We start from the raw sequence: 141,339 nt of genomic DNA on the forward strand, positions 1-141,339 counted from the left end.
AAATACATATAACCCCCACCCCCAATACATATTAAAGAAGCCACCCCCAATACATATAAACCCCCCACCCCCAAAATACATATATATAAAAAAAACACCCCCCAAATACATATAAAATACAGACTTACCTTGGGGATGGTCTCAGGCCTCTGGCCCGGCCGCCGACTCTCTAGTTGCCGCTGGGCCCGGCTCTCCCCCAGCTGCGGGCCTTCCTCAATGACTGTCCTCCATCGTGATTGGCTGCATTACCCAGCAGCAGCCAATCAGGAGGAGATGTCAGGAGCCTGGGGGTGGGGCCAATGAGAGGCGGAAACAGCATGGAGTGGAGAGAGATGTGTGTGTGTGTGTGTCTCGCTCTTTTCACCACTATGTCCAATATTTTTGGATAAGCCACCTGGCAACCATAGACATCAGGAAGGTAGAGGTGTAGATGAAGCACAGCAAAGGAAAATCCTTCTTCCGGTGTCCAGAGAGGAAAAAAGGCCAGGCCGCTCCAAAATTGACAAAAAGGGGATAATTTATTGCAAGCTTGACATACAGTGGAAAAAGGGACTAGATGAACGCACCTACGCGTTTCGTACAAAGAGTACTTTATCAAGGTTGCCACAGTCACCACAGTTACCACGTTTTCTAACCATAGACATCACACAGAAGGGAGCAGCCAGCGGGAATCAAACCCCTCCCACGTCTCACTTTAAACAATACAGAAAAATATTTATAGGTGGGTAAAAAGGTATCACATACCCAGCAGTGACCCCTTAAGAGCAAAGCCTTCCACTTTTTTTTTTACATGTATAGCAAGCAGGGGGTTCCCAAAATCTGACCCCCCCCCCACTTTGCGCACCCCTGCCGTAGACGGTAGCGCAGGTACTTCATGGAGTTTAAATCCCTGGATAATGTTGCTGTTTCCTATTGGGGGACAGTTTCGGGACAGTCCTGTTTTTTACACCTTTGTCCCAACTTTTTGGGCCACTGTCCCGGTTTTTATCGGCGCCGATTACGCATGCGCGGAATTTTGTCACGGTTTTTTCCTTGGACAAATATGGTCACACTTGTTCTACAGGCCATTTTCTTAGAGTGATATCTTGATCCTTGTGATATTTTTACGTATGTCCTGTGCGTGTGTAGATGTCCTTGACGTATGCTTGGTAGGGAAAAGGGCAAGTTTGAGAAGAATGCATCTTTCTATTGTCGCACAATATTTTCGTGAAAGACGCAAGTACTCTGCTTGGATGTATACAGAACCGGCCTGGAGGAACAGGTTACTCCACTGGTTACGCAAAATAACTTGGCCTTAAATCAAAAGTGCCATCTACGCTCAAACTATGAATGAAGTCAGTGGTTTCACTGTGATAATATGCCGTTTAACTCACTTTAAAGGGACAGTCCCTCCTTGGACCAGAGTTACTAATTGTCAGTGATGTGATGAATGGGTTAAATAAAATGAGGCGATGGATGTCTTTTTCGAGAGAAAAAAACGTCAGACAACTGTGAGAATGTAAAGAATTAAAAAAAAAAAGATTTAGTATTTCCGTTGTCATCGAGTGCCTTGGAGGGTTTTTATGAACGTTACCCAGTCTCGTGTTTCCACACTTCCTTCTTCGTTGCGTTGTGTAACATAAATGATGATGTCATCATTACCAAAGAGATAAAAGTGCAAAGCAATAAGTATCAGATAAGAACCTAGTTAATATAAATACATGTTATTTTTTTCCACAGGAAATAAAGAAGCAGAAAATGTATACAATAAGTGTTCTTTCAATTTCCTTTTTCTTCCTCTCTCCCCTCCCTCCCCCCCCCTCGCTCCTTCCCTTTCAACTTATTATATATTCGTGCCTTCCACTTTTTTATTCCTTCTTTCTTCATCTTCTTGTTTCTTCCTCTGTGTCTGTGTCTCTCTGTCTCTCTCTCTCTGTCTGTCTGTGTGTGTCTCTCTCTCTCTCTCTCTCTCTCATGTTACACTGCCTCTTTAAACTCTTTGAAGGCTCCTCCTACTTGTTCACACTTATTTTACTCAGCAGTTAAAGGGTGGGGGGTTTATTAAGCTCTGATGTGGGGATGTCACACCCCGATCCAGCGTTACCAGCCATTCAAGTTGTTACCCCGTATTAGCGCTTAGTGAATCTGCTCCCCAAGTGCCTTAGGCCACGTCCATATAGGGGTTGTCAGTGCTGAGGCGCGCTGACGCTGAGGCTGCTGAAATCTGCGCGATTTCATGCCCATGCAGGCGAGCCAGCGGGCGCGATCGGGAGGCGGGGGGAGACTGAAGGAGGCGGGGCAGAGACGTCGCTGGGCCAAACGCCCGCGACCCACCGACGTCAACGTCACGGCGCCGTGACGTTGACGCTGCTCCACGCTGATTGGATGTTTTCAGCCGACAGTGCTCTGAAAAACAGCTTGGCTGTCGGCTGAAAAATCCAGCGCCTCAGCACGCCTGCGGACGCTCGCGTGAGCCCCCTCTAAAGACATCCTCATGCTATGGACGTGGCCTTAGGCTGCGGCCAGGCAGGGAGCGGCATGCTGGCGCTCGTGCGCTGTGCCCTGCTCGACCGGGCGATTCGTGGCCGGCTAGGCGCGTGCTTTGCCTGGGGGCGCGACCACGATGTCACGGAGCTGGTTTGCCCTCATTGGGCGAACCGCTCACGTGACGCGCTTGCAAGCGGCAAATTCAAATTTGCTTGCTCTGAGAGCTGAGCGAGCGCAAGCGCTTGCTCACGCTGGCCACACACAATACCGCAATGTGTTTCATCCTAAATCAATCAAGGTAGCATATATATATATATATATACAGTATTACCTTATATGCTATGTACTAGTGCTGACCAATAAAAGATATGGTGTGTGTGCAGACTATTATATACTACCAATCAAGACTACCTAATGAATCAATAAAAATAACTAATATTTATACATAAAAAATAAAATAATTAAAAAAAATTGAGAGTATATAAATAATGATAAAAAATATATAAAAATACAATACAAATGAAAATCCAGTCCCAGTACACTGTCCTTCAGAGTCTTTGCAGCCTGATTATAGGGATCACCAATCCCTGAAGGATATCTGGGGGAAAAAACAAAAAGAAAGCAGGCGCACTCCAGTGTATTAAAGTTTCTCAATTTACGCAGGACTTAACAGGTGAAAAAAATGGTTGGATACAACTGGCTGAGTGAAGGTGCTGTGAAAATCGGAAGCAATCTCCATTTTTTTCACCTGTGACGTCATATCCGGTTGGGGCACGCAGACGCCAGCAAGCAGAATCCCAGCACACAGAGCCTCCAGGATCAAGCTTGCAGCCGCAAACAGGAACGGCTTTCAAGGGACCTCCACGCGATACACAGGGGAGACAGGTGAGGATATATTGGTAGCCGGGCCGTGATTTACTTGGGGGCGCCCCCTTGGGAGGTGTCCCCTTGTACCTCTAACCGGTTCTCCAGTACCCCACTCCCCTTGTTAGTATCGGAGATACCCCAATATTGCCTTATTACCTGCATCACCTGTATACTGGCGTCAAACCTTCTTTCCTAAAACACACTCCATAGTGCCTGGTAGTGGCCTCGATAATTGGGGTTACCCTATTTTTCCATACGCAGGACTTAAAACGGATATAAAAAGCGCTCACACAAACAGATCCAGATCAACAGCGTTTATGAGATAAAATCTCAAACCCCAACTCTTGTAGCCAGGATCCACCGGAGCTTCTGGTGTAGATTCGGTGCCTCTCTCACTGTGCAGACAGGACCGGGAGAGTCCGTGTAGTACGGGATGTGATGTTTGTGCGCCCCTCCGTTCACAGGCGTTCCTCCTCCGGGTGTTTCAGCTCACAGCTCACTCACAATGCCTCGCGGGGAGGATCCTTTGCTTGGGCTGCCTTCCGATTAACAGGCTATGTATTCTAGTCTTGCAAGTGCAGTGACTCTTACTTTACTGCATACACACGGAGAGGCTAGAATGCAGGTCTATCTATCTATCCATTTATCTATCCATTTATCTATGTCTCTATCCATCCATATCTATCTACCCATATCTATCTATCTACCCATATCTATCTATCTACCCATATCTATCTATCTACCCATATCTATCTATCTACCCATATCTATCTATCTATCTATCTATCTATCTATCTATCTATCTATCCATCTATCTATCCATATCTATCTATCCATCCATATCTATCTATCTATATCTATTTATCCATCCATATCTATCTATCCATCCATATCTATTTATCCATCCATATCTATCTATCCATCCATATATATCTATCCATTTATCTATCTATCCATTTATCTATCCATTTATCTATGTCTCTATCCATCCATATCTATCTACCCATATCTATCTATCTACCCATATCTATCTATCTACCCATATCTATCTATCTATCTATCTATCTATCTATCTATCTATATCTATCTATCTATCCATATCTATCTATCCATATCTATTTATCCATCCATATCTATTTATCCATCCATATCTATCTATCCATCCATATCTATTTATCCATCCATATCTATCTATCCATCTATCCATTCCTCCATCTATATCTATCCATCTATATCTATATCTATCCATCCATATCTATCTATCCATCCATTCCTCTATCTATCCATCTATCCATTCCTCCATCTATCCATCCATCTATATCTATCCATCTATATCTATCCATCCATATCTATCTATCCATCCATTCCTCTATCTATCCATCTATCCATTCCTCTATCTATCCATCTATCCATCCCTCTATCCATCTATCGTGGTGGCCTGCATACTGTATGTACCTCTAGTTACCTTTGTCTCAGGCTACATTCACTGACATCATTCAAATCCTGCAAAAATATTACCGGGCACAGCGATTACATATTTTCCAAGTTCTGTCTAGTTTTAGATTGTAACATTTTTTTAAAATGGGCTTCCGTGTAGGAAGGTAAACTGCATCATAGCCCATCATTAATGCAACTCGTAATCCAGTGAACTGCAAAATATTTCACATTCAGCCAAATTCACGCTCCAGTGCATACTAATGTGAATCAAAAGACAGATTGTACCTTTCCCAAAATTGCCCTCAAAGGACTTAATTAGATTGTACTTAGCACAAGTATGCCAGCAGTATACAAACAAAGGATTTCTTATTAGGGTATGTTACACACAGCTACACAATTGGTTCAGCTGTGTCGTGTCACAACCATAATTCGGCTCGCACCTTAGCAATGGGTACAGATCACTTCTAAATATATCTCATTGATCAACAATAACATGATTCATACAAGTTATTGAACATGAGCTTTGGAGACACACACATGATATATATATTTTATATAATAATAAAGTATTGCTCAGCAAAAATACTTAAAAAATGTTGCCTTCCTTATGTCTGTTAGAGTAGAGCAGTGTTTTTCAACCTGGGTTCCTAAGAACCATTTGGGTTCTGCGGGTATTCCTAAAGGGTTCCCTGCAATAATCTGGTCATTTGAAAATTGTATCAAATACAGAAGAATTTACAATGCATCTGATCTCAGACGCACTATTAGAGAGGGTTGGGGTTCCTTACAATGCATCTGATCTCAGACGCGCTATTAGAGAGGGTTGGGGTTCCTTACAATGCATCTGATCTCAGACGCGCTATTAGAGAGGGTTGGGGTTCCTTACAATGCATCTGATCTCAGACGCGCTATTAGAGAGGGTTGGGGTACCTTACAATGCATCTGATCTCAGACACGCTATTAGAGAGGGTTGGGGTTCCTTACAATGCATCTGATCTCAGACACGCTATTAGAGAGGGTTGGGGTTCCTTACAATGCATCTGATCTCAGACGCGCTATTAGAGATAGTTAGGGTTCCGCAGAATTTCCTTTAGGGTTTCTTAACCAATAAAAGTTGGAAAACACTGGAGATGGGGAACATATAAAATCAGTCCACACATTCATGCTCTTCTGCGCTTCTCTATTTCTTCTTTTGGAGGTCACGTCATGCCCAAGGAAAGCTTTGTTTCCAGCTCAGATCGCGTCCTCGTGGAGCGCCGGACGCGATCTGCAGCGAAGTAATGGAAGTGGAAGACCGCTCCTCTTCCGTTACTGGGTTATGGGTCGCCGCTTTGCCGGAGGGGCCATGGCACTCAAGAGGGTTAAAAGCCAGCCGGAAAATACATCCAAGTGTCTCAAACAGAGGGCCGAGAGAAGGCTGTCAGACTGGGGCCCCCCCGAGACTCGGAACGTCTACCTGGGAAAGGACTGTGCTTGTTGGGTTACTGCCAGGGCTACAGACAGCTTTCCGGGGGCCCAGGACTCGAGTTTTTCTGCTGCAAACTGCCTACTCTCTCATTGATCACCAGTCATCCTGACATAATATACACATTGTTAGTCGTTCCCCCCAAAATTCATAAAACTCATGTACAAATAATTTAATTTTTTTTTAAAAAAAAACACGAAACGACAAGTTAATGAAAAAAAACTAAACATTTATTGGCATAAAAATGTATTCTTCTGTAAAAGCAGTTACAGGTTTGTCCCAAAATTATATATATATATATATACAGTGTTCGACAAACCTATACATTTGCTCGCCCCGGGCGAGTGGATTTAACCCCCGGGCGAGTAAATATTGGCCCAAGCAGCACACGTTTGGTACTAGGTGGCGAGTAGATTTTTTTGGGTGGAGAGTAGATTTTTGGGTGATTTGTCAACCACTGTATATATATATATATATGTATATATATATATATATAGATATATATATTAGTATGGATACAATAATATACCTGATGCATAACATTGTAAAGTATTGGCTTCAGAAAATTAAAAAGATACATTTATTCAGAATTTCAGAAGACAATTTAGAGAATGTCACAGTGATGGGTAACCCCTTCCATGCCAGAGGAGCCCGCAACGCATCGCAAAGTGCTACGGGCCCCTCTGCCAAGGAGGGTTTTACAAATTGGCTACAGCAACCATTTACAAAGTGGGAAGGTTAAGGTGAACCCAAATTCGAATACATGAGGGTCTATGCAGAACATGCAGCATGTTAACCGTTTGCTATACTGCATCGATGTGCAAAGCTTGTTTTGCAAATGTGATCAATTTAATGCACGTTTCCTTGGGCAGACAAATTGAAGCCAGCTAGGTGCAATCCTGGCTCCAGTAATTGCTGGTGACGTCCTTTTAATCCATGAAAGTTCTGTCCGGATCTGCCACCTTGGTGAAGTTTACATACAAGTGAAACAAAAACATGTACTATATGTTGTGTCACTTTGTATGTTACATACAAGTGGTTTGTTTACCCAAATAAATGCTGAACACATCTGGATCATGGACTCCTATTCTTGCGCATGCGTGTTGCGCCTTCACATACAACATTGTAAGAATGCATGGAAAGATTGCAATGTTAGCAAGCTAAGCCAGGGGCGCTCAACTCCAGTACTCAAGACCCCAACAGGTCAGGTTTTCAGGCTATCCCAGCTTCAGCACAGGTGGTTCAATCAGTCCCTGCTTCAGCGCTGGTGGCTCAATCAGAGGCTCAGTCTTTGACTGAGCCTCTGATTGAGCCACCTGTGTTGAAGCTGGGATATCCTGGAAACCTGACCTGTTTGGGGGGGCTTGAGGACTGCAAGTTGAGCACCCCTGAGTTAGCAAGCATTGCCAGCCTAGACCTGTGTTTCTTTGACACACAGAACACTGATACACCCCATTATTATCAATCCTGTGCAGAAGTTGCCAGATGTACTGTTCTCGGAGCTGAGGCATGAAAAGCGAAAACCTGCAGCTCTGGGGACGATAAAACCAGTGGGTGCCTGCGGGGGGGCAGTCTGGGACATCGTGGCCGTTTCACCTCGACCAAGTGACTGCCGGTGTTTAGCCACAAGTGACCTCGCCGCAGGGAGATTCATCTGCCGCCTGCTTCACCGCCAAGGTAGATCCCTAACCTATAGTCTAACCCTAAAACCCCCTAATGCCAACGCTACACCATACCCTAAAAACCTTAACCCCTGACCCTACAACCCCTTACCCTAACCGCTAAAACCCCTTAAGTTAACCATCTAACCACTAAAAAAAACGAATCAACCCCCTACCCTAAAGTGAACCCCTTACCCTAACCGCTAAAACCAATAAAGTTAACCCCTACCCTAACCGCTAAAACCCCTAAAGTTAACCCCCTAGCCTAACTGCTAAAACCCCTAAAGTTAACCCCCTACCCTAACCGCTAAAACCCCTAAAGTGAACCCCCTACCCTAACCGCTAAAACCCCTAAAGTTAACCCCCTACCCTAACCGCTAAAACCCCTAAAGTTAACCCCCTACCCTACCCGCTAAAACCCCTAAAGTTAACCCCCTACCCTAACTGCTAAAAGCCCTAAAGTTATCCCCTTACCCTAACTGCTAAAACCCCTAAAGGTAACCCGCTACCCTATTACCTTATCGTAGAAGCAGCCGGCGGTGGAGGGTCCCTCTAAGGCCAAACGTCGGCCGGGACTTGGCCACAACCAAATGTCCCATTGCACCCGCGGAGCGTCCGTTTTTCTGTAATTCGTCTCACAACTCCCCCTGCTCAGCAGAACCACTCCCCCTGCTCAGCAGAACCACTCCCCCTGCTCAGCAGAACCACTCCCCCTGCTCAGCAGAACCACTTCCCCTGTTCAGCAGAACCACTCCCCGTTCAGCAGAACCACTCTCCACATCACCGGCCGATGCAGATGGGCCAAACGTACCCAAATGCTTCGATACATTACCATGAAGAGGTTCGTACACTAAATTTAGCAGCATTTCGCCGTGGATATGATCTGTTTCGGGCGCCTGACGATAGACCCAGTTGTATAAAATGCTCATTGACGTGAAAAGGCCGTACAAAAACGTTATATAAATACAAAACGAACTGCGGAGCAAACACTTACATTATTCTGATCAGGATAACCAAGTGTCTTGTGCAGATCGAAATTCCAGTATAAAACCAGTATTCTTAAAAGAAATGTAACCAGTACAGTTGTGTTAAGTAAAAAAGACGCACACGCGGGGATAACAATTAAAGCTGCCTTTTTTTGATAAGACAGTGTGATAAACCGAGCTAGATGGAGAATCCACCTGCAGTCCCGGAGTGTGTTAATACAATGTAGAAATTTATGCAGCCGTTATGAAATCTGCTTTCTGAATGAAAATGTAACATTCTTCAAAAGGGAACCTGACCAAGCAAAAAAAAAAAAAGGATTTAGATAGCGTCATTTTAAAGGGTAAAAATAATTAGCATTCATATTAACCCTTTCCCTGTTAGAGAAGGGTGGTAACTGTTTTAACAGCTTTATTTTCTCCGTATCGTAAAGCGAAATGACTGCTACTTGTCTGGCCTGGTTTAGCGGAAGTAGGACTGCAGGCTTCCCCGGCGGCGTACGTCACATGTCCAGCAGTGGAATCCGCCTCCTAATGAATTCGCGTGACGAATGTTCACTTTGACGGTGGAGATGCCTGGATTTAAGAAGAAATTATCACTCGGTGCAAATTCGCAGAAATCAACGGAGAGAGAGAAAGAAAAAAAAATCACCTTATTGCAATAACTTCCAAGGGATGTGTTGAGAGGGTGAAAAAAAAAATATGGGTCTGACAAAATCCATTTCCAAGAGAATCCCCGTTTCTGTTTCACCGTTGGACAGGTGTAATGGTACGAACAAGGGTACAGGCGGGCTTGTATAATATATCCCTAACAAAAAACTCTGAGAGGCTGGAAAGGTAGCGTTTGAGCTGCCAATATGTAAAGGGAACATATCCCTGGGCTCTTCAACTGGCCAGACAGGGATCTGGGACTGACCCTGGGTACTCTCTGTTCCTGCTTATTTCACTGAAGTTGACTCTGCAGCTAAATGCGATTTTTCACACATGTCATGTAAATATTTATGGCACACGTGTTATATGTTCTAGGGAAAAGGTTGAAGTGTAATAATTCCTAAATATTTAAATGCAGCCCAGGTTACACTACTGTGGCCCTTCTCCTCCTACAATTCTTTTCTGATTGGGGCCCTTTGGAAATCTAAAGAGCCCTGCCACATCCACTAGTCTCCTTATCTGAACGTCCGGGCATCTCGTAAGATAAGAATATCCTACGGAAAAGCTTCACGCTCCATTTACATACCAATGTCCTAGTAAACTTCAGAAAAAAAGGGAACAGTTTAATTGCAGCACTCAGTCAAAATATGAATGTAGCCAATAAATTTGACAGAAGTGGTCTGATTTTGATGCAGTTCATCTATTTTCTGAAGGTGTGTTCTTGTATGGACTCTGGACTTTGTCAGATGTATAGTTAGAGTACATTTTAACAAGAAGTTGTATTTCTTTTGACGAGCCTATAACATGCAAGAATATCCATAAAGGCGTTTATCGTCATTCTTTTTTTAAAATTTTTGTTTTTAACACTTTTAGTGCTTCAAGGCCTTGCGTTGCATAGCAGAACATGAACAGCATTTAAAATATGCTGCCAAATAATATATACCTGCCTTCCTTAACGCGTCAGATGTACCAAAGAAGAATTTATCTGCTCTTGGCGTGATTATAAAGAATGTGGGAGTGGAAAATTGTTTGTAATTAAACAGGAGTATATATATCACCCACTAAATTAGTGGGGCATTGCCCTTCTGGTCACCGAGGGGCTCAAATACCATCTGGGGTCTTTGTTCTCATTGAATTAATTTAGATATGTAATATAGCTCAACCCCGTTATAACACGATCCGCTACAACGCGGATCCGCTTATAACGCGATGCAAGCGTGGCTCCCAATTTAAGTATTTATGAATACTTTACAACACGATTATTGGTGTCTTAAATACTTTATTGTACCATGCATACAATTGTACATTATTTCTAACGCGATCCGATTATAGCGCGATGCGATTATTTGGACCCCAAGCACAGCGTTATAAGGGGGTTGAGCTGTATATACATAATTATTATTAACACCGTTTGTAAGGGAATGTGGACTTTCCTACAAGAAGAGTTTTTGATACCTCCAGCACTAAAGGGGTCAAAAAGGACTTTGAACGTAGAGTTGTGAGCATGTGACCAGTTTTCCATTCACTGCCAATACTCACCCAAGTTCTCAAACATCTTATGAATGGACGTCTCATTGGCGTCCACCATCACACGCTTCTCATCCAGCATTAAGACATTCATGGAAAGCCATTTTGAGGACATCCAGAGAGGGTGATCTAAGACGTGAAAAACGCCACCGTCATACACTGTGATTGGAAAGGGTTACACTTTGCACCCCACTTTTGGCCATGTTTAGTAATACTATTCAATGGAATGAGTCGGGGGCGTGTCTTGTTACAGTTTTATGTATCAGCGCAGTTTATGTGGGACTTCTTATGGACCATAAAAGTGATGCATACCATCTGGGATGAGTGGAGTTGGGGGAGAAACTACTGTCCAGCCAGCTTTCTTAAACAAGTCAATCTGCAAAATATAAATATTGCAACATTATTTGTTGAAGTTTACATATACCACATGTTAGAACACAAGGGCAAAGGTCAACTGCGCCTGGTCCATGGAAGTGTATACTCCGGATGGGGGAAAAAAAGAGGGCGAAAGGGGGACTGATAGAACCATGTAAATACATTACGGGGGTCAGCATGGTTAGAGATTGGTAAAGTGAGGAAGCAGAGAGAGACCAAGGCGGCACACACTGGAGGATGATGGTAGGCTCAGTGGAAATGCAAGGAAGCACAACATTTTAAAAGTAGTGGATACATAGAATAGTCTTCCCAGCAAAGGTGGTGGAAGCCAGTTGAGTAAAAGATTAAAAACCAATTGGGATAGACACACTGGTATAGAAAAAAAGTGCGGGGGCAAATGTGATATGGGACTTGACAGAAGGCAATACAATGCGGGTTAAGTGGTCTTATGGCATCATTTTGTATCTTTCGATGTAATGAACAGATAGCGATGCCACATTTAAAAAACTGGGTTCATCTGATGGCCCCATTTTGCTACTGGACCACTAACCCCTGTAATTCTTTAGTGTTCCTCTCTTTGGACAACTCCCAGTGTTCCTTGTGCTTGCACCATGCACGGTTTAAATTCCTTCTGGGTAGGTAATTGTACCCAGTAGCTCCACCAGGTGGCCGTTTCATGCAAAGACAGCCTAGTGAGCTGTACTGATTAATGGGACACACAGAAATTTCCCAGGCTGTGATAAATCAGGGGCGGGCCAACCCAGGTCCTCAAGAGCTACCAACAGGTCAGGTTTTCTGGATATCCAAATCGAAGACTGAGCCCACGATATAGCCACCTGTGCTGAAGCAGGGACTGATTGATCCCCCTGTGCTGAAGCTGGGACCGATTGAGCCACCTGTGCTGACGCAGGGATATCCTGAAAACCTGACCTGTTGGTAGCTCTTGACTGGAGTTGGCCACCCCTGCTTTAAAGTGACAGGCCATTTTGCCACAGAGGTAGTTGGCACATGAGCCTCGCACAAGCCTCTCCTGACCGGCACTTTTTACAGAACACCTGTTCGTTTCATCAGCAGAAATCCCAACATTTTGAAGTTAAAAAATTCTAAAAAAAAATAAACCTGCCGATTCCTTATATGACAGGTTTAGAGGTTTTTTTGTTAAATACCTGGTGGCAGGGACGGTCTGGGTTAGAAAGGACCAGACCAGGTCCAATGATGTTGAAGGTAGCATCAATGTGCATTGGGTTCGGGTCCTTGAAAGAAATAATGTGGACTTTGTAGTCTGGAGCGAGATGTCTCCGCATCCATTCAATGCCAAGGTAGTTTGTGACCTAACAAAGAAAGCATTCACGTTGACAAATATATATATATATATACAAATATGCCATGAACGTCGCCATGCATTGGGAAATTCTTGCACTGCGGAGAGTGCTACGCGAAGGTAAGTGACCCCAGAGCCCAGCATGCTGGAAGAGGTTCTCGCAGCTGCAATGTAAAGCTCAATTACATGTGCTAATCAATCCCAAATACGTCTATATGCTGCTACCCTCATAACCTCTATTCTACATCTATATTTAATGTATGCAAATATCTATATGTCATCTTTGGTTTTTGTTGATCCACTGCTGGATGAAGGCTTCCTTAATGATGTTCCAAGTAAATAAATAAATAAAAATGATATATAATAAAATATATATATATATAAAAAAAAAAATATATATATATATATATATAGATAGATAGATAGATAGGATAGTAAACAGGTCACTAGCTAATGGACAAAACAAAAAAACAGCTGGGTGCATATTGTCATGGAATGGGGGTAAAGAAGGGACAAAAGAGGACTGGCACCCCAAAGTAAGTAACAACAAAAAAAGGCTGAAGTTTAATAGTCTATTAAACTTCACCCTTTTTTTGGCTTACTTTGGGGTGCCAGTCCTCTTTTGTTATATATATATATATATATATATATATATATATATATATATATATATATATATATATATATACACATACACACACACACACACACACACACACACTATATATACACACACACAGACTACATATATACATGCATATATGCACATACATATATACATACACACTATACACATACTATATATGCACATACAGCTATACATACATACATACACTGTCCACATATGCACATAAAGAAATACATACATACAGTATACGTATATATTTTTCTTTAACCTCAATCACAGTCCAAGAAAGCTAATATTTCTATGCTCCCAATAGTAATAACTAATTAGAAAAGTTGAGAGCAGAACTCGTTACCCAACCTCCGTCTCTTCATTCTTTTTGACAAAACTGTTGATACTTTCATTTGTCATTGAACCCAGGTCCCGGCTGACACTCGGACGCACGCTCTACAAGTACCTGGCTTCTCTGTGCAAAAATATCTCTTCCAGCTCTCATGAAATCCGCTGCATCAAAACACGGCTCAAATTCAGTGGTCACAAATTTCCCGAGCGCAGCCAGTTTGTGTCTGTCTTCTACAGTCCGGATGGGATAGTCCTGAAGGAGAGGCGCAGAAATACTAAGACTGCGCATGTGTTGGTGATTACATTTGGTTGCCTTTCCTTGTGACCACATTCAAATTATAGGCACTCCATGCGAAGTGTGCGCACGTGCAAATCTGCGTATATCATTCTCTAGATCAGTGCATCTGTGTTTAGATTAGATTATTAGCGTTCATTTGTATGGCACCAACATATTCCGTAGAGCAGTACAATGTGGAAGGGAGGGCAATAGCATTGTATGACAAAAAGGCTACACGTATGTTAAGACAAATAGACCGTCAGAAGGAGCACCGTGCCCCAAAGAAGTTACAATCTAGAATGTACCAGTGTCTTTGTCAGCCCCTATTTTCACCATACAGCCAGAATATAGAGCAGTATTTTTCAACCAGGGTTCCTAGGACTCCTTTGGTTCCCCGGGAATCCCCTAAAAGGTTCCCGGCAATTTCCAGGTTATTTGTAAACTGTACCAAATACAGAAGAATTTACAATGCATCTGATCTCAGACGTGCTATTAGAGAGGTTTGGGGTTCCTTGCAATGCATCTGATCTCAGACGCGCTATTAGAGAGGGTTGGGGTTCCTTGCAATGCATCTGATCTCAGACGAGCTATTAGAGAGGGTTGGGGTTCCTTGCAATGTATCTTCTCTCAGACTCGCTATTAGAGAGGGTTGGGGTTCCTTGCAATGCATCAGATCTCAGACGCGCTATTAGAGAGGGTTGGGGTTCCTTGCAATGCATCAGATCTCAGACGCGCTATTAGAGAGGGTTGGGGGTTCCGCAGAATTTCACAATATAATTATAGGGTTCCTTAACCAAAAAAAGGTTGGAAACCACTGCTGTAGCCTAACATTTTCACTATACTAGGATAGAGAAGTAAGATAGGTAGAGAAGTAAGATAGCTTTGGCCAATATAGAAGCATTTCCTCCTTACAGTGCCTAGTGATTAAAGTGGGAGGCAATAGCCGTGGACTCAAAGATGGCAAATTTTGCAATGATCAGAGGATAGGAAAAGAGATTTCTACCGGGTAAAAGTATTTCGTATCTGTGGGACTATATCGTTTCTGATTCGGACCCTTAGGAAAACCAGTGTGCGCCCTGAACTATATTATATTACAAATACACTTATATATTATAATAAAAAGCAGAGTTAGGCAGTTTGTGGGTATCATTGTATGTCTATTCCTAAAACATCAGAATTAAACTGGAATACGCAGCAATGTCTGCGAAGGCCTTTCCTTCAAGTATGAGCATCTCAGCACAAAACGCAATTGCCGAAACACGGCGAACCTTGGCGTTGGAGTTACCTGGTCATAGAGCTCGTCGGCCATTGTCGGCTTCGGTGCAGTGGTCCACTTTGCCCCACGGCGGAAGTACTCCTTAATGAGAGGCCGATACGCTCTGTATTCAAAGAACCGTGCTCTCCACGCCATGGGGGCTTCTATGATTTCATTCCCAACAACCAGCAAAATGTCTCTGGGCATAGCAGCATACAGACCTGCACAATGACACATGGATGGATATATATATATATATATAGATATATATATATATATATATATCTATATATATATATATATGTAATGGGTATTCCCCCTACCCCAATCGCAGATAGAGTGCATGTGAGGGGGAACCTATATGTTACCAGGTGTGGTGCGTATACCTGCAGGTTCACAGGAGGCCTGAGCCTCCGCTGATGGGAACCTGGGGTGCTCTCTGGAACGTTTCTTCAATCAGCGCCCCCACCTATGTGAGATTCTAGGAGTGTAGAATGGCCCTCACATAGGAACATCCATAAAGTAACCAGCCCACACCAAAGGTTATGGCTAAAAGGGTTTACTATAGGGATCAGTAACATAACACACAGTATCATCATATAGAGTATCAACAGCTCTATGCATAACAAAACATGCATTGGGTGCAGAGGCACCAATATCCCCTTGGTTAAGGCCCTTGGCCTCCCCGCCCAATAGTAACCCAACCATACAGTGCCCACAATAATTGGGTGCTAGACACCAGCGTCCCAGTGTCCTGGAGCCCCACCCAGATGTGCGGCAGCGCTGCTCACGTGTGTATAGTTGGTGCACTTATAGATACCTGCCCGGGCACACGTCCGTGCCCGGGTATAAAGATCTTCGAAAAGGGTCTGACGCAGGAACGGGAACCCGCCTCCACGTGAGGGGTCTCCCTCGTGGAGCGTCGCACCCACAGAATGTCTCTTGCATTAGAGCCCAGACACAGGCCGCGATCACCGCGTGCAACTGGCACCGGTGATATCACTTAACACTGTACTGTAGAAAGCAACCCCCCCCCTCCCCCCTTTGCACTGAAAGGGGCCTTTCCTGAAACTGCCAAACTAACTGCTGTGGCTGCACTCAAAGCCACACTGTCTCTTCTTGTCAGAGCACACAGCACTGCAGCTGTGTCACTGACTAAACTCACTCAGCTAAGTTCAGGGTCCCTACCTAAGGGGCCTTCCCTATGAACTTACCCACTAACCTAGTGGGGAGTGGGGCCTGCCTGGGGTTTCTCTGGCCTAGTACAGCAGAGCACTGCTCTCTGTACACTACCTTCCCCAATCGCTTCCTGGATCCAACTGACTAGGGTGGTCTCTGTGCAACATTGTATCCTTCTCCAACAGGAGAAGCTGCAAACTCTATTTGCTGTCTGGCTGCACGTGATGTGGGTGAAAGGGCAGTCCCCAGAGGCTGCTGGGAGTTGTAGTCCGTTATGGCCCTCCTTAACATTAGGGCCGCATGCGCTATGTCTGCCGCGTCTGTGCAACCCTGTAATGGCCGCCACTGCTCTCTTCTGCGCCTGCGCGACCTTGGGGAGTCCCTGCGCTACGGAGCGCCATCTCTGCCCCTTCGCGCTCACTATATTGCCGCCGCATCGCGTCTGCGCATGCGCGAGCCTCCGCGCCCGTGCGGACATAACAAAGATGGCGGCGCCGTGCCTCTGACGCCACCGAGAGACGCGCTCGCCCCCGCAACTGCCTTCTCACTGGTGAAGGTAAGGGGAAGAGGAACGGGGAACCGGGGAGCCAATATATATATATATATATATATATATATATATATATATATATATATATATATATATAAACATCACTTATTTCCTGTCGGACTATAATGACACATAAAAATGCATTGGGGTTATGTATGCAGCTCAAGCAAAATATGTCCTGCTCCTGTAAAGTATATACCTATTTTAAATTAACCATTTAAATTGGTTGTGTTAATTATTATGCCAATGTATATGCCAGGGAGGTTATTTTGGGCACTTTAGGTTCGGTGAAGACGTTTGGCACTGCGGTGATGCCCCTACAGGACACGTTTGGTATTTTTTGTTATATGAGGAGCATGCATCTCGTCCCTACCATTACGACCTCACATCCATCAACCAATGAGCAGAGCGCACAGTTTGCCTGTCACTGGTGACAACGGGGTTAATAATATCCAATGGCTTACAAAGAGCTAATGGCCAGCTGTCCCTGAGTGACCAACAGCAGCAGTCAGAGTCTGGGGCAACAGCTGAGATGCAAGAATAGCAGAGTGAAAAATAACCCCTATTGACAAACAACTGACCAGCAAGCCATGTAAGGGAGAGAAAGGTGATGCATGTGTATGTTATATATGTGTCCGGTTATTAAATAAACAGCAGAAGACTCATTGCTTGGGGGAGATTTCCAAACAGCAGCAAAGCTCTGAACATCAGCTCAGTGGTTACCCAACATTTTTGACATTGTGCTCCCCTTGCTAGAATATATTTGTTACGTGAACCCCTAATGAATAAATCATATTGCCCAATCAGACTGTTGCTAACAAAATGGTGTGATCAATCCCAGGCAGTATAGTGTCCTGAGCTTGTGGGGGGGATACACAGTTAATAAGACCCAAGCCGCACCTCTGTGTGCAGACAGCAAGGGGGGTATACCTGTCAATTACTGTGGCAACTTCCAAAGTCACCACCCACAATGCCTTGCCGCTGTGGATGCAATGCATTGTGGGGAGCAACTTTGGAAGCTCCTGGTGTAATTAACAGCTATACCCTCCCCACCAAGATGCAGTTTGGGGCATTACTAAGTACACCGTCCCCACAGGGGCTCAGGAACCCGCTATACTGCCTGGTGTCCACCTTACAGATTTGTTTGGGCAAACCCCTTGCAGACATCCTCACGAATCCCTAGGGGTTCCCGAGCCCCCTGTTGGGAATCACTGCTCTAGCTGCTCCAATGCTACTGATTCCTGTAACCCAAGATAATAAAGAAACTAACTCAAGGGATAATCTGGGGTCATTCTTTCAGTAAGTGTCACGTGGTCACATCTCTATCGCGATACACTGCAAGGGAGTGATGAATGTTCCTTCATTTTAACGGCTTTGACACTTCTGACAGTGAATTTCTAGAGTAAATATTTAAAATCGTTACACAGGAATTCTATTAGAATAAAAAAAAAGTATACTTATTCGGTGTTTGGTGGGAGAAACACCCTGATTCACTGAATCCTTCAGACCACATTATATATATATATATATATATATATATATATATATTATATATATATATATATTTGTCTGCATGCCCCCCACCTTTTGCTGCCCTTCTGGCAAGGGAATGGTTAATGTTATGTAATGGGGCACGCAGTGAAGTCACGGTGCAGAAATCCACGCTCTGGGTAGTACAAATCCGTAGGATATTGTGGAGCTGGTCATTACGGAGAAGATTATTTGCTGTCATGGTAACCTGCTTTGGCATGGGACAAACTCCAACAATTCTTTTACGCATGTTAAGTCTGGCTGAGCTATTTTATGAATACCCTCTTCATCAGGCCCTAGTGGAAAGATAAGTGCCGTAGACGGTCCTTCACCTCACCAAACAAGATCTGACCAATAAAGTTCTTGTTATTTGAGCCCTACGGCTTACATGTGCTAATAGTTACTGGTGTGATGCAGAACTAAATATGTCAAATTGTTAAATACGATACATCTTAAAGACACGATGGCGGGTAACCATAAACCTTTGCATCAAAAGTAAAAAAACCATTACGGTATCATTGACAAACTTCCCATTTGATGGACTCTTGGTTGTCGATACCTAACGGGTCACACCTTTTCACCCTTCGTGTTTCAGAAGACCGGCAGTCTCCTGGGGTTGTGAAAACATAACCGTATAGGGGAGAGATCACGTGGTGGCCATCGGCCTTCATGACATGAACGGAAGTGGAGGGTCCTCCATTGGAGAGGTAACCACAACAACCACCTAGAAAATACCCCGAACGTCATAATGGTTCCCCTGCATCCTCCATGAAGATGCTGTGAATATGATCTCTCTGAGCTAGAGAAGCGTTTTTATCCCATGCATTTGAAGAGAGAGAACCTTTTCTCTAGCACTGGGAAGCTGCATTAAACAGAGACCCAGATCAACGTGGTTTTCACAAACACCAGTAGTTCTGTTGATCTAGTATTTCCTTCCCTTTGTAGCATCCAAGATCCTAACCTAGTGATTCTTGACCTTTGTTTCTAGGTTTGCGGAGGTACTCAATCGCTATTAATCATTCATTTAATGTCTATATTGTCCTTGCTAGACTGTTGTCCCTATTCAAATGAATGGGACTCAAATCTTCTCCAGCAAGGTGAAGACCTCTTCACAGGGTAAAGAATACAGGGGCCTGTTTTATATAGGCTGAAAAACAGCCCAATTGGTGGATATAGAATAAGCCCATGAAAGCTGACTTACCTGTAGATTCGAAGTCAGGTGTTTTGTATTTAACTGACCAATCAATCACTTCAGGTCTTCGAACAGTAACTCCTTCAAGTCTTAAAATATTGCACATTTCCTCCATCTCCTCAACAGCCTTCTTCACATGTTCCTGAGGAAAACTCTGGCCACCATGTTTCTGGTAAAAGGGCCAGTATTTTTCATATGTGTTGGCCTAAATATGGAGATACACGGAGCTACATTAAACAATATTTTGGGTTGAGAAAGCCAACAAATCATGTTTTACTCCAACTATGTCATGGCAAAAAAAAAAAAAAAACAGATGTCTACTTTGTTTTGATAAAAAGGGGGGACATATTTTGATAAATCTGGTCATCATTGACATCTTGCAATGTTACGGTTTCTGGTGAGACCTGTCCCCTACCCGTTACCTATTCCTAGGTTCCTGGTGTCTGTTCCATAATCCAGCGTCATTTTGACTTCTCCTTTACTTTCTGGGAAGAATATTTTAAGGGCCAGATGCAACACTAGATCTCATGGACAGCTGCCTGCTCAAAAAGGTTCTCCAAGTTCACTAGCTAATGACTCTGCCAGATCCCCCTTATCCGTCGATGCGTCCAATTCTCTTTTTAAAACGAGTCCCTCAACCTCTCAACCGCTTTCAGTGCTCGAGATGCCTTCCAAAGCAGTTAAATAAATGGCAAATATCCCCATGCAAATGTAAAGGAACAATCCACCCTAACCAACCACCTTTTTTAAACCAGAGGGGTTCTCGGGAGCTGAATCTCACTAGCTCCTGGTTCCTGGCATATTTAGTGGTGAAGTTACATAGTTACATAGTAGATGAGGTTAAAAAAAAAGACACATGTCCATCAAGTTCAACCTATGCTAAACTTTAGACGACAGATACTTACCGGTATTACTTCCTCTTTTTTTTAAAGGGGATTTAAATGGTAATCCAATAGGAAGCCGCAACCGATGATGTTGCAGCTTACTATTGGCCAGAGATTTGGCAGCCATTTTGTTTCCCGAGGGAGACAACCTTCACCGGTATGTATCTAGGGAACAGAGGGGTCCCCAGAGCTGGAAATATTTGCACTTGGGTCAGGGGGACCACTGGTTCCCACCCTGTAAAATAGAGCCTAAAAATCCCCCCCAAAAAACAGTAGCAGGAACTTCTCCTTTAAATAAAATATAAACCTGTGTTTCCACATTGCAGTGAATGGAGTAGGCCAGGAGTATGTCTACATAACACGTACAAAACAGTGTGTACTACTTTGGAAAGCATATGTTACGGGATTTACCCTTAGCGCTGCAGTATTATCGCACATGTAGAACAGATCTGGTGAAGGCCAAGCTGCGTTTCTTGGCTTGTTGCACTGCATGGATTGTGGGCAGAAGAGAGCGAGTTAGGTTTAGGAATGGGTACACGACAGGAGAATGGAAGGCAGGTCACTTTATTTCGGATTGCTGCACTCCTCCCTTGCATGCTAACACCACAGACTGTGCTGCAGGGAATACTCCCATGGGAACGTTCCGTTGTAGAACTCTCACCGTTTGATTGATGGATGGTCCAACTGTACAACATAAACAGCTGTTACAATGTCACATGCTGCTCATGTGAAGTTCTGCACATGTTTCTCTAGTCCACGGACACACAAAGGCCAGATGCGTTGTACGTGACAGGCACATAGGGCTAGATTCACTACACTTCGATTAGCTTTGAGAGCAGAGTTATTTATATCACCTCATTAATCAATGGATTATTGTACAAAATAACGGGTAGCAATGCGATATTTGTCAATTAAAGGTAACATCGCATGTAAAGGTGTCAGCAAATGAGTAATTAATGGCCAATTACTTATTCACGTGCTATTCAGTAAGCCCCCCGATACCTGGCGATATCGGACTGGCGCCCCAAAATATCTCCAATGGTTAACACCTACCCCAGGCTGACGTTAAGCCTATTGTGCCTTATGTATATAACAGGCACTCTATACTGTACGTACTAGGCAAGATAAAACTAGCCAACCTAGAATAGGCAATAGAAATATATAATATTAACAATGTAGAACAGGGATGGGCCACCAACAGTCCAGGTATTAGGGATATCCCTGCTTCAGCACAGGTGGCTCAATCAGTGGCTCAGTCATTGACTGAGCCACTGATTGAGCCACCTGTGCTGAAGCAGGGATATCCTTAACACCTGGACTGTTGGTGGCCCTTGAGGACTGGAGTGGGCCATCCCTGATGTAGATGATAATATATTAACCCCTTACTACCCCAAGTGACCAGCTTGTCACTCAACCCACAACTCGTTAGCTAATGAAGACGTAATATTTGCACATATAGATGTTTTGCTTTTTGTATTTATGATGTATGTTAACTCCTTGTGTGCCTGAAAGCATTCCTTTGCTATGGATTGGTAGCCTCAAGCATCAAATGAGTTCAATTATGTTGTGCCACAGGGTTTTCTAAGAAATCCTATTACATACCCCTCAAGCGAGAGTGTAACTCAATTTTTTAACTCGGACATTGTATATATATATAATATATATATATATATGTAACCCTGCCCGGCATCCTAGGGAGGCTTCATCTATGTATGGTGTCTGTTTACATCAGAATAGATTACCTTGTCCCAGGGTGCTGGATGTGGTCGGCTGGGTGATGATGATGATGGGCGCCAGGAGTTTTTATAGTACAACTTCAATATTTATTCAGTGTTCCCTGGCTTGGGAACTCTTCAGAAATATATACAATAAGGTTGAACATTGTTGTACAGTGTTCCTTCCATACAGCTATCACTCTATACACAGTTCTTCCCTGTGTGCCCTCTCTCAACACCCCTGGGAGATGCATGCACTGGGAGAAGTTCTTGTATGGGACCAGGCTCCCCTTGTTTGGCTTGTTGATCACTAGCCATGTGATCCTGCTATTTCAGGCCCCTTCTGAGATCCTGTCCTGTTCTGGTGAGATTATCGTTACCCTTCATTCCAGGCGTGGAACGGCCACTTCTTCAGGGGCTATAAACTCTGTATACGAGGACTCACTTGTGGGGCTGATCCCTTGACATCCCAGAGCCCTATCTAAGCAGCTCTCTGTGGCATGTCTCTGGGACCTGCATATATTTTCTTACCATTGTGAATGGATATTTACAAAAAGGTTGATAGACACAACCCAAAGGATACCTATTTGCACTCGCTATGGACAATTATTATGTCTGGAAAAATTAAATCCGAGGGTACTAATATCCTAACTGTTATGGCACCGTCCCTAAGTAAAATGCAATAAACAGGGGGGGCCTAATCTCTCCTTTACTAGGGGAACTTTTCTCCTCCCTCTACTCCCCGAGGCTCCTGCTCTCTTCTCCTCTTGGAACTTGAACCTCGCAATGGTTTCCCTCACTCTTCCCCCTCCAGTGACGCAGTTCCCCGTGTCATCACAAGGTGGAGCCTATTCCATTATCAACTCATAACACACACACACACGTTATCGGTGTTTCATATTTTTTTTAAATCTGTGTTTATTTCTTTTTTTCTTGGTGGTTTCATTTTATACATAAATTTGTGTTTATCAGGGATAGCTATGGAAGTATATGGACACATTTCAGTTCGGTGTTCATCGGGTGCACCTTTAATTTCCATGCTCCCCTGTGCTGGGCTGCTGCTCCCCCCGTGTCTGCTACCTGTGGCTGGGCTGCTAAATGAGGTCTAATTCTGTTGGAAATTATGCTTCATTTCTGGTTTATTGGTTTTAGCCAGAAGTGCAAAATGATCAATCAGTGGTGTTTTTACAGTGTTTTTCGGTTAAAATCTAAAACCAGAATATATACATACACACATTATAAACTAGCTTGGGGTTTGCATTGTATTGTCTTAGCCCGAATTGTAAGTTTCTACTTACTACTTTTATATTGTTGTATACACCAATTTGACTTACCTCTGGTGTGCTCTGTGTTTTCCCTTTCTTGTCGTAGCCTACATGCCTGACAATATGTGTTGCAGATATCTCTGCCAGAGTAAGAGTTAAGCGGGTTACTACTTATTCTGCATGCTCTCAGGCTGATTCGTATTGCTCTATTACGACTGCCCCAATGGAAAAAATGTGTACAGCTTTGCATATGCTGGCAACCTCACAGGTTGAAAAAAAAACAAATCAATTGAAATTGGATGCAGAGAGCGAGCTGCGGGTTTCTGATCGCTGTGCGTCTTATGAATCCCTAACCAGTCAAAGATCAGACTGGACAGAGAAAGCAAAGACATTCATACAACAGCTGCTACATTCCAAGCTGATAGCGATATACCTATGCCAGTCATATACTACCTTTATCTCTAAAATGGGATTGCATCACCCAAGAAATGGTAAATGATTAAAAATGTGTACAATCATTTTCCTGGGTTAAGAGTGCAGGGATCTTGTTTCCATTAAATAATATCTGCCCTGATTACGGTGTAGGCACATGCAGACGTTATACGATATGTAGTCCTTAAAATAGTTCACTCGGTAAAAGCAGGAGGTCTAAATGACGTCATTTTAATAATGTATCAATTTCCACGGTTACCGATTACAAGAATGAGTCCATATTCTGCGTTATAAACCTTTTTTCCCTCGCTGCCCCTTACCTGTGGAACTCCCTCACATGCCGTATACGCCGAGCAACCCTCTCTCCCCACCTTTAAGGCTAACCTTAAAACTCACCTTTGAAATGAAGCGTTTCATTAGCCTGCACCCATGTCTGTTGTCCCACACCCACCGTTACTCCTACCACTGACTGCCATCTACTGCACTTATTCCCTCACCTGCTGTCTCTGCCAATTTCCCATCATACCTCTTAGATTGAGTCCACAGCGCAGGGGAGAGGGGGACATGTACCGAGGAAAGAAGGGGAGATTGACAGAGTAGTGCATCGAAAATATAGAATGGACGTATTTTAATAACTCCAATGGTTATACTCACAAACCAATGGAATAATCAGGCTCCCCTGCGTTGTGGACTCTAGCTGATTTGGATATTGGAACATATCTGGTTCAGGGTCAGACTGGAGGAGTATACAAATTTCATTGTATTCACTTACTACACGTGTGTGCACATTTCATTTGATAACATATATATTTATCATCTGTTCGCTATGACACAATGTGTCGCTTGCTTGGTTGTATCACTTAACTGACATCTTTTTATATTTGCACGTGAATCCTTTATTTAAAGACTCACGTTTAATCACATTTATTGCACCCACGTCTGAGCGCCACCTTTGATTCTTGTATAACTCTTAGATTGTAAGCTCTCCGGGGCAGGGATTTCCTTTCCTATTGTCTGATCTTGTTTGTTGCACTTGTTGTATTATAATTCCCTGTACTGTATGGTCTCTCTTGTAAAGCGCCAAGTACAGCTGTGGGCGCTATATAAATAAAGATATACATACAATTAAATATGATATTAATGGTGAGCCACGTGTGGGTATAATAATTCTCTGTAGTTATATGTATGCATGCCTCCGGAGGCCTCACGCTCTCTTCTCTCCCTCCTGTCGGCGCCGGGATACAACTTTCACCCGACCGGAGGGGGGAGCTGGAGGAGGGAACGCGGGGTCGGCGGGGAGGTAGGTGTGGGGGTGTTGGTATGTGCCGCTTCCCACCTTATCCAGAGCGAGCCGCCTCCTGTAGTGTCGTCATGGCAACGTGACGTCACATGACCCCGGAACTCCACAACGCCACAGTGCTGCTGGAGGAGGGCTGCTCGTTAAGGTAAGTCGTGTCCCCCCCCCTTTTTTTTTTTACAAGGGGGCCCCGCATAGAGAGAGAGACACACACACACACACACACACACACACACACACACACACACACACACACAAACACAAACACAAACACAAACACACACACTATAGTATGGTTGCACTATATATATTAGCCATGTAGCACTATATATATTAGCCATGTAGCACCTTTCATACCATTTGTAAAGGTTATTTAAGAAATTACATTAAAGTGGCTTTTAATAGTATAATACTGAATAATCTGCAGTATAAATGGCATTTCCAGGCCACTTGGGAGCTAATACCTAACTCAGGAAATAATACGACAGGGATGATAGGATGCAGCGATCGAGTTCTACAGCAGCAAATAATACCGCAGGAGAAGTGTGTATACGCAGAGAGTGGAGCATTTCACAGGGAAGGTTATGCAGCGGATGGAAGGGGAAAGCTATAGCTAATTAGAACAAATATATATATTATGCCTAATACACAATTTTTCCCACTTACCTGAGATGTGCTGCGTCTTCTTCAACTCCAGGGCTCTCTATAGGTCATGCCCCAAGGAAAAATAATGTATTTTGGGGGTGACTGGCACGATCACCCCAAAACAAATGATTTTGCATGGGAGCAGCGCTGGTTCTAATCTGTATTTACATTAGCCTCCCAGCTGTACCTTGCCTGTTAAGAAGGGTGTTTCCACCCGTGAGTGTGAATATGTATATATATAGGCTAATAGTATTACAACTTTAACCTTTCTTTTCCAGAGTCGTCTGCAATTTAAGGCTGTCAAGCAGTTAAAGCAGGGTTCTCAAGTTCAGTCCTCAAGACCCACCAAAAAGTCAGTTTTTCAGGATACCCCTGCTTCAGCACATGTTGCTCAATCAGTGGCTCAGTCAAAGCTGGGACTGATTGAGCCATCTGTGCTGAAGCTAGGACTGATTGAGCCACTTGTGCTGAAGCTGGGACTGATTGAGCCACTTGTGCAGAAGCAGAGACTGATTGAGCCACCTGTGCTGAAGCAGGAATATTCTTAAAACCTGACCTGTTGTGGGGGTCTTGAGGCCCGGAGTTGAGACTCCTTTGGTTGAAGGATGGAGAATAGGATTCCGTCGCCCCGTACTTACTTACCTTGACCTCCACAGAAAACGGGGGGACGTTGGCATTTTCCGGTCTCCCCACTATGACTTCCTCTAGCGGGTCCCATTCATTGTAAGAGCAGACGGGAGACTCTAGGGGGGCCGTTTCGGTGGCTTTATCGTCGGTGGCATATGGTTTCTGGGACACCACAGCCGCCTGGGTGCTTTGGAACGTTTTCTGCACCCATCCGACGAAGCCTTTCCCCAGCTGGAAGAGAAGAAAGATGTTTAACCCTTGTGCTACCAGAGCGGCCTGTCACACCTCGCTCTGCATCACCTGACCGTTGTGTAGGAGGATATATTGTAACGTTTGACATACGGGTGGTCCTCGATATCCGACGGCCCGTTACCCGTCGAACCGATTACCCGACGCCAGATCATGCATTCCGCTGAACGCATTATCCAACGTCGGAATGGATTACCCGACGCTCACCGCTGCGGATTCCGGCGGATAACCGAGGACCGCCTGTATCCCGTTACAGGGGTAAGACATGCTCCTCAAATCGCAAGCAGGCAGAGGGAGTGTAAAATACGGGCTACAATCCTTTGTTGCATCTGAGCTGTCATTCATTAAACTGCCATAGTGCCGATCAGGGCACTATCACACAGAAACTTCCAATGGGGACATTAATGGCAGTGTGTGCGAAAGTCACCATCCCAGTTTTATGGATAACCCCGACAGGGACATTTACTCAAGCCTCGCGGCCACACAAAAAGTTACAGCGCGTGGCGCATACACATTTTTACAGACGCAGTCCGTGCCCAGATGAGCTTACAATCTATGTTTTGGAGATAAAGTGACTTGCCCAGAGTCACAAGGAGCCGACACCGGGAATCGAAGCAGGTTCCCCTTGATTTAAACTCAGCATTGTCAGTATCTTTACTCACTGAGCCACTCAAAGAGAAGAAATCTCATTTGAAAGCAACTGGTGTTGTTCCTTTGATAAAGCTGCTGTACTCTCCCGCTACTCTCCCCCCCCCCCCCCCCCTCCCTCCACGGACTCGGGCTGGAGCTGCTGAGGGTAAGTTTAAACACACACACACGCAGACACTCATACATACACACACACACACACACACACACACACACATACACACACGCGCGCACACACAGGCAGGCACTCACGCACTCATACACACACACGCGCGCACACACAGGCAGGCACTCACGCACTCACACACACACACACACACACACACACACACAGACGGAGGCAGGCACTCACGCACTCAGGCACACACATACACACACAGACAGGCACGCACTCAGACACACACACACACACACAAACACACACACAAACACACACACACACAGACAGGCACTCACCTGCTTTCACTCCACACTCCTCCCCGCTCCCCGAAGCCTCTCCTCCTCCCGAAGCCTCCCCTCCCCATTGGCTCACAGCCACACCACGTGACGCGTCAACGCTAGGAAACACCATTCTCTTGTGTCTCCTAGCGGCTGACGCGCCACAGCGTGTGATCAGCTGTGCAGCCAGTGGGGACCGGGACCGGCTCGCGAGGATTCCCCTGCTGGTGGGGAACTCGCGACATGGCCGCCCGCGCCAAGGAGCGCAGCGGGACCGAGGCCTAACCCCTCTGGTGCCAGAGTCCTGCTCATTGACAGGGAAGGGGTTATTTATTTATAAAATATTTTACCAGGAAGTAATACATTGAGAGTTACCTCTCGTTTTCAAGTATGTCCTGGGCACAGAGTTAAGACAAATAATACAGGTTTACAAATACAGTTACATAAATGAACAGGGTTATACATTATATACAAGACATTGCATGCACAGTTAAAGAAAATATATATTACTGTATGAGCGTATGAAACAGTTACAGACCAGATTAAAATGTGAGACTGTCTTAGTTTTGAAAGAACTTAAACTGGTGGTGGATGTGAGAGTCTCTGGTAGGTTGTTCCATTCGAGGACCCAAAAGAGCGCCGAAAAGAGGAAACGGTTTTTCGTGTTGAATTCGTATTAAAACGGTCGGTTTAGGAGCAAGACAAGTCTGCAGATATCGATGCTCTTCCCTGCACTTTGTGGGTTAAAACGAGTTCATTCTTCATGTACATTATCTGCCTGGAGAGCGCCACATAGTAGATATATTTGTGATGCTGTTTGCGGGCTGCTCATTTCTAAGAAGGAAAGATATAAATACAGCAAATTCCTTCACAAGTGCCTGTGTCCTGGAAGAGATTGATGGTATTTGGGGCCTTCCATGCCAGACTGCACGTAGACATCTGACTTGCTGTATCTAGCACTCCTGAGAGTTGCACTGTGACCCCCCAGTACTCCAATGGTCAAAGTAAACCCTGCAACAGCTGCTGTAAACATGATTAGCAACACTATCTTATCTACAGTAGCTGCACACTGAGCTGAGCATGTGGATGTCTTATGGACAGAGCAGGACTTCTAGGGCTCCTGGAAATCAGAAACACTGCATGTTAGCTTTTTAAATGGAGTTTTGTCGTCTCTTTCTCCCTGAGATAAGTTCCCAACATCCCAATTGGTTTAATTCTACTGTGCGCATTGGAACAGTGATTAGCCTTGAAGCTTAAGGTGGACGTAAGGGCATTTCCAAACAAAGACATTGCTTGGACTCAAGAGAAGTCCAATGGACTCCAAGGCAAAGATGACAAAATGATATTTGTGCTCGTTATAAAGCGCGTACAGTGTACGCAGCGCTGTACATAGAACTTTGGAGGCACAATAATGTATATTTGTATATAATGTATACCTTGTTCACTTATGTAACTATGTATTTGTAACCATGTATTATTTGTCATCTTAACTCTATGCCACGACATACTTGAAAACGAAAGGTAACTGTCAATGTATTACTTCCTGGTAAAACATTTTTATAAATAAACAAATAAATAAACAATAAGTCCATGCCCTGTACAGCTTACAATCTAATTTCGGTGCCTGAGGGACAAGGAGATAAAAGTGACGCGGAGAGAGGACACTGGGGATCAACCAAGGTTCACCCGCTTTGAGGACAGTGACATAACAATTCGTATTATATCACACACACACACACACACACACACACACACACACACACACACACACACACACACACACACACACACACACACACACACACACACACACACACACACACACACACACACACTGGTCTATAGTGTACTAAAGATAGGGCACCCACAGGTCTTGTGAAAATTGCTTCTTTAAACAGGTAGCATTTCGGTTCTGCAAGAAAGAACCTTTCTTAAGAAACATTGACCATTTAAATCAACTATTACCTTTTTCACATGACCTGCCAGTGCCTTTCTTTATCTAATATATATCTATATCTTTCTTTGTCTAATATATATCTATATATCTATATCAATATATATATATATATATATATATCTATATCAATATATATATATATCTATATATATACATACACACAACATTTCTAATATTCTTTAAACAAATGGAATTCAGTGACAATAAAATGTGATATATTTATTAACTCCTTTGGCGGTGGATGGACATGCAAGGCATGCTTTGCAACGTGTTGCATGACCCTTTCACCGCTGAACGGATTAGGCGAAATAGAAGCATTATGGGAACCGTACTATTTCCCCAGCTGCACTTGGCTAGCACCCCTCTAATATTACGTTCGCTTTACGTGGAATATGCTGAAATCCCAGAAACGTGCAGAGGAAGCAAGGATAGTGTGCTAACTGAAACAGGAGCACAGAAGGAAGAAGCTAGGTCCGAGTAAAGATTTGAGGGGTTGGGAATAAAAAGGGTAGGGCAGGGGAGAAGAGGGACCCCATCATTTATTAGGGTTCTTGGAAGACATGTATAATATTCCTACTATCTCCCCCATAAAAGTTCTCAACCCAATGCAAATGGATGGTGAAGAGGTTCCACCACAATCTCTGACAGGAGCTAACATGTTGCCCAGTAGTGGAATGGGATTGTGGTGAGTGACTGCGACATGTGTCAAATGCAAGAAGGAGAAAAGGGACAGGCCAAAGATAGTGTTCAGTAGACATCACAGAGGGGCAGACACATGGAACTGATGAATGGACTGACTGCGGAAATACCGTGGGAGGGCAGGAGGAACAGAATGGGCACACACTGGGTTATTAGAAATATGGAGGGATCAGCATGTAAGGGATCTGATCATGGAAGCATTCAGCAGCCCAGAGGTCAGAAGATTTCAGAATTAACCATGATCCAAAGAGATCTCCAACATATGATGCAGAACCCAGGTAACTTAATAATGTTAGAGGACAAGGCTGAACCAGCTTTATATTGATCACTTCCAAAGATGCTATTTTTTTTATGAAGCTATGCTATTCAGGCATCTCTAATTAGTTGCTGATACTGTAGCATGTTCCAGTGTTAAAAAGGTACCAGAAGGAACAAAACTGGCTAGAAAACATTTGTCACATAAGATTGTAGTGTCAACAACATTGTAGATTAAGGAAATGATTGGGTCCAACTGAGCCCTCAATACACACAAGATCCAAGAACAGGCATGGCAGGCATGAGATATGTGAATACAAACCATAGATCCAATGTAGTGAACAGCTTCTGCTCCTCTGCTTCCTCCTCTGACACACCTCACACGCAGCATAGTGATCAGATTGGCTATGGGAAGGAATGTTCTCACTCAATGGATCAGAGTTCTGAACCCTGTTCTGTTCTCTCGCACTGAAACCAAGTGGTGTTGAAACCGTCCCAAGCCTTGCCTAGCCCTTTATATGAACTCCCCAACCCCTGCCCATTGGCTGCTGCTGCTGATAGGTGGTGATAGAGGGAGAGCTAAAGGTCAGGAATTCCCAAATTAGAAAGTAGCTCTTCCAAGAAATGTAACACCTTTCCCCTTTTTTAGCTGCAGCGAAGACAGGGGAGATCAATCTGTAAAGCAATAAAACGTTAGATGCATCTGGCAGTTCTGCCTGATCAATCAAACATATTGGAGAGGCTGGGAGTACTAATACACACAGGCAGTATTGCTGGCAACCATAGAATAGTGATGCATTGCTGAGCCCAGGAGTAACTATGCACCTCTCCAGCTCTTGTCTTTAGTCCATGTGGACCTTATTTTATGATGGGCATATAGCACAGTGTAAACACAGAATATACTGCATGGAAACTGTTGAGCTTGAAGCAATAGGCGGCTGTGAATTAAGTTCACAAAGAAGCGCATTAAGACATGCAGCAAAAATAAAGGTTGTGTGCCAAATTTGTAACAAATGTTACATTGAACACAGACCATTTTGTTTATTGGTGGGAGACAGGCGGCCCTTAATCTCTGGCCAACCCAGGAGCCTGCGCTCCCTCTCCCCAGTGTGCAGAGGGAGGGGATCGTAGCTTCTCCGCAATCCCTCAGCTATAATAACAATAATACAGTAATAATAATAATAGCATGTTCTTGTATAGCGCTGCTAGTTTTACATAGCTCTTTACAGAGATATTTTGCAGACACAGTGCATGCCCTGTGGAGCTTACAATCTATGTTTTAGGTGCCCGAGGCACAGGGAGATAAAGGGACTTACCCAAGTTTACAAAGAGCTTGAATTGAACCAGGTTCCCCTGCTTCACACTCAGTGCCAGAGTCAGTGTCTTTAGTCACTGAGCCGTTCATTCTCTGCTGTGTAATACCAGAGTGCTGATAAATACTGTAATGCCCCACTCCTCTCCTGTGCGGTACTAATCACTAGTTCCTGGTGCAAGAAGAGCAGTGGGGCAATATATATATATATATATATATATATATATATATATATATATATATATATATATATATATATATATATATATATATGCAAATATAACTGTATGCTCATCTGCATGTCTTAGGCAGGTCTGCAACCCCGCCTAAGACATGCAGATGAGCATACAGTTATATTTGCATATTTGCTTTCCTGTGGAGGGTTTTTGTCACTTTTTTTACTCACCATAACTTAACTATATATATATATATATATATATATATATATATATATATATATATATATATATATAAAAACGAAGATAGCCGTGTTAGTCCAGTTGCGATACACTTATACCAGTAAGCTATATGTTGTGGCAGTTATTATTGTTACATATATTTACGTTGTGGCTACTTAAATGTCTATATCCCAATAGCAGTTCATATTGTTGCAATCTTTTTGTTGACACACATTGCCTTGTAACATGCAGTTTCTTGGCAATACTACTATGTGACTGCAATGGTGCATCTAAGCAGGAATTGATTTAATATGATTTGCAGTAGCATATTATAATACAGTAGATACAAGAACGTAAGTCCTTTGAATACACACATTCTGTGATATATATGTTTTTACACCTATCTGTGTTGTACTATTACAGCACATACTAATGGTGTGTGTGTATATATATATATATATATATATATATATATATATATATATACAGTGTTCGACAAACCTATACATTTGCTCGCCCCGGGCGAGTGGATTTAACCCCCGGGCGAGTAAATATTGGCCCAAGCAGCACACGTGTGGTACTAGGTGGCGAGTAGATTTTTTGGTGATTTGTCGACCACTGATATGTATATATATACGTATAAATCTATATATATATAATTATTTTTTTCCAGCAACAGTTTGTATTGTTGCAGTCATACATATAGGCATATTTTGTCCTAACCTTTTAACATACAGTTTTCAGGCAATATCATTGTGTGGCTGCTATGGTGTATTTAATCAGCTTTTAATTTTAAATTGCTGCTACATACTTTAAGGACATAGGAATACTTATTTAGAGTCTTGATTGTACTGAGACTTTATACTACTGAGCAGGAATATCGTATTACCATGCTTGATGTCATTATAGAGTTTAATGAGTTTATTGAACCTATTGCATGTATATACTACTACACACTCTATTATCCACTCCACTATGGGGAATTTTAATAGTGTACATATGTTTTTAACTATTGTGTTGAATAAAATTTGATGTAATAATAGGGAGTGGAGGGGGGAAAAGATGGTAAGCTCTAGCTACTGTCTGTGATACGGTGCCAGGGGTGAGAGGATCATTGAACGTGCAAAGTACCTGCCTAAACAGGTGAGAGAACCCCTTTTCAACAAGCACTCATATTGGGATTGATACAAGAAAGTTCATTAAAAAAATACCTTTATTAGTGTATATGGGTAAAATAAGTGAAGTACGTAAACACGAGTTGGGATTGAACTTTCTTGTATCAATCCCAATATGAGTGCTTGTTGAAAAGGGGTTCTCTCACCTGTTTAGGCAGGTACTTTGCACGTTCAATGAATAAAATTTGATGTAATAAAGTTTTATTATTTTTTTTCTAATGTTCCAGTCCTCATGGGTCATTTGTCCGACTTACAGTAAAATGTCTGGTAGACCATTGTTGTCTTCAATATCAGTCCCAGTATTGAGTGCATATACATGGGGAATCTTTTGACCCTTCTTGGATCGACTCTGATATACTATTACCTGTCTCCATGCACATTTACTTATTTCACTACTAGGACATATCTAGCGAGAGCGGTTTAATTTATCTGCTTGTTATGTCAGTAACCTGGCCTGGTTTTCTGTATTTGTCTAGAAATGAGGTTATCTTGGGCCAAAGCCTGTTTTGGAAAATGGGGGTGATTGAACCCTGAAGTCACAACTCCCTCTGACAGTTGGCATACGCAGATATTAATATAACCTGAAAAGGAATTCCTCGAATGTTCTGGAAACACCAGAGTGTGTGGCCTGTGCAGAACCTTAGGGCAAGGTGTGCAGAGTGTTTGCCTTGGCCCCTGCGCCTTCGAGGGGAAAGGAATTGGCCCAGAAGGGGAGCGTGAGAGCGGCCACGATCCACTGTAGACCGGTGCCAGTCCGCGGACCACCGATTTGAAGCCACTGTATTAAAACAGAGCTGTCTAAAGAATTTTTGGGGCCCTGGGCTAAGTGTAAATAGGGGGACCCACCCACAATGGTCATATTTAAATACAAATAAAGTATGTTGTCATTGAACAACATTTAAAACTTATATTGAAATTCTGCAAAAAATACTACAAACACAAACAATGTATAAACAAAAGTCTGAGAACACCAACCCTACATGGATGTAGCACTGGGGTTCTCGGTCTTGTGTTTATACATTGTCTCAGCCACTGTAGCACTCCTTTTTGGTTAAAATATATGGTGAGTTGGGTCTGGGTTTGAGCTTACCGGGGTTTGTGTGCGTAGATTTATATGGTAAACAGTTGTTTGGAGGTCTGTGACGCCCTCCTCCCTGTTTCCAAGCTCGCCCTGCCCACCTTTAAATAGCAAGTTCTGAGATGCTGTGACTGACCTGCCTATTAAAACATCTTCTTCTATTACAGAGGTAAAGAGAACGTTGGCAGATAATGCTAGGACTTGCAGAAGGGGGGATACCTTGGCGTGGAATGCAGGATTATAGTGCTTTGGCCAAAGAATTCAACTAAGGGACCCTCGCGTATGAGACAAGAACAGATATGTATTTAATGAAATGATTTGTCACGTTGGATGTAGAATTGGGTCTCTCGGTCTATCTTCATATACAGGCATACCCCGCTTTAAGTACACTCACTTTAAGTACACTCGCGAGTAAGTACATATCGCCCAATAGGCAAACGGCAGCTCACGCATGCGCCTGTCAGCACGTCCTGAACAGCAATACCGGCTCCCTACCTGTACCGAAGCTGTGCGCAAGCGGGAAGACTATAGAGCCTGTTACACATGCGTTATTTACATCAGTTATGCACGTATATAACGATTGCAGTACAGTACATGCATCGATAAGTGGGAAAAAGGTAGTGCTTCACTTTAAGTACATTTTCGCTTTACATACATGCTCTGGTCCCATTGCGTACGTTAATGCGGGGTATGCCTGTAGAGAAGTTGCAAAGACATGTAGCATGTGACGCGTGACCCTTGGAAAGTAGGGTATACCTGCAGGAAGGCAGTAGCAGGAACGGCCGGCGAGCTTTGTCCTTAACACTTGGATGTAATTACCTTTGCTACTTCTTATCTCTGATCGCTGGTGAGACCAAATACTTGTTTAGAAAGACAAGGTAACACAAGATAAATATTACATCACCTGATATGTCATTATGGTTTTTTTTTTAATTTGAAAGTATTTGCAAACTCATCATTTGCTGTAACACATACTGTTAATATGTTAATATGATTACCAGTTTTACATCCCCGCCTTGGCAGTATAGCCATTCTCAGTTCTGACTTTAAATTAAACAAAATATTACAATTAAATATACATCCATACAAAAGATACAAAGAAATTGGCAGCAAATTATCTTACTAGAAAGCTGGAGGGCTTTATACTAGAAGGCATTGTTCCATATTAAAAGCAGTAATCTACACTGCTCGTTTACATTTTTTTTTTCATACATTTCTAAAATGGGACATAATTACGACCTAGTCGTAGCTCGCAGAGACCCCCAGTTTATCTGCTTTTTGCCCCAATCTGGCAAGACTGCGTTGATCTGATCAGTCCTAAAACAGCCAACATCGCTATTATGCACAAGTTTGATATGACAATGATTTTTTTTTTTTTTTTCTACCGTGCTCATGGTCAAGTGAAACCAGGTGCGCAAAACTTGTGACTATAGGCTCCGGAGAGCTGCAAGTCCATGACATGGTCAGTCCTCTTCAGCCACAAGGTCCAGGAAAAGTCCTGATGTCATCCGAAGAATCCGACGTCCATCCTGTTCCCTCCTAGTGCAGCAGACGCCGCAGGAGGGTCCAAGTCTTTAGGGCTTTCGGCTGACGCCTACTCGCCCACCGCAGTCTTCTCCCGAGGGAAAGGCGACCACCGACCAGCACACAGTCTTGCATTCTCCGAAGAAAATTAGGTGATGACAATGATATAAATGAAATCTTTAACTCATGTGGGATTATGCACAAATACGGAAAAATGGCTTTACATTTTCCTGGGTTCACTAGACACAAATTAAGTTATGGGGAGTAAAAAAAAAAGTGACAAAACGCCCCACCATACAGTGTACAGTAAATAAAAATACCACTAGTGAGCACATCCACGTGTTTTAGGCAGGTCTGCAATCTGGCCTTTTGCCGTTATCTCCTAGCCTACAATGCTTCCACTGCAGCCAGGGATTCTGGGTAATTATATGCAAATGAGCGCTTAGTGTGTGACTTTTTCACTACCAGATGTCCTGTCGTTTTCACACCGCACTTTTTGCTCTGCTTCCTAGTTGCATGCAAAGGAGAAAGATAGGTTGTGTTTTATGCAGATGTAAAATTCTACCTCGTTACAACAATTAAAGAGGCAACTCCATGTAGCAGATCAAAAAAGAAGTGAGCCGTGTTATCGGTTTCCTTACAAACGTTCCATCACCCAGCAGTCCCCCCTACTTTTTTCAATCTGGATCAGGTCTTGATCTTGAATCCCCGGATCCTGATCGATGAGCAGATTTAAATACTTGCCGGGGAACACAAAATGACTGCAGCATCAAAGCTTGCTCTGGAAGAGTTGCAACCTCGTCGGCATATGATGTTACGGGCTTGCTATAGGTGACGCCATAACCATATGTGTAGGTCAAGACTGGCACGCAAAAAAAAAAGTAGCATGGAGTGCTCATTTGCATGTCATTACCCAGAGTCCCTAGCTGCAGTGGAAGCACTGTATGCTGGGAGATAATGGGGAAAAGCGGGTTGCAGACTTGTCTGAGATGTGAATGTGCTCATAAGTGATATATTTAATTTGCACACAAAACAGTACAAATGTCTCAGGAACTAGGAAGACTTTTTAGGTTGCGGAACCATGAATCATCTCTGCATAGACCTCCTGAGCCAGGTAAGCTAAGAAAAAAACTAATTCACCTTTAATTTTGTGGACAGTCAGTCTTGAATACAAAATATATTAGATACAGATTGAAAAATCCCTGGCTTTAAAAAAAAAATAGGGTTGAAGCAGAGGGTCTCCAGAGCTGAAACGCGTTCATTGCAACTCTGGGGACCGCCTGCTTCCCGAGATGCACCTCCGTAGCGGGTGCCGATAGCTGCTCCACGAATTTAAATGTCCCGGCCACGTGGGCCGATAGGAAGCCGCAAGGGATTACATCATGGCTTCCTATTGGCCCGTGTGAGGCAGGAGCTTTAAATCCGCCATTTCTATAGTCCCACGTGGCCCAGCCTGATCTGTTACCGGCACCCCTTACGGAGGTAAGTATTTCTGGAAGCAGGGGGTCCCTGAGCTGAAAGTAACGCGGTTCCGCTCCAGAGACCCCCAGCTTCAAACCTATAACTCTAAAAAAAGGAAAGCAGGGAGGTGATCTAGGTGGCTTTGCGCCCCTGCGGGGAGGTGATATAGGTGGCTTTGCGCCCCGGGGGAGGTGATATAGGTGGCTTTGTGCCCCTGGGGGAGGTGATATAGGTGGCTTTGTGCCCCTGGGGGAGGTGATATAGGTGGCTTTGTGCCCCTGGGGGGAGGTGATATAAGGGGTTTTGTGCCCCTGGGGGGAGGTGATATAGGTGGCATTACGCCCCTGGGGGGAGGTGATATAGGTGGCTTTGTGCCCCTGGGGGGGAGGTGATATAGGTGGCTTTGCGCCCCTTGGGGGAGGTGATCTAGGTGGCTTTGCGCCCCGGGGGGGGGAGGTGATATAGGTGGCATTGCGCCCCTGAGGGGAGGTGATATAGGTGGCTTTGCGCCCCGGGGAGGTGATATAGGTGGCATTGCGCCCCTGAGGGGAGGTGATATAGGTGGCATTGCGCCCCTGAGGGGAGGTGATATAGGTGGCTTTGCGCCCCTGAGGGGAGGTGATATAGGTGGCTTTGCGCCCCGGGGGAGGTGATATAGGTGGCTTTGCACCCCGGGGGAGGTGATATAGGTGGCTTTGCGCCCCTGAGGGGAGGTGATATAGGTGGCTTTGTGCCCTTGGGGGAGGTGATATAGGTGGCATTGCGCCCCTGGGGGGAGGTGATATAGGTGGCTTTGTGCCCCTGGGGGGGAGGTGATATAGGTGGCTTTGTGCCCCTGGGGGAGTTGATATAAGTGGCTTTTGCCCCTGGGGGAGGTGATATAGGTGGCATTACGGCCCTGGGGGGAGGTGATATAGGTGGCTTTGCGCCCCTGAGGGGAGGTGATATAGGCGGCTTTGTGCCCCTGGGGGAGGTGATATAGGTGGCTTTGCGCCCCTGGGGGGAGGTGATATAGGTGGCTTTGTGCTCCTGGGGGGGAGGTGATATAGGTAGCTTTGCGCCCCTGTGGGGAGGTGATATAAGTGGCTTTGCGCCCCTGGGGGGAGGTGATATAGGTGGCTTTGTGCCCCTGGGGGGAGGTGATATAGGTGGCTTTGCGCCCCTGGGGGGGAGGTGATATAGGTAGCTTTGTGCCCCTGGGGGGAGGTGATATAGGTGGCTTTGTGCCCCTGGGGGGAGGTGATATAGGTGGCTTTGTGCCCCTGGGGGGAGGTGATATAGGTGGCTTTGTGCCCCTGGGGGGGAGGTGATATAGGTGGCTTTGCGCCCCTGGGGGAGGTGATATAGGTGGCTTTGCGCCCCTGGGGGAGGTGATATAGGTGGCTTTGCGCCCCTGAGGGGAGGTGATATAGGTGGCTTTGCGCCCCTGGGGGAGGTGATATAGGTGGCATTACGCCCCTGGGGGAGGTGATATGGGTGGCTTTGTGCCCCTGGGGGGGAGGTGATATAGGTGGCTTTGTGCCCCTGGGGGGAGGTGATATAGGTGGCTTTGTGCCCCTGGGGGGAGGTGATATAGGTGGCTTTGCGCCCCTGGGGGGAGGTGATATAGGTGGCTTTGCGCCCCTGAGGGGGAGGTGATATAGGTGGCTTTGCGCCCCTGGGGGGGAGGTGATATAGGTGGCTTTGCGCCCCTGGGGGGAGGTGATATAGGTGGATTTGCGCCCCTGGGGGGGGAGGTGATATAGGTGGCTTTGCGCCCCTGGGGGGGAGGTGATATAGGTGGCTTTGTGCCCCTGGGGGGGAGGTGATATAGGTGGCTTTGCGCCCCTGGGGGGGGAGGTGATATAGGTGGCTTTGCGCCCCTGGGGGGGAGGTGATATTGGTGGCTTTGTGCCCCTGGGGGGGAGGTGATATAGGTGGCTTTGCGCCCCTGGGGGGAGGTGATATAAGTGGCTTTGCGCCCCTGGGGGGAGGTGATATAGGTGGCTTTGTGCCCCTGGGGGGAGGTGATATAGGTGGCTTTGTGCCCCTGGGGGGAGGTGATATAGGTGGCTTTGTGCCCCTGGGGGAGGTGATATAGGTGGCTTTGCGCCCCTGAGGGGAGGTGATATAGGTGGCTTTGCGCCCCTGGGGGAGGTGATATAGGTGGCTTTGCGCCCCTGGGGGAGGTGATATGGGTGGCTTTGTGCCCCTGGGGGGGAGGTGATATAGGTGGCTTTGTGCCCCTGGGGGGAGGTGATATAGGTGGCTTTGCGCCCCTGGGGGAGGTGATATGGGTGGCTTTGTGCCCCTGGGGGGGAGGTGATATAGGTGGCTTTGTGCCCCTGGGGGGAGGTGATATAGGTGGCTTTGTGCCCCTGGGGGGAGGTGATATAGGTGGCTTTGCGCCCCTGGGGGGAGGTGATATAGGTGGCTTTGCGCCCCTGAGGGGAGGTGATATAGGTGGCGTTGCGCCCCTGGGGGGAGGTGATATAGGTGGATTTGTGCCCCTGGGGGGGAGGTGATATAGGTGGCTTTGCGCCCCTGGGGGGGAGGGATATAGGTGGCTTTGCGCCCCTGGGGGGGAGGTGATATAGGTGGCTTTGTGCCCCTGGGGGGGAGGTGATATAGGTGGCTTTGTGCCCCTGGGGGGGAGGTGATATAGGTGGCTTTGTGCCCCTGAGGGGAGGTGATATAGGTGGCTTTGCGCCCCGGGGGAGGTGATATAGGTGGCTTTGCGCCCCGGGGGAGGTGATATAGGTGGCTTTGCGCCCCGTGGGAGGTGATATAGGTGACTTTGCGCCCCTGAGGGGAGGTGATATAGGTGGCTTTGTGCCCCTGGGGGAGGTGATATAGGTGGCTTTGCGCCCCTGGGGGGAGGTGATATAGGTGGCTTTGTGCCCCTGGGGGGGAGGTGATATAGGTGGTGGGGAGGTGATATAGGTGGCTTTGTGCCCCTGGGGGAGGTGATATAAGTGGCTTTGTGCCCCTGGGGGAGGTGATATAGGTGGCATTACGCCCCTGGGGGGAGGTGATATAGGTGGCTTTGCGCCCCTGAGGGGAGGTGATATAGGTGGCTTTGTGCCCCTGGGGGGAGGTGATACAGGTGGCTTTGTGCCCCTGGGGGGGAGGTGATATAGGTGGCTTTGCGCCCCTGGGGGGAGGTGATATAAGTGGCTTTGCGCCCCTGTGGGGAGGTGATATAGGTGGCTTTGTGCCCCTGGGGGGAGGTGATATAGGTGGCTTTGCGCCCCTGGGGGGGAGGTGATATAGGTGGCTTTGTGCCCCTGGGGGGAGGTGATATAGGTGGCTTTGTGCCCCTGGGGGGAGGTGATATAGGTGGCTTTGTGCCCCTGGGGGGGAGGTGATATAGGTGGCTTTGCGCCCCTGGGGGAGGTGATATAGGTGGCTTTGCGCCCCTGGGGGAGGTGATATAGGTGGCTTTGCGCCCCTGGGGGAGGTGATATAGGTGGCTTTGCGCCCCTGGGGGAGGTGATATAGGTGGCTTTGTGCCCCTGGGGGGGAGGTGATATAGGTGGCTTTGTGCCCCTGCGGGGAGGTGATATAGGTGGCTTTGTGCCCCTGGGGGGAGGTGATATAGGTGGCTTTGCGCCCCTGGGGGGAAGTGATATAGGTGGCTTTGCGCCCCTGAGGGGAGGTGATATAGGTGGCTTTGCGCCCCTGGGGGGAGGTGATATAGGTGGATTTGTGCCCCTGGGGGGGGAGGTGATATAGGTGGCTTTGCGCCCCTGGGGGGGAGGTGATATAGGTGGCTTGCGCCCCTGGGGGGGAGGTGATATAGGTGGCTTTGTGCCCCTGGGGGGGAGGTGATATAGGTGGCTCTGTGCCCCTGGGGGGAGGTGATATAGGTGGCTTTGTGCCCCTGGGGGGGAGGTGATATAGGTGGCTTTGTGCCCCTGGGGGGAGGTGATATAGGTGGCTTTGTGCCCCTGGGGGGGAGGTGATATAGGTGGCTTTGTTCCCCTGGGGGGGAAGTGATATAGGTGGCTTTGTGCCCCTTGGGGGAGGTGATATAGGTGGCTTTGCGCCCCTGGGGGGAGGTGATATAGGTGGCTTTGCGCCCCTGAGGGGAGGTGATATAGGTGGCTTTGTGCCCCTGAGGGGAGGTGATATAGGTGGCTTTGTGCCCCTGGGGGGGAGGTGATATAGGTGGCTTTGTGCCCCTGGGGGGAGGTGATATAGGTAGCTTTGTGCCCCTGGGGGGGGGGGTGATATAGGTGGCTTTGCGCCCCTGGGGGGAGGTGATATAAGTGGCTTTGTGCCCCTGGGGGAGGTGATATAGGTGGCTTTGCGCCCCTGGGGAAAGGTGATATAGGTGGCTTTGCGCCCCGGGGGAGGTGATATAGGTGGCTTTGCGCCCCGGGGGAGGTGATATAGGTGGCTTTGTGCCGCTGGGGGAGGTGATATAAGTGGCTTTGTGCCCCTGGGGGAGGTGATATAGGTGGCATTACGCCCCTGGGGGGAGGTGATATAGGTGGCTTTGCGCCCCTGGGGGGGAGGTGTTATAGCTGGCTTTGCGCCCCTGGGGGGAGGTGATAGGTGGCTTTGCGCCCCTGGGGGGGAGGTGATATAGGTGGCTTTGTGCCCCTGGGGGGAGGTGATATAGGTGGCTTTGTGCCCCTGGGGGAGGTGATATAGATGGCTTTGTGCCCCTGGGGGGAGGTGATATAGTTGGCATTACGCCCCTGGGGGGAGGTGATATAGGTGGCTTTGTGCCCCTGGGGGGAGGTGATATAGGTGGCTTTGCGCCCCTGGGGGGGAAGTGATATAGGTGGCTTTGTGCCCCTGGGGGTGGTGATATAGGTGGCTTTGCGCCTCTGGGGGGGAGGTGTTATAGTTGGCTTTGCGCCCCTGGGGGGGAAGTGATATAGGTGGCTTTGTGCCCCTGGGGGAGGTGATATAGGTGGCTTTGTGCCCCTGGGGGAGGCGATATAGGTGGCTTTGTGCCCCTGGGGGAGGCGATATAGGTGGCTTTGCGCCCCTGGGGGGGGGGGGGGGGTAACCAGAGATAGAACATTCTATTTTCAGCTCTGGGGACACCCTGATTTCCATCCTGTTATTAAAATGGAGGGCGGCGAGTTGTGCGGAGACCGCGGCATTACTTGCTCTGATTTACCACCATGGTGATAGTTTAGAACCAGGACAAACTTTAAAAACCGATTACACGGAAGTAACATGGGAGGTTCTTTCGACCATCATTAGCACAAGACTCCTGATGTCTCTATTAATCTTATACTGTACATCGTTGATCTATGAGCTATTAGCAGAGCAGGGATTAGGAAATCACTAATGAGCCGCACGGTCACCACCTCCCTCCTGCACCTGCCTGGGCCCACCTCCCTCCTGCACCTGCCTGGGCCCACCTCCCTCCTGCACCTGCCTGGGCCCACCTCCCTCCTGCACCTGTCTGGGCCCACTTCCCTCCTACACCTGCCTGGGCCCACCTCCCTCCTGCACCTGCCTGGGCCCACCTCCCTCCAACACCTGCCTGGGCCCACCTCCCTCCAACACCTGCCTGGGCCCACCTCCCTCCTGCACCTGCCTGGGCCCACCTCCCTCCTGCACCTGCCTGGGCCCACCTCCCTCCAACACCTGCCTGGGCCCACCTCCCTCCTGCACCTGCCTGGGCCCACCTCCCTCCTGCACCTGCCTGGGCCCATCTCCCTCCTGCACCTGCCTGGGCCCACCTCCCTCCTGCACCTGCCTGGGCCCACCTCCCTCCTGCACCTGCCTGGGCCCATCTCCCTCCTGCACCTGCCTGGGCCCACCTCCCTCCAACACCTGCCTGGGCCCACCTCCCTCCAACACCTGCCTGGGCCCACCTCCCTCCTGCACCTGCCTGGGCCCACCTCCCTCCTGCACCTGCCTGGGCCCACCTCCCTCCTGCACCTGCCTGGGCCCATCTCCCTCCTGCACCTGCCTGGGCCCACCTCCCTCCTGCACCTGCCTGGGCCCACCTCCCTCCTGCACCTGCCTGGGCCCATCTCCCTCCTGCACCTGCCTGGGCCCACCTCCCTCCTGCACCTGCCTGGGCCCACCTCCCTCCTGCACCTGCCTGGGCCCACCTCCCTCCAACACCTGCCTGGGCCCACCTCCCTCCAACACCTGCCTGGGCCCACCTCCCTCCTGCACCTGCCTGGGCCCACCTCCCTCCTGCACCTGCCTGGGCCCACCTCCCCCCTGCACCTGCCTGGGCCCACCTCCCTCCTGCACCTGCCTGGGCCCACCTCCCTCCGGCGCCTGCCTAGGCCCAAACCCTATTGGCGCCTGCCTGCGCCCACTGCCCAGCTCCTGCGTGGGCTCGCTCCCCTCCGCCTGCCCTACAGGGCTGTGTGCTCTCCTCCTCCACTGGAACTCCCCCCTCCCCGCCCAACCAGCCATAAATCCTGTCGGCCTAACTGCTTTATTGGCGAGAGGTTAGAAGTCAAACAGTTGGTTGCAAATAGCCCACGTTCAGCGCATGCCAGCAAATGCCTGATACCAATGATATTTGTATGTCAAGTAAGGAACAGGATTGAAGTTGTGATTGATTTTTTTTCATTTATTTTCTTCCTTGCAGCATCTGTGTCAAATGTAAGAAATAAGTTTATCTAGTTCCCTGCGCCATTCACAAACGTACCAGGTACATGTACATAGCTGCCACATTACATGTCATGGCATGTGCTCACCAGTGACATTTTTATTTGCTGTACACTGTAGGGTGGAGGGATCTTGTCACTTTCTTTACCCACCATAACTTATATAATGTATGGTTGAAACCTATCCCAGCTTCACATTGCACGTCCTGTACAACCAAACTCACGCTGAAGAGACACAAAAGGTTTTCAAAGCTGTCTGTGAGCAGGGTTACTGGCTCTGCCCTTCTTTACCCCAGGTTTTGCCGAGAAGTGTGTAATGTGGCAGGCATAAGCTTATAGGGGTCTCATGTTACAATGGATTAGCAGTAAAAGGTGACACTGTGTGTTCATGTGCATGTCATTACCCAGAATCCCTGGCTCTGGTGGAAGCGCTGTATGCGAAGAGATAATGGGGAAAGGCAGAGTGGCAGACCTGTCTGAGACATGTGACGGGGGTATTTTGATTCGCCGTATCGCATGTATAAAAGTGGATAAAAACAAATATACCCAAGTGACTAAAGCAGCTTAAAAAGAAGCAGTACTGAGTCTTACAACACAACTCTGAATGCATTCAACATTTGGGGGGGGGGGGGGGGATAATGAGAATTAGGATAATGTTAGAAAAAGATTGTTGAGGGCAGAGTGCTTTCATTTTATTGCAGCGGGGCGAAGGTTAAAATAATTGTATTTTTTTTTACTTTTCCCAGAGTCGCTATTCCCCTTCACGTGATGAAACCTGAGGTCACACATCCCTTTTAACCTGATTTTATTACCTGTTTTTTTTGTTAATGGCAGATCCTAAAGTAAATACTGAAGTCAGCACCTACGAGGACCGCCCCGTACAGCAGGGACAGGCTAGTGTCGTGTCCCCTGCAGAGAGGGGAGCTCATACCTCAAAGCAGGGGTGCTCAACTCCGGCCCTCAACCCCCTACACCTCCCCCCGCAAACAGGTCAGGGTCTCAGGATATCCCAGCTTAAGCACAAGTGGCTCAGTCAAAGATTGAGCCACCTGTGCTGAAGCAGGGACTCATTGAGCCACCTGTGCTGAAGCAGGGATATCCTGAAAACATGACCTGTTAGGGGGATGAGGGGGGAGCTTGATTACTGCAGTTGTGCGCCCCTGCCTTAAATAATAATAATTTACTGAGCAATTGAGAACTGCTTCTAGCCAGTATTTTTGTCTTGTAAAAGTAAATCTAATAATAATAGCATGTTCTTGTATAGCGCTGCTAGTTTTACGTACAGTAGCGCTTTACAGAGACATTTTGCAGGCACAGGTCCCTGCCCCGTGGAGCTTACAATCTATGTTTTTGGTGTCTGAGGCATAGGGAGATAAAGTGACTTGCCCAAGGTCACAAGGAGCCGACACCGGGAATTGAACCAGGTTCCCCTGCTTCAAACTCAGTGCCAGTCAGTGTCTTTACTCACTCTGGGGTTTTACCTTTGTCCCTTTATTAGTGCAGTCCTAGTTACGATGGAAATTCTCCGGGGACGCTGGATCGCTTGCAGATGCTGATACAGCCGTGGATGACAGATGCTCATTATATAAGTTCCATGTGATTGGGAAGTAAGTGATGCTGATATGATTTGACGTTTCTCTATATGAGTCAGAGGCCTATTTCTCAGGGAAGTACCTCATTCTCTCCCGTCGTGATTACTGTAACCTCCTGCTGTCCGGCCTTCCTGCCTCTCACATGTCTCCCCTACAATCTATCCTAAACGCTGCTGCCAGAATCACTCTACTCTTTCCTAGATCTGTCTCAGCATCTCCCCTGCTGAAATCCCTCTCCTGGCTTCCGATCAAATCCCGCATCTCACACTACATTCTTCTCCTCACTTTTAAAGCTTTACACTCTTCTGCCCCTCCTTACATCTCAGCCCTAATTTCACGTTATGCACCATCCCGACTCTTGCGTTCTTCTCAAGGATGTCTTCTTTCTACCCCCTTTGTATCTAAAGCCCTCTCCCGCCTTAAACCTTTTTCACTGACTGCCCCACACCTCTGGAATGCCCTTCCCCTCAGTACCCGACTAGCACCCTCTCTATCCACCTTAAGACACACTTGCTTAAAGAAGCATATGAATAGCACTGTGGATATTCTGAACACATGATACATAAAGCTTGGACCCCTGCAGACGCACTGACCAGAACTCCCTCCTACTGTCTCTGTACGTTCTCCCTACCTACCAATTAGACTGTAAGCTCCTCGGAGCAGGGACTCCTCTTCCTTAATGTTACTTTTATGTCTAAAGCACTTATTCCCATGATCTGTTATTTATATTATCTGTTATTTATTTAATTACCCCATGTATTACTACTGTGAAGCGCTATGTACATTAATGGTGCAATATAAATAAAGACATACAATACAATATGTGAGAACGGGCCTCAAGAATTCCCTCAGTGCTCAAAGTGTAGCCCCCCTCCATTCTACTCTTATTATTTAGTCTAACATTTACTGGTGGGTTTTCTTATCTCAGTGACATTTTAAAGTATTAATGTTTCTGAAGGTGTGCGTGTGTATATGTTTATATATGTGTGTGTATATATATGTGTATGTATACTGTATGTATATATGTGTGTGTTTATGCAAAAATCTGCAGCACTCACAGGTAAATGACAAAAATAATTGTAATGGTATCACAGGGCAACCACACAAAAAAAGTAGGCGATGTTTCGGACCCCGCAGGTCTTTTCTCAAGCTTCTACCTATAGTGTCATAGACATATATATATATGTATGTATGTATGTATGTATGTATATATGTGTGCGTGTGTGTGTTTTGGCGCCAAAACTACCATAATTGGAGCTGTCACAGGTAATACTAAACAGCTGTGTATAACAAAGGAGAAAACACCAATGTGCAAAGTAGAACATCCACAACAGAGAGCAGATCAGGGAAATAACACAGCAGAGTAAACATTACGAGCATAATAATACTGTTTGTAAGTTGTATAGAGCAAATACTCCGGGCCCTGTGGGCCAATAGCAAGCCGTAACATTACCGGGTTCGGCGTCCTACTGGCCCGCGTGACGTGGCAGCTTTAAACCCCAGCTAGCTCAGCCAGAGCGGCTACTGGCACCTCCTATGGAGGTAAGTATCTCCAGAAGCACGGGGTCCCCGGAGCTGAAATTAATGGGATTTTGCTCCCTACGCGTTTCACCCGTGTGTCGGCTACTTCTGGGGTGAACCCGACACACGGGTGAAACGCGTAGGGCTTTTTGGAAACTTGAGGCCACCGTACCGGCGCAGCTAATACCTATTGTTTGTATTTTTGTGTTATTGCGGTATCTGGCAGCATCTGACATATGATCACTAAAGCACTTTGAATGTACCACGTTGGTTTATATTCCAATTTTCACTTATCACTATTTACATTATTTTGTGGGGTTTGCGCTTTTTTTTTCTTTTTATCACATGCCAATTACAAACCGTGAGCAATTTATTGACTTGGAGGATATTCAATAAAATAAGAAACATTTGGGAGAAGATTTGTAACTGTAACCCACTTGTTCAACCCAGCAACAAATATATCCCCTGGTTGTAATTCCATATCATGCCTCGTGATAGCTATTTAAAGAGAATCTCCTTAATGCCATTTTGGATGCTGACTAAATGTGTGAGAAGGGCTCTTCAAAAGGTACCTGCGAAGTCAAATTCTAACAATTGTGACACATTATTCAGATTGAAGGACGGGCAAATAATTTTCTCCAATAACACCCATTCACTGTTAAGAGGATAATTATATTTTGAACATTTGACAGTAAATTAGCTGGAAATAGCATTTTCATTAGAATGAATAGGCTTCACAGGAGGTGCTTTTTAACATGGATTTTATTCCGTATATATCTATAAACAGATAGTCACTTCAGTTCTGCTGCAGTTGCAGAAGTTGTTTCTTACAATACCACACGTGGTATTTCTATTTGCAGCACACTGTTCGCGGGAGGGTTTTTGTCACTTTTGTTTAACCCACCATTGTTTAATGTCTGGTTATACCCACGTACCAGCTTCACTTTGCACAGCCAGCAGCAGCTAACCTCGCACTGCTGAGACCCAAAAGGTCCGTGAGTAGAGTTACTGGCTCTGCACTTCTTTAACCCAGGCTGTGCTGAAAAGCTGTGCAATATGGCATGTATAAGCTCATAGGGGTCCATTGTTAAAATGGATCCGAAGCAAAAGGTGACACTGTGTGCTTATTTGCATGTCATTACCCAGAATCCCTAGCTGCAATGGAAACATTGCATAATTAGAGATAATGATGAAAAGCAGGGTTGCAGACCTGTCAGACATGTGAATGTGCTCACACTAGCGCACTCTAGTGGTCTGACCCGGAAGTCTTTCTTACTTCCGATGTCTGCTGCTATAGAGCACGCTCCTCCCCTGCTCTGCCTCTGGAACAGCTGCTCATTATCTTCTGTTTAATACCGGGGGCTCACCGCTGCATACCATCTCCCCCTGTCTGTCTGAAGAGCGGACCCCCCCCTCCCCCAGGCCCCAGGCCCCAGGCTTTATCCAGGCTATAGCTACACCCCTGTATAATTTATATATGTATATGCACGGCATCATCTATTCAAATGATGGTTTATTGAGGGTATAAATACATACATAGATTGAATGATAATAAGTGTACCCTATTATGATAATTAATGGCTCATTGTGGGAACTGCAAAGTACATAAAATAAAACAGGTGCACTGTCCCAAATTAAATAACTGACCAGCAGTTATAGTTGTTATTTTCTGTATATATTTCATAGGGCATTGATAGCTATAGTTTAAGCCAGTGATTTCCAAACTTCTTTTGGTTAAAGGACCCTATAATTATATTGGGAAATTCTGTGGACCCCAACCCTCTCTAATAGCACGTCTGAGATCAGATGCATTGTAAGGAACCCCAACCCTCTCTAATAGCGCGTCTGAGATCAGATGTATTGTAAGGAACCCCCAACCCTCTCTAATAGCATGTCTGAGATCAGATGCATTATAAGGAACCCCAACCCTCTCTAATAGCGCGTCTGAGATCAGATGCATTGTAATGAAGAAAAAGAACGATTCCTGCCCTCCTACCAATTAGGCTAAAATAAAATAGTGATCTCATAAATAAGGGTTCGTTAGTTAAACCCTCTGGCCAAAGCGTTATAAGCCTGCAGCCAATGTCAAGGCATAACCGAATTGCAGGCACCTACACTGAATATATGTAATTACTGTCCCATGGACTAGTGAAAAATGTGAGTAAGCCCTGACTGGACACAATGGTGAAAGGTGCGACGTGCTCAGTCACACACACACACCTCTCACCGCTCCATGCGGTTTCCTCCTCTCCTTGAACCCACCCCCAGGCTCCTGACACCTCCTCCTGATTGGCTACATTACTCAGCAGCAGCCAGTCAGGATGGAGGAAGCTGCCCAGCCCCCTAGCACCAGCTCTGCTCTTTCCCCGCTCAGGGAAATCCGCGGCCCCCCAAGCCGGTCAGGTCACTATGTCCAGAGGGGTAATACCAATATACACATACATGTCCAGTATTTACTGGACAGAGTCCAAATGCAGGACAGTCCAGTTCAATAGTGGACACCTGTCAACCCTAGACGTAGGGGGTTCCCCGGAGCTGAAATTAGGACAGTTGCGCTCCAGGTAATTAAAAAAAAAGGGGGCGTCGAATATGTTGCTTTAAAAGAGTATGCGTCCACATTGTGTTTTCTATTCAATCCCAGTCCAATCAGTCCCAAATTCCCTCTTATCACATAACACACTTGGCTAAAGATTAAGAACACATCGTCCTTCATGGCTTCATTATGGAAGCGAATGTATCTAAATTATTTATCCTTGTAGCGCTGCTGGTTTATACAACACCGTACGTGTTACAACAATGAAGTGCGTCCCTAGTGAACTTACATTAAGTTCAGGCTGGCGGCGCATTGCAATAAAACGACTTGCTTAAGGTCAGCGTCTATTATTAGAAATAAAGTAGTGGAAAATGCTGATCGGGTCTGAGATCTAATCCCCAGCTCTGCAGAGCTCAACGGTTGTGATGTCTCCAGGATCCCACGGCTGCCGTGTATTTCCTAGAAAACAAACACGCCGTGCAAGCTGACTCCCCCCCGCGGCGACACCACGAAACCCAACGAATGTAAGGTTATAACGGTGCTCCACTGGGTGGCACTGCTGGTTAGTAAATTAAAATACCTCTTGTATGTATTTGTTTGTCTTTATTTATATAGCGCCAAAAGTGTACTCAGCGCTTCACAAAGAATACAGTACAGGGAATTATAATAATACAATAAGCACAGCAAAATCAGACAATAGGAAAGGAAATCCCTACCCCGAAGAGCTTACAATCTAAGATGTTTGATGGGGAACTTACAGAGACAGCAGGCGAGGGAATAAGTGCTGTAGATGGCAGTGCTTGGTCACAATTTCTGGTAGGAGTGACTGAGTGTGGGACAGTAACCATGAGTGCTGGCTGTTGGGATGCTTGATTTGTGGGGTGAGTTTTAAGGTTAGTGAAATAACTTAAGGGTTAACACACTTTACAGGAAAGAGATGGCAGGGAGGCGTGGGTGAGCTCAGATGTGTATGTCTGGCTTCAGGCTAAAGGGAGATCCACAGCAGCAGGAAGGAGAAGATAGAGGGTGTGAATAGAGGATTTGTGGGGGTGCTTTTTATTGAGGGGTAAAGAAGTTGTTGGGAGAGAGGTGTATAAATAATGGTGCAGTGGGGAGTGGGGAAGTTGGCGAGAACAGAGACGTTCACCAAGGAGCGAGGAAACAGTAAACAGAAAAAGCAATATGCCCACGCACTTCCCATTATCTATAGGGTCAAAAAAAAAAATATTGAATGTGTTTTGATTTGTGTTGTCAGCCTCAGTACTGCTTCTTTTTAAGCCACTGTGATCACTTGGGTATAATCGTTTTTATCCATTTGCATACATGCAATACAGCTGATAAAAATGCCACTTGTGAGCACATTCACACGTCTCAGACAGATCTACAACCCTGCCTTTCCTTATTATCGCTTAGCATACAATGCTTCCACTGCAGCCAGGGATTCTGGGTAATGATATGCAAATGAGCACACAGAGAGTGGAACCCAATAAGCTTATGCCCGCCGTATCACACAGCTTCTCAGCACCGCCTGGGTTTAAGAAGTGCACAGCCAGTAACCCAACTCACGGACAGCTGTTTCCAACCTTTTGGGTCTCTTCAGTGCGAGGTTGGCTGCTGGCTGCGCAACGTGATGCTGGTACGTGGGTGTAACCAGACATTACAAAAGTTATGGTGGGTAAAAAAAAGTGGCAAATACTCTCCACCGTACTGTGTGCATTAACTACAAATCCCACTTGTGGTGCATTTGCATGTCTCAGACGGGTCTGCAATCCTGTCCCCCCCTTTTTTTTTTACCTACTATAACCTTTTTTAATGACTATATTTCATTGATAATCTGCACCCACTGTGCACCGTCGCACAAACCTCTTAATGCACTCGCATTAAGCGACCTCCCTCACATCCTACATCTCTGCCTCCACTAACACCGTTGACGTCCATTCCAAAGGTCAAAGGGTACATACCCTCCTGGGAACTCAACTCTCTCTTCTACCTTTTTGCTGTCCCATACAGTAACAGGTCATGGTCACAGCGCCGCTCGCAGGGCACAGCGAGGCTCCCTACATCTGTATACCACCCTAGAGCTATATGTTGGCCGCCAATCACACATATTTTAAAGCATCGTTTTACTTCATTTGGGAGATCTTCTCGCCCCCTTTTCAAAAGCTGTTTTAATAAAAAAAATTTAAGGCAAATGCTTCATTCAAGAGATAGGAGTTTGACATATGACGTGTCCGGGATGTTAAAATGGAGGAGCTCTTGCCATTGCTCAGTGCAGTGGGATGGTTACCATGGGAACATCAAAGAGCAGGAGATGTTCAGAGCACAAGACAGTAACATTGTATTCACACTCATATAGGCTTCCGGGGAGGATTAGTGCTTTAGTAGGACTCCAACCAGTACTCGGGGGTGTTTTTGTAGTAAACCAAAAGTTGCTCTTTGGGTCGGGACACAGCACATCCTAACTCAGGGGTGCGGAAGCTGGGGGTCTGGGTGGTTGCAGAGGCCCAGAGCTCTTCTCCAAGGTATTTCAATTAAACGGCAGGGGATCGCGTGAGGCCTCTGCAACTATCCTTACCTTGTCTGCGGCATCAGGGAGGGAAGCAGGCAAAGGGGCGCAGCGGGGAACGATTGTGCACCCCTGTCCTAACTTTCAACTCATTGTAGTATAAAACCAATGGTACAAGTATTCCTCTGAGGCTAGATCATTTGTATATATTGTTGTTGTGATGTCGTATCAGAATATGTAAATTCTACCTATATCCTATTGATTCTTGCATATAGGTAGACTTCTGAATGTGTTTAAGACATACATCTCTTCAGCGTTGAAGTTATCACAGTAGCTTACTGCATAATACCTGCATCTTTTCTTAAGAATACATATGCTACCTGTACTCTGCATTAATATCTGCCCGACCGTTTATATTGACAGTTTATTCATTCTTATTATCTGTCTGTTTCTGTTTTCCAGCACCAAGTTATCAACTGCAGACGTGGTACTTACAGAAAGGCTGAATATACTGTACAAAGTCTTCGTTTAGGTCCCTCGGTATGAGAGTACCCATTAATCTCTTCTTAGCAGAGCATTGTCTGAGTCTCCTTGTCCCCCCCAAAAGAACTTGATCTTTCCTTTGGATCTGAAGACATTGTATCCCCCTATGGGCTTGATTCACCTCTAGATGTGGGGGTCTAGATATACTAATCTGGGGGTGGGGGAAGGGAAGGGGACAGGGGAAGGGGAAGCTCCCGCGTCAGCAAAATGAGGATAGTATATGAAATCAAATAACACACAAACTGGTGCAATAGAGGATAAACTATAATAACAACATAAACAGACAGACAAGTTCCTCCTTGAATGCACTCAGAAAGGTAAGTCAGAGCGATATGGTTGATAACATTAAAAACCTTTTAATCACCAAATAGTAAGAACATATTGTAAAGAGGGAAATGGTAGAGGTAGTCCACGGCCAGTCCCTTAAAACAAACCAAGAAAAGATCTTCCTAAATAGGTGTATGGAAGATAGTGGGGACAATACACCACCTAGGTGGTGTATTGTCCCCACTATCTTCCATACACCTATTTAGGAAGATCTTTTCTTGGTTTGTTTAAAGGGACTGGCCGTGGACTACCTCTACCATTTCCCTCTTTACAATATGTTCTTACTATTTGGTGATTAAAAGGTTTTTAATGTTATCAACCATATCGCTCTGACTTACCTTTCTGAGTGCATTCAAGGAGGAACTTGTCTGTCTGTTTATGGGGTCTAGATATAGTTTGTTTCTTCGTCCCCATAGTATACGGTATGTGTCTTCTTAGCTGACGTGAAGTCTTCCCACATGTATGATGCCACATTTACACGTGGCCATGTAGATCACCCCCATGGATTTACAGTTGATGAACCTTTTTGTGTCACACGAGTTTAGTGTCATTCCAATTTGAGAATTGGCGATGTCTATTTGACAGGCTTTGCAACTCACACAAAATAATGTACCAGTGGGCTTAGATTTAAGCCAGGTGTCCTCTCTTTGGCACTAGTGATGGCGTCTATATGTTGTTGTGGGTTTTTAGTTCAATACTTTTATTAGATCATCTAATACAGTGGTTTTCAACCTTTTTTCTCTCGGGCACCCCTAAAAACAGGACAGGGTCACAGAAAACAAAGGACAGAGAGATTGTCACAGGAGAGAGACAGACAGGGACTCAGAGGGGGCAGGGAGTCACAGGAATCAGAGGGGACAGAGGAGTCACGGGAATCAGAGGAGTCACAGGAGTCAGAGGGGGCAGGGGAGTCACAGGAATCAGAGGGGACAGGGGAGTCACAGGAATCAGAGGGGACAGGGGAGTCACAGGAATCAGAGAGAACAGGGGAGTCACAGGTGCCTGCGACGGCGCGTGCAGCTCTAACAAAATGCAGGGGCATGGGGCCGGTCATAGTGCGCGGTAGCGCGCAGCGTTTCGAGCCGAGAAAAGATTTTGATTTTGTCGCACGACGGCCGCCTCACGTGACCAGTTCAGCCAATGAGGGCGAACCAGCCTCGTGATGTCACGGCCACGCCTCCCCGTCACTATGGGTGTCAGTGCACAGATCGCTCGGCCGACATGCGCTCCGCCGCGCGCACCCACTATATCTGCGGCCTAAGTCCGAGAAGGTGATTTCATCCCGGCTGATGTCACTGCTAAGTTTTAAGTTGTGGTCACTGCTATTTAAAATGTTCACAAACTGGTGGGACGCCTCCCCTGTCCCCTCCCACAGTATTAGCACGTCATCTATATAGCGTGACCACAGCAACTGTGTATATAGTGGCATCTCTTGTGCAAATACCTTTGTTTCTCCCCACCATCCCAGATAGATGTTTCGCACACGTGGTACGCGACGTTCGCACACGTGGTACGCGACGTTCGCACACGTGGTACGCGACGTTCGCACACGTGGTACCCGTGGCCGCGCCGTGCAGTTGGTGATTATATTTCCACGTTGAATAGGAAATAATTGACAGAGCACAAAGTTTAATAGTTCACCAATAAATGTATTATGATCTGTGCAATCTACTCCTCGGGTGCTCAGAAAATAGGCTGCCGATGCCATCCCTACTAGTATATAATGTAATATATAATGATACAATGTCCGGAGGCGCTAGGACAGTGTCCGGTGGAAAGGACTGTCCCGTCTATCTTCCTTAACACATCTTTGGGATACAATCTGTCGCCGGCCCTGCTTGAAAACGTTAAACATGATTGCATCAAACTGTTATGTTTGGGGTCTGCACCTATTTATTTATGCATGGCATGGGTGCGTTCATGAACCCACTTCATTATAAGGGTAGCCAGGTACACCCCCTAGGCTACTAATCTGCCCTACCTAACACATAAGCCCTGGTACTAGCGCAGGCAGTGTTAGGGTTAAACCCATGCTCCTTGCTGCTGCACTAAACAACTCCCTTGAGTGACAGGGGGTGGGCCTAAGACCTAGGTACTGCCCTATCAAGGGCTCAGACCTAGGACCCTCCCCTGGGTACAAAAGGGTTGTAGCCTAAATGTAGTCTGTGCAGTGTTGTAAGTGTGGGGCCAGGGCTCTGATTCACATTCTTTCCCCTCCCTCCGGGGAGTGGGATCAGCTACCCCATATTCCACCAGGGAGTGTGGGAGTCAGGGATAGATCTTTGGGGCCTCAAGCCCTGGGGGTTGAGTCCAGGGACCAAGAGAGTGTACATGTTTGTATACTGCTGTGATGTACTGATGGAAGAACAAAGAACCATTACTTCTTTTATACTCCTGCCTGAGGCTGCAGTTTCTTCAGTGACGGAGTGAGTTCTTTCCGCAGGGGACTGCACCTAATCCTATGGGCCCTGTGGGAATGGAGGCGCTGCAACACCGAGCGAAAAGCTGTGAAGATCCCTAAAAGCCTGTCCTGGTTATCCCCACTACCACTGGCAGATGCTCAGAGCCTCCTGTGAGCCATACAGGTAGCACCAACACCAGGTAACCACAGGAATTCTCCCTTAGGGTGGGGGAAGACATAAGGATGCTGATCATGCAGGTGTTCTTCAAGCCTCTGCTGGAGAACCTCACGCAGGATGCAGGTGAGAAGGATGGAAGGAGCCCTTCTCAAGCTGCAAGATCCAGCTACCTGCAGTACCTGGGCTGTGAAGGAGCAGGGAGGATGGGGAGAGGAGGGGAAGGTGGGGAGATGAGGAAGAAGGGCGTGTGTAACTGTAAACACCACCTCCTCCCTGGAGGCTCCACACTACACAGCTCACTGTCACCTCTACTCTAGGACATGGTTAATCATCCTACAGACAAAGCCAGGTAGAGCAGGTGCTGATCCCTGTGTGTGTTAAACTGAGCGCTGGTATCTCCCTCCTCACTCACCCCCCTAAATGATCACCTTGATCTGTACTGCCCTTCCAGGGCTTCTGCTGCTACCTCTCCTCCTGAGCTTCATTTTCCCCTACATCTTCCAGGACACCTTCTACTTCATCACCTTCTTGCGCTTTATCATAAAGTCCTGGAGGTATGGTTCCAGAACCCCTGTGCACACAGTGGTGGACCTCTTCTTGGAGCAGGTGGACAAGTGCCCAGACAAGCCCTTCTTGATCTTCAAGGACGAGGTGTATTCCTACTCCAAGGTGGACAAGCTGAGCAACCAGGCAGCCAGAGCCCTGAGGAAGCACGGTGGTGTGAAGTCAGGGGACTGTGTGGCTCTCTTCATGGGCAATGCACCTGCTTACATCTGGATCTGGCTTGGGTTGGCTAAGTTGGGGTGTTCCATGGCGTGCCTCAACAACAACATCAGGTCTCAGTCTTTGCTACATTGCTTCAGATGCAGTGGGTCTAAGATCATCATCGCTGCACCAGGTGAGTTATATACCCTTTTATCCGCATTACAGTTTAATTTAACTGTTTAGCTACCAGAGGGGCCATCAACTCAAGGGTTAAAAGGGGCAACCCACTCCACGGACAAAATGCAAAACGAAAGACTCAGGCATTTTAAAACAAATTGGGCAAGTGCCGGTAGGTTGAAAACATTATTTAAACTGGGACGTTTCCCCTGGTAAGCCAAAGCCGTGGCGGCTTTTACAATCTTTCTCCGATGTCTTTTGATGATCAGACTGTTTGTCAGTCCTCCAAAGTAGACACGAGTTGCTGTCTTTGTTTTAAACAGTGTACAGTAAATAAGATGCCATCGTTAGTCAAACAGACAAACATAAGTGGCCGACAAGCTTGAATTCCCCCCCCCCCCTCCCCCCTACACCCCGGAGAAAAGCGAAACATATTTATTTTTAATGGGATACAAATAAGTGTAACTGTCCCCTTAAGGGCGATGAAATCTTTCTTTTGAAGCCAATGACACTGATACATTGTGTCAAACATTATTCCCTTTCTGTATTGGACTGCCTATTTAACAACAGATATATCCTAATTAAAGTACTTGGGAGCACAAGTAGTAACGAGTACCTCTTGCAATGTGTTGCCTCTCTGGCAGCGAAGTGGTTAAGCATGGACAGGATGTACTCTATAAAAAAAGTGCGTGGCAAAAGGAAGAAGATATTAATTATAATGGCTACAGACGCAGAAATAATTAAGATAATGACCCCGTATCATCTAAAGCCCGGGGCGGCCAACTCTAGCCTTCAAGGGCCGTTAACTGGCCAGGTATTAGGGATACCCCTGCTTCAGCACAGGTGGCTGACTGAGCCACTGATTGAGCCACCTGTGCTGAAGCAGGGAATATCCTTTAAAACCTGACCTGTTGGTGGCCCTTGAGGACAGGAGTTGGCCGCCCCTGGTCTAAAGTCTTTCTGATTTGGTAACGAGTTATTTCGTTAACGATATTTAGGGGCCTAACGGCTCTCGTGCAAGGGGCTGACATTGCACCGTCTGAGTCCTGTTCGCTATAACGCGTGTTTTTGCCGCACGTTTTATTAATGTAAATCAATACATTGTTGCAGAAGTGGGGCTTCGTGGCGGGATAACCAGTTTTTGTGTCAAGGCGTAGGAATGTGTTTTGAACACACAGCCATGGAAAGAAAACCTTAGTGCTTGTTAATCAATGCAGATTCTTGGCTTGTGCCCTTTGCAGCTGGCTGAGGTTTTTTTACACCGATGTTCTTGGCAATATTATTATTATTGCCGTTTTTGGTAAATCGCCAACGCGTTCCACAGCGCGGTACAATGGGGGGGGGGGGGTACAGAGTGATGTAAATGACCATAAACAAAATGACATACCAAATAAGATACAAAAGTAATGATGGCTTACAATCTAAAGGATGTGCTTTGCCGCTCCCCCAGCACTAGAGAAGATTTCAGCCCCGTGTACTGTTTAACTGGAGCAGAGTTCTTCTCCAGCACTGGGACACCGTTTCCCAGCATATAGAATGGGGGTTGGGGGTGGAGGGAGAGATGCAGTAAGCGCGATGGGCAATAAGGCACTCTGATCAGCCATTCAAGTCAATGACAGTAAGTGCTGGGTTGGGTTCTGATTCCCGGCATCACTGCTTACTGAATCCAGGCCTAAGAGAGGAATAGAATCAGAGGGACAGCTCATTGTGATGTTTTCTTAACTCCTCTTCTCCATCCCCCCCCCCTCCCCTTAAAATTAGGGGCACACAAATGGTGCAAACATTGATGGTAAAAATACCTTTTAGTGTCAATTTACCAGAGACCCCAAAATTATACCCAATGGCAAAATACAGCCCGGCTTTGGGAAAGAAACATGATTGTTACACGAATTACACTATTACATGAATAATTATATCTCATTATCTCTGAATAAACAATGTACATCCGTTATGATTCTGATTGTCTTAGATCTGGAAGATACATGATTGTTTGCCGTGATTCCAGCATTTTCCCGATTGTTTTTTCACCTGTCTGGTATATCTGACTTTAGTAATGAGCCAATAACTAAAAACATTTTTTTTTTTACCAAATCTGACCAGTTCACGCGTGGCGGTGCCTTGAGTTCTGTGTGTTGGCCTCTGCTGGCATATCTCAGGCACCTGCTTTCTAAGGCCGCGCGTATAGTGCCCGCGACAGGCGACGCCACCCATCGCCGCCAGCGAAAGTTATATTTCGCTTTACGGCGGCGTCGCGGGCGTACTGGCATTTGATTGGTTCAGGGGCTGTCGCCTCATGCGACAGCCCTTGAAAAATCAAATATTGCCAGCTACCAAAATTGGCGACGCTCCATCGCCGTCGCGCTTACTATAAGCGCACGCGGCGGCGGCAATGCATTTGTTTTTGGGCGACGTCGCATCGCCCGTCGCGGGCACTATACGCGCGGCCTAAGCATTAAGTTGCGGAAGAAGTTAGAAGAACTTTGAACTCTTCTCTTTATAGCCGGATAATCACACTTCAGCTATTATGAACGGCTTTCACACTCCGAGTTCTGTCAGCCACAAACCAGATCTTTCCTTTGCAGAACCTTTCCACTATTTTTGCAGGGGTGGGCCACGCCAGTCCTCAAAGACCACCAACAGGTCAGGTTTTCAGGCTATCCCTGCTTCAGCACAGGTGGCTCAATCAGTCTCAGCTTCAGAACCGGTGGCTTAATCCGTCCCAGCTTCAGCACAGATGGCTCAGTCAATGCCTCAGATTGAGCCACCTATGCTGAAGCAGGGAGATCCCTAATACCTGGCCTGTTGGTGGCCCTTGAAGACAGGAGTTGGCCACCCCTAAGCTATATTGTTTAAGACTATACCTTTTATTATATACATTATAAAAACACATACGTATATAAAAACGGTTAGGTATTGTGTTCTTGTAATAAGAAGCAAAGATATATTTATAATTCCTCTGAATATACTCTTATCAGTTCACTATTATGTATAAATATATCTCGTAATTTCTGAATAAACAATATAGATACATTATGGTACTGATATATAAAGATAATTTATTTGCTTTACAGTAAAAAAAAAAAATCGCTATTAACAAAAAATTAACAAGACTAAATGTAAAAACAGGCACCCCAACCCAGTAAGAAAAGCCGCCCAGATCTACTAAGTTATGTCGCAGTATGGAAAGTATAGTTTGTGGGTACATAGGGCATAGTCCCATCTGTGTCTTTATATTCAAACTCCAAAGGCTAATCAGATGAATTCGGATTCATTGCTCTAGAGTTTATAGTGATTAGTATTAACCCTTTGTTGTATTTGCGTTAAGATCAGATTCTCGCTGTATACCGTTACAATCCTAATACTATCCCCCAGGTGAGGGGTCTGCTACCTCTCAAGGAAGAGAGGTTATAAAAAATGTCTTTCTCCAAAATATTCCGAGAGACGCAGCACATGCATGAATATTACACCCCCACAAACACATACATGTACTGCACACACACTAATAGGTATATTCTGTATAAGCATTAACATGCGACAAAATATGTGGGGGAATAAAATGCATCTCACAATAATAAGTTCCTTTACTTAGTTTTTCCCCCATTGTTTTTCTGTGCAAAACAGTGTCATTTACAAATACACCATTTATACATACACTATCCCCCTCCCCCCCAAAAAACACCTACACGACCCCCCCCCCCAAACACACCATATATACATACATTCATACTTACCTCCCCAAAACACCTACACGACCCCTCCAAATACACACACACACACACACACACACACACTCTACCTCCACAAATACACACACACTACCCCCCCAAATACACACGCACACACTACCCTTCCCAAATGCGCACACACACACTTCGCCCCTCACAAATATACATACACACACATGTGTGTGTATATATATATATATATATATATATATATATATATATATATATATATATATATATACATACAGTGTTCGACAAATCCATTAAAATACAGGCCCGTGGCGACTGGATTATCCCCGTGCCGACCTCCTCATGGCCGACACCAAGCAGGGCGGGATTGGGAGCGGGACTAGGTGGCAAGTAGATTTTTTGGTTTATATATATATATATATAGGTTTGAAGCAAAAGGTGACACTGTGTGCTCATTTGCATGTAATTTCCCAGAATCCTTTGCTGCAGTGGAAGTGCTGTATGCTGGGTGATAATGGGGAAAGGCGGGGTTGCAGACCTGCCTAAGACATGCAGATGAGCATACAGTAATATTTCCATTAAATATATATATATATATATATATATATATATAAACACTTACATTGGGCCTCCCTCCTTCACTATCCTGGCGGTGGCTGCGGGAGGGGGGAGGGGGGAGGACCGAATGGCGCTGGTCGGGCCTCTTGTTACCGTCGGGCCCGACATCTCCCTAGCTGCTTGCCTGCCTCTCTCCTGTACTGTCCCACGCCAGGCTCTGTGACATCGGCTGGCGCCAGAAGTTGCGACACGCACTTCCGGCGCGCACCGGCATGAGAGCCCGGTGTGGGACAGTACAGTAGAGAGGCAGGCAAGCAGCCCCCCCACCGCAGCCACCGCCAGGATAGTGAGGGAGAGAGGCAGCAGCTGGGGGTCAGCAACCTGGAAAGAGCCGCATGTGGCTCGGGAGCCGCAGGTTCCCGACTCCTACCTGCCCTGACTCACGGAGCCCGGGACGCCCGTACCCTTTGTCCCCCCCTGTTGGCGGCCCTGACTCTGGGTATTTACCTCACGTCCCTTCACTGAACTCTACATGTCACTTTCACCTAGTTTTGTCAGCACAGAAGCCAGTCTGCCGAGATTCCCTTATTGTGTAAGTTTTATAGGGCGTCCATAACCCAGATCAGGTTTGTTTGAAGTTCTACATTCCTATTTAACTTTAAAACGATAGAAGGATGGCAAAAGCGCTCAAATGCCAGGCCAATAATACATATAATGCCAGAACCACCATCCAAAGGAAATCCGTAATCACAAATATAGAGTAGTGATAATGCAACAACAATAATGGGTACTGTCCTCCTGAAGACAGGTGGTGGGTAGTACAAGCTCACCCGCGACCAGTCTCATTGGCAGGTTCCCCTCAGTTGGTAATAGTACTCACTTTTCCTTGGTGTGGCTGACTGGCTGTGCAGCTTCCAATGGTGATAGCAGAAGTAGAAATATTGGGAGGAGCGCACGAACCAAATGGAGCAGGAAAGGACCCAGAATCAAAATATATGAAAGGGTACTTTAAGGTGTCATGAGACCCACCCAACGCGTTTCGAACGTCGCAGCGTTCTTTATCAAGGATAAAATACAATGTGACACCACCCAATATATACCCTCTTACCTGCAGCCAATTCGCGCCAAAACGGCAACGTGATGACGTCATGGCGCAATGCGCAATGACTAACGCGTCGTGCGCCCCTCCAAATTTTTCTATTTAACTTTAAGGTGACATTGTGTGCTCATTTGCATGTCATTACCCAGAATCCCTGGCTGCAGTGTCTGTTCGGCCACAGCAAGTTGAATGGGTCATGTAATAAAGGAGGAAAGTTGAGTAGGGCGCAACCGACTCAATTCAATGCAAATGTCTTCTACCATGAAGAAGAAGTTGGATGTTCTTGGAAGAGATGAGTGTCCAGCAGGACAGCCACCTGGAGCACCAGCAGTATATCTTGTTATATACTGCTCATTTGCATGCCATTTCCCAGAATCCCTGTCTGCAGTGGAATGATTGTAAGCTAAGAGATAATGGGGAAAGGCAGGGTTGCCGACATGTCGATACCCGTTAGCACTCTGTACCCTGGGCTTGGCTCTTTTACCAAAATCAAGGCTTACGTTATGAGGTATTTTCTTTTTAAAGGTACATTGATCCACTAACCCTTTCAGTGCTGGAAGTCCCAGCGACGCACTGCGTTGCTGCCCTCCCCTACTGAAAAGGTTAAATGAAATCATCCCAGCTGCATGACTACCCACCTTGGGACACACTGAGCTAGTTGAGAATAGCTCTGTGCATCCCAAGTGACAACCTAGAAATAGCAAAGTCAGCAGCAGCGGCTATATTGTTCTATCCCAAGTCACCAGGGACAGTGGAAGTCTGCAGAGGAGAAGGCAAGGTTACATTTTAGCCATGAGACATGATGCTGGTACTGCGGGTGACATTATTTTTTAAGATCCGTAATCGAAGACTGAGCCACTGATTGAGCCACCTGTGCTGAAGCTGGGACTTGAAGACTGGAGTTGGCCACCCCTTCACCAGTGTCATACCCCTCAACTGCACCCATTTACCTGGTTCTGTACCTGTTTCTCTATATCCTGTACAGTGGGCCCTCGCTTTTCCGACACAATGCGTCCGTTAAACCCGCGTCAGATCGCGGTTTGTCGGAAAGCGGAACCCCTGTTAACCGGCAGCGTTTTCCGTCGGATGCGCGGAAACCGCGGCGGACAATGAGTTATTGGACTTCATTATGCGTCGTCGGAAAACACATCCAGCGGAAAGCGTAAAGTTGGAAAACGCGGACTACCTGTACCTGTTTCAGTCAGTGGCTGAAGTGTCAACCAATTAAAGTAGCTGGAAGTTTGATGACTTACCTGCTAACGATTAAACACCACTTCATAATGTGTTCTTCTTACATTCCAGAGCTCAGCGGCGCCATCGAAGAAGTGATGCCAGCGCTCAAGAAAGAAAACGCCAGAGTGTTTTACCTAAGCGAGACCCCCATCGGCGAGGGGACCGAATCTTTCATGGATAAAGTTGAAGCCGCGTTGGATGAATCCGTTCCAAAATCCTTGAGGTCGTTTGTCAATCTGAAATCTCTTGCCTTGTACGTGTACACTTCGGGAACTACAGGTAATGATAGGCATGAGATAATTGTAATGCACTTTGGGGGGGGGGGGGGGTTTCTGGGGAGCCATTTTTATTGCCCTTCATATTTTTTTTATTATTATTAATAATACCGTATTTCCTCAGATTGTAAAACGCACCATCGATTTGGCACTTACACTCGAGGAAAATAACTTTTCACTTACCATGTTTCAGGAGTGGTCTCAGGTCGGCGGAGGATGAAGCGGGCGGCGGCAGCCGAAGAGGTCCCACGTCTGCAGGAGATTGACGATAGACAGCGAGTGTGTGGCAGCAGCGCGAGAAGATCGCCGTAGAGCAGGGGACCTGAGCAGAGGTAGAGCGGCATAGCGGAACGGCTGGGGAGAGAGCTGTAACACCGGAAGTGGACCGGTTTCTTACTTCCGGTGTTACCGCTCTCTCCTCCCCAGCCATTCCGCTGTACTCCTGCTCAGGTCTCCTGCTTAACGGTGATCTTCTCCCACCGCTGCATGCCCGCCCGCTGTCCATCTTCAATCCTCTGCAGACGTGGGACCTCTCCTGCCGCCGCCCCCGCTTCCTCCTCTGCTGACATGGAACTGCCCCTGAAACATGGTAAGTGAGGAGGGGGTTAGGAGGCACTTTTTTTTCTACATATTTTTTAAAAACATCGATTCTAAGACGCACCCCGATTTCAGACATGTGAAAATCGGAAAAAGGTGCCTCTTAGATTCAAGGAAATACGGTAATAACCAAATCATGTTTAACATTTATTTTGATTATTTAATATATGTTGGTCAACTTTGCAGATTTAGACCTTTAAGTTTGTGTTTGGACATTGCAAAGCACCAAGCTTCCTTCACATAGGGAAGTGGCTTTATTAAAGTCTTAAATTAGAGCGTGGCGAACTGTAATTCTAACATTGGCACGATGTCTCCATCTGCAGCACTGACTCCGCGTCAGTGGGGCGGCCATGTTTTCCTACTCTACTCCCAGTGCATTCTAGGTCACAAAAACCCTGCATTTCTATGAGGCAGAACTGGATCCAAAAAGTCACCCAGTGAAGGCAAATAATGATCGGGCTAGAGAAGCTTTGAATGTACAAATAAATAAATGATATTGGGTAAATAATATATATATATCGTATAATATAAAATATACCATTTATTTCAGCCATGTTAAAGGAGGCTAGCAGAATTCCAACGCGTTTCGCACCAAGTGGGGTGCTTTATCAAGGAGTGATGAGCCGAGCTGGACTGAATGTCACGGTGGTACGATGATCTTTATTATACCGATCTCTTTTCTTATCTCTCAATAGGTCTCCCAAAGGCGGCTGTCATAAATCACAGTCGGTTGCTAAATAGCTGCGGCTTGTTTGCTTTATGTAATGTCTCGCCAAGAGACATCATCTATTCTCCGCTTCCGCTATATCACAGCTCTGCTCTAATCATTGGAATACATGGATGCATCGGTAAAGGTAATATTTGCATTATTGTAGCCGTTTAAGAAATGTGTATATATGTATATATATATATATATATATAGTGCAGAATAAATGAGTTCTTCAGTATTAGGTGATACCTTTTTTTTTGGACTAACAATTTATGTCATAGGGTAAGCTTTCGAGAGTTCTCCTCTCTTCTTCAGGTCAGCAATTTTCTGCTTAATATATATATATATATAAACAGGAAAAGACTGCGCTCCTCAGGTGTAAAACTAACACTAAATGACTAAAAGAAAAAACTAATCTGACGTCAGCAGTAATGAATTGGCACAAATATGTTAATAACCTGTAATGGCTGATTGACTACACACTAAAAATTGGATACCTATATATATTAAATAGCTAAAAGTAAAAGCTATTGACTGACATGCTATAACAATATAGAGAATAGGAATTAACATGTTGAACCAATAATATGTTGTGAAAAAATACATAAAAAAACCTATTATGGAAAAATAAAAATAAAAAATGTGAAAAATATTAATAAAAATAAAAATGAAAAAAGGGTCCATGAATAGGATCTGGCTGCTCTCCGCAAGGACCAACGACCTCCCAGAAATCTGCGAACAACAAGAAAAGAAAGCGCCCGATCCTATAGTGCAACATGAAAAATACACTTTTAATAAAATTTAGTAGGTCCAACAAATATACACTCACAAACGAATAAATGGTAAAAGCATGTAATGAGTATACTCATTCGCCACCGCACGATGATGTCGCTCCGCTTGCACGCCACTCTTCCCTTCAGTGAAGTTCCAGCTTCTCCAGGCCGCCGTCCAGCAGAGGTACAGGAACTGCAACAGCTTCTCCCGATGTGACCCGGGAAGTCCACCACTCTCACAGTAGCATCCGGATGGGAGGTAATGAGATTGTGACCCCGCAGAAGCGGATGTGGGACCGGCAGCAAACAAATATTTTCAGAGTGTCCGTGGGGCATCAATAGCAAACGGTGCAGTGAACGGTGAGTAAAAATAGTCTCAGTCTCAATAACTTAAAAACGGAGCGACATCATCGTGCGGTGGCGAATGAGTATACTCATTACATGCTTTTACCTTTTATTCGTTTGTGAGTGTATATTTGTTGGACCTACTAAATTTTATTAAAAGTGTATTTTTCATGTTGCACTAGGATCGGGCGCTTTCTTTTCTTGTTGTTCGCATATGTGTGTGTGTGTGTGTGTGTGTGTGTGTGTGTGTGTGTGTGTGTGTGTGTGTGTGTGTGTGTGTGTGTGTGTGTGTATATATACAGTGTTCGACAAATCACCCAAAAATCTACTCGCCCAACCAAAAAATCTACTCGCCACCTAGTCCCGCCCCCAACTCCGCCCCTAGTCCCGCCCCCAACTCCGCCCCTAGTCCCGCCCCCAACCCCGCTTTAAAATAAAATATATAAATAAAATACATTTAATAAATTCCTAGTCAGAACAACATTCGTTTTTGACATAAATGTATTTATTGTATTACATTATACTACAATTAGTCGTGTGTGTGCGTGTGTGTGTCAATGTCGGATCTAGAAATAAAAGCCAGATGTGAATGACTAGTTTCCTGAATCCCTTAACCAGTGTCTTGAAGTCGGCGCTTCACAGAGAGAGAGACAGACAGACACACACACACACACACACAGAGAGCGGCACACCCACACCCACACCCACACCCACACACAGAGAGTCACACAGAGAGTCACACACAAACACACACACAGAGAGAGAAAGAGAGAAACACAGAGAAAGAGAGAGAATGAGAAACACACACACAGAGAATGAGAGACAGAGAGAGTGCGACAGAGAGCGCGAAGAAGAGAGTGCGACAGAGAGCGCGAAGAAGAGAGTGCGACAGAGAGAGCGAATAAGAGAGTACAACAGAGAGAGCGAAGAAGAGAGTGCGACAGAGAGAGCGAAGAAGAGAGTGCGACAGAGAGGGAGAGGGTGACAGAGAGAGGGCGAGAGGGAGACGGTAGGTGACACAGGGAGAGGGTGACACGGAGAGGGAGAGGGAGGGTGACAAAGAGAGGGAGGGTGACAAAGAGAGGGAGGGTGACACAGGGAGAGGGTGACACAGGGAGAGAGAGGGTGACACAGGGAGAGGGAGGGTGACACAGGGAGAGGGAGGGTGACACAGGGAGAGGGAGGGTGACACAGGGAGAGGGAGGGTGACACAGGGAGAGGGAGGGTGACACAGGGAGAGGGAGGGTGACACAGGGAGAGGGAGGGTGACACAGGGAGAGGGAGGGTGACACAGGGAGAGGGAGGGTGACACAGGGAGAGGGAGGGTGACACAGGCAGAGGGAGGGTGACACAGGGAGAGGGAGGGTGACACAGGGAGAGGGAGGGTGACACAGGGAGAGGGAGGGTGACACAGGGAGAGGGAGGGTGACACAGGGAGAGGGAGGGTGACACAGGGAGAGGGAGGGTGACACAGGGAGAGGGAGGGTGACACAGGGAGAGGGAGGGTGACACAGGGAGAGGGGGAGGGTGACACAGGGAGAGGGGGAGGGTGACACAGGGAGAGGGGAGGGTGACACAGGGAGAGGGGAGGGTGACACAGGGAGAGGGGAGGGTGACACAGGGAGAGGGGAGGGTGACACAGGGAGAGGGAGATGGGGAGGGTGACACAGGGAGAGGGGGAGGGTGACACAGGGAGAGGGGGAGGGTGACACAGGGAGAGGGGAGGGTGACACAGGGAGAGGGGAGGGTGACACAGGGAGAGGGGGAGGGTGACACAGGGAGAGGGGGAGGGTGACACAGGGAGAGGGGGAGGGTGACACAGGGAGAGGGGGAGGGTGACACAGGGAGAGGGGAGGGTGACACAGGGAGAGGGGAGGGTGACACAGGGAGAGGGGGAGGGTGACACAGGGAGAGGGGGAGGGTGACACAGGGAGAGGGGGAGGGTGACACAGGGAGAGGGGGAGGGTGACACAGGGAGAGGGGGAGGGTGACACAGGGAGAGGGGGAGGGTGACAGGGAGAGGGAGAGGGTGACAGGGAGAGGGTGGGTGACACAGGGAGAGGGAGAGAGGGTGACACAGGGAGAGGGAGGGTGATACAGGGAGAGGGTGACACAGGGAGAGAGAGAGGGTGACACACTCACAGACACTCACTCAGACAAACTCACACTCACAGTCTGTCACTCACACACACAAACACTCACCCGTAAGGCAGGGGGGTCGCACATGGCAGCGGGGGCCTCCGCACGGCAGGAGGGCCTCTGCAAGGGGCCGGGCCCCCTCCAGAGTGGGACGCCGACGCCGCAGTATTCACTTATAGATGTGCTTAGAGCAGGCAGAGGCCCCGGTGAGGGGATTTCCCCTGCTTAGAGCAGGGAGAGGCCCCGGTGAGGGGATTTCCCCTGCTTAGAGCAGGGAGAGGCCCCGGTGAGGGGATTTCCCCTGCTTAGAGCAGGGAGAGGCCCCGGTGAGGGGATTTCCCCTGCTTAGAGCAGGCAGAGGCCCCGGTGAGGGGATTTCCCCTGCTTAGAGCAGGGAGAGGCCCCGGTGAGGGGATTTCCCCTGCTTAGAGCAGGGAGAGGCTCCGGTGAGGGGATTTCCCCTGCTTAGAGCAGGGAGAGGCACGCGTGGGGTGAGGGGGGTTTCACGGAGGCCGGGAGAGATTGGGGTGAGGGGGGGGGTGGATGGCCCGATGGGAGGGGGTGGTGGATGGCCCGGTGCGATGGGGGGGTGGATGGCCCGGTGCGAGGGGGGGGGCGGGTGGCCCGGTGCTAGGGGGGGGGCGGGTGACCCGATGGGAGGGGTAACAGATAGCCCTGCAGGGGCCTGAGGCAGACAGGCATGGAAGCGCTGGCTGCCGGAAGGGGGAGGAGTGGAAGCGCTGAGGAGGGAGGCCACTGCTCAGAGAGCCGGAGGCGGGGTAATCTCCCCCAACAACATGAGCCCGCCTCCGGCTTTTTTTTTTTTCTCCAGCGCTAGCGCGGGAAAAGCAGCAGCGCGAGCGCGGGAAATTTTAAAAATACATGTGTGCTGCTTGGGCCAATATTTACTCGCCCGGGGGTTAAATCTACCCGCCCGGGCGAGTAAATGTATATAATTGTCGAACACTGTATATATATATATGCAAATATAACTGTATGCTCATCTGCATGTCTCAGGCAGGTATATATATATATATATATATATATAACTTTTGGGATATGGTGCTCAGTGTATGTCTAATGGAACAAGGCATATTCAAGCCTATTTTCTGGATCCTTATATCCCATATAAGATTTAGATTTGGGGTTCTTACTCTGTGTTGGGTACCACTGGGGTATACCAGGTCATGGAAAGGGATACTCCAAATGGTTTTAATTCTCGGGTTTCTGTGGGAGAGAGGACAATATCATTGGAAAATAGGCAGGATGTTACATAGCAAATAAACACATGGGAAAAGTAGATATATGTGTGATTATACATATAGTAACGGTCACAATGCTGTATACTGTGAGGGACTGAATGGTTAACTCCCTCACTCTGCAGGCAGGCATGTACACCACACCTTAGATGTATGCTGTGCTAGAATGTGGACAATTAGCTCCAGACCAGGACTTTAAAGGCAGGAAGTGGCTGCCTGTCAGTGCTACCTGTTCTAGAACCTGCAGTGACAGGCCAAGAGGCTGTGGGGACTCCCCAGAAGGGAGTACCTGGGAGCTGCAGGACCCTGCGCCCGTGAAACAAGTTAGCTAGGAGGAAGTCAAGCTGCCCGAGGATGTGCCCGGCATAGGAGACAGACTTTCCTCAGGAGCCCAAAGTAAGGACAATTTAGTCTGCCTTTGTTACACAGTCTGTGATTCAGCTACCCCTGAGTTTTGTTAAATCGGTAAGCGAGGAAGCCGTCCGGGATAGTTAGGGGCAAGATGTGTACTGTGTAGTTAGTGCTCAGAGAGGAGCTAAGCATTGTGTTTGATTGTGGCTTTGTGTTAGGCCTGTAAAAAAAAACCTGCTAACAGATTCTTATGCTCCCAGCAGCCCCGAGCCTTAAGTGTGGGGCCGCCATGACCAGGGGGACCAGACTCAACTTCTTCTCCGTGGCGCCCTCTGTCTGCTCTCCTTCCCACCGGTGGGAGCAGGGGATGACGCGGTCAAGGGACGCGAGAGGGGGAGGTGTGGGGGAGGTCTTTAAGGCCCGCTGGCAGGGCGTGCGGTCAATCCGCTCCCTGACAGCAATTTCCGTTGTTTCTGAATATTATTAATATCGTTTTGTGTTACAGTTTGAAGTTGAATTTAATTTTACAAGAAATATGACAAGAAGTGCTGAAGTTTCTTGACGGAGGGGAGACGAATCTCCATTTTTTTGATACCCATTCAGGGTCGAGTCGGACGGTGTTGCCGCTGACGCGGCGGCAGTTGGGGGGTAAGTGCTTGCCCTTGCCAGACGGGGCTCTGTGCTGATAAAGCCCGTTGGGGCTGAGAGTGGCAAGTGGGCGGGGGTCATTTAAACGTGGCCTCCGGAAGCCCACTCGCACTAACAGCCGGGTCACGGCTTGAGGGTCACGGGCAGGGTTGCCACCTTCTATTGAAGGCCAAATTTTAAAAAAATCCCTTACTTGGTGGCATGTTGCGGTGTCTCCCGGCATCCTGCTGCAATTCCCCCTGCCGTGAACATGGCTGCCTGGCGTCAAATGACGCCGGGTTGCCATGGCAACCGGATGCTATGTGCCGTCGTGACGCTACGCGGCACCGCGTTATCATGACAACGTGACGCCGCGTAGCGTCATGACGTCAGGTAGCGTCCAGTTGCCATGGCAACACGGTGTCATTTGACGCCAGGCAGCCATGTTCACTGCAGTTGGAGGGGGGGGGGAGGGGGAATTGCAGGAGAATGCCGGAACCGCCGCCACCCGGAAATTGACAGCAGCAACCCGTAGCCCGGAGGTAAGAGCCCGCAACCCGGAGTCTCCGGGTCAAACCCGGAGAGGTGGCAGCCCTGGTCACGGGGTCATCAGTTTACGGACCTTTCACCCATTAAGCGAGCACTCTGGTAGGGATGGGCATTTATTCAATTATTTTAATATTTAAATAAAACGCCGTTGCCTTTGTACCTCCAAACCTGGTCTCTGTGATTATTTGTTTGTCCTTAAGTGGGTATCGGGTAATTGGGGGAGGGGGAGGGAGCCCTCTCGCCGTCTCCCTGGTCATGCCTTTAATGTGTGAGCAAAGATTCGGCAACGTGGCCGAGTTGTCACAATTCACACCGGGTGAGATAAGGAGTAGCAATATGTGCTTCCCCCGGCACAGAAAGGGGAAGGCGACTGAGCCAGCAATAGCACGGCTTAGCTCCAAGGCAGGGGTGTGCAAACTGCCCCCCCTCCCTGCTCTCCTCCGTTGCTGCGCCCCCCCCCCCTCACCTTGCACGTGATTGTATGACGTCACTTGACCCGCGGCGTCATTTGACGTCACATTACCATGGCAACCATGGCGTTGCCATGGTCACGCGTCCCGAAGCCGGCTGAATCTCGGTAAGTAGAGGATGCCGAGGCCTCGCGCGGTCCCCCGGCATTTAATTTAAATGCGTTGGGGAAGAGCGCGGGACCTCTGCAACCGCCCGCGCCCCCTCCCTCCAGTTTGCGCACCGCTGCGTCTAAGGAACCCTCCTCACCCACCCTGTTATCAATACTGGGGGGAGGGGAGAAAGAGGCGAAATCAGGATTTCTGCTTTAATACATCATTACGTCCTATGGCCTCTATTCAGTATTGTATGAAGGTGTCTTCCCCTTGCTGAGGAACATGTCAACTCGATTCACTTGAATTGGACTGAAATTTACCCAAGCGAGGAGAAGACAGCTTCACATCATGTTGAAAGCACCTTGCTTTGTTTCCCTCTACTTTGAACTGTGGGTGCAGAATCCAGAGCTTTTCACGGTTTCGGCTATTTGAGGTGATCTTGTTCCCTTCTGCTAATGTTGCAATCACGAACTTTCCCCTTGTTTAATTAATCATTTGTTTATGGGCACACATAAGTTGGCAACAGGTAAGGACTAGATGGCATTAAGATACCATTTACACTATTACCTGGCGGCATCTTTGAACTTTTATATGCCCCATGCGTCACACTTGTGTGTATGTATCTCTTTGTTTATATAGTGCCCACAGTGTACTCCGTGCTTTACAGAAGACGCAGGACAGGGAGTTATCATACAATAAGTGCAACAAAGTCAGACAATAGGAAAGGAAATCCCTCGCCCAGAGAGCTTACAATCTAAGTGGCATGTTGGGGGAGTTACAGAGATAGCAGGCCTCTGCAGTGTCTCATATCTTGTCTTCGGTGACGCGTCAAATGACGCCGCGGGGTGACGTGCCGCCATGGCAATGCGTGTCAAACCACGCCACGAGTCATGTGACCCCACGCGTCATTTGACGCCAGATTTTAGGTATGGGGGGCGCGAGTACAGGGGCTGGCAGGCAGGAGGGCGCAGCGCACAAAGTTTGCGCACCCCTGCATTAGAGAAACATTGAGCGCATTCTGTTCCATCCGCCCAGTTAGTTTAATGCGAGGACACTAGGAAATCCAACAGATTCAACCGATAGCGATAATACTGTTCTACACTCGCATATTCTGGGATATGCTTTGCACGACATGAAGGTAATGATAAAAACACAGACGCGCATCAACCATTACTAAGGGTATACGGCAGCAGTGGCCAACTCCAGTCCTCAAGAGCCACCAACAGGTCAGGTTTTCAGGATATCCCAGCTTCAGCACAGGTGGCTCAATCAGTCCCAGCTTCAGCACAGGTGGCTCAATCAGTCCCAGCTTCAGCACAGGTGGCTCAATCAGTCACAGCTTCAGCACAGGTGGCTCAACCAGCTCCGGCGGGAGCGATAGCGTGCGCTGCAGAGCGTACTGGGGACCCAGCCTTAGAGGAGACCTGCACTTTGAAGAAATGCTTTGTCTACGTTGTGTTGGCTGCACACGCCGGATTCTCCTCGCCTGCGGCTGTTTCCCCGCGCTTTGGATTCCTAGTACTGTATTTAGTTAAGACATTTATTCATTCGTATCCTTTTAAATTTAATTTTTTGATTTTGTATATTTTGGTTCCACATCTGTAAAAATAATCGGCCTTATTTGCTTAGATTTTCTTATTAAATTAATGCTAAGAAATTCACCAAGCACTCACACTCCGTTTAGATAGAATCTGCGTCTGGGAGTCAAATTGATCTCTAAACTGGTTCCTTCCTAGCTTGACACCGTTTTCTATAAGAGGGGTACACTTAGGCTGAGTCCATAGAAGGACAGTCAGCGTTGAGCCGTGCGGACGCTCCGCGCTGAGCCCCATCATCCTCAATGAGGATGCCTTGAGAGGGGGCTCCCGCGAGCGTCCGCAGGCGTTCTGAGGCGCAGGGATTTTCAGCCGACAGCAGAACCTGTTTCTGAGCGTGCTGTCTGCTGCAAACCTCCAATCAGAGCGAAGCAGCGTCAACGTCACGACGCCGTGACACCTGTGCTGGAAGAGCTGTGATTCTGAGCCTCTCCGGCTGTCAGCCAGCCTTAAACAACCTTCTCTTATTTGGGAGATGTCCTAACGCCTGATAACCTTCTGACTCTTGTGATGTATTCTGATGGTCACATGATCCTTCAAAGGTTTATTTGTCCAATGTTTAATCCCTGGACTATTGCATTTTGATCCGTAACCTGTGTTTGGTTCTGTGTATTCCTGGCCCTGTAAGTGTATTTTGCTTTGATACTTCTGTTTGTTTCTTCTGCAACCAATCTTTCCAGCTCAGCAACAGCAACTTTATTTTTCATATAAGCACATTTCTCCCAACGGGACTCAAAGCGTTTGACAATTACAGTATAGTCCGCAGCACATAGCAATGTTACAGACACAGCCCCTGCCCAGATGAGCTTACACTTTATGTTGTTGATGCCTGAGGCACAGGGAGATAAAGTGACTTGCCCAAGGTCACAAGGAGCTGACACCGGGAATTGAACCAGGTTCGGTGTCGTTGTTATCAGTCAGTGTCCTTACTCACACTCACTCCTCCGTCAGTAAGCATGTTTTCTCGTTGCCCACTAGGTGCAACTGTGGTCTTGCGTGAGAAATTTTCAGCCAGCCAGTTTTGGGAAGACTGCAGAAAATACAATGTGACCGTGGTACTATACATTGGGGAGACCCTGCGATATCTCTGCAATGTTCCAAAGGTATCTTCCTTTGTCTTTCAATGCAACGTGTAGGTTTTCATCCCAGGTTATTTGTGTGATGCTGTTCATCTTAATTCAGTACAATCCAGTGAAAGCACATAATAATAATAATAACAATAATAATAACTTTATTGCATATAGCGCTTTCCTCCCAATGGGACACAATTCGCGTCCCAATTACAGCATAGCGCACGGTACGCAGCACATAGCAATGTTACAGACACAGTTCCCTGCCCAGGTGAGCTTACAATCTATGTTTTTGGTGCCTGAGGCACAGGGAGATAAAGTGACTTACCCCAAGGTCACAAGGAGCCGACACCGGGATTCCCCTGATTCAAATTCAGTCAGTGTCTTTACTCACTGAGCCACTGTGATGTGACATCTCTACCATCTTAATATGTATTTAATTACTTAATAATGAAGTTTAGAAGGATAGGATTCCAAAAATTGCAGTGATAAATTATCAATAGGTTTCTGAAAATAGTTACATAGTGGATGAGGTTGAAAAAAGACATACGTCCATCAAGTTCAAACTGTGTTAAATTCAGACGACAGATACTTTATCCTATATCTATATTTACTTATTGATGCAGAGGAAGGCAAACAAAAAACCCCAGTGACATATCATCCAATGATATCTCATAAGGGGAAAAATAAATCCCTTCCTGACTCCAAATATTGGCAATCAGATTACTCCCTGGATCAACATCCTTCCCATGTTTACTTATGTGGTATATCCCTGTATACCTTTCCTTTGTAAAAAGATGTCCAACCCTCAGAGTATGTAGAATTTACCCCTAAGTGTAACTGCAACTTAGTGTTTGAACTCATCCCGTCATATCAGGGAGCACGGAGTATCCGTCATATCAGGGAGCACGGAGTATCCGTCATATCAGGGAGCACGGAGTATCCGTCATATCAGGGAGCACGGAGTATCCGTCATATCAGGGAGCACGGAGTATGACTGAATATATTTCCAATGTAATCCGAGTCATATAAACCATTATTACAGCTCATAAGAATTGTACTCCCTAACATATGAACACCAATAAAATAGCACAACGCCAGTGAACTACCCCATAATTTTATTGAAGCTGGGCCAAATACCATCCAAAGTCAACACCGCACAGAAGGGGAAAAGGTGGAAGAAAACAAGATACTTAGGGCCTCATGCAGAGAGCAGCGGTGGAATAAATTGGAGAAAGAAAAAAATAGTACCTTTTTTGGCGTGATTTAATCTCCATATGCAGAAAGGGCATAAAACTGCATTTAAAATCCTGTCTGCATATGGAGAGTTTCAACCGGCGATATGCGCGCTGTTGAAACTTGTGGGAAAAAAATCGCGTTTTTTTTTTTTCTCCCCCACCGGCCGCCGAGCTCCAGCTTCTTGCTGGCGAAGCAAAATGTTGAAAATCGCGCCATTTTTTTGCCGCGAACAGCCACCTCTGCATACGGCCGTTTTCAACACTGGAGAGATTTAGGTTCTCTCCAGCCACGCGGCGAAATTTGAAAAAAAAAAAATGGCGCTTCTTTCAAAACTCTCCATTATCTGCCTTTCTAAAGGCAGATTTCGGCAAAACATGCCGCTTTCCCTGTTAGCGCTGCTCTCTGCATGAGGCCCTTAGTATTAATATACTTTTTTTTCTTATTTAGAAAGAAGACGATGCGTCACACAACGTGAGGATGGCCATAGGAAACGGGCTCCGAACTGATGTTTGGAATGAGTTTATCAAGAGATTTGGGGATATTCGAATTTGCGAATTCTATGCAGCCACTGAGGGAAATATCATTTTCATTAATTACACCAACACAATTGGTGCCGTGGGAAGAATGAGCTACTTGTACAAGGTACCCGATACGGCTTTTCTTTACAAACTTTCAATGCCGGGGTTTCAATAGGGTTCCATGTTAAAGTGTATTTGAAGCAAAAGGTGACACTGTGTGCTCATTTGCATGTCATTTCCCAGAATCCCTAGCTGTAGTGGAAGCACTGTGTGCTAGGACAAGGGCGCGCAAACTCTTCTCCCTGCGCCCCCCCTGCTTGCTCTCACCACCTGCTCGTGCCCCCCTCCCCTGCTCGGCTCCGGCAAGTAACGCAGTGGGGTCATGTGACCCCCGCGGCTTTATTTGATGCCGTGTTGCCATGGCAATGTGTCGCTGGAAAGCTAAGGTAAGTGAAGTTGCAGAGGCCTCGCCCAGTTCCCGGCATTTCATTTAAATGCCTTCAGGAAAGCGCGGGGCCTCTGTAACCGCCACGCCACCCGAAAATCTCATGCACCCCAGTTTGCGCACCCCTGTGCTAGCAGATAATGGGGAAGTGCAGGGTTGCAGACCTGTCTGAGATGTGAATGTGCTCACAAGTGACATTTGTGTTTGCTGTACATTCATAACTAAAATCCAACTTTATTTTTAGTATCTATGTTAACACCTGTGGCGCACGTGGGACCCACAATGCATTGCAAAAAGTGCACTGCCGATCCTGCAAACTATGGAGTACCAAAGTAAACTAAAAGCAGTGATAGGGTTACTGGGTAAAAACCATAAAGTTATTCCGAGACGGGTATACGGGATTTCAAACGTTTCGGAAAATGCAAAACTTCCTACGTTTCCAATTAGAGCAGCTACTCTTGGGGCGTAAGATTGATTCATCACTTGCTCTGCCTTGGTGATAAAAGGAATTGGGTTTCTTCTGCATGCCCGTATCATTCACATACTTTAAAATTATTCAAATATTATTTCGACACACAATGGTTCCTCCCTCCTTTATATATTATATATATATATATTATTATAGTACATACACACACCCACACCATAGTACATCACTCAAACCAGTAGTTCGAAAGAAGGATACAGCACTCCGGGTAAATTGAAAATATATATTTAAGCCATCAGTAAAAACAGAGTTTCTGTCCTCAAAGGGGCCCTCATCAGGACATATTTGGTGATTTATTATTGGCTTATGATACGTGCACACACCAATACATTTTTTTCATATGCTAGAGGTTGTGCCTATTGGGTTTCAGATATTATATATAATACATAGGTGTATACGCCAGTAATTTTGTCTCTCTAATGTCGTTAAATGTGAATGTGGCTTGTTTCCCCTCATGCTAATTAAAGCGTTCTATTTTTAATAGACATTGTTACCATGTGAACTGATTAAATATGATATAGAAAAGGATGAACCTCTTAGAGATGCCAAGGGACGTTGCATGAAAGTGCGGAAAGGTATTGTCAACTTAGATCAACGTTCACCAAGTGAAGTGCAAGAATGTACAATGTTTCTGTGTAAGGAAAGGACACCCATGTCTCTGCCTACCTCAAACTCCCCCCCCTTCCATTACTATCACATGCAAAGCAAAGGATTCTGGGTAATGGCATGCAAGTGAGCACACTGAGGGGCAGGGTTACATCAAGTGTCGGTTACAGGTTATCGCACCTGTTCCGGTGCTAACTCTCACTCTGAGCAGTTTACTTATTGCTTTGTATCTGTTTTAAACATGGATTATAATCTCTGTCTAAATCGGTTTTGGGGGTCTGGGGGATGACACTTCTTGCACAAATGAGTTTCTTTTCTTTGCTGAAGTTTTTCTTTATTTAATTTCCCCTAACCTTATTGTGTCTGACTTGTTCAAAAAAGTAATGACACTCACCTCCAATCCGGAAGCATGGACTCCCTGCCGCGCGAGCGCGGCAGACACTGTGTCAGGCGCCGCGGACGTTTGCTGCTCTGTAGACCAGGGGTGCTGAACTCCAGTCCTGAAGCCCCCACCCAACAGGACAGTTTTTCAGGATATCCCAGCTTCAGCACCGGTGGATCAATCATTCCCTGCTTCAGCACAGGTCTTCGACTAAGCCTCTCATTAAGCCAACTGTGCTGAAGCTGGGATATCCTGAAAACCTGACCTGTTCGGGGTCTTGATGACAGGCATTGAGCACCCCTGCTGTAGACAGAAAGTCTGGCCACGCCTGCATTCATGTGTGTCGTAGGCTTCGTGCCGCGTGACGCATAATTCGCTGTTCGAAATTATTTTTGACACATTGCGTCATATTGAATACCTGATTGCTACAATTTAAATAAACAGCATGGTGTATATGTATTTTAATTTATAATGTTTGTGAATATCAATGATTAGGGTAAGAATCATAGTAGCCATACTGGGACACTATAGCATCCATGCTGTGCCTGTATCCAATACATTTTTGGTTGATACATAGCAATTTAATTCTGCACTAACGCTATTAACAGACTTCATGGATTACGCCAAGTTGGTGCACCATTTTGACGGACTCTCTACTTTATTTTGGGTGCCAGAAACATTCTTTTGTAGTACATATTACAGTATTTACATCTGTCCGCGTAGCGCACTCCAGTTCTGTGCACCAGCCAAATAAAATGGACGATACTGACGCAGATGGAGACATTTCAGGTTCGGACATAGGCGCACGCAAAGCACAATTTAGAATGAGATTTCCCGGGGACAATTTGCTGCCACAAAAGCAATTTGCACCGCTTTCTGCATCGTTCCCATGCTGTCTTTTGTCGTCCTCAGGTCAGCCCGGGCTTCTGGTCAGTAAAATCACAAAGGTTTCTCCGTTTGGCGGCTACGCCGGAGATCCATCGCAGACCGAGAAGAAGATGCTGCGCGACGTTTTCCGCAAAGGAGATGTTTATTTTAACACCGGCGATCTCCTGATGGTTGACCAACAAAAGTTCATTTATTTTCATGATCGAGTTGGAGATACTTTCAGGTGAAACATTTTCCCAGCATGCTTAGAATATTTAAATAAAAAACTGAGGGGTTTCGGAGTATTTCCCAACAGTGCACCTCAACACTAATCCCATTATTAAACATTCTTTACTCAACAGAAATGGCATATTTTCAAAGTGATGTCTTATTAAAAGAAAACACAGTCATTATAAATACATTCCAGATATTGCTATATGGTGTGTCAGGCTTATAGTAGGAGGAGAAGGTATGAGATGAGTTGGAATGGTCATTAACCCGGGCAAGGGTATGTGTTACATCTGAACGAAAGCCTTATAGAGTCGAAGTGTCAGCTGCAGCTCCTTTCTAGTTCTGTTTTACAACCCAGAGCTGCATATTCCTAAAACCACACAATCATTGTAGGTATCCGAATCCTATTAATAGGGTGATGTCACTTGCCGGCTGCTCGTGCGCATATTTGATCGGAGCCTGCACCGATCACGCATGCGCAGTCGGACAGTGCCGATCGTGCATACGCGGCCAACGGGATTGATAAACTGGGATAGCATCCCCCAAAAAGTCGAGACAGAGCATTAAAAACCGGGACTGTCCCGGCTAAACCGGGACATCTGGTCACCCTACCAATAAAGCTAGGAATGTGCTATATGTGGGTTATATACTGTAAAGAAGAAGTGGTAGTCAGAGATGTTAATGGCCTTTAACTCGAACTGTTGTGTCAACATATGAGTCAATCCCCTAAAGTAAATCGGCCAACCCCTTCCCCCCCCCCACTCCCATTGCAGCACTAAATATAGCATACTTTTAGCGTGTACATGAGTCATTACATACATCCACGGCCCCCATATAGGAAGGGGAGACCGGCCGGCTGAACCCAGAAGTTATGCCCAAGCAGAAGTTCTGGGACCGGCCAGCCTCGCCAAGTGCACAGGGTCAGAGCCCCATCCCCGCTCAAAATGGGTCTCAGCACAGCCGCTCCCTGCTCAACACCTTTACCTGGGGGCCCAGGTATAGACCTCTTTGGTCCCCGGAAGGCCTGCATGTATTATCAATACAAATCCTTTTTCTGCCAGAGAGATCAGCACACCATCGCTCCTTTGCTTGTCCCTCTGCCAGCGAAGCGGTTAAGAAAATGTACTATAATGTTATATTTTTCGTTTTAGGTGGAAGGGGGAGAATGTTGCGACCACAGAAGTTGCTGATATTCTGGGTCTCGTGTATTTTATCCAGGAAATTATCATCTATGGAGTCCCTGTTGCAAGTATGAAAAGTCCCTTACTTGCAGTTCACTTATTTTATGGGTGGAGCTGATTTTTCTCGAAGGGGGTAAATTCATGTTTTTGTGTTGTTTTTTCCCCCCACTAGAGGTCAGTTATTCTCTATGGGCTCAATATGCTAAGGCCATCTTCTCCTTGTCAGGGAAAATCTGATAACCATTCAAATAAATGAGGCTTACATTTTGCCTGGCAAGGAAAATAAATGTGAACAGCATGTTAAATGGGGATCTCAATGAAAAGAACAATTGTGAGCTGTTTGACACCTTCTCCCATCCTCAAATAATCGAATGCAGCAAGACATTCAGCCGTTGTGTTATTGTGAATCATTATCCTCAGGCGCCACTCGCAGGGACATTGTAAGAGTCCTTTTTGGAAAGGTCATTGGTGGAAATAGCACATGGTGCAGCTTTGATCAGTTGCCAATAATCCACCTTCACTTGTGTCTGGGTCTGGAATAGAATCACCACCCTGTGCATGGAATCAAACTGGAGAGTGTTTGCAGCCTACACATCCTAGGTGGAGAGGTTCTGTTCTGGCTGACAGATTCAATCTGTCAGTGGTGACATTGGATACCGAAGCTTGAGCCTCATTACTCCAAGTTCTCTTGTTGTGTATATTGTCGCTCATTTAGAAAGCTTCTTGATCTGTGTTACTTACCACAGCTGAGTTGGTTTCACAGGGTCAGCGCTGTGATGGGTCGTGGGTAGCGGTCGAATGGGTTTGCAGAAACCGCAGCAAGCGGAGATCCTAGATCTTTCATTGGTTCTGTTTTATAGATCATGAAGGCCGGATAGGAATGGCCTCTCTCCGGCTGAAGGATGGCCAGGAATTTGATGGGAGAAAACTATACTCGCATGTCATGGACTTCCTACCAAATTATGCAAGACCCCGGTTTGTTAGGATTCAGGTAGGATATATCTAAGTTTTTTCTTACAAGCCTTATTGTATTCTTCAAAGGCCCTTATCGGCTACCTCTTTCTGGAGGAGATTTTAGATCCATTCCTTTGAGTGGAGCTCGTCTCCAGCAAGTAAAAGTTTGCAACGGTAAAAAATATCTTAAAGTTGCAGTCGCTGTCCCCGCAGACAGATTTCCCGGGGCACAGGACTGGAGTTACTACCGGCGTGCGCCGATGTCAGAGAGGCCCGGTGCGTCAGCATCAGAAGCTCGATGTGGGACCAATGTCAGATTTCCCATTAGGCCCCGGGCCTAAGGCGCCCCCAATTTTGCCGCGCTCTGGGGCCTCTTGGAGCAAAGGGGAAGATACTTGTCTGTGTGGCAGCCTCATTCCTTTGGAATTCCAGCATCAAATGACGCTGTGGACGTCCCCAACGTGATGTCACATGGCGTCTCGTTGCCAAGGCAGTGTGACGTCACGTTTCCATGGCAGCGTGCCACCGTACGGGCACGTTGGTGACGTCCGCAGCATCATTTGATGCCGGGATTCCAAAGAAGCAGGAGCGCGGGAGAGAGGTGGCGGCCACACAGGCAAGGGCCTACGGGTGGCAAGTTTTGAAATCCGCTGCTGTGTGTTTTGGGACAGTCAGTGAGGGAGGCCCGCGCTCGGGTAGAGCCGGGCCCGGCGGCAACGAGAGGACCGGCAGCAGGGCCCACCACAGCCACCGGGCCCGGGTCTCCCCCCCCCCCCCATAAGATCGAAAACCCGGGGGACCCCACAGATGAGACGGGTCTTCAGGTTATCCCTGCTTCAGCACCGGTGGCTGTCATTATGACTGAGTTACAGATTGAGACACTGATTGCGCCACCTGTGCTGAAGCAGGGATATCCTGAAAACCTGACCTGTTGGTGTCCTATGAGGACTAAAGTTGACCACCCCTGCTTTAAAAGGTGCAAGTAGAAGTATTAGTGAGTGGCTCAGTGAGTAAAGACACTGACTCAAATCCCGGTGTCAGCTCCTTGTGACCTTGGGCAAGTCACTTTACCTCCCTCAGGCACCCACAAATAGATAGTAAGCTCTACAGGGTAGATTCTATGTACAGCGCTGCGTACACTGTCAGCGCTATACAAGGGAGAAAAACAAACATTATTATAGTATATTGTTTTATGTGTCAATGGGACCTGACATTTAAGCGGAATAATTCCGTTTCCTCATCTCCTCTCTAACACACACACACACACACACACACACACACACACACACACACACACACACACACACACACACACACACACACACACACACACACACACACACACACACACACACACACACACACACACACACACACACACACACACACACACACACACACACGCTTCCATTTCTAACGCCCTGTCTTCTTTATTTTAGGACATTTTAGAGATTACAGGCACTTACAAGCAGCGCAAGGTGAAGCTTGTGGAGGACGGCTTTGATCCCTCTATCATTTCCGATCCACTCTACATCCTGGACGATAAAGAAAAGAAATACGTCCCAATGACTCAAACCATTTATGATCATATAAAAGATAGAAAAATAAAACTATGAGACTCTCTAACGCCATTTATTTTAATTTTATTTTTAAACATTGGTTACTGATATTCTCCTTATTCATCGATTTGTAATACAGTTTGTAGCTGGTTTATTATTATGCATTAAAAGAGCTTGTTAATAGAACTGGGTGTTTGTCATTTGTTAAAAGGGTTTCTTAGGAACAACATCTAATCCACCGGGATACCATTTAGTGACCCAGAGGAACCAATTTGTGAGGTCTGAACCTCTGCATCAGTAACAAAAATAAACAACCCCAGTGCATGTTGCAATACAGCAGCAATACCCAGCGCTGCTCACTTAGAGCAATCCGTGGCATGTATTACAATAGAGGACTACTGCTTGATGTGCGTTAGAGGTGAGCTGTTCGCAATGGAAAGCTTACAGCAGCAATATTGCATTCTCCCCATTTCTTATGTGACAATGTATAATTGTACATTCTTACCTAAGCTGGCAATCTTTTTGGGTTCCTGTTATAAATCTGTAAAAATCCTGATTGTGTGCCTAACTAAATGGCTGCCTTTCAGTTTCAATCAATCCTTCAGTCAGTGTAACTCAGCAGCTACAATATATCCTTATATTACTAAGGTAACATTATCTATTGTTACAGTTTGTAGCACAAATGGCTGGAAATATTGGCAACAAATGATCCCAAACAGGAAAGTGTTGCAAAGATCTTGCACTGCGGGGGAGGTGGTGCTGAAATCTGCTATAGAAATCAAAGGATGCTCAGTATATTACATCTAATTAAAAATGGCATTAAGAGTTGGAAAAAAAATAATAAAACAGTTACTTATTTAATACTACAGCCGAGTAGAGCGGCTACCGCCCCCCCCCCCCCCCCCCTACAGAGGTCTGTACCTCCTGGAAGCAGGGGGTCGCCGGAGCTGAAATTAATGGTGAACAGCTTCGGAGACCCCCTGCTTCAACCCTATCTTAAAAAAAAACAATAACCGAAATAAAAGCAGCGCTTGGATTGCCGCATATTGAACATATTCGGTAGCCAAATACTGAAGCATTCTCTGATTTTGGGTTATTTAAAAGCCTCAAAGTTGCAAGACCTGCAAAAAATGGGGGCAAAGAAATCGCGCTAGATTTAACAAACCAAAAAGTGCGTTGCATGGAGATGGGTCCCTTTAATATACCTAGCGCCGTTACCGATCAGATGCGTGCCTCTGTTTGGAAGAGGTGAGATTTTGGTTAAAAGACTGCATAATATTCCAATGGCATCAGAAAATGTCTGGTTAAAGAGCTCCATTTAGTCAATATGGGCCAATATATTTTCCAGGTGTGTGGCTATGTTCACTGATTACAGGTAATAAATCGCCCTCTAATGATTTTCTGTAACGGTAAATTAAGATGGAGACCTCATTATATTCTAGTCCAGGGGCGGTCAGCTCCAGTCCTCAAGGGCCACCAACAGGTCAGGTTTTAAGGATATCCCTGCATCAGCACAGGCGGCTCAATCAGTCCCTGCTTCAGCACAGGCGGCTCAATCAGTGGCTCAGTCTCTTCTTTCCACTATCCATTCATTGCAAACGGACATGCTGAGGGTCTCCATGTGTGTAGACATATATATGTATACAGGCAGTCCTCGTTTTACAACGCTTCGCTTTACAACGAATGGCTTATCCAACGCTATGCAATGCATACCTATATTCATTTTTACAACGCCAAAATGGCTTATCCAACGTTCTTACGACGCTTTGCAACGTTGTGTATGTGTGTGTGTGTATATATATACACATTCACATAAACAATGTTGCAAAGCATCGTAAGAGCGTATATATATAATATTATACTATATGATATTATATTATACTATATAATATATTAATTATTATTTTATATTATATATATAATACAGTATATACACTATATAATTTGTGTGTGTGCTGCATATCTTATTGCCTGCATAAAATATTTGGTGTATTTTAGTGTTAAAAATGCCTTCAGGAACGGAACCTTTCATTTAAACAGTGTTCCTATGGGAAAACGTGTTTCGCTTTACAACGTTTCGCTTTACAACGCCATTTTGAGTAACGCATTGTGTCGGATAACCGAGGACTGCCTGTACACTCTCATATACTGTACAGAAAGGAAGAAGACAGAGAAGTCGTCCTCACGGCAAAGGTCACAAGTTAGGACTGAAACGCTGATCGTTCTCAATTAAACGTCTTTTCACGCCCTGCGAGTCCCGGTCTTCTTTCTTTCTGTACTTGCTGGGCACCCAGGTTTGAAGTAGCGGATATGCACTCTACACAACTATAACACACACACACACTTCTGAAAAACGGGACCCCTTTTATTTTTCGTCATATCTTGCAGGAAAATCCCTAAATTGTCATGAAAATTTGAACAATTATAGGTCTGTCACAGTAGATTATTACATTTTAGAATTATTGGATAATCTAATGAATATTATTTGGAATTGGTGACGGCGTGATGACCTCGTAAAGCGCAAAGTTACACAACGGTGTTTAGCGAAGAAGATAAGCCCGTTATAAAGCGCTTGAGACAGCGAGAGAATTGTGGTGCAAACCGCTGACATAACATGTTTCCTGGTAAAGGACGGTCGCTAGGAGAACGGAAAAACAAATTCGTAAAACAACGTACAGTATCATTCAGGAGCGGGAGCCGCTGGATCAGCGCGTTATCGATGATGCAATCAGACAGCGACGTTCTTGTATCCATGCGCGCGGTTCCGCAGAAGAACACTTTGAACACACACTTTAAAGTAATTTTAGGGTTTCACATTAGATTAGAGCAGTTATCACATTTACGAGCTACGAAGGAAAAACTCCTGTTTCTCGTTTAATGAGCATGAACCTCCCGCAGTGTATCTGGTGCTTGTTAACATAATACTGTGACATCAATTCAATGAACATCAGTTCAGTTGACTACATTGTGCTTCTTATATCGTGTTAATCTACAGAACCGATCCATAATTTTGCACATTTTCATGGGGATTGAGCAAGAAACATATCAAATATGATGAGACAGAGACAGAGAGAGAGGACAATTATTGATGCCTAAAAATTCAACATCTAATCCACCAGGATACAATTTAGGTTACAAAAATGTACATATACAAGTGAAAGCCAACAATACATTTTGGCCATATTCTGGGCTTTTTTTTTCTATTGTATGTACAAGACTAAATTAAGCATTGCAAATAAAATCAGACATACAATCCTTCTATATTCTGACAGTATGAGATACCTCCAAAAAAAAAGCCTCGCTCGTCTCCTGTGAGATTTCAGGTACCTCCGGATCCCACGGGTATTAATTTATTCAGGGTTTCGCTCTATGCAATAGGGACACAGTCTTACCAATACAAAACATACATGTCTAAAAGGCAATTAGACCAAGCAAACTAAGGCACTGCCTATATTTATCCCGTGCAACAGATTCACCGGAGAAAAGCTATACTTGGGAAGCTGCAAATGAAAAAAAATAACTATTTATAAGAAAGCAATTTACCGAGCATTTTATTTAATAAAAGAAAACAAATAAAACATTAGATTCCTTATCTTCCAAAACCCATAATCATTCCGTGAAATTAACCCTTTTGCTGACTTGTCTTTATTTAGTATATTCTGTTTTTCTTGGTGGTTTTACTCGACTGATGCTCTTAAGTGTATATGACAGAGATATTTGAACCCCTTTTTCATGGTGGTTTTAAATCCTTCAGCAGGATGGGTGGGCCAACTTCAGTCCTCAAGGGCCACCAACAGGTCAGGTGTTCAGGATATCCCTGCTTCAGCACAGGTGGTTCAATCTGATTGAGTCACCTGTGCTGAAGCTGGGATATCCTGAACACCTGACCTGTTGGTGGCCCTTGAGGATTAGAGTTGAACAAACCCTGTCCTTGAGTGTCAGAGAGGGGGTCCCTTTCACTCAAGGAGTTAATATGAGAGCGACCAAAGTGAGCCAATTCATGTATTTTTTTTTGTTTTTTTTTAATTGGTCAAGTAGAATTATTTATAGGTGATTTTGGAAATCTGTCTTTGAAATGTCTTTAAGAAAGTGGGTTTGTTAAAAGTTGGGGCGTTTGTACGAGAGTACAACCACTGTATGGCCAACTTCTGTCTTCAAGAGGAGGGGGTGAGGGAAGGAGAGGGATGGAGATGAAAGGAGGGAGATGAGAAGGGGGGACAGGGAGACAGGAGGAGGGGAGGAGGGACGGAAGGGGAGAGGGGGGGACAGGGAGGGGACAGTGAGGGGAGGAGACAGTGAGGGGAGGCAAGGCAGACATGAGAACTGCTATGTAATATCTATATGTATCACAGATGCTTAGATAAAGCTAATTAATACTTGTGGAGTATAAAGATTCATCAACATAGCTGCTTAATAAGTCAGTCATAGGCATTCTCGACCGTTGAATACAAACACAGTCTTTAATTATATAGATTTTAATTATATATCTCACATTTTAAAACACAATAACAAATCAGATTGCATATGAAGGGACTACTTATTAGTCCTCATGAAATGTGCAGTTGAGCTTCTATTCGATATGCCGGGGAAGCCGCCTTCCCTTTGCTTGGGAACATTTCAGCTCCATTCGTTTAGATGGGACTAATACCTTCCACTGCCCGGCAAGAACACAGCTCCACGGCATATTGAACTGGGGCCTTGGAAGTAGGAATTGTTGGGTTTCTACACTAGTGCTTGCAGTGGGCAGCAGGGTAACTGAAGGCCACACTGGATGCTGCATTCTGGGAAGCTGGGTACGCTGTAAAACTTGATTAGTTTTCTGAAGGCATTCTTTTCAAGGATCATAACCTTTCCAGGGAGATTGGAAAGAAGGCTATCCTCTTTCTGAGGTCCATCTTGTGACACAAGCTTGGCACTGGTTAGCTCCCGGGGGCTATAGGTTGGGACACTGTTGCAGCTAAGGGATCGAGCTGTTTTTTTATGTTCTTGGATGGACCAATATTTATACATGAACGAGGCTGGCATGTGCTTGTTAGCTACTGGGACCTTTTCTGGAAAACAATCATCAAAAGGATCCAGACCATCTTCCGAAATCTGTGCCACCCAATCTTTAGGGCTAAAAACTCCGTGCTTAGGCTGGACGGTGATCTTCTGGAAAGTGCCCTGTTTGTCCTCACCCTCTGTGGAGTGAGGTTTCGACACATTGTTCACTTCCGTAGGGTTGGGCATGTTGGTGGTGACAGAGCTGTGATGTTGGTTGGTGACATGGACAGCCGTTTGTTGGATGAGGTTCCAGTCGCGCAGTATATCTGCCCTGGTCGTGAACTGAGAGGTGACGGTGAAACGGATAATGAGCTTGTCGTTGATGGTGGCTGGAACGAGGAACATGTCCCCAGACTTTGTCAGTTCTGCTAAGACTTGCTCTGTCAAAAAGTTTGGACCCTGGTTTGGTGGACAGAGAATAGTTGTGCATTTGAATAATGGAAATCATATAGCACACAAAAGGTTAGAGATTAGGAAATCAATGGGCTCAACACTAATGCAGTTTAAGAAATAACCCCCTATGTATGAAAGTACTAAAGTTTGCAGTCAAATGTCGCTAGCTTTCAATAGATTTAACTTTAGTGTTTCCCTACGTTGTGCAGCTGCAATGTGGGCCGTTTTGATGGCGGTGCCGTCTGTACCTTAGCACTGAGCCCGTGCGGTTACAGAGGACCCCCACAATAATTAAACAGATAGTTGGGGGAGAGCGCGGGGCCTCTGTAAGTATCTGAAATCTGGTCCGGCAGCATCTCCTCCAGCAGGGACCCGTCATCATGGTGCCATGACGTGTGTATATATATATATATATATATATATATATATATATATATATATATATATATATACACACACACATTTAAAAAAACATGCATAAATACATGCACGTATCTCAAAAAATGCTAATTTTAAAATTAAGAGGGGAGGCTGGTGGTTTCATCTTGACAGATCGAAACAGGGACTGAACCGTCCATCTCACACTAAGGGCCTCATGCAGAGAGCAGCGCTATTTCAAATCTCGCCATTTTTTGGGGAAATTCGCGCAGAAAACTGCCGAAAATGGCGAGTTACGGAAAACGCGCCATTTTTTTTTTCTTTTTCAAAATCTCGCCGCGCGGCTGGCGAGAACCTACATCTCGCCAGCTTTAAAAATATCCTAATTCAGAGAGCCGCGAACGGCATCTAGCGGCTGTTCGCGCCAAGAAAATGGCGCGATTTGCTACTATTTGCCTCGCCAAGAAAAGTTGGCAATTACATGGAGCTCGCCGCCTATAGGAAAGGGAAAAAAAATGCGCGATTTTTTTTAACACATTTCTGCAGCGCGCATCTCTCCAATTCTAACTCGCCACACGCATTAATGCCAAACATTGCAGAATTCGCACATTTCTGCATATGGAGAATAAAACTCTCCAAAAAAGCTACTTTTTATTAAACTCGCCGCTCTCTGCATGAGGCCCTAAATCTTTTACGATTTGCACCAAGTCCTCTGGAGTGTTGGCTGTTGCCCCTTTTTGTGTGAATACCGCTTTCTGCGGAGGTGTGAGCCCCCACGGAAGGTTACAGCTGGGTACATGTGAGTGCTCCTTGGAATTCTTCAACAAAGAGGATCCAGTTTTTAAAAGGTTTCTATTATTTATTTATTTTTAAAGTGGAAAATTATTTTTTTTTTTTTAAAGTAGTGGAACACAAACTGCGGTTACACTTCCCCTGCTGGTGCTGGTGATATGTGCGCACGAGACGTCACACGTAGACGCAAAGGTAACCGATTTGTAACAAAGTGCAGAAGTCATACAGTGTTATTAAATATCCGCAACCCTAGTCCCCACTCGTAGCCTATTAATAATCTCTAGCATTAACCCCTTCATTCGGCAATGCATAGCTGGCCCCTCTGCCAGTGAAGGGGTTAAGACATGGGAATTCAACTCCAGTCCTCAAGGGCTACCAACAGGTCAGGTTTTCAGGATATCACTGCTTCTGCACAGGTGGCTCCAGCAATGGCTCTGTCTAAGACTGTCTAGAGCCACCTGTGCTGAAGCTGGGACAGATTAAGCCACCTGTGCTGAAGTAGGGATATCCTTAAAACCTGACCTGTTGGTAGCCCTTGAGGACAGGAGTTGCCCCCTCCCTGGGATAAGAGGAACATGTCAGTTGTTAAGTGGTTCGTGACCAACATCATTTTACCTTTAAACGGAAAACGACCAGCCCCAGGTGTCGCTTGGCGGGGATTTCAAACAGCTGGTCACTTTTAACCAAGGACTCAAAATACTTGGCCATTTCAGTGCCCTGAAATTGTGAACAGGGGAAATGTCAGCTGCCGGTGAGTTGTAAAACAAATGGGACACACTGTAGATAACGGTTAGGCTTTGTCCCCGCTGGCGCTGAGCGGGCGGTGCTTGGCGAGGTGACTTGCATATATATATATATATATTGCACACAAGCTCACCGGCGCTCAGGTAAATAATTTTTTTTTAACTTTCCCGCTCGCTCAACTATTCGGCAATGCCGCCCCCCCCCCCTCCCCGCGCGGGCGCGTGAGCAGACACAGGACACCCGGCTCGCATGCTTTGAGCGCCAGCGGGGACTCAGCCTTTGAGTCACGGGATACCCAGTATCGCCTGTCACCTGCAACCCAAACACTGCAGACAACCTAACAATACTCCAGGCGGTAACATTTCAGTGGCTATGCGCTGTGTCACTACCAAATGATTTATTATTGATCCCTTCTGCTGGCAGAGATATAACGCAGTGTAGGAGCTGACACACATACGGACATGGCCTGTCTACGACAGCGGGCGCCAACTACAGTTCTCAAGGGCCACAGACAGGGCACGTTTTCAGGATATCCCTGCTTCAGAAGAGATGGTTCAATCAGTCCCAGCTTCAGCACAGCTGGCCCAGTCTTTGACTGCACCACTGATTGAGCCCCCTGTGCTGAAGCAGGGATATCCAGAACTCCTTCCCTGTTGGTGGCCCTTAAGGACATGAGTTGGCCACCGCTGACCTAGGAGCTCAAAGAAAAGAGGGGAGAATGTTGCTGTGCTCAGTGCTGCTTTATAAAGCCGTTTTTAGAAAATCAATACAGCAGCCAGAATATACAAACTAAATAAACGTGACGGATTTAACAAGGGGGTGTGTTATGGGGGTGTGTTATTGGGGTGTGTTGTTGGGGTGTGTTATTGCGGTGAATAAACAAAGATAAAAAGCAAAGTACAAAAAATAGAATTGCACATTTCTTTAAAATAAATAAAAAACCCACGTTTGCCTGTTTTTCACATTGTCTGCCACTGTTGAACTCCCTTTTTTTTTATTGTGCCGTTTGCTTAACAACATGTAACACTCACGTGTCTGACGTGCGCCTGAAGATTTTTAACGCCAAAGGACCGAATCACAAACCAGAGCTTCAGAGAGCGAAACCGGCGGCTCAGGGGGATTTGCCAATGCTGCAATTAGAAGAGAATGAAAAAAATCCTGGCTATGCATAATGGGGACAAGAGACAGCCTCCCTGCATCTCGCTGTGCCTCGCTGTGCCTCGCTGAGCCTCCCTGCATCTCGCTGTGCCTCGCTGAGCCTCGCGGTGCCTTGCTGAGCCAAACTGAGCCTCGCGGTGCCTCGCTGAGCCTCTCTGCGTCTCGCTGTGCCTCGCTGAGCCTCCCTGCATCTCGCGGTGCCTCGCTGAGCCTCTCTGCGTCTCGCTGTGCCTCGCTGAGCCTCCCTGCATCTCGCGGTGCCTCGCTGAGCCTCTCTGCGTCTCGCTGTGCCTCGCTGAGCCTCCCTGCATCTCGCTGTGCCTCGCTGAGCCTCCCTGCATCTCGCTGTGCCTCGCTGAGCCTCCCTGCGTCTCGCTGTGCCTCGCTGAACCTTGCTGAGCCTCGCTGAGCCAAACTGCGCCTCGCTGAGCCTCCCTGCGTCTCGCTGTGCCTCGCGGTGCCTTGCTGAGCCAAACTGCGCCTCGCTGAGGCAAACTGCGCCTCGCTGAGCCAAACTGCGCCTCGCTGAGCTTCGCTGCGCCTCGCTGAGCCAAACTGCGCCTCGCTGTGCCTCGCGGTGCCTTGCTGAGCCAAACTGCGCCTCACTGAGCCTCGCTGCGTCTCGCGGAGCCTCGCTGAGCCTCGCTGTGCCTCGCTGCGCCTCGCTGCGCCTCGCTGAGCCTCCGTGCGACTCAATGACATCGTCACCATACAGCTGGAACTTTCATTTCACCCTTACCATGAAGTCCGTGGCAGCTCCTGTGTTAGCGTGCCTGAGGTAGATGGGGTTAACGTTGAATGTTTGCTGGAGCTTGTACTTATCTTTCACCCTATTGAGATAAAAGGGTTCAGTATATAATAGCAGCCTGCACTTACATTGTAGCATTTCACAGTGACATGATAACCCATACTATGCTATACATGCAAGCAACAACTATAGTGGTAGTGTGCATTGTAAGTCTGCTTTAACCCACTAAGGCTGAGATTATAGTGCGTGCGAGCCCGGTGCTCAAGCGATTTCTGCACATACTGTTTCAGGGGATGGGGAGCCGTGGCTATGATGTCACGAAGCTGTTTCGCCGTGATTGGCTGAACCGCTCATGTGACGCGGCCGTCACTTGGAAAGACACATTTTTTGTCTTTTCAAAACGCGGTCGCGACATCGCCCTCCGTCGTGTGCTCCAGGGGCGGCCTCTAAGGGATCCTGCAATTTGTACTTGGCGCGTGCGCCATCGCACACAGAATAATCGCTGCCTTAGAGCATTTTCACCCTGCCCCTATGTATCAAAAAATGTTGCCATCTGCGCCAGCTTGCACCTTGGGGAGAGTCAGTAGGAGGAGTTGGGGGGGAGTTACATGGGGCACAGATTATAATGAGATGTATCACATTCTGCGTCTCTGCCCCAGCTTGCACCTTGGGGAGAATCAGTTGGGGAGTTGGGGGGGAGTTACATGGGGCACAGATTATAATGAGATGGATCACATTCTGTTTCTCTGCCCCAGCTTGCACCTTGGGGAGAGTCAGTAGGAGGAGTTACATGGGGCACAGATTATAATGAGATGGATCACATTCTGTTTCTCTGCCCCAGCTTGCACCTTGGGGAGAGTCAGTAGGAGGAGTTGGGGGGAGTTACATGGTGCACAGATTATAATGAGATGTATCACATTCTGCGTCTCTGCCCCAGCTTGCACCTTGGGGAGAGTCAGTAGGAGGAGTTGGGGGGAGTTACATGGTGCACAGATTATAATGAGATGTATCACATTCTGCGTCTCTGCCCCAGCTTGCACCTTGGGGAGAGTCAGTAGGAGGAGTTGGGGGGAGTTACATGGTGCACAGATTATAATGAGATGTATCACATTCTGCGTCTCTGCCCCAGCTTGCACCTTGGGGAGAATCAGTAGGAGGAGTTGGGGGGAGTTACATGGTGCACAGATTATAATGAGATGTATCACATTTGGCGTCTCTGCCCCAGCTTGCACCTTGGGGAGAGTCAGTAGGAGGAGTTGGGGGGAGTTACATGGTGCACAGATTATAATGAGATGTATCACATTTGGCGTCTCTGCCCCAGCTTGCACCTTGGGGAGAGTCAGTAGGAGGAGTTGGGGGGAGTTACATGGTGCACAGATTATAATGAGATGTATCACATTCTGCGTCTCTGCCCCAGCTTGCACCTTGGGGAGAGTCAGTAGGAGGAGTTGGGGGGGAGTTACATGGGGCACAGATTATAATGAGATGTATCACATTCTGTGTCTCTGCCCCAGCTTGCACCTCAGGGAGAGTCAGTAGGAGGAGTTACATGGTGCACGGATTATAATGAGATGTATCACATAGATCACAGAGAGTCTTACTCTCTGCACTGCAGTACTAAGGGTTACAAGACTCACAGGATTGAACACTACTATCAAGAAATATGCAGTATGCATATTTGCAGTGAAATCCTGGTAGCAGATTGGATGGCATAGCTGTCTCCAAAGGTGGAGTAGCAGAGAGAAGGATGATGGGTACAAATTACCAATGACACTTTAGAACAACATAAAAGGTTCTTGTTAAAAAAACAAAAAACGCACCAGATGTATCAAAGAGAAAAATCCTATTGATTTCAAAAGGACTTTTGTCTTTGATCCATACGGGAAGATATTTTGCCACTGTATTGCTCCACTTTTGCCTTGATATATATGCCCCAAAGTTTTCTGTTCAACATCACATATGTCCCCATTCATTTGAATGAGGCTTAAATGTTCCCGAGTAAGGGGAAGACAGATTCACACATATAAAATAGGGACCATGGAGGGACAGTGGGGTTATCCCACACCTCCAGTCTTTGGCTTCTTCTTGCGACTCACTCACTGCCAGAGGTGCCCACGATGCATTGCCTTGCAAGCCGGCACCTCTGGCAGTGAAAGGGTTATGTTCCTATATAAATGCTGCTGTATGAGGCACTTTTGTTGGGCTCACCAGAAAGCAGTGCAGTCAAAATGGACCATCATCCACTTAGATGGGTTGAAGGTAAAAGAGTCGGCATAGTCTACGCCATTTAGCAGCGTTCTGTATTCAGGGCACAGGAAGGCTGTCCCAGCGTATGCAGCATCAATGTGAAGCCAAAGTCCTTCTCTGGCACCTAAACAATTCCATAAATGTCAAGTTTAGAGAGAAAGCCGCAATTCACCCCAAAAACCCGTCTATAAAAAAAAAATTAACCTCATTAAATACGGCTGCAGAAATGCCAATAAAAAGCTGAACCATCTAATCTACCGCAGACTCTCAAAGCCGCCACAGGGCTAAGTTCTTTCAGAAGAAACGCGTTCTCACATTTTAATCTGGTCTGTAAGTGTTCCTTACGCCTATAGCATATATTATATTTAACCCTCCATGCAATGTCTTTATACATAATATATAACCCTGGTTACTTAATGTAACTATGTATTTGTAACCATGTATTTCTCATCATGACTCTATGCCCGGGACATACTTGAAAACGAGAGGTAACTCTCAGTGTATTACTTCCTGGTAACATTTCTTTATAAATAAATCTGTCAATGACATTGCGGCTTCTTACTGGCCGCTGCAGCGAAACTGAATCTTTGCAGCTCAAGGAAACAGAGGGTCCCCAGGGGTCAGGGGACCACAGCTCATCTCTGGGGGGGGACTCCAGTTCAGGTATTGTAAGTGAAATACAACCCCCCTCCCCCTTCCTGCTGCAAGAAAAAAAGAATAGAATACAGTATCTATTTTTCCATATACCGATGGGTTTTCTACTTACAAATGGGCCCCAGCTCTGCGAGGCTATCAAAGGCACAGACCCCGGTAGTACCCAAAGTTGCACAAACCTAGAAGAAAACAGATTTGGATGTCACATAGGACATGGCCCTATTGTTGTGTACTCATCTAGTGGGGAATGCACTACGCTTTCAAGAGGAGGACCACAATTCACCACCAATTATAGCCCCTTGTGACCATAGGCAAATGTTCTTATCTCCCTGCACCTTGGACACAGGGATAGAACGACCATTGGTGCAGCAGGTGCAAAGCATCAGGGTCCCGTGACATTGAGGGGCCGACTGCGCTGCCCATCTCTCTGGTGGTCCACACGGTGTGAATTCGGGGGGGTGTTCAGCAGAGGTCAATCACTGCTGAGGACTGAAAAACGGTACCTTGCAATCTTAGTGCCGAGCATCCCGACAAGTGGACAGAGGTCGCGCACGATGGGGGCAAAATATTTTTGTTAGTTCCACCACTGCTCGGACACTACAAAATCAGATTGCATATTCCTTAGGATAGGGATCTAACATCGCTGTTACGTGTGATATGTACTTAGGGTTGCCAGGTGTCCAGTATTGAACCGGACTGTCCTGTATTTGGACACTGTTCAGTAAAAAAAATCGCGGTAATACTGGACACAGTGATCTGACCGGTTTGGGGGGCTGCAGGATTTCCCAGAGCAGAGAGAGAGCAGGACTGTTGCTAGGGGGCTGGGCAGCTTCCTCCATCCCTATTGGCTGCATTACCCAGCAACAGCAAATCAGGAGGAGGTGTCGGGTGCTTGGGGGGTGGGGCCAAAGAGAGGAGGAAACCGCATGGATCGGAGAGAGGTGAGAGGTGTGTGTGTGTGTATGTGTCCCTAGCACGTATCACCTTTCACCATTGTGGTCACTATTTTTGGAGAAGCTACCTGGTAACCCTACAGTGCTGCACGGTTTTTCCCAGCTATATAAAACATTTTATTTTTTATTATTGTTTTCCAAACGGGCTAATAATGTGATTTAGGAAAGCTCCTGACGAATTTCCATTTTGATCCTACCACTTACAAAGACTGGAACAAGCCCAGATTTTCGGTCTTCGTCAATCGCAGCGATTAGGGTTTCTCCTCGAAGAGAGAAATTTTCATCCACAGGCAAAAATCGGACTTTTACTAAAGAAATCAAACCAGCCTTTTCTACAGAGGAGTGAGCCTGCAGAAACATCAGCAACAAGGAAGGGATCAGGCACTTAATCAGTTACATTATTTTATTTCACTTACTTTCTTTTTTTTTCACTTAAAGCTGCAGTTCAGTCTTTTTTTTTTTTTTACTTCAATAGTTTCATGTGGGCAATCTCTAATTACCTAAAGAACTGCATAGCTGCCGGTCAATTCGTTCTCCGTCTATTGATCGGCAAAGTTTGGCGACATCTTTAAATATGGGGAATGTAAATCGTTGCTATAGGAACAAGCATGCTTGTTAAAATAGAATACAAGAAAATTGGTCTTTCAAAGTTGTTGTTTTTTAAACAGAAAATGCTAAAAGTATTTTTTCTTACTACAGAACTGATTTATTAAAAAAAACACACATGCAGGATATTGACTGAACTGCAGCTTTAAAGGGGCAACCTCTCCCTCCCAGGACTAGGACCAAAGTGAACTAATTCCAGTGACATGTTTAAGGGGTCACACCTGGGTGAGTTATAAAAAAAAAACCAATTATTACCCAAATCTGACACCTTTAAAAATATATATATATATATATATATATATATATATATAAATAAAAATACTTAAAGGTGTCAGATTTGGGTAATAATTGTTTTTTTTTTTGTTTTTTTTTAAATAAATCATCCAGATGTGACCCCTTAAACATGTCACTGGAATTAGTTCACTTACTTAAAGTGAGACTTGAGACGGGTTTGATTTCCTCTCAAAAGGAATTATATATAAATGAAGTGCACAAATACACGTTAAGTGAAAAAAATGAATTAATATTTATCAATATATTGAATGTATAAAATAAAATATAATAAGAGATTTCTTTATATACAGTAAATAAAAATCACCGGTGAGCACATTCACATGTCTCAGACAGGTCTGCACCCCTGCTTTTCCCCATTATCTCTTCGCATACAGTGCTTCCACTGCAGAAAGGGATTCTGGGAAACGACATGCCAATGAGCACACAGGGTGTCCCCTTTTGCTTCAAATCTATTTTAACATCATATATGATTATAAAGTGCTTCCACTGCAGCAAGGGATTCTGGGAAATTACATGCAAATGGGGACACAATGATTTTGCCTGAAATCCATTTTTACATGGAACCCTTATAAGCAAATGTTCGCTGTTCACACAGCTTTTAAGCACAGCATGGGATTATATGCAAAACCAGTCAAACCACTCACAGACAGCTGTTTCGACCATATTGAATGTGCTCACAAGTGATATTCTTTATTGGCTATATGCTAACGGTGGAGGTTTTTTGTCGCCTTTCTCACCCACCATAACTTAAATAATGTGTATATAACAATTAAATATTGAAAACATATATCATCAACTGGCCAAGGTAAACCTCAAATTGCAAGAAAATGTATATAACAATAATGTAATATATTTACAAATCCCAGTCAAAGAAAGAGAGAAGTCCAAGGAGAACTCAAATGTAACGTTACATACGGTCTCCTGGGTTCACATGTCGCTCTTTCAACAGACAGACCAGTCTGCTGGTGAGGACATTTAGGGGGGGGGGGGAACAGAAGAAAAAGTGCCCAGAATCCAATAATAAAGTACATACATTTTAAATGGCTGTATGTTTGTCCAGAGGCACGCAGAAGTGACCCCATTACAAAACATTACTGAAAATAGGACTGCACCACTTACCTGTCTCAGCATTCTGCCAAGCCATTTCCAACCCTGATCAGCAACATGTGGACAGAGCCGGTGTTCCCCAGCAGGGGGCAGCATAGCACAGGGACATTCCTAAATGGAAACAAGGTGCTCCGAACTCACCTGGTCGGACGCGTAAGCGATCAGACGGGAGTTCAGGTAGGAGTCATCTGAATCTGGCTCGGAGCGCTTCATGTCCAAGATCTTATCCTTCCTCGCGGCCAGTAAAGCTATCAAGGTGGATTCGCTCACGGTACTCTGAGAAGCAACGCACAGGGGGTGTCATGTGACTAAACTGCATGCAGTTGGGTTACAAAAAGTACTGAGTAGCACATGTTGCCCCTTAAACAGAAGACGCCTATACCGTTGGAGAAGAGAAACAAATATTGCGGAACCCCACAGTCTTTATCATAAGAAGTTCATAATAATAAATAACTTTATTTCATGACGTGCTTTTTCAACCAATGGGACACAAAGCGCATCACAATTACAGTACAGAGCGCGGTACGCAGCGCATAGGAATGTTACAGACACAGTCCCGGCCCAGATGTTCTTACAATCTATGATTTTGGTGCCTGAGGCACAGGGAGATAAAGTGACTTGCCCAAGGTCACAAGGAGCCGACACCGGGAATTGAACCAGGTCCCTCGTATCAAACTCAGTGTCATCGTTCACAGTAAGTGTCTTTATTCACTGAGACAATCCTTCTCCCTATAAAGTTTTATTTATTATTTTGCTCTGGTAGCAAAAACAAAGTGCAAGCTCCTAGGAACAGGTATTTGCTGCACTTTTATTGTTATATGAAAAGCAGAAAAAATTAGCACAAAAAAAACCCCACTATAAATTATAATATATGTGACAATTAATAATCAAGTGACATAGATATGTGAGAATAAATTAATATGGGGAAAGGATATCCCTAATTTGCCTGGTGCATGTCAGCAGTTTTCCGACTACTCTGACAGAAATAGGACAAATGACTGAGCGCAGACAGGCCTGCCTTTGCTCTGCTGCCTGCGCCCTGCTGCCTGCGCTCTGCTGCCTGCACCCTGCTGCCTGCGCCCTGCTGCCTGCGCCCTGCTGCCTTTGCTCTGCTGCCTTTGCTCTGCTGCCTGCGCCCTGCTGCCTGCGCTCTGCTGCCTGCGCCCTGCTGCCTGCGCTCTGCTGCCTTTGCTCTGCTGCCTGCGCCCTGCTGCCTGCGCCCTGCTGCCTTTGCTCTGCTGCCTGCGCCCTGCTGCCTGCGCCCTGCTGCCTGCGCCCTGCTGCCTTTGCTCTGCTGCCTGCGCCCTGCTGCCTTTGCTCTGCTGCCTTTGCTCTGCTGCCTGCGCCCTGCTGCCTGCGCTCTGCTGCCTGCGCCCTGCTGCCTGCGCTCTGCTGCCTGCGCTCTGCTGCCTGCGCCCTGCTGCCTTTGCTCTGCTGCCTGCGCCCTGCTGCCTGCGCCCTGCTGCCTGCCTTTGCTCTGCTGCCTGCGCCCTGCTGCCTGCGCTCTGCTGCCTGCGCCCTGCTGCCTGCGCTCTGCTGCCTGCGCCCTGCTGCCTTTGCTCTGTTGCCTGCGCCCTGCTGCCTGCGCCCTGCTGCCTGCGCCCTGCTGCCTGCGCCCTGCTGCCTGCGCCCTGCTGCCTGCGCTCTGCTGCCTGCGCCCTGCTGCCTGCGCCCTGCTGCCTTTGCTCTGCATAGTAGATGAGGTTGAAGAAATGACATACATCCATTAAATTCAACCTGTGCTAATTTTAGAGGACAGACACTTATCCTATATTTGTATTTACAGATTACCCCCTGGATTAGCATCCTCCCCATGTTTACTTTTTTGGTATATCCCTGTTTACCTTTCCTTTCAAAAAAGATGTCCAACCTTTTTTTTGAAGATATCTACTGATGTTGCTGCAAGTAACTTTTCTATTTTCCGCCAGCGCGAGCCCTGACACGGCCATTTTCTACCCACTGGGCAAGTGTTCTTGATTGGTGGACAAACCGTCTCATTGCTCGAGATCGCCAGAGGTCGATGGACCTCAGATCAGCGCCAAGGGACGCCCGGATCAGGTAAGTGAAACAAAAAATAAAAATGGTGAACAGGTGGGACTGCTGCTTTAAGTGTATAAATAAATAATCACTGCTGATAAGCCCCTTCCCAATTAGTTACAGGTTCTCTGGAAGGGCAGAATGGGCCTTATTTACTAAGCGGTGCTACTAAAGACACCTTCCAGTGTGGTTTAGTACAGTATATATGGCCTTTTGCCACCCATTCAAGTATATGGGGCCATATGGTGTGTTAACGCCTGGGCGACTTACTTGCAGTACCCCACCTCCTTTGCTGTCCGGGTAGTGATGGAGGAAATGGCAAGGTAGACCCAGCATTTTAGCCAGCCAATCCATGACATTCATTTCCAACTCCGTGCACGCTGGACTGGAGGCCTTATAAATAGACACAAGTACGAATCAGGAAGAGCAGAAGGTTACCAGGTAACATGTCGCAGGTGTTAACCCAATGATTTTCTGCGAGTCTCACTGGGGGGGGGGGGGCGGGGGTTTGTAGCACCCCTGGTTTCCTAGACTTCAGCGTACCCAACGCCAGTCCTTAAGGGCCACTAACAGGTCAGGTTTTCAGGATATCCCTGCTTCAGCACAAGTGGCTCAGTCAGTGGGTCAGTCAAAATGTGAGCCACTGATTGAGCCACATGTGCTGAAGCTGGCATATCTTGAAAACCTGAACCCTTGGTAGCCCTTGCGGACTGGAGTTGGCTACCCCTGGCGCAGCCTTACAACTAAAACTTAGTATGTTTCTTCTCTCACTGACTGCTGGCCTTTGAGGTTGGCATATGTCACGTAGTTTCCAAGGTATTCTATGTGAAAGGCATCTTATTCTAACTTGGTCTTACTTACAGCATGTGTAATGGCTGTGGAAGGATTATATGTCCAGATGTATGTGGGTATATCTTTATCTGTATCGCGCCATTCATGTACAAAGCACTTCACAGCAGTAATACGCGTAACAAAATCATGGGAATAATACATGAATATGCATCTATACCCAATTGTCACAATGCAGTTTCAAAATCAAGACTAGGAATTTATTCTGTATATCTTAGTACAATAGTTTAATGCCGACACCAATCACTTTTCAGTTTGGAGACGGATAGAGGGCTCAAAGGGGCAGTTCCCTCTGACCACCCGCCGCCCCCTTTTTTCCCCATGTGTAGGAAGCAGGGGGTCTCACCGGAGTTGACCCGCTTTCATTTCAGCTCCGGGGACCCCTCTTGCTTTCCGAGATGCTGACGGTTCTTCATGCAGGTTTAAATCCCCCGCATCACACTGACCAAAAGGAAACTGTAACGGATGATGATGTGGTGGCTTCCTATTGGCCTATGTGACGCAGGAGATTTAAACCTCCATTTTGTTTCCCCTGGAAGAAACAGCATCGGGGGCACCTTAGACGTTAAGTACCTTGGGAAGCAGGGCGTCAGAAACACAGAAGGAGGAACTCCCCTTTTAAGTAGCAGGCAGTGTCAATCAGCAACTGCAATTGTTGAAGTGGATCTAGCAATGCTAGTGTTCTCTCTTTCCCCAGCCTCAAAGCATACAGACCCCTATATACTACCTTCTACAGAAGACATTGTATGGTGTCTTTTAGAATAGCACCTCTTAGAAAACATGGGCCGCAATGCTTTAACCGGGGGAAGGTGGATACGGCAATTCAATACCATGTGACACTGCATTAACGCAACTTTGCAGGTGCTATCCTAAGCAATAGGTTTGTAGGATGAATGTACAACATACCCATGTAAATCCCAAGCAGTTTATAGCATCAGCAAGCATGTCTCCTAACAAAGAAGGCCAGGATGTCAGAGCAGGGTAATATGCATGCATATGAGGACTCTGCCAATGGACCACCTACAGAAGAAACACACACATATATATCAGTGTAATAAAACAGGTAGGATTATCTACTGCAGAGTTGTGCTATATTATAACATGTCCTAGTCCAATGTTTTTTATCCAGGGGTCCAAGGAACCCTTATGTTCCCCGGGCACCTCTAAAGGGTTCCTTACAATTTACTGGTCATTTGAAAATTGTATCAAATACAGAACATTTTACAATACATCTGATCACAGAGTTGCTATTAGAGGTGTCTGAGGGTTCCTCTGAAGTTCACTTAGGGTTCCTTAACCAAAACAAGTTGGAAACCACCACCCTACGGCCTCTCAAAAGTTTGCTTTGAATGAGTCACTTCAATGTGTGGGGGACCTCAATACGTACTAAGCACTATTCATTGTCAGATATCTAAATCTATATATACTACACAAACTGTGTAAGAAAGTCAGCCTGCTGCGGACCAACCGTAAGCCATAATCCGTCAAGATTGACATACAGGAGAGATGTCTGGAGTCGTCTTTCATAAACCAAACTGAAATCTTGATATACCACTGGTGCTTGGACTACAGTTTGTGAGTCCCTTGCTTAAAAAGAAAGACAGTGAATGAGCTGTATCGACCTTACCCCTGGCATGATAATGTCCTCAATGTCCCTGAAGATGCTGTCCCAGCTTTCAGACTCCACTGGAGCATTATCAGGCAGAAGGTCTCGCATGTAACCCGGCTGGACATCTGGGGTCACCCGTCTGTCTCTTACTGTGCTGAGATACTGACAAATGTAATCCACCAGCTCTTTACCTGGACACATACAGGAGACTAATCTCACAATCAAAATAACTTTGCACCCCCAAATACACCGTATAAAACATAATATAACGTACAAGTGCAAAAAGCGACTTAGAAGCGGTGTCTATATATACGCCTAAGTGGCAGATCTGGCTGATTTGGGGCAGAATTCCCAATTAAGCTTTTTTTCCTGCCTACAGGGCCATCCATACGCTTGAAATGCAGGCATGAACCGCACCCGTACAAAATCCAAAAGTTACCCTCTTTTAGTAAAAGCAGATGGTTTAGAGAACATTGATTTGATTAAACCTGCCTCTCTTGCAGATATGACATATCTGATCTGTACTTGTTATATATTTTATTTTTTATAAGCTGTAATTATATTATTCAATTTTTTTTGTTATTATGCTTCTATCATATTGTAATGTTTTTGCATTACATTTGTTCTGCTGCCATACTTAGGTCCAAATATGTTTTGTCTATTTTCCTCTTTCTTTTTGCTGTTAAACTTGTATTGAAAAAAATATATCTATTTTAAATACAATACAAAAGCATTTCAAAATAGTACAGGGCAGAATTTTACACTCTCATATAAATATCTATTCACACAGAACGATTATAAACTTACTAAGATTTATCCACATCTTGGGTTAGTTATGATTGAAGCATGAAATAACACAGCTTAATGATCCCTCAAATTGTGATATCTTATAATGGTCTAAAGAAGATTCTTCATATTTCCACCAAATTAATTTTTAGGATAATTCATACTTCTACACAAGTATCCAATGCCTTATAAGTCTATTCAAATGCAGACCTGCCAACTCACTTATTTTCTCTCTCACTGATTTGGGGTCCATTTAAAAAATGTATAGGGAGTTTTATAAAGGTCTGATAAGGGATATCAGAGTTCAATAAGCATTAATTGCCATTTCCCTTATCAAATCTTCGTGAAAGTAGCCCATAGCATCAGCAGTCATAAACTTTAACAGAAGCTAAAAGTCAGTCCTTTTCAAATAAAATGCAATTTTTTTTGGAACAGAAGCCAAAAATTTCACTGGATTTGGTACGTAAAATATCTGCAGAAATACTTTAGAGACTTTTGTGTACAACTAAAAAGGTATGAACAATTCTCATGTGGATTCGTCAAAAGTCTCACTACCTCCAATGTGCGGCTTCTTTTTTTAAATGGACTTTGATTATTGGATTATAGACACACCCTTCTGCAGTCCTGATAGAGTGAAAAATTCTTCCACCGAAGCAGAGGGATTCAGGGCTGTCGTGGAAACCCATAACTGGTAATTGCTATATTTCCACATATAAGTAGGTGATACGTCCAGAAAGTAAACTATTCTCTATCACTGTCCATAAAAAAAAATGATACATTAGGTAAATGAAATTGAAATCAGTGGAGTCACAGTTCAAATTCCTCAAATCCAAATTAAAAAGCCAAGAGTTAGGTACCACTATTCTAAAAACTATCCGGCTCTAAACCCTTTGGGGAAAAAAAAGATACAGGAGTCAAACAAGATATCAAATCTCTTCAAACAAATAATGAAGGATAAACTTGGAAGAAGTCACAAAAACGACCCAAAAATTGCAATCAACACTTCAGTTGTGATTTTTTAGCAACTTTTAATAAAGGGCTTGAGAAAATAAGAATAAATAAGAAATACTAGGCATTCTTAACATGCACTGGCCTATAGAGAATGTAATTAAATATTTGTACAGAAATGTAGTGTCTAGCTATTTCTCCAAGTCAAGCACCCACCTTTTCATTGCCATCTCCTTTAGTGGATGACATTCATCACACCCCAAACTCTCCCCCCCCCCCCCCCCCCATTCAATGTATTTATTACTAAATTAAAACCTTCGGATAGATACACACATCTTTACTGGCTCACTCATTTCTAATCGTTAGGCTGATAAAGAATAAATACAAATAAAAGAATAACATATGCACCTGACTTATTATAACACGAGTTCTGGTTTCTCTGTATTGAAATAAAGTTGAAAGGATACTAAACTTTCTCTTTATCAAGCCAACATTTTTATTTAGTTAGATTGCACCTCAGAGACTGCCCAAAAGCCATCTCCTGGGAACTCTCACCATATCAGGTTTGGGATGCAGTGTAATAATTTGGGTTCATCCCATGAAACATACCTCTTTTTCTGTACTCCTCAGGGTCCATTGCAGTTTCCATCCAGTCTCCAGGTATGCCAGGTGCAGGTCTTTGATCTACCAGCAGCTGTATATCTGATCTCACGGCTCAGCTTTTTATACCCCTGTTATCTCTCAGACAGACGTCATTTACATTTTTTTTTCCCTGCGTAAACAATTTATCTCATTCCATTTATTTCAGATCCTCCCCATCATCATATTGATTCAAAATACAAAATCTCTCAAACCCTGTTTGTTTTTCGTGCTATCTTTGATGGCGTGTCCTCAGCTGTATCTACACAGGCAGTAAGTACATTTCACATTCATCTCACTAGCTGCACTAAGGGACAATTTTGCCCCCTTTAAAGATCGTGTATCCATGTTGCTCTTCAGCACATGACAGTTCTGGCGAGGTATACAGGCCCTGCATTTACTGTATGGAGAGTCAATATCTCAGTAATTGACCACCATACATATAGGTTACCCTTCGTTTTTAGCGCACAATACATTACAAGGCACAAAAGGTTAAAAGCAGCTTTAAGAAGATGTGGGAAAGTAGCACATATAGCTCTTTTGCTGCGGATCAATTACTGTGCCCCCCTATGTTAATATATTCTAAATAACCTATGTACACTCCAGCACTAGTGAGGTATATAAGCAGAGGGGAGCACTATTTCTCCATGTTCAAAATGTGATTGAAATGTATTTCGATGGCAAGACTTGGATCGGAGGACCAGAGACCTGCATCAGAGCGCTTGCTCTTCTTGTGCACTGAAGTGGAAGTTGATGTTTGGATCATGTACACTCCTTTCCATTGAGGTTTTCTGCCTGCAGGTACCGAGAGGGAGGAATGAGAGGGGAATAGAGGTCAGATTGCAATCAGCTCCTTCGGACCTTGGGCAAGGCACTTTATCTCCCTGTGTCTCAGGCATCAAACACAGATTGCAAGCTCACCTGAGCAGAGACTGAGTCTGTGCCCATACCTATGTGCTGCGTACCACACCTCTGTTGAAGCTGGGATATCCTGATAACTGACCTGGGTTGTGGTTTTTTTTTGGGGGGGGGGGGGGATTGGGGACTGGAGTTGGGCAACCCTGGCCTAAGCCGTATGAGAAAGGAAAAACAATCATATTACCAAGATCAGTAGGAAAGCAAAATTCACATATGCTATTAAAGTGGATACATTTGTTGAAAACATGCCGTTCAAAAAAAAAAAAAAGTAGTACAGTATACAGTATGCTTAAATGGGCGGAAGACCTCAATGTGGAGATAGATAGGGACGACTGGGAGGGTATCTGGGAATGGGCAGCTAACACTTATATTTGCACAATTACAGGCAGTCCTCGTTTTACAACGAATGGCTTATCCAACGCTATGCAATGCATACCTATATTCATTTTTACAACGCCAAAACGGCTTATCCAACGCTCTTATGATACTTTGCAAAGTGGTTTATGTGTATGTGTGTGTGTGTGTATATGTATATATATATATATATATATATATATATATATATATATATATATATATATATGTATATATATATGTATATATATATATATATATATATATATATATATATATATATTAATATAATATATTATGTTATATTAAATATATAATACAGTATATACACTATATAATTTATGCGTGTGCTGCATATCTTATTGCCTGCGTAAAATATTTGGTGTATTTTAGTGTTAAAAATGCCTTCAGGAATTGAACCTTTCATTTAAACAGTGTTCCTATGGGAAAACGTGTTTCGCTTTAAGACGTTTCGCTATCCAACGCCATTTTGAGAAACGCATTGTGTAGGATAACTGAGGACTGCCTGTACGAAGGAAAATATCTACAAAATTCTATTTCAATGGAACCTAACTCCTAGTAGGCTGAGTCAGATCTTCCCTGAACTATGCTGGAGAGGGTGTGGTCTTAGAGGAGATATGGCCCACATTTGGTGGACATGTCCGCTGGTTCAGAATTTCTGGACTATGATCCAAAACATAATATTAGATGCCACAGAATTAAGAATCCCCCTAGACCCACTGACCTTTGCGTTGGCTAAAGCCAGTAGAAAATCTTACTCCATCCATGGGCCGGCTGGTCTCCTCTATCCTAACTGCAGCAAGATGTTCCATAGCTGCGGCGTGGAACAAGATTAACACCCCCTCCAGAAGGACTGTCACTAAACGAATAAACAAAGTAATGTCGAAGGAAAGACTAGCAGCCCAACTGATATAAACTACCGAACAGATGTACAAGACGTGGGAGCCGTGGCTCCAGCGCTAGGAAAACATAGAAACCAGTAAGGTAAAAATTATCATTCAAAAAATAAAAACTGGAGACCCATAAAAATAGGGAGTGGCCGGGGGTGCAGAACAAAACTAAAAAAAACTTTGGAAATGCTGGTTTACAATTTACAATTCTATAATATTGATATAATTTCTATTTGAAAGTATCACACATATGGGCAGTAAAATCAAATAAGCAGGGGTACAGCTATACCAGCGGTGCGCAAACTCCCTGCGCCCCCCATACCTGCTGCCTCCTCGGTCGCGCCCCCCCCCCCCCTCGCCTCTAATGATGCGTCAAATGAAGCTGTGGGGTCATGTGATGTCACGTCCATGGTAACGGGCATCATTTGACGCCGCGTTGCCATGGAGACGCGTGGACAAGAAGCCGGTAAGTAAATTTACAGAGGCCTCGTGCTTTTAGCGCGGGGCCTCTGCAACCGCCGTGCGGCCCGCGCCCCCCCAATAAAGTCTTGCGCCCCCAGCCCACCAGTTTGTGCACCGCTGAGCTTGACCACGGGTGGCCAACTCCAGTCTTCAGGGGCCGCCAGCAGGTCAGGTTTTTAGGATCTCTCTGCTTCAGCTGAGGTGGCTCAATCAGTTGTGCAGCCATTGACTGAGCCACATGTGCTGAAGCAGAGGGATCCTAAAAACCTGACCTGTTGGTGGCCCGTGAGGACTGGAGTTGGCCCCTCCTGCACTAGACAGGAATCTATATTTGATCAATACATCATTTGACCTTTTTTCCCCCCATGGTTTTTACGTAGCCAGCAAAGCATTTAAGGTAGAAGGAAACAATCGCACATCAGTCCAGGATTGTTCATTATTGCTCCTGAATCTCTCACAGAAGGAATCAGGAAAATAAATTAAAGGGGAGGATTGGCAACATTTCAATAATGGGCATCATCGGAGCTCGATCAGTATTCACAGTCGTTGACTTGAATGGCAATTAACACTGATCGATTACACCAATACTAGTTATCGGACCTTCGTGAAATCCCCCTAAAAAAGTAACTTAAAATAAGTAACCACTGTTACCAATACTAAAAAGTAGCATATCCTAAATTACAATGTTTTTGGTCTAAATGATGTGTTGGCCAACATGATATTCTAGACAAAAAAACAAGATGGATTGGGTCGCTCACCATTAATATAGTCCTAATAGTAAAATAACCAGGATATATATATATATATATATCTATATATCTATATATCTATATATCTATATATATATATATATATATAGTAAGACCCCTATCCCACCAATTGAGCACAGCCCCCATCACATCAGATTTACCCATAACATTACTAGACATACTATTGTTAACGAATTTCGGGATTACAGACACTATGAGTGAAGGTGGTCTGGGAGTTAGAGGTTTGCACATCCCACCTAACACAGGGAACACATTTTTAGGCACACCGGTATTATCATGCTCACAGTCACTTGGTCTGTCCGGCTCAACAATGTCCTGACTCTCTGTGGAAGCGGCCGTCTCAGTTACCGGAGATGTCAAAAAGTCCTGGCTCTCAGCCTTAATAGCTGTAGCGAGCAGTAAATGTCCCGGCCTCATGTTTACCCTCAATGGCCCAATCGCCGACACCAACTTCACGACACCCTCACTTGGAAGCGGCATGCCTGGAAGCAGAGCGGCAGACGTAGCTTTTACAGCGGCGTGCTCTCAAGCCTTTTTAATTGCCCTGCACCAAAGCATTAGGATCCTCTTTCCTCACCACCAAAGACGATTATCTCTGACACAGGAACGGTTGAAGTATCAGCCGACACCTCCGCAGCTATCGCTCCCGCGCCGCTCTCCGATCCAGAAGAACCAGCAGCAACCTCTCCGTGAGGAACCTCAACAGCTGCCGACTGACATAGTCGCGTTTTCTCCTGAGGGGCGCCATCATTGAAGCCCAAAATGAATTTCTCCACACAACGACCAGCCGCTGTGAGCAATTTTGTATAGGATCTCCCGCTCTCAGGCAGAGAGAACGAGAAGGACTCCGCACTTCACACACCATCCAGTCTCAGCTCGAAAATGGCACTCCTAGGAGAAAAGAGGCTCTCCCCCCTAGACATCGCTCCTCCAGGATATCCTCGCACTCGTCCTGAAGCAGGTTATTCTCTACCTACAGGCACTTCCTCACTAGTAGTAGCAGCAATAACCTCATCCCTCGTCTCCGGAAACAGATCACGGCGATCACTGCAGGGACCCAATTCCTCATCATCGCCCACTTGGTGAATATCATAAAGCACTGACAAGACAGCTTTCTTCCTCATGTAAGTGAGATGCCCACCTCCACTGGTCTCTACATAACCCAGGGGGATGAACTCCACCGTGTCCCTTCCAATCCCTACTTATACTGGGGGGAAAGATTACGTCTCTCCTTGCCTCAGGAACTGACACTTCCTTACTGCTGTCCAGGACACAGGTCCCTGCCTGGGTCTCTTACCCTTCCCTTGGACAGGACAGCACCCACCCCCCTTTGGGGCAGATTAGGACCAAGCAGGCGTCTGTACTATAAGTGGGATCTCCCCACCCAGGGGTCTCATCCACCCCATGGGTAGACAGGACTGATGAGGAGTCAGACTAGCCCAGTCAGGGCAGAACCTCTCATAATTTTGATTGATGACACCTTTATACAGGAGGAGTCAGCCATTCTACCCCAGTAACAGGGCAGAATTTGATGTAGCAAGGCGCTCATCCTGTCATGTGATCCCAACTGCTCTCAGACATGTGCCTGGAAGCTGCAACATAGTACCTACATTGGGGAAGCTAGTTTACATGCAGGGCCATGTGCTAGTTGTTAACCCTAGCACTGCCTGCTATTACCAGGACTTGCATGCCAGGCCAGAGAAATATAGCAGGTTGCTACATATAGATAGAACACAAGGTGCATAGGTGGAGAGTAATGGATTCAGAGAACTGATCCAAGTAGGATCAAAAAGATTCCCCAAATTGCTGCACTCAATGTGTATTCATAATATATAGGACCACAGTGGTCCACCAGATAGTTTATCTGCAAAGGCTGTCAAATTGACCGTAGGATCAGAAGTTAAAATAATCACATTTTATTACGTCTAAAAATAAGTGCCACAGTGAAAATAACTATATACAGTGATTGGTATAATGGATACACATCACCGTAGTGGAAAGTAGATAGGTCTAACATATACGTATACCCCAGCTTCCCATCATAGACGCATATGTATGCGTGTCTAAACATATAGTCCCCAGGGGTTTCTACTCATGCATCCAGGATATAATGCTGTGTTTTACTGTGATCTTGAAATCATGTGATGGATCACAAAGCATTTACTAGCTTAAAACGGTATTTATTCCACACTAAGTATACATACAGTCTGGTTAACCCATTACTACCTCAGCATACTCACACAACATCTTTCCCTTGTGATATTATATTGATATTTATCCTTCGGCATTACATACCCAAGTGATCCTATCACATGATTTCAAGATCACGGTAAAACACAGCATTATATCCTGGATGTCCGAGTAGAAACCCTGGGGTCTATATGTGAAGACACGTATACATATCGTCTATGATAGGAAGCTGGGGTATACTTATATGTTAGACCTATCTACTTTCCACTCCACTACTCGGATTTTTATCCATTATACCAATCACTGTATATAGTTATTTTCTCGGTGGCACTTATTTTTAGACGTAATAAAATGTGATTATTTTAACTTCTGATCCTACGGTCAATTTGACAGCCTTTGCAGATAAACTATCTGGTGGACCACTGTGGTCCTATATATTATGAATACACATTGAGTGCAGCAATTTGGGGGCTCTTTTTGATCCTACTTGGATCAGTTCTGTGTATCCAACATGATATTCTTCAAGGGCAGCATAGAAAGCACTTGAGCCCTCAAGAGGAACACACATTACACAAATATGATATATGAGGGGAATGGGGGGGAAGCAGAATCGGACATTTGGTTTCGAAGAAGTCAGTCACCGCTGGACACTCAGTCACTGGTCGTTTCTCCAATAAGGTAAGTTAACTTAAGGGGTTTTAGCGGTTAGGGTATTAAGGGTAGGGGATTAAGATAAGAGGTTAAGGTTTTTATAGTAGGGTTTAGGATATGGGCTTAGGGTTTTAGGGCAAGGGGTTAATATTTTTAGGGTAGCATACAGGGTAGCGTTAGTATTAGGGGTAAAGATGATTGTTTTTTAGGATATGGTTAGGGGCTTACAATGGCTGCGAAACGGTCCCTGCAGCAAGGAGAGTGGCGGCTAATTGGCAAAACAGCTGCAACCAAATGTCCTAGACCGGCAGGAAAGGGTCATAGGGGTGCTGTATCTTTGCCCTGATTAATACTCTTCCACTACTCATTTTCTACTGGGAATGAGGGATTAGACCAGGAGCAGGGCAGTATTTATTAGCAGACTGGTCATAAAGCAGCTGAGGGAGCAGGGGGACCCTACCATTTGGGAACAGCAACATCCGCTCCATCTGCACAGGGAACAGTGGGCTGACGAGGGGGGGGGGGGAGGTAATCCGCAGATCAAGCCCCCAGGAGGATCACCTCTTCCCCACCAATGGATTAAACACTTCTTTACATTTAAACATTTCTATACAATTAGTCATTCTATTTTTAGACTTTGAAATTGTAACGTGCAACAAGCAAGATGTTTGGTGCTCTGCCAAATACATAGTACATGATTTATATCTTTTTTTAATAACGGAAGCTTAAAAAGTGAAACAGCTAGGAAACAAGATATAAAAAATGTATTTCAAATGTCAGATGCATGTCACCTTTTTGAATAACAAGATTATTGCAATTGTACTCAAATGCCAACAACCTTTGCGCATTACGCTTTTGATTAACTGAGCAAAAGGGGCAAATATGAAATGTGGAATCAGTACGGGGCACACAAAGTGATATTTACAAATTGTGCACTATACCAACAGAACAAAAATTTCTTGATGACAGTGTTTACTTAAGAAGGCTTTCTAAATGGGCATGCTTTTTCTTTTTTTTATGCTATTTGTTATGAAGGAACAGTAGCTGTGGGAAAAAAACCAGATGGGTATGAATGTACATGTCACTGCTGAACAGATAATTAATTATAGGTTTACAAAACTACTGTGGGTTAACGTGCATTAAGCACGATTAAAGCCAATTAAGTATACTTTAAATAAAAATCTATATTCACCATATACAGTCATTTATTAAGAACTGTGGCAAACCCTGAATAAGTAAAAATGCATGATAGACCATACAAATAGAAGTTTCTGGTTGAAATGAAAAAAAAAAAAAATATATATATATATATATATATCTATATATATATATATATAATGACTGAAGAAAATACTAAAAAAGTAGTTGAATTAAAGGAATACCTTTAATGCCCAACCATGCCCCTTAACCATGATGCTAGCTTAGAAACAATTCAGGCCCTATGCCCGAATTTTTTTTTATTTTTTATTATTATTATTATTATAATAATAATAAATAAGCAGTCACTCAAATCAACCTCCACATATTGTACACACATTTCCAGTGTATTTTACAATAGTGCTCTCCCAAACAGTATACATATAACAGATTCCTGTTAGACTGTTAGCAATATAGGAATGTCCAGTGATGTGCCAAAGCAAGAGAACCCTAAATGAATCTCTTCCATCTTAAGTACACTTATTTTACAGGTCTAAAATAGCATCAGTTGGCAGGAAAAAAAGATCTATATTATATACACACAGACACACACACACTATATGGTCTAATAGAAAAATATAGTTCATTGGCTCGAAATCCAGGTGATTGACTCCTTCAGGTGCCAAAAACAATAAGGTTTTTTTTTGGGGGGGGTGGGGTACAGATTGATAGCGCCTACACATTACACTATTTAACGTAAGGAAGCAGCGGCACTCTGGTGGTCTTCAAAAAGTAGAAAGTTTATTGTTACAAGATTACTGGCAAACCTTTGTCTGGCATCTACCATGAGTGCACCTTCACTTGGCCCATCGTCAGATTTATACATACATTCCCATATCTCTGTATCCCTGTGGAAACTAGTTAATCCTAAAAGATTCATAGCAGATGTGGACCACAGCATCAGAATTCATCATTAAAAAAAAAAAAAATCCTGCCACTGTGTATTTAAAAGTAATGCAGTTAGAACACCCATTTTTATTAAGGCAAAGCGGATGTGCTAAATAGCACACACAATGGTTGGAGGAGTCTTTAAGAATAATGTAATCCCACGCTATATGCATTTGGAAATGTAATGATTCAATATTACTCAGCTTAAAAAAAAAATCCTTAAACTTTGTTTTTTTTTTTTAATGTGACACTTCTGCTCCTTATACAGCATGCTGCCTAGTGTCTATCATAATAGCTTTATTATGAAATGATTGGTCTGAATATCGTCTAAATATAAGGCCCAACACTTGGCAGCAATTCCAGCTCCCAAAAAATGCAAATAATTACGGAAAGTATTTATTTATAATTATAAATGTAAAAAACAGCACCAATTCTAAAGAGCAGGGGGAGAAAAAAAAAAAAAGGAGGCATAGGCACATGACTTTGAATATTGTAAACTCCCTTGTAATTAAGATCTTTAATAAATTTCCTCATACATAATGACAACTAACCTAGCAACAATATAACAGCTTATTCCAGTAACATTTTAGAAAACAGCTTGATCACCGAGATTGTATGCAAAATAGTGGCACATCTCTGGAGTTCCTGAGGGATACTGAATTTCTTATATTTTCTTTCATATTTTTGGTCTGGTCATGCCCCTCAAAAAAAGTTAAAATGATGGAGGTAATTTTAAACAATACACAGACACCACGCCATGCAATTGGTATCTGCAAAATGGGGATGAAAATGCACAGCAGTAATATTTTCACTCCATGTTCTTCAGACAGGGGCTGCTTTACCCTGTGAGAATGAAAGACCTTCCTTACTTTCTTCCTTGATAGAACAAAATGCATAAAGCACCAAACTGCAATTAGAAAGCAATGCTTTTCCAAATAAACAGCTTTTATGTTGTGATTATTGTGCACTTCATCACATTATTTCCATAAATCAAATACAAAAAAACAAAAAAAAACAGGAGGCATAGATAGGTCTTTTGTATGAAAACAAACAAACAAAACTGGAAGGTAAGAAAAAAAGTTAATGATTGCATATTGAGGCTGAACAGAAATGTGACATAATTATGGATACATATTTACAATTCTGTCGTGACAATAATACAATTTTCATCATTTTTAGTTTTCATGGGAGGCTCACACCTCTTGGACTGAAATCCCGATTCATGGAGTAAAAAAAAAACAAAAACAAAAAAACAATAATCAAGATATAAATGTATGCATTGAACAGTTATATGGGAAGCATCCTCTAAATGTAAAATGCTAAATGAAATGCAACGGCGCCCGTGCATCTGGTGTCGGTGCTGGTTCATGAACCCGTTTCACTGTGAACTCCCCTTGACTTGAATAGGAGGTAACACAAGAACGGGTTCTATAACGAGTCCCGGCGCTTGATGCATGTGCCAATAGAAGATCAATGTTCACTGCTATCTGAATACATATACACAGTAGAAGTTGGACATGACATCTCTCTGATCTGCAAATTCTATGCCAGTTGTCACTTTTACAAAACTGGGCTTTGAAGAGTGCGACAGCATCAAACCTCACTTCTGGGATAACTTTAAATTATGTTTTTGATGATTTTCTCATCCATTGTAGAAAGATAACCAAGCAAGATATGTGCACCAAGGATACACCAAAAAAAAAACGTGCAGCGTATGTACAAAAAAAAAGTATCTTTTTAAAAAATATTAGCTTCATATACATGTCAATCTACCTGGATGTTTTGGAAGTTAAACAGATAAAAGTTTTGATTATTAGAAGAAAATAAAAATAGGAGACAAAATAAAAAGCTGTACAAAGATTTCCACTGGGAAATGTTAAGCTCAAAGGCCTCGTTGATCTGTTTAAAGAAAGAATTGCAGATTCAAGTAGTTTTTATAGACTGTTTGCCCAAATAAGCATTATTGTTGTAACTGTTGCATTTTACAAATCATATTCAGGTTTAGTAGAAAGGATTTGGAAAATGTGTTGACTTCATGTTATTTCTGCATCTTTCCCAAATCAGTATCAACTTATGTTCTAACTGTAAAAAAAAAAAAAATAAAAAAAAAAAAAAAAGACTATGTACAGTATTTAATTTTAAATACTTTTCACAAAGATTGACGTGTGTAACATCAGCACTTGTATACATGTCACAGGTTCTGGCATGAGACCTGCTTGCAGACTGAATTCTCACATGCCTGTAGCAATACAATGCACAGAGCAGGAGTGTGTCGTCTTCTTGAATGAAAGATCACTTTAGAAGTCCAGTTAGCTACTTAAACAGCTTCTTTGTTAGTCTGCAGCCGGGTCATGGCTTCTAACTTCTGCCTGTATGCCTCTGCCTCTTGCTCCTTTTTGAAAAGCTGCTGTCGATATCTCTGGGCATCACGGTTGGCATCATCAAGTTGCTTCTGAAGGGATTCTCTTTCCTGTAAGGGTAAGCGCAAGATTTTTTTCTTTAAATGTAGGGTTAAGATTAGTGATACTCAACCTACAGCTTGAAGGCCCCATTCAGATCTTCAATGCCCTCACTGTGCTCCATTAAAGTTTTTTTTTTAAACTAATAGCACCTATTTATTGAACATTATTTTGAAGCAGGGGAACTTGGTTCAATTCCCAGTTTGGTTGGTTCAACACCTTGTGACCTTGGGCAAGTCACTTTATCTCCCTGTGCCTCAGGCATCAAAAACATAGATTGTAAGCTCATCTGGGCAGGGACTGTGCCTGTAGAAACCCTATGTGCTGCGTACCGTGCGCTATACTGTAATTGTGACGCGTTTTGAGTCCCGTTGGGAGAAAAGCGCTATATGAAATAAAGTTAATTGTTATTATATTGCAGGCCCACCAACAATAAAGAAGTGATAACAGCAAGGAATTGAGCAAAATGTAAATGCCAACAGTGATTCCCAACCAGGGTTCCCTGGGGCTCCTTGAAGCAGTCTCAGGGGTTTCTCCTATGGACCACAGACCCCCCCCCCCCCCCCCTGGGGGTGGGGTTTTTTGGTATGTATTTTGTAGGGTGGAATGAGAGAGAGTGGGGTAATTGACGGAAGGTAGGGGCGAGTGAGAGAAGAGAGGGGGGCAGGAGGGAGTGAGTGAGGAAAAGAGGGAGTAAGAGTGAGACACAAGGGATAAATACATGCGAGGCGGGAGGGGGGAGAGTTGGTGAGATGGATGGGAGAAAAATACATGGGTAAAGGGTGGGAAATAGAGGTGGCTCGTGAGGTATGAAATGTTGTGACTGACCCCTGTCGAACCTAATATGTGTCAGCCAGATAGGGGTTCCCCGAGATTTTTCGAAATACTTCAAAGGTTCCTCCAAACAAAAAAGGTTGGGAATCACTGTGCTAACAATTGATGTGTGAGGACGGATATGAGAAGAAGTCGAGTTAAGATAAATATCCCCATAATATATAAATATATATTTTTAAGACAGGCAGCACTTCTTTGACCCGCTGCCATTATTTTAGTTTTGGCCCATCTACCCACCCCAACATCTCTAAAAGGGGGTGCTACATTCATCCTAGCAAAGAACTGAGCTGTTCCAATTAGAAGATAGGGAAAAGTAAAGCAAGTATACATGGAACTGTGGAATCCCTAGAGCAGGGGCGGCCAACTGCAGTCCTCAAGGGTCACCAACAGGTCAGGTTTGTAGGATATCCCTGCTTCAGTACAGGTGGCTCTATCAGTCCCAGCTTCAGCACAGGTCAAAGACCCTGTGTTGAAGCAGGGATATCCTGAAAACCTGACCTGTTAGTAGCCATTGAGGACTGGAGTTTGCCACACCTGCCCTAGAGAAATTATTTTTGGACCTTTATTTAGCTGTAACAGCAGCCTCAGTTCTAACAAATGTACATTTCAACATATCTTATCTGGAAAATAACTCTATGGATATCAAAGGTTGTCAGACAAACCAAAATAAATGTGACTGAAGAGAAATGAGGCAGTGAGCACCATGCCTGTGATTACACATCCACATACATGACACTATTAAAGGACTGTGATTGCCTTGAAAATTTTAAAAGAAAACACAACATTCACAAAACATTCTCTGGGACAGTTTATTTTGAGATTCTCTCAGAAATATAAAATATAAAGTCTGTAAAACATATTGTAGTACCTGAGAGTACTCGTGAGTATTCACAATATAGATTTCTGACCCAGAAGTTTCTGAAATCTAGTAGATCAAACAAGAGTTAAAAAAAAAAAAAAACGTTTAAAGCACCTACACAATACCTTTAGTATGACAACATTTAACTATAAAAGGTTAAAACTAAAATAGCTGCTCTTGGCTGCAAATGGACTTCTAAAATGTACAGTGGTCACTTATTTTTAGCCATGTTTGAAACTGAAAGCTGCTTTGCCCTTGGATCCTTAATGACTGACATAAGGTAGTCACAGGCAGTATTACTGTGACAGGTAGATAAGGCCCATTTCTAACGCTACAGAAGGGACCTCAATAAGCGAACAAACTGAAAACACCAAACCCGTGATCCTACAAGATGTATTGTGTGGCTGTCACGCAATATGCAGCTGTACGACCAGCATGTATGTGTGATACACACACAGTATCTCGGTGCTCTGCGATAGTTATCTATTCCTCGGTACGAAAAACAGAAAGGATTTCACAATATGCTTGACGTGTTAGTAGAATGTATCCCTGTGTACATTTGAAATGTGTTCCATGTCTATCTATTCATATATTGGTAGAACCTGCCATCTACGTCAGGACAGATTTGGACAGTACATTACAATCTTGCCATTTCTGTTCTCCAATCGGCTCTGCAGTGTATTTAAAATGCTCCGTTCATGAACCAGACATGAGAACTGCTTTGAAGCATTGAATGCGCTCAATATCCTGTCCAATATTTTACCTGTCTGAGGACACTGGTCTTTTACATTTTCTTATTTTTTTTAAATCATTTGCTGTTTTAACGTGTCAGAAATGTAGAAAATCAAAATGTTTGTTCAAAGCAAATTGCAAGTGCTAATTATGGACTACCTAGGACATGGGGTGGGCAACTCCCGTCCTCAAGGGCAACCAACAGTTCAGGTTTTCAGGATATCCCTGCTGCAGCACGTGGCTCAAACAGTGGCTAAGTCTTCGACTGAGCCATCTGTGCTGAAGCAGGGATATTCTGAAAACCTGACCTGTTGGTGGCTTTTGAGGACTGGAGTTGGCCACCCCTGACCTAGGAGTTATTGAGCAGTAATATTGTATCCTCGTTCATAGTCCAAGTGTCCTCTAACAATACTAAAGTTATTATCTATCTATCCATATCCTGCCAAAATTCAATGATGTCATAAATACTTTGTAGAGGGGGGTTTAATGTGTTTGCAGTATTACTAAAGATAAATAGCTCACAATACAATACAATGCAAGTAAGGATTGCAGATTGTTACACAGAAGAAAAAAAAACTGCACTCATTTTCCACAAATTCAGCCAATTAAGCACTGTACCGACAGCACAGGGATAAAAAGTAGGAGGAATGCAAGTTTAACACCAAAATAACTTATTTTTTCAACTGTATATTATTTTAGAAATGATAAACAAGTTCAAGACATTTCCTGCCGGAGGGGCCTGCAACAGCATTTCAGAAGAATGCACTGCAAGCTTCTCCGGGAGTGAATGCATTAAGATATGTTTTATAGATATCAAAAAAAAAAAAAGTGGTGCTAGAACTTTAGAAGGACACCCATATGTGCTGATAATTTGTAAGAACCGCACACCTGTGATAGCTGAAGGCACTTGATTTCACATCGTGTATATGGAAAAATCATAGTTAATGTATATTCATAAGGTATCTTCCTTCCACATACTGCGCAACAAAGAGGAACAAATGATCAGATGACAAAAGAGAACTAGCATTAGGCCGCAAACGTTGAGTAATTAAATTTATCACTCAGAAAAAGTTATGCACTTAAATAAAACCGTTAAAGAACTAGATCTGTTCAAGGACATTAACTAAGGAAAAATAAACTATATGACATACATTTCATTATTAATTATTTTTAAGCATCCCAATTAAGACATTTTACAAAAAAATTAATTCTATGGATTTTAATATTTGTAATAAATGAAGGCAAATATAATATACAATCATCTACTTCTAATATCACCTTTGTTGGCCCCATGTAACATTAAACATATCCTATGGAACCCCTTAGAAGCCATCATGGTTTTGTTTACATTTTTGTTTAAATGTTAGTACTGTATGTTTAATTCGATCAGATTTGATCGCTGTTTGAGTTGGTTTTATCTTATTTTACCTTTAATTTTATAATCTTCTGTAAAGAGAAAAAATACGAGAAGATGTGTAAGAAGCCAGGCCTCACAGATCTGACTGAGAATCTAAAGATTTAGAATCAAAATATTGTATGACTTCCCATGCATATGATGTAAACATATGTTTTTCTTTATATGATGCTTTGTTTCAATGTATATGTCAATCAACAATAAAGAATCGTTAAAAAATAATTAAACATATCAAGTCACAATAGTTTGTAACCTTTACAGATTAACCCTCAAAATGAATCTACAGCATGGGACACCGCAAGCCGTAATGGGGGTTACACATGTTTGTGAAGTAGTTTTCATACATCTGAAGCTCCTGCAAAAATATGGATACCAAGTTACCTCGATTTCTGCAGATTGAACGCGGTTTTCAATGATTTCAATACACTGCCTTTTAGACAGCGGTTCTTCGCTTATCACCGTTTCCTCAGCCATGTCAGTTGCTGGTACAGTCAACACTTAAAAAATAAAAAAAATACATTCTTGTTAAAACGGTGAACACCACTGTTTTTTTTTTTTTGCTTATGATCATCACGGTTGAAAACAAAATATTGTTAGTATTACTTATTTATTCAAGAATCCAATACTGAAAATCATATTGTTAATTATACAGTTAATGTGGATTAAAAAAAAAAAAAAAACACGTTAATTTTACCTAACATGTCGTTCTTATGCAATACTCCAGGATTCACAAAAGCATGACGGCTTTATTCACAGACCACCAATTAAAACAGGCTGCTGGAGTGTGGGCCACACATGAAGATACAGAGAGCTATATTTAATTAGCGGTGCTAACCACAATGCACCTTAAGTGCTAGTCACGTGAAGGTGTGATGTTGGGTAAACAATTTAATCTCAATAGGTCTCAGATAATACAATTGTAGTGTAACACGCGGAGCAACGTAGTCACAATTTTCCACGAACATTAAAACGCGAACAATTCTAACTTTACCTTGTTGGCCGTCTGGCATTGTGACGATAATCGGCTGACCCACCATCCCGCTGGTCGAAATTCCCGATTGTAGATTACCAAGGTGGATCCCGTCGGTCACTATTGTGATAACTTGTTGGCCTCCAGAGCTGACAACTTGCTGGATTGCACCATCCACGGAATCTGCAGTCACCACCTCCTCTGTGGCTACAACTAATGGAGAATGCAAATATAAATACAAATAAAGAGTGTTTCTGGGGAAAAAGCTTCACTCTGGAGAGTCTTACAATAAAATTGGAAAAGCAGCCCTTTCCCACTTTAGCTACTAAAATAATTAGCACGATCATTTCTAAGACCATACTGCATCAAAGTTTTAAGGCAGCAGTCCAAGCTGCCGGTTTTTATTTATTTATTTCCCCTTCAATATGTGCATCAATATAATTCACACAAGGATACGTAATTGGTTAAATTGCCAATCGATGGGCGAAGATTCGGCTCAGGGGTGCACTAAATGACTGCAGAGGAGTATTCTGCAGTCAGTGTGACTTTGTAAATGGTTGCTATAGAAACAAAAAATGCTTGTTATAGTATAATACGTTAAAAATGTCAGCGTTTTATTTTATTTTAAAGGCTACAAATATTTTCTCATAGTACAGAACTGATTTATTAAAAGGGCACAAATTACCTCAACTATGTAATAAAAAAAAAAATAAGATCCTGCCGCTTGAAAACAAATTATCTTTGAATTTTTTTTGCCACGGTTACATTTATTTTACCACTGCAGTATATAATAAATCAGTTCTGTAAATGGTATGCATATTTTTTATTTTTTTTTAAAAACTCCTAAACTCATTGAATTTTTTTTATGTCTTGATCATCCTTTGCTTACTGCAGCAACCATTTAGAAAGTTGTATCCACTTCCTCCTTTGAAACAGGCTCTGACACTTTTTGAGCTCTGCCCTTTGGCAACAAAGTATCACAAACAGATCTGTTGCTGTGTTCCAAACAGCAGATTGTCTATTAGTCTGAAAGCTGTAACAATAATGTGTTACACTTAGTAATATAATGTTACATATCAGCTGCAGCACAAAATTAGAAGGCGACCATTTAGTTAGGCACACAAGCAGGATTTGTACAGATTTAGAACAGGAGCACCAAATGATTGCCAGCTTAGGCTTGACATATACACAAGAAAATATAATAAGGGGGGGGGGGGTATGTAGAATTTCTGCTTTAACAAAATGTAGATATGCACAGCAATTTATATAATTTTACCATAAAGTCATTCCTGTCAAATGCCATCTGCTAGATCCTATGATACACTTAAAATTATTCTAGAATGAAAGTTGTCTTGTAACAATTTGTATTGCAATTTCCTACCACAAAGACTGGCTACTCCAACCTGTTCAATCTGAGCTTTCCTTTGATTTATTTTTATTTTTTTGACTGCATAGTAGAAGCTTTCCCTTCTACAGAGTAAATATAAAACTCCTGCCTCATGCGTCATCACAGGACCTTAGATCAGACATATTGCTACCCGGATTTAAGCTTTCATCTCTGCAATTAATTACACCATTATTTAAAATGACTGCCATCCATTTAATTAAAGGTACTTTTTTACCTTGGAAAAACTACTCTGGTAAGATGTCACGACTGGAGTAAGCAAAAATAAAAAATCGGTGTCTGAGCCAGGAACTACATTAAAGTGCGCAACAGAGGAAATCATATATAATTCTACGTAATCATATATTCATTTGTTTAGGTAAATTATGGAATTCAAAGAAATATGGAGAAAAAAAAAAACCTTCAGTTTTGATTTGAACAATTCGGATTTTAGTGCAATCTAAGTTTATTAGAAACCAAAGGTTTCAAAATATAGTCAAATGTAAATACAAATATGGATTTTCAAATAAACTTTGTGATAAGATCAAAAGGCATTATGGTAATGAATGACAGGGGTTAAGGCTGGTGAACAAATGATTTATACCTCGCAATATTTTAAAACTATTAGTCACACCCGTCCATGTTACAATGCAATACCATAAGCTCTTATGAAGTCTTGGAAATTAAAATGTAAAATGTTCCTTCATGTATAAAGTATGCATTAAGTATGCCCTCACACTCGCAATAGGGAGGTGTGTTGGGGGGCGCGGCCATGATGTCACATGGCTGGTTCGCCCTCATTGGGTAAACCACTGCCATGCCCATCGCTCGGCTGCCACGCCAAAAGACAACATTTTTCGTCTTTGTGAAAGGTGGTCACGCTATCGTGCTTTGTGCGCGCACGCGCACACATACACACACACACACACACACACACACACACACACACAGGGGACTTCCCCATAGAGGGCCATACCTTGTACACGCCGTGCCCACAGCAGCGAGCAGTGGGGACGAGGCCTAGGCACAAAGACAGGCCCCCTTTCATTTTGGAAGTAGGCATAATATATACATGGCTTCTAACCTGGTGTTTCCGATGAATTGGACAAAGGAGCAGAGGCTTCAGCTAATGCAGCTAACGTAGCTAGAACTGATGTTGATGAATTCCCAAACTGTAGTGTAGATGACACACCATTGTCATCTATGAACAATAACAAAGAAATAAGTTTCACACATGTTTAAATGAACAGCTGCTGATTACAAGGTGAAACAAATAAACTGATCAAAGTAGTTTAACGAAAAATAGTTATGCAATTGTAAGAGCTTTCTAAATCTAGACTTTGGTGCACTTCGTTAAAATCAGGAAGAAAATTAATTTGTGCAAACATTGCACTTCGGATAACACAGCTAGGAAAACAATCTTGCTAATATGTAAAGGAAATCTATGCATATCTTGGTTTCATATCAAATGACTTGTCATTTGGTTAAGCTTCTGATAAATATACCAAACCTGTCAAATTTACAACTCCTCCAGGTCCAATGAAGAACTGCGGTGTAGCTGTATGTATCGTCACGGTGTCTGGACTTTCAGGATTGGTATTTATTTGGTTCTGCATTGCAATCTAGAAAATCAAGAAACAAGAGGTTTGATTCAAGTTCTAAAATCAGCAGAAATACATACAGAAGACTACAATCTGTAGAGTGAACCACAGAGAAGAACTCTTTCAGAAAGGTTCACTGCCCATGCACAAATAAAGAGGGATTCTAATGGCAACTCCTATTATATTGCAAATATCACAAAACACAAAAATTAGATATTTTTAGCACTAGTGTTACAAGGTCCACAAAAATAAGAATTGTTAATTTAATGTGTACATTTCAGCAGCCCATGCTGCAAATGTAACTTGATAACTAGAATCATAACATGGCACAAAAAGACTGCTTTATACAAAAATGCTATACTTGTGTTTTACAAAGCTTTCTATGTGGATATAATTCTTGAAAAAACGTTTGGCAGGTACATGAAAAACAATGTAATTTTTATGATGCCTACAGGTGAAGCTGTAAAAGACCAGCAAGGGTGAGAGCAGCAAGGGTGAGAGCAGCAAGGGTGAGAGCCACAGTGCAGTTGAGACTGGTCAAGCAAAGCACTATATTTAAAGGAGCAATCAAAGCTGGTGATTTGTTTGCAATATTTTTTTATTTTTTTACCACAGGATTGAAGCAGAGGTCTCCGGAACTGAACCCCATTTCAGCTCCTGGGACCCCATGCTTTCGGAGATACCGGCACCTACAGAGGTCTGTATCTCCCCCATGTTTAAAGCTCCCGCGCCACGTCAGCCAATAGGAAGTTACACCGGATGACATCACGGCTTCCTATTGGCCCACATTGCATGAAAGCTTTGAAAAGCCGCCATTATGTGATCCTTGCTAGCTGAGTGGCTACTGGCACACCCGCAGAGGTTTATCTCTAGAAGCAGAGGTTCCCCGGAACTGAAATTAATGGGGTTCCGCTCTGAAGAAACCCTGCTTCAATCAAATGTTAAAAATTGAAATAAAAAAATTGCTAAAATAATAGCGTGTTTAAGATTAAACTCAGAAATGTTGTGAACTGAAAATTACCTGCAGTATTTCTGCAAGGTCCTCGTTTCCATTATCCAATGAGATATCAAATGCAGTCTTACAAAACTTGCTCTGGGTATGCACATCGGCTCCATATTTGATTAAGAGTTCAGCCACCTCATGGTGATGGTGTTCAGTCGCCCAGTGGAGAGCCGTCATCTTCAGCATGTCTTTGGCGTTGATGTCCGCACCATGCTAGAAAGAAATTACATCAATACAGAAGGCAAGATGTTGCTGAATGGAACGCCGTCGGAGATGATGAAAGCAGACATTTCATATGCTTGCCACCAGGAATATTATGCTGCCGCACAATTACGGTTCCATTTCCTGCACTCCACATATAAATACTATGCAGTCAAACATGAAATAAATCTGTGTATGACTCTTACAACAGTAACGTTGTTTCGATGCAAATTGATTTTGACAATTAAAACAAATAGTTATACAAAGTTTTGAGGGGAGGGGGAGGGGGGAATAAACGCCCATCATGACAGAAAACATTTAGATTTTATTCTTACTAAATTTGTATTCGTAGCATTCAATCCACAGTGTGGAATGAATGCTACAATGCTATCCTGGAGTTCCAAAACTCAATAGCAAGTGCATAAATAATGTTAGTCTCAGTAAAACAGACAAGTATGCCCTGCCAACTGGTTATCCAGACCAACACATAAAGGGTCAGTTAATTGTAACTGTTTCATACGCCCATAAGATATATTATCTTTAACTGTGCATGCAATGTCTTGTATATAATGTATTCCCTGTTCATTTATGTAACTGTATTTGTAACCATGTATTATTTGTCTTACTGTAACTCTGTGCCCAGGACATACTTGAAAACGAGAGGTAACTCTCAATGTATTACTTCCTGGTAAAATATTTTAGAAATAAATAAATAATTACAACCTGATGAGTAAATTCCTGGGGTGTTTTTGCATTTATTGAAAAAAGTGTTAGAAATCCTTTTTTTTTTTTTTAAGCGGAGGATACCATGATAAACTTTAGACTGCAGAGATCTCTGGGGAGAGCTCCATTTGAACCAATTATACATTTCAAACGTTTAGATCTCCTGAACAAATCTCTTGAAAGTAAAAAATTAAATACAACAATAGTAAAATGATGAACAGCCCAGACTGCTGCTTTAATCCTTGCAGCAAATATAAGGTCCAGCTACATTTAACACATTTAAATTGTAAAAAAAAACCTCTCCACTAAGGTTAGGGGTGCCAGGTGTCCTGTATTGAACGGAACTGTCCTGTATTTGGACCCTCTGTCCAGTAAAAATGAGGCAATACTGGACATGTATGTGTACGGTATTACCACTCTGGACATAGTGACCTGACTGGCTTGGGGGCCGCAGGGAGAGAGCATGGCTGCTCCTAGGGAGCTGGGCAGCTTCCTCTATCCTGATTAGCTGCTGTTGGGTAATGCAGCCAAATCAGGAGGAGGTGTCAGGAATCCTGGGGTGGGACCAGGGAGAGGAGGAAACAGCATGGAACGGAAAGAGGTGTGTGTGTGTGTATATGTTTGTGTGTCGAGCGCGTCACACTTTTCACCATTGTGTCCAGTATTTTTGGAGAAGCCACCTGGCAACCCTAACTAAGGCCTATGTTCTCCACAGTATCATCATGTAAAATGGAAACTCACAGCAAAGCCTATTTACATACATCTTCCTCTAGCACTCACGTGTAAACTCCCCTTTACAAATGCTCACCTTAAGTAGCACTTCTACTATGTTTGCATGGCCTTCTGTTGCAGCCATGTGTAGTGGGGTTCTGTCAACCTTTGTTCTGGCATCTCTACTCACTCCTGCTCGAAGTAACACTTCAGTTGTGGAGTAGTGACCATACTGTGCTGCTAGATGAAGCGGGGATGTTCCAAGCTGTAATCACAACCATTACATAATTACACTTTGCATCCTCTGTCTGTAATCTATTATTATTTCTTCAATGTGCAACACTCTTAAGGACACACAAACATATTGATGGACATATCCACCATCCAATGGCTGTGAAGCATGGAAAGGACTGAGATCACAGGATATTGAGAGTATGATATCACGAGAGAGGAGTTACAAGAGATATAGGCTGGGAGGAGCACGTGATCCAGGAGAGACGTGCAGAGTGCAAGAGAGAATGAGGACTAGTCCTGAGGAGCATGGCAAGAGATACAGCGCAGTAGCAGAACGTTCCCAGCCGGACAGAGCAGCACATACAGGAGGTAGCTGGAACAATCCCGGCTAGTACATAGTCTGTGTAAAGGGGACCTCGTTTAATACCTGCAGGCCCTAGAGAGTACATTTGGAGCCACAGACCGCGGGGCGAATCGGAATTCCCATGGTGGTTAGAAGTGGCCCTTCAGAGGGCCGGGAGAAAGAATGGGTTCCCGGTGGACAAGGTTGATCACACACACCCGAATAGAGCAGTTGAGACAAGGGGGGACATAATGACCTTATACCTTCGACTCAGGGAAAGAAAAAGGAACGCTCCCTAAATTCTTGGAATGGTTGATGAAAATACGGGATGAAGAAAAACAAATAGCCTTATGGTCGCCCAGTGTAAGATCAAACAAGAGCGTATCAGCTAGCAGTCGATGGGGATCGGGAGATAGCTCCGCTGAGGCTCGGCCAGTGGAGGAAGGCCTGCCCCGAGCAGGGGTGCTCGACATGAAAGATAAGCGCAGATTGGGTCTAACAAAGAAAGTGAGAACCCTCAGAAGAATGTCTGAACTTATGGCCTTCATGCAGATGGGAGGCCATGCCGGTGGACCCCCAGATGAGAAATGCCTGCTAGGAGGAGAATGAACTAAATGGGATCCCCTGCTTTGATAGACACTAGCCTCGTATTCTGCTATAGATGCGGAGAAGAAGGGAATCACGCCAAGCACTGTAGAAGAAAGACTTTGCAACACGCGGTCAAGAGGTTCATTCGATCCAAGTCTTATCAGGGAAACAACAAAGGGATTCTGAAGGAGCAAAATGAGCCCCAGGTAGCAAAAGGCTCCGTCAATCCAAAACGATGCCATCTACTAGCCAGCCTTCTAGGTCTAGGGTTGAAATATAATCTGACCCCAGGATGGCGTCTTGCGGCTGGTTATTCTCTCTCATACAAAGAGCAGGCGGACTCAAGCCCCCGCCCTCGTTTCTACATATTAAACACATCCAGCAAAATAAAGAGGTGTTACAAAGGTTTGATTAAGCCTATTGTATCTCCAGCTTATCTGAGCAATCCATTCTGCAACATCAATGGTAGAAGTAAAACATATTTACACAATTACTAAATGACTACTGATCCAAGCATCGCATCTTCACAAATTTGACATTTTTAAACAAAATAAACATTGAAAATGTAGACAAAAGAATGTGATCACACAGTTACCCTCATGCAACACAATCTACATTAGGAAAATAAAGGATAAGTCATGGCAATTTAACTAGTTGGCAAGTTACTGAAAAAAAAAATATATTATAAAGACAGTGTTCCTAAAAAGTAGTAAATTACCCAATCTGTGGTAAAAGGGGCTCCGTTTGCCATTAAGATACGGACTTCATCATCTTGACCAGCGCGTGCAGCCTCTAAAAGCTTCTTTCCCAGATCTACCAGGGACATCTAATCAAACAAACAGAACGTACACAGGTGGGTCAATTACATATTATATTCATTATTTGGATGTTTGAAATCGCTACAGAAAATGTATACTGAACACTGATAATACTGAACACTGATAATACTGTACAAGTTGCACAAGTTATTTATAAATGATGCATTTATTTTGAATGACTAGCAATCACACAGTGCTGTTGTGGACTAGACATGGGGTGCACAAACTTTTTGCCGTGCGCCCCCCTCACTGCTCACGCCCCCCTCATCTTATATCAAGTGTCAAATTATGCGGTGGAGTCATGTGACATCACATCACGTGACCCCGCAGCATCATTACATGTCGTGTTGCCATGGCGACACGGTGTCAAATTACGCCATGGGTCATTTGACGACGCGTCACCCGAAGCAAGGTGAGTTACAGAGGCCTCACGCGGTCCCCCGGTATTTAATTTAAATGCCGTGGGGAAGAGTGCAGGGCCTCTATAACCACCGTGCCCCCCACAAAAAAAATCCTCTCCTCCAGTTTGCGCACCCCTGATCTAGACCTGTGGCGTTAAACCTTTTTTTGGTTAAGGAACCCTATAATTATATTGTGGAACTCGGCAGAACCCCGACGCGTCTGAGATCAGATGCATTGTAAGGAACCCCAGCCCTCTTTGATACAATGCATGTGATTAGAGAGTTGGGGATCCTTACAATGCATCTGATCACAGACGTACTAAGGAACCCCGACACTCTCTAATAGTGCGTCCAATATCAGATGCATTGTCAAATTATTCTGTATTTGGTACAATTTTCAAATGACCTGAAAATTCCAAGGGACCCTTTAGGGACCCAAAGGTTCCTAGGAACCATGAGTGAACAACACTGGTCTAGACTTACATTTGCAAAACTACATGCCCTCAAATAAAAACACATATATTAGTAATATATCAGTGTATGCGGCGATGTTATTAAATATATTTTAATCAAACCTGCAGTCTTGCTTTAATATCAAACACAAAGTAACCCAGCTAGCACACGATTAAACTGTGGTAAGTTAAAACAATATCACATATGTATTGTTGGCTTCTGGCATCCCATGGGTGTACTATCCATAAATATGCAAAAAAAAAAAAATCACCAGTTTCATGGTGTGCCAACTGGTTTATTATTTTTGCTTTTCTAGCAGTATGGATAGAGGTTTCATTGTTTTTCTGCTTTAATATAAACACATATCCAAATACTGTTTGCCAATTTAATCATTTTTTGCATGATTACAGTCTGTAAGAATAGCATAGCACATAAAAAAACCATACCTGAAAGCCGTCTAGTTTCTGTATGTTGTCTAGGATACTGCTGATCTAATATTCCATATGCGCACAAAAATGTTAGCATAACAATTTTGTTATTAGTTAAATCAAGGAAAGTTTAAAGAGGCAACCCAAAACAGTTTAAAAAAAATAAAATCCTTTTTTGTTTTAATATATGCAACATTTGATCATCTTCATTGAAATGAATTACATAAACTGCCAATCGATTAGTTCTCCCATGATAGATAAGCAAAATCCTGTTTCCCCGGGTTCACTAAATGGCTGAATTTCAGTTTCAAATCAATCCTTCAGTCAGTGTAAGGCTGCGGACAGTGCGCGCACTTGTGACAGTCCTGGCGATAATTTTGTGTGGCTGTCGCCAAGCGATTTCTGTTCTCCGTTGATGCGTGCGACAGGGAGGCATGGCCGTGACGTCACCAGGCTGGTTCACCCTCATTGGTTCAAACGGAAACATGACGCGGCCTTCGCGTGAAAATTCTAATTAATTTGCCTCCTCCCAATCTTGCCACGCCTCCAGTATGGCCGGACTGGGAAAGGTAATGAATTTGTTTGTGTTGCGAGCGCACTATAGCCGCAGCAACAATGTAGTATGTATGTCTTTATTTATATAGCGCCATTAATGTACATAGCGCTTTACAGTAGTAATACACGCGACAATCATATAAATAACAAATAATACAAATAACTGATATGTGCTTCAGGCATAAAAGAACATTTAGGAAGAGGAGTCCCTGCTCCGAAGAGCTTACAATCTAATTGGTAGGTAGGAAGAACACACAGAGACAGGAGGGCGTTCTGATAAGTGCGTCTGCAGGGGGCCAAGCTCCCAGAGCCCCGTAGCCCTCACACTCCCAGAGCCCCCTAGCCCTCACACTCCCAGAGCCCCGTAGCCCTCACACTCCCAGAGCCCCGTAGCCCTCACACTCCCAGAGCCCCGTAGCCCTCACACTCCCAGAGCCCCCTAGCCCTCACACTCCCAGAGCCCCCTAGCCCTCACACTCCCAGAGCCCCCTAGCCCTCACACTCCCAGAGCCCCATAGCCCTCACACTCCCAGAGCCCCCCCATCCCCCTCTCGGAGCAGGGTCAGTCTGCGAAACGGGCACAAGAGAGGAGGTGGGGGGCGCTTCACGGCTGCAGAGACGCACAGACTTCCCTCCAGCTCCAGACAGCTCCCCTCCTCATTGGCTCACTGCGAGACCATGTGACGCGTCGCCGCTTGGGATCACCATCCTCGTGTATCCCCTGCCGACTGACGCGTCACAGTGCACAGCGAGCCTTGCAGGTAGGAGGAACTGGGGCTGGCTCGGAAGGAACTCCGGTCTGGTGAGTGACGCGTGCGCTGCCGGATGCAGCGGGACCTAGGCCTTACATTACTATGGTAACTATCTATTGTTACAGTTTACAGCTCAAACTGCTGGGAATATTGTCAACAAAGGACCACAAATAGGAAAGTGTTACAAAGATCTTGCACTGCTGGGGAGGTGGGCTAAACCTGATATAGAAATCACAGGATGCTCAGTATATTAAAAACGTAATTATAAATTGAATTCAAAAAATAAATAATTAAAAAAAAAAAAAAAAAAAACACACCACGATCTGGCTTGGATTGCTCCTTTGAAAATAACAATTTTTTTATATACGAAATAAAAATAGTTTTTACAACCTATCACTTTTCGGGAGTATTTAGGCTTTGTCAGCCCGCAAATTTTTAAGAATGTCTTACTCAACAGAAAATGCCTCAAGCACAGTTTAATTTCCACATTGCTATATAGATGTTATGTAATCCCAAATGATATTCAACAGACACACCCAATGAACATTACAAATGCCCTGAGGAATGCTGAGACGACATCACTAACATCTGTATTTTGTCAGATTAAGCAAGAGATGGGCAGGCAAGCTGTTTCAATTTAACATGCATCAGGGTCTCAAATTATTCATTATTGCAGACCACTTGAATGTTAATAATCACCACACTTCTATATTGATGATACAGTATATATACACACATACAGTATACATACATATCCACAATTTTTTTTTTTTTAAATACAAGACCTGGATCTAAACATCAGCTATCAACAGTGATAGTAAAGCCACGGAGTGAAAGATACCTGAAGCAAATTGTGATGCATTTCAGCGAGCACAACCACAATATAAGAACCTCTGGTTTGCAATATTTATTATTTAAATAAATGTTTTCCCAGGAAGTAATACATTGAGGAGTTACCTCTCGTTTTCAAGTATGTCCTGGGCATAGAGTTAAAATGACAAATAATACATGGTTACAAAAACAGTTACATAAATGAACAGGGTATACATTAATATACAATACATTGCATGCACAGTTAAAGAAGATGTATATTATAGGTGTATGAAACAGTTGCAGACCAGATTAAAGTGTGAGACAGCTTTAGTTTTGAAAGAACTTAAACTGGTGGTGGATGTGAGAGACTCCAGGTTGTTCCAGTTTTGGGGTACATGGTAAGAGGAGGAGCGGCCGGATACTTTGTTGAGCCTTGGGACCATGAACAGTCTTTTGGAGTCTTATCTCAGATGATAAGTGCTGCATGTGGTAGGGGTGAGGAGATTGTTCATATAGACGGGTAGCTTGCCCAGAAAGTATTTGAAGGCAAGACAGGAAAGGTGAACTTTGCGCCTAGACTCGAGTGATGACCAATCTAGTTCTTTGAGCATTTCGCAGTGATGTGTGTTGTAGTTGCATTGGAGAAGAAAACGGCAAATTGAGTTGTAGAGGGTGTCAAGTTTGCTAAGGTGGGTTTGGGGTGCCGAGCCATATACTATGTCTCCATAGTCGATAATTGGCATTAGCATCTGCTGTGCGATACGCTTTCTGACCAGCAGGGTCAGGGAGGATTTGTTCCTGTAAAGTACACCTAGTTTGGCATAGGTTTTGGATGTCAGGGTATCAATGTGCATCCCGAATGTTAAGTGGGAGTCAAACCATATGCCCAGGTATTTAAAACTAGTAACAGGAGTTAGGGTGGTGGTAGCGTTGGTTCTGATCTGGAGCTCAGTCACTGAAAGCTTTAAAATTTTAGTCTAGGTCCCAAATACCATTGTTACAGTCTTGTCAGTGTTTAAAAACAGTTTGTTTTGGGAAATCCAGTTTTCGAGTCACAAAAAGTCAGACTGAAGTATGTGTTGAAGGTCGGAGAGGCTATGGCTATGTGCATATAGGATTGTGTCATCTGCATACATGTGTATTGAAGCTTCCTTACAAGCTGTGGGATGATCATTGATGAACACGGAGAAGAGTAGGGGCCCCAGAACAGAGCCTTGCGGGACACCACAGGTGATATCCAGGGGGTTGGAGTTAGAGCCTGAGATTGGCACATGTTGGGATCTACCTGATAGGTAGGACTGAAACTAGTTTAAAGCATGCTTCCCTATTCCAGAGCTCTGGAGTTTGTTAAGCAGGATAGCATGATCAACAGTATCAAAAGCCTTTGCAAAATCTAGGAATATTGCACCAGTGAGTTGTCCCTGTTCCATTCCACACTGGATTTCATTGCAAACATTTAGCAGGGTAGTTACGGTGGAGTGTTTGGGGCGAAAGCCAGATTGGAATTGGCTAGGGAAATTTGTCATGGTATAGTAATCGCTTAATTGGTAGTGGACACACTTTCCCATGACTTTGTATAGAAGAGAGATATCAGAAAAAGAACATTTACTGCAGAAATAGCTAAAACTTCTCAGAATTATATAATTTGCCTAAAGGCTACAGAGAAATAAAATTAACATTTTGGTTAAAAGAGCTGCACCTCCGAGTTGAATTACCCTCCAGTAAGTTATAACTTATAAGAGACCTCAAATGAAAGTAAAAACTCCCCCTTATTTAGCAGGCGATGATTTACTACTAGTTTATTTGGACTCAAGAGTGCATATAAGCACAAGAGCCCTGCTAGGCTGAACAAATCTTATTTATTGGTGTAAGTCAAGACATGCGCAAACAAATTTTTTTTTTTGACGAATCTTGGGAATCCCACAAGATTTTATTTTTTATTGCATGTGCAAACCTGTCCTACATATATTTTCTTATGTGTTTGACGAATTTGTGGATAGGTAACAGAAATTAACGTCGAAGATTATCGGGTTAATTCTATACAGTATATGCAAAAGTGGCCGTTTCCCGGCAAAATAAAAATAAAACACCGACTTCAATAGGGATTTTCGGCCAGAAACAGTCCAAACTGCCACTTTGGCGTATATAGGATAAGGAGGCCCTAAGTACATTTGATAAACCATTCACGCACCCATAGCCTGAGCTGCTGGGGAGGTTAGCAAATATATGAGATTTTCTTTTTTGACAAGTTATGAAACATCTCTGAACTGGCATTCAATAAAATGTTTAAATGTAAATTTTAACACACAAAAAAAGTTAAATATACTTCAAGATTTTTGTAAGCATTGATTACATCTGCACGTTAACAGTTTCAGAGTAAAAGTTTGCATTTAGCCGACTGAGTAATAGCAAAGAACTTGGCATGAGCAGACAGCCAAAGAGCCAAATTACTGAAGAGCCCCAAGGGATGTTCCTGGTTTTAAAACTCCCATCCCAATAGATTTCCTACAGAGGAAAATGCACTGACATCTAGAAATCGTGCTATACCTGTCCCTGATAATTAGGATAAACAGGGCAGCCTTTTCTTCAAGCACATATGAGGATCAATGCATCAACAGTAAACATATTGTTTTGACATATTGCTGTTATTTGGAGCAGAGCTTGGCGGTATGTAGGAAGTTTCTTACATCGGATGCAGAATTTTAGAGACTTAAGCCACTTCAGAGATGGAGCATTTTCTGGGGCAAATACTGTAAAAGGGAAAAAGGACGGTGCACAGAAACACAGAATGTGATGCATCTCATTATAATATGCGCACCATGTAACTTCTCCCACTGACACTCCCCGAGGTTCAAGCTGGGGCAGATGGGGAAAAATTGTTGCAAAATTCTTTGCTATATAGGTGCAGCATGAAATGTTTTGGTTTTGTGCCAAAATGACGACTTCAAAACATAGACACCATGGTCTACAAGTCCTATATTCACCGATAGCAGCAAAGTGATCATTCATTTATTGCAATTTATTTTGTGTTCAATGATTGGTAATAATCCTCCCTGTGCCAAAGGCAAAAAAGGTTTCCAAAAGCATCAAGCTTGTCAAGTCTTGCCGATTACCAACCTTAATGATACTCTTTGATTCTAATGAATCTCACCTGTTGAAGTGTATGATTTCCATAAACAATATATTTTCTTGAACTGCATAAAACCAAAAACTCGCTCATTTGGGTCGTTGATTGATAACTGAGTCTGCCTGGACTATCTTTCCATCTGAACATGAAAACCTATTGTGTAAATGTATCTTCCACAGCAGATTGCAACCTATCTCTGCACCAAGATCTCCTCCACCCACACTATTATACCTGTAGCATATTCTCAAGCATTTGCGATGCTATATTTAATTATGTAAGGCTTTGAGAGAATTATAAAAATAATATTGTCGCCAACTTTAATATTATTCTAGACAGAGGTAAAATAAGAGCTATTCGCGTCGTGTGCGCGTGATGCTCGTTCTGGGCAGCAGCACGACCGGGTGGACGCCAGGCAGCGTGCGATAAAGAGGCATGGTGAGGGCGCGGCCATGACGTCACGCGGCAGATTCGTCCTCGTGACGACTGCTCCGTCGCCACTAGCAAAGACAAAATCCTTGTCTGCTAAATGTGGTAGGACATCGCGCTGGGGCACACAGGCAGCTACTGAGGCCGGCCCCATAGAGGGCCGTACCTTGTGTGCGCCACGCACCCTGTCGCGGCCACTGGGGACCTAGCTATAGGGGTGCAGTGACTCCTTTTCCAAATGTTTACTTTTGTCTGAAGTGTTTACTCCTATTAGATCTCCTATTATTTTGTCACATGTACTACTACTGTGAAGTGCTATGTAAATGGATGGCATTACACATATTCAAGTCTACAGCAAACTGTCCATATTCATAGACCATGTATTGTAGAGCTAGTTTAACAAGGTTCAAGTGAGTTTCTGGGGCTCACAAACATTTGAATTAGACAAAAACTCCATGAAAAGTTATGAACGAGTTGGTCTCACCCCGAAGGAGTGAAATTTGACAGACCAGACCCTTGCTCTTCAAGGGTTTATTTCAAGCTTAAACACGCCTCACAAAAAAAAAAAAAAAAACATTAAATGTAAACATAATACCCAATATAACTATACACTTCAATCATTCTAAAGTACAAGTTGGTTCATCGAAAAACCAAAAACATTTAAGCATTACCCCCACTACTAATCCTAATCACTAACACAAACTCCCCCAAGGTCTAAGTTGTTGACCAAAACATTGTTAAAGATGGCATCCTGTCTGGGTGCAAACCGCAAAGTACTGGAATTCAGGAAAAGATTGGGAGCAGGCACACCAGGACAAATGAAAATAGTTTATTACAAAACAATCATTTGATTGTATGTATGTATTCATTTATATAGCACCATTAATGTACATAGCGCTTCACAGCAGTAATACACATGACAATCATAAATAATACAAATAACACAATGGGAAGAAGTGTTTCAGACATAAAAGTAACATTTACATTTTTCTTCAGTCCTTGTGTGCCTACTCACAGCAGCAGAGCACTCACCAATTTAGAAACACAAAATGATTATATAGGGTTACATAGGTAGGTAGAATAGCCAAAAAGAGAACAGGCATTCCAAAATGCAAAAAAACAAGTGTAATTTAATTACTCAACATTTTGGCTCTCATGGGAAAATAAAAATTATTAAACTTTTTTAGGTCCTGTCCCATTTAAAAAAAAAATATATATATATGTATATATATATATATATATATTATACGGAGAGCGCTCCAAGCATGAGCGTCGGGTGTCCTGTATGTAAGCGCGCGCGGGGCATTGCGGGTAGTTGAGCGCACTGGAAAGTATACATTTTTTGTTTATCTAAGCGCCGAGCGTGTGCACACACACACATTGCGTGAGCTAGGACTTACATATATCTATACATGTAAGTAACCGCCGCCCTCTCAGCACTAGCGGGGACGTTCCCCGTATAATAGTTCACACCGGTCGTGTCTCAGGGGTTAAAGTGAAACAACTTTTTTCACTGGAACCTATGTGATCAGTTCTTATATTGTATATTCCACCAGTGCAGCATATTACACTATTAGACTTATTGTCAGATATGCATTGTCACTGATTATACACCATCGAAGACAGTTCAGATATTAAAAGGTTTGTCTCATGTTATTTTAAATTCCATGCTGTGTCTTTGTGAAGTTGCTTTAATACATTTTGTATTTTTGGATATGCTAGAGTGCTTATTTTTGGCTTCTGTTTGCATGTGCGTGTACACACACACACACACACACACACACACACACACACACACACACACACACACACACACACACAAATAAATAATATCACTTGTGAGCACATTCACGTATCGGACAGGTCTGCAACCCTGCCTTTCAACCATCACCTAGCATAGTGGTCCCACTGCAAGGGATTCTGGGAAATGACATGCAAATAAGCACTGTGTCACATTTTGCCTGGAATATCCATACCCATGGATACATAGATATATAAACATACATACATATAAAAACAGGACTCGCACTTCCAAGATCCAAAAGTGAAATGTATTCCTCACCGTTTCAGCTCCCAATGGAGCCTTTATCAAGAGAACGTTGGGAGTCGAAACATTGAGGAATAACTTTCACCGTAGGATCTTGAAGTGCCTGTCCTGTTTTCTCCTATTACATGTGTTGCTTTGCTGACACCCGAATTATTTTTTTCAGTTGCGGCGCAGAGTAAATGAGTACTGCAATAAGTATTAGGCGAAACCTTTAATTTTTTAACCAACGATATAACAAAAAACAGGTTTCGAGAGTTCTCTTCCTAAGGTGAAGCAACACACACACACACACACACACCAGTGTATAAACGTGTGCGTACATACACACATTGAAATAAATATGTTTTGTCCTTTTCAATTCATGGTAGAATACGTGTGTGTGTGTGTGTGTGTGTGTGTGTGTGTGTGTGTGTGTGTGTGTGTGTGTGTGTGTGTGTGTGTGTGTGTGTGTGTGTGTGTGTGTGTGTGTGTGTGTGTGTGTGTGTTCTACCATGAATTGAAAAGGACAAAACATATTTATGAAACCAAGAGATGCCTCGTTACATTTTATCCCGAACATCAGAAACGCGAGTCTCTCGTACAGTCTCCCGAATAGAAGACTTATTACGATTATTATTATTATTCCGCCCCGTGTGAGGAGATACCTGGCAGAAGGGCAGAGGCCTCCCTCACCGCCATCCCCCTCATCCACATCCCGCCCCTCGTGAGGAGATACCGGGCAGAGGCCTCCACCCTCCTCACCGCCGCACGCGAGGCAGCCCCATCCCGCCCCGTGTGAGGAGATACTGGGCAGGAGGAGGGCAGAGGCCGCCATCACCCTCACCGCTGCACACGAGGCAGCCCCTTCCCGCCCGTCTCAAGCCCCTCGGAACATCCCCACCCGGGGGAACCGCCCGACACCCCACATCCCGTATCCCCGGAAACCCGCCGCTTATAACGCAATCAACAGGAAATCGTTCGGATGCTCTGGGTTCCGGGGGAAGTTGAATTATTTTTTTTTTCTAACCCAGCAAAAAGAGATCAACTTCCACATCCGGTAGGGCCCCGACACCCAACACTGACCTGGAAAAGATTCGGTAACCCGACCACAAAGCGCCGGCGGTGCTTACCGTGCCCGCCGTGTGCGTGACGGCGAAGACTCTCCCCCCTCCGCGCTTGTTCGCCGTGGAGCCGCACCGGGACTATTTACTCCTCGCGCCGTCTCACCGGCGCCTAAAATTCCCGCACAAAAGTCCCCCCGCGCGCGGATGTGCACTATTTTTTTTTGTTCCTGTCTGTGAGGGACGCATCACTCCCCTTCTCTCTCCCTACACACACGGCGCCACCAACGCTAATCATATCGCTTTATTCCTCATCTTATTTGTGAGATGTTGTCTCGGTGATATTTACATTTTTTGTTAACATCGGGTTCTTTTTTTTAATTGTTTCTTTTTTTTTTTGGTTATGGGGGAGGTTTTGGCGGAGGGATTTGGGTGATGGGGTGTGTTTGAGCGCATGCGCCGTGAGGATGGGGCAAGCCAGGCCGGCGGGAGCGTGCCTGGCTGTGCACAAGGGAAAGGGGGTTGGCACTGCAGGGTGTGCAGCCCCATAGACAACAATGCACCCTCAGGATGCCTCATGGCAGGACTGCACCTCTCATGGCACCCCCATACACAGTCAGTGATCAATGTTTCTAGTAATGTTCAATAAACCTGTTTTTGACGTGAAATCCAGTGGTTTCCAATATTTTTTTTTTTTTTTAAGTGAACTTCTTTAGTGGCACCTACAAAAAAATTTGATTTGGACAAATCTGCTTCATGGTGAGGGAAGCCTGTAATGGAAGTGACACCTTCCTCCCGGTAGCACCTTCCTCTCCCAAGTTTCTAGCGAATGCGCAGAGGCGTCCAGCCCCTACAGCGGATGCGCAGAGGCAACCGTCTACTCCTGCGCAGGCGCAGAGGCAAATAACACCGCTGGTGCACGTGCAGAAGCATGGAAACACAAACAAAAGGAATACATATAGACATGTAAATACCCAAAATCTTAGAAATCTATTATCTATCATAAAAAAAACCACAAGTGGAAAACATGCGATGTGTTTAAACATATAACACATGAATTGTACATGATTATATATTTAAAAAAAACCGGGGTGTGTGCCGTGCGTGTATTGTAAATCGAACTTCTTTTTGAAACTTTTTATTTTTGTGATTTACAAAATATATCTATCTTACTTTAGTTATAAGTCAGTTATATCATGTATTCCAAGTGATTAGTATGGAAATTTCGACACAAAAATAAATGATACTCTCAAATCTCTTTCAGTGAATTAAAAACATCACCTTCACAAATACAATTTGTGACAAAACACTGATAAAAGACAAATAAGTTTCACATAAAATGCGTGTGCTCGGCACACACACCCTTTTTTTTTGTTTATGGAATCTTATGTGAAATTCTGAGGAACCCCAACCCTCTCTAATAGCGCGTCTGAGATCAGATGCATTATAAGGAATCCCAACCCCCTCTAATAGCGTGTCTGAGATCAGATGCATTGTAAGGAACCCCAACCATCTCTAATAGCGTGTCTGAGATCAGATGCATTGTAAGGAACCCCAAACCTCTAATAGCGCGTCTGAGATCAGATGCATTGTAAGGAACCCCAAACCTCTCTAATAGCGCGTCTGAGATCAGATGCATTGTAAGGAACCCCAACCCTCTCTAATAGCGCGTCTGAGATCAGATGCATTGGAAGGAACCCCGACCCTCTCTAATAGCGCATCTGAGATCAGATGCATTGGAAGCAACCCCAACGTTCTCTAATAGCGCGTCGGAGATCAGATGCACAGTAAGGAACCCCAACCCTCTCTAAGAGTGATTTTCAACCGAGGTTCCCTCGGGTTCTGCAGCCACCAGAGGGGAAGAGCTGAGACAACTCTTCCAGGCCCGGCGGCGCGGAAGTGACCCGGCGGCAGCAGCAGAGGGGCCGGTCTCTGCTCTTTCCTCTCCCTGCTTCTGCCGTCAACCTATGGCTGACAGGAGAGGAAAAATCAACACGAGAAGACACAGTGTATGTGTGGGTGGGGGGGAGAGAGTGTGCCTGGGGGAGGGGGAGAGAGGGTGTGAGAGGGGGAGTGTGTGAGAGATGGGGAAGTGTCTGTGAGGGCGATAGTGTGGGTGTGTGTGTCTGTGGGGGAGGGGGAGAGTCCGTATGGGGGAGGGGGTGTGTATATAAATGAGGGGGGGAGAGAGTGTAAGGGAGAAAGTATGTGGGTGAGGGGGGAGAGACAAAAGACGGAGGTGAGGGGGGGGGGGTGAGAGACAGGAGTGGGGGTTGGGGTTCCCCAGAATTTCAGAATCGAATTCTGGGGTTCCCCAACCAAAAAAAGGTTGAACACCACTGCTCTAATAGTGTGTCTGAGATCAGATGCATTGTAAGGAACCCCAACCCCCTCCAATAGCGCGCCAAGATCAGATGTATTGTAAGGAAATTCAACCCTCTCTGATAGCGCGCTGAGATCAGATGTATTGTAAGGAAATTCAACCCTCTCTGATAGCGCGTCTGAGATCAGATGCATTCTAAATTCTTCTCTATTTGATACAATTTTAAAATGACCTGTAAATTACATGGAACCCTTTAGAGATGCTCGGGAAACCCATGGGTCATTAGGAACCCTGGTTGAAAAACACTGCCCTAATCACTGCCACTACGTATGGTTTTATGGCTTTTGTAGATGTGTCAAATCTGATTTTCGGAGCCTTGCTCGTTTAAAAAAACAAACTTATTTATGGCGTATGTTTCATTTTATTTATATAGTGCCAACATTGTATTACATAAGTGCAATATAGGGGACATATAGTACAAATAATGAGGTCCACAGCAGCAAGTCAATGAAAAGAAAAGGTAAAGGCAGACCCAGCCCTGGAGAGATTACAATGCCATTGGTACATTGGGGTACTTGCAGACGCCGTAAGTGTAAAAGTGCAAGTCGGAGCAGTCAAGTGCATCTGGTGTCGCCATCAGTGGGCTATTGATTGTTGCGGGGGGGGGGGGGGGAATCAGTACTTTTCTAAGAAGCTGACACAGGATCAGAAACGACCATCAATCTTACTGATTTAGGTCTTTGGAGTTTGACATCACTGCTTTATCAGTTGTATGAGAAACAAGCCCAGGGAGTACTGTTTTCAAAGGCCAGTTAAATATGTTTAATATAGTTACAGTAACTGCTAAACAGGGATAGCTTGGAGGGGGGAATCATAGCGTTTTTGTTGTTGAGCTAGTGCTCTACAAGACAAAAGAACCACAGAGTTTCCCAGACCAAATATGCAGCCATAATCTGGGCAGGAATGACAAATAAATAGAACACTTAGCCCCACTGGGCATCAGTAACAACCAGGATCTGAAGTGTTGTCATCCACTCCTTGTGGT

The 141,339-nt window shown here is 44.8% G+C and overlaps 4 protein-coding genes and 1 long non-coding RNA gene across 11 annotated transcripts; 2 read left to right on the forward strand and 3 right to left on the reverse strand.

Annotated features, from left to right (window-relative positions):
* Positions 1–6,443: 6,443 nt before the first annotated feature.
* GATM (glycine amidinotransferase) lies at positions 6,444–31,292 on the reverse strand. The gene is made up of 9 exons (XM_075575587.1): positions 31,137–31,292; positions 26,584–26,799; positions 19,713–19,908; positions 15,283–15,473; positions 13,836–13,973; positions 12,599–12,763; positions 11,370–11,433; positions 11,070–11,186; positions 6,444–9,455 (listed from the first exon to the last, which is right to left on the reverse strand). Exons 1-9 carry the CDS (start codon positions 31,203–31,205, stop codon positions 9,343–9,345), a joined length of 1,269 nt encoding a protein of 422 aa, XP_075431702.1. The 5' UTR covers positions 31,206–31,292; the 3' UTR covers positions 6,444–9,342.
* A 3,662-nt stretch (positions 31,293–34,954) lies between these two features.
* Positions 34,955–53,033, forward strand: LOC142469262 (uncharacterized). The gene is made up of 3 exons (XR_012789005.1): positions 34,955–36,453; positions 45,839–45,947; positions 52,955–53,033. It is a non-coding gene; the product is annotated as an uncharacterized LOC142469262 (long non-coding RNA).
* A 3,190-nt stretch (positions 53,034–56,223) lies between these two features.
* Positions 56,224–82,915, forward strand: SLC27A2 (solute carrier family 27 member 2). Its single transcript, XM_075575588.1, has 10 exons — positions 56,224–56,839; positions 63,478–63,687; positions 64,976–65,134; positions 74,169–74,293; positions 75,947–76,141; positions 77,434–77,524; positions 78,850–79,048; positions 80,187–80,284; positions 81,077–81,207; positions 82,610–82,915. Exons 1-10 carry the CDS (start codon positions 56,362–56,364, stop codon positions 82,784–82,786), a joined length of 1,863 nt encoding a protein of 620 aa, XP_075431703.1. The 5' UTR covers positions 56,224–56,361; the 3' UTR covers positions 82,787–82,915.
* A 4,245-nt stretch (positions 82,916–87,160) lies between these two features.
* On the reverse strand, positions 87,161–105,516 carry HDC (histidine decarboxylase). Of its 4 annotated transcripts, none has more exons than XM_075575589.1 (12): positions 104,685–105,516; positions 102,360–102,532; positions 101,639–101,752; positions 100,154–100,276; positions 97,988–98,122; positions 96,044–96,187; positions 94,999–95,065; positions 94,194–94,356; positions 91,977–92,067; positions 91,111–91,209; positions 89,951–90,052; positions 87,161–88,171 (listed from the first exon to the last, which is right to left on the reverse strand). In XM_075575589.1, the coding sequence occupies exons 1-12, from the start codon at positions 104,722–104,724 to the stop codon at positions 87,452–87,454; spliced, it is 1,971 nt and encodes a 656-aa protein (XP_075431704.1). In that variant the 5' UTR covers positions 104,725–105,516; the 3' UTR covers positions 87,161–87,451. The 4 variants fall into 4 exon arrangements, with proteins under 4 accessions (XP_075431704.1, XP_075431705.1, XP_075431706.1 ...); XM_075575590.1 differs by having other exon boundaries at positions 102,360–102,495; positions 104,685–105,515; XM_075575591.1 differs by lacking the exon at positions 102,360–102,532 and having other exon boundaries at positions 104,685–105,400.
* Positions 105,517–112,886: 7,370 nt separating this feature from the next.
* Positions 112,887–138,316, reverse strand: GABPB1 (GA binding protein transcription factor subunit beta 1). 4 transcript variants are annotated; one of them, XM_075575594.1, is made up of 10 exons: positions 137,994–138,315; positions 127,830–127,937; positions 126,044–126,211; positions 124,330–124,524; positions 123,218–123,329; positions 122,792–122,908; positions 120,345–120,536; positions 119,735–119,850; positions 117,217–117,273; positions 112,887–115,525 (listed from the first exon to the last, which is right to left on the reverse strand). In XM_075575594.1, the coding sequence occupies exons 2-10, from the start codon at positions 127,935–127,937 to the stop codon at positions 115,373–115,375; spliced, it is 1,218 nt and encodes a 405-aa protein (XP_075431709.1). In that variant the 5' UTR covers positions 137,994–138,315; the 3' UTR covers positions 112,887–115,372. The 4 variants fall into 4 exon arrangements, with proteins under 4 accessions (XP_075431709.1, XP_075431708.1, XP_075431710.1 ...); XM_075575593.1 differs by having other exon boundaries at positions 138,041–138,314; XM_075575595.1 differs by lacking the exon at positions 137,994–138,315 and adding an exon at positions 129,435–129,558.
* Between the last annotated feature and the right edge of the window lie 3,023 nt (positions 138,317–141,339).

This window comes from Ascaphus truei, chromosome 18 (assembly GCF_040206685.1).
Source record: "Ascaphus truei isolate aAscTru1 chromosome 18, aAscTru1.hap1, whole genome shotgun sequence".
NCBI lineage: Eukaryota > Metazoa > Chordata > Amphibia > Anura > Ascaphidae > Ascaphus > Ascaphus truei.

Bases quoted from the DNA above. Each gene is read 5' to 3' on its own strand.
- GATM (XM_075575587.1), bottom strand. From the start codon at position 31,205: ATGCTGCGTGTGAGGTGTGTCAGAGGAGGAAGCAGAGGAGCAGAAGCT. The intron at 12,764-13,835 runs GTACTTGTAGAG...TTTCTTTGTTAG, and splicing joins TTTTTGCACAGAGAAGCCAG to GTCACAAACTACCTTGGCAT. The intron at 11,187-11,369 runs GTATGCATCACT...TTCACGTCTTAG, and splicing joins AACTCCACTCATCCCAGATG to ATCACCCTCTCTGGATGTCC.
- SLC27A2 (XM_075575588.1), top strand. From the start codon at position 56,362: ATGATCACCTTGATCTGTACTGCCCTTCCAGGGCTTCTGCTGCTACCT. The intron at 63,688-64,975 runs GTAATGATAGGC...ATCTCTCAATAG, and splicing joins GTACACTTCGGGAACTACAG to GTCTCCCAAAGGCGGCTGTC. The intron at 77,525-78,849 runs GTATTGTCAACT...TGTCGTCCTCAG, and splicing joins TTGCATGAAAGTGCGGAAAG to GTCAGCCCGGGCTTCTGGTC.
- HDC (XM_075575589.1), bottom strand. From the start codon at position 104,724: ATGGAAACTGCAATGGACCCTGAGGAGTACAGAAAAAGAG. The intron at 100,277-101,638 runs GTATGTTGTACA...TCTATTTATAAG, and splicing joins ACTGCTTGGGATTTACATGG to GCCTCCAGTCCAGCGTGCAC. The intron at 88,172-89,950 runs GTAAAATGATGT...CCACCAAACCAG, and splicing joins TGGTCGTTTTCCGTTTAAAG to GGTCCAAACTTTTTGACAGA.
- GABPB1 (XM_075575594.1), bottom strand. From the start codon at position 127,937: ATGTCCCTGGTAGATCTGGGAAAGAAGCTTTTAGAGGCTGCACGCGCT. The intron at 120,537-122,791 runs GTTAGAAGCCAT...ATTCTCCATTAG, and splicing joins CAATTCATCGGAAACACCAG to TTGTAGCCACAGAGGAGGTG. The intron at 119,851-120,344 runs GTAAAGTTAGAA...TTATTTTTTAAG, and splicing joins AATGCCAGACGGCCAACAAG to TGTTGACTGTACCAGCAACT.